Below are 143,721 nucleotides of genomic sequence, written 5' to 3' on the forward strand. Positions count from 1 at the left end.
GCTGCCCACACTGCCCCAGCACCAGTCTCCCGAGGGATCCCCATCTCCCTTCTCTTCCTTGTGCTCAGCACAAGGCCTGCTGAGGCTCATGGGATTGTTTGGCAGCTGAGGGTACTCAGAGTCTGGGATTAAGCCATGGCTTAATGTGGGGCTGGTCTGTCCTGGGTCCAGGGCCTCCTGGCTTCCATCCTTCCGCCTTCACCCAACACCCAGTTAATGTCTGTGCAAAGACTTAAAACATCCCTGTAATGATAATAAATAAATAAATAAATAAAATCATAGGTTGAAAATCTTGAGCAGTAAAACAGTGGATGACGCCGTGTGGGCAACTTCCCAGAGGACACAGAACACACACGTCTCCTGAGCGGGTGGCCTTATAAGGCCAGGTTCAGGAAGAGAATGGGCAGGAGGCAGGGCCTCTCGCCAGGAGAGGAAGACGCTGGGGTGGGGGTGATGCCCCACTGCTGGGTTGGGAGCAGAGGCAGCAGGGGTACTGGCCGGGACCCAATTCCACAAGGGGAGCTGGCAAAGCGCTACCTCCAGAGGCCTCCATTGGCCCAAAGCCTGTCCGTTGTGCCTTCACTGCCGTCGTCACCAGCACGGGCGCTGGCCTGCTCTCAGCCAGCTGCCATGCTGACTGGCCGGCTCAGTAGGGTGACCCTCCTGCCCCAGAAGAGGCCATTTCTCATTCTTCTTCCCACCTTCCCTGACTCGTGGGTCCAGCAGGCCTGACACCCAGCTGGTATGCAAGAAAGTTTTGTTGGATGAAATAATTACTAAGTGAAGGGTTCCTTGGTGGTAGCTTGAGCTCATCAGCTGGATGTAGCACCTAGAAATAGGGGCTGTGTCTTCTCAGAGGCTAGCACAGGGCTAAATGCATGGGAGACACTTCTCCACGGATTTGGTGGTTGAGTGGGCCCTCTCTCAAGTAGAATCGAGTGATCAGTTCTTGCCCTACTCAGGATCACCCTTGTCCCCAGCACGCAGACATACACACCCCACAAATCCTCCATATGATGCCTCCAGCAGGGGTTTCACTGCCCCTGAGGAGAGTGGGTGTGTGCGTGTAAGAGAGAGTTTCTGGGAGGTTCTGGCAACAAAGCCCGGGCCCTTAGGATGGAGAGTGAGGAGAGGCATGGACCAGGAGGTCCCATGCTGGGCGTGGGGGGCTCTGGAAACGTCCCCATCCCTCATTAGCTCATTTCCAGAGCTCCCTAAAGCCCCATATGCTCCTTGCAGCCAGAGTCGTACAAGTGACCTGAGATGATGGTCAGATGAGGTGAAGAGCTGGGAGGGTCACCCCTTCTGTTTGCCAGCTTTTACTGGGCCTATAACCCCATCATTCAAGAGCCAGTGTTCATGAGTTAAGCCTTATCCTCTCCCCAAATCTTCTTTTAACAGGCAAAGAGCATTCTCTGCGGGGGCCGGCAAAGGAATTCTCTAATCACCAGGTAAGATGGGAGGACAGGGCAGCTAGAGGTCAGCCTGGGGAAAGGAGCCGGGAGGAAGTGTGGAGGGAAGGGGACTAAGAGTGGAGCACCCTCCGCTTGATCCTTGGAGGCCAACTGTCACCTGAGGGTGCATCCCTTCCCCCACACCCCCTCCCTGCCCAGAGCTAAAGGGTCAGGGCTGAGAGGAGGCTCTGGCAGCCCCTCAGCTGGCACCGTTCCTGGTGCCAGGAGAATGTTGTCAGCTGCAGAAGGCTGAGTCCAGTTGAAGCAAGAGCCCCAGAGGCTCCTACCAGAGGTGGGAGAGGACTGGAGCCAGCTGTCTCAGCTTGAGCCCGGTGAGCCCCCGGCCTCGCCCGAGACCCTGACCTCTGGGGAAGGCTTGCTCCGTGGTCATTCTGTTCCAAAATAGAAATGTCCCTTGTATGAAGAGTAATGCAAAACACAACAGAACTTCTTTATGTGACTGCTTGAAATTCCACCATTAGTCACGTATTATTTTGGGTTACGCATTGCCCCTCTGTGGTACGTTGAATAATGGTCCCCTGAAGACATCCATGTCCTAATCCTTGGAATTATGTTACCTTACATGGTAAAAAGGACTTTCCACATGTGCTTAAGTTAAGGATTTTTAGATGGGAGATTATCCTGGATTAGCCAGGTGGGTCTGATGTAATCACAAAAGGTCCTTTTAAGAAGGAGGCTGAGGGTCAGGCCAGCTAGAGCGCAATGTGCACATCCCCCTGGAATGACAGCAAAGAACTTGAGATTTCAGCCTGGAAGTTTAGGAGATGCCACCTCCCTAGCCCCCTCCACTCCCATCAGAGTCAGGAGGCCCTCAATCTGCTGGCACTGAGCCTCTGAAGGAACATGGTGGGGACACAGAAGAGACAGGATATAGGGCAAAGAAGTGGCAGCAAGAACCAAGGCAGAACTTGCTTCCTTCTGCATCCCCGGGCCAGGCCTTGGTCTGCCCCCTGGTGCCCTGGCTTCACCATCCTCCTGGCCTCCTCTCTGAGGGCCACCTTGTTTAGACCCTGCCTTCAGGTAGCTAAGTGTGTCATTGTTTCTGTTTCAGGGGACCACCAATACAGTCACCTGACCCTTAGTATTAGCTGTAATGATTGTCCTTCTCTCCGGATACTCCCAGAAGCCTCTGCTGTGGCTTCCTTAAACCCTGCTGACCACAGGCTGAGTTACAGGGATGGGAGGGTGGGGAGGAAAGGGGAGATTCTCCCAGGTTTTCAGAGTTTGATTATAAACGCTAGAGATTTGTTAACCTTAACAACAATGAGGGGGATGAGAGGATGATCAGAGGAAAGGTAGCGGGGTTTATAGGACCGAGGCAGGGTATACATCTATATAAATAAACACCACACCACAAGCATCCTGTGTGCTAGCTCATTCAGTCATCCCTTTTGGGAAGTTTCAGTATCCATGTGTTATCGATAAGGAACTGAGGCACAGATAGAGGATGTGACCTTCAAAAGGCTACACACACACACACACACACACACACACACACACACACACACAGGTCACACAGTTAGTTAATGATAAGGCTATAGTTTCAGCTCGGATCTAACTTCAGATCCCGGGCCTTTAACTACTACACTGTTCTACGACCTAAAAATATTTTCAATTTACAGTGTGTCCGTTGATGCCCCATTTTAAATTGAGCAATAGTTTCCTAGGAATGGGAAGTTAGGCGCAGGTGGGAGAGGAGTGGGAAGAGCCACATGGGGAAGAAGCCTGCCAGCTGGTCGCCTCTGATCAAGGGGACTTATCAAGTGGCCGACCAAGGCCAGACTACCTTAATCAAAACACACAGAGCTTTGGATTTAATGTTGCTTTTTAGAAATTGAACTTGAATTTTATTCTTTTTCAAATGCAGTTTTATTTTTGACCGACTTTATGCCGCATTGCCAATGTTCTCAAATAGTTTTGCATTGCCTGCAAGTTACTCAAAGCAAGTTTTAGGGCCAAAGCATATTTTTTATGTGATTTCAAGTTGGCAGGCATCGAGGCTTAGTGGAAGGCACCCAGGGGCTGGACAGACCTGAGGAGTCCTAGGTTCTGGTCCCAAACTTGCTGTTTAGGTCAGGATAGGCCTGTAGAAGTCCTCACTAAATATTCAAGCAACATGTCTGTTTGAAGCCATGAAAAACATGGACGATTTTGGTCTTCTCCAGGCCTCAGGTCCAGGTCCAGTCCTGCTCGCTGGGTAGAGAAGGTTGAGCAGTCTTGATTCTGTGGTAATTGCTCTAGGTCTTTGCATAGGGCCAGCTGGGAAGGGCAAGGGCACTGGTGTCTTGGCTCTGGCCTCTGCTTGCCTGAGTCACGGGCAGCTCCAGCAACTGGTCTCCTCAATCTCTGGGGTCCTCCAGCAACTGGTCTCCAGTCCTACAGTGACTGGAGACAATTCTGGTCTCAAACTGCCTGCTCCACAAATGAGGAAAGACTGACTGGCTGTCAGAACAGGAGGCCCTGAGGGTTACTCATACTGGCTGCGGGCCCAATATATTGAATAAGAATCTCCAGAGGATGGGGCGCCTGGGTGGCTCAGTCAGTTAAGCACCAGTCTTTGGCTGGGAGTTATGATCACAGGGTCCTGGGACGGAGCCCCACATTGGGTTCCCTGCTCGGTGGGGAGTCTCCTTCTCCCTCTGTCCCTTCCTCCTAATCCTCCCCCTCACCAGCCCTGCTCATGAGCATACTTTCTCTCTCAGAAAAAATAAATAAAATCTTAAAAAAAAAAAAAAAAGGAATCCCCAGAGGTACTGGCATGAAAACAGACACACAGATCAACTGAACAGAAGAGAGAGCCCAGAAATAAACCCACGCATATATAGTCAATTAATTTATAACAAAGGAGCCAAGAATATACAATGGGGAAAGGACAGTCTCTTTAATAAATGGTGTTAGGAAATCAGGACTGCCACATACAGAAGAATGAAACTCATCTGCCGTCTTACAGCATACACAAACATTAACTGAAACTGGGTTGAACACTGGAATGGAAGACCTGAAGCCATAAACCTCCTAGAAGACAAAATAGGTGGTGAGCTCCTTGACATAGGTCTTGGCGATGATTTTTTGAATCTGACACCAAAAGCAAAAGCAACAAAACAAAACAAAAAAAGGTGGAAAATAAGATTCTTCATAACAAAAGAAACCATCAACAAAATGAAAAGGCAACTACTGAATGGGAGAAATATTTGTGAATCATATATCTGATAAGGGGCTAATATCCAAAATATGTAAGGAACTCACATGACCCAACAACAACAACAGATTAATAGACAGCTTTCTTTCTTTTTTAAGATTTTATTTTACTCATTTGAGAGCGAGTATGTGTGCATGCGCACACAGGTGGGGGGAAGGGCAGAAGGAGGGGACGAGCAGACTCCCTGCCAAGCTGGAAGCCCTACGCAGGACTCCATTCCAGGACCCCAAGATCACGGCCTGAACTGAAGTCAGAGGCTTAATCCACTGAGCCACCCAGGTGCCCTGAATAGACATTTTTTCAAAGAAGACATATAGATAGCCGACAGGTACATGAAAATACGCTCAAGAGCATTACTCCTCAGGGAAATGCAAATCAAAACCACAAAGAATATGACCTCCACCTGTCAGAATGGCTATCATCAAAAAGACAAGAGATAACAAGTATTGGCAAGGATGCGGAGAAAAATCCTTGTGCACTGTTGGTGGGAATGTAAATTGGTGCAGCCACTGTGGAAAACCATAGGGAGGATTCCTCAAACAATTAAAAATAGACCTACCAGATGATGTAGCAATTCCACTCTGGGAGTTTATTTAAAAGAAAACAAAAACACTCACTCAGAATAATAGATGCTCCCCCAAGTTCGCTGCAGCATTATCTACAGTAGCCAAGACATGGAAACAACCTAAATGTCGACAGATGGATGAATCAATAAAGAAACTGCGGTTTATATATGCAATGGAATATTATCCTGCCATAAAAGGAGTGAAAATTTGCCATTTGAGACAACATGGGTAGACCTCAAGGATGTTATGCTGAGTGAAATAAGTCAGACAGAGAAAGACAAATACCATATGATTTCTCTTAAATGTGGAATCTGAAAAAAACAAAAAAGCCAAAAACCCAAGCTGATAGATAGCAGAGACCAGAGTAGTGGTTGGGAGAAATGGGTGAAGGTGAATAACAACAAAACCAGTTAAAAAACAACAAAAGATTTTTTTAAATCCCAAGAGAGCTCCTTATAAAAACAAAATAGATCCCTGGGGCTGCCAAGCTGGACTTTCTAAATCAGATCACCCCGGAGGAGGGCCTGGGCCTCTCTAACAAACTCTCAGGGGATTCTTATCGATAGCAGCCAAGTCCAGTCTCTCCACTTTTCCCAGGGAAACTGAGTCCCAAAGAGGCCTTGAGCCAGGAAGCAGCAGAAACAAAAAAAGAAATTAGGTCTTCTGAACTACAGTTAGACGTTCTTTCCACACTAACTAGGAGCCCCCAGGACTGAAAAGAATGGCCCACCACATATTTTAATATTCTTAAAATCAAAGTTACTCATGCCTATAGTTTAAAGAGTCAGACACAGGTAGTTTTACAAGGGTTTGATGAAAAAAACACAGTTTCTTGTATATACTCCCCCATACACCCCTCCCCAGAGGCAATGACTTTCAACTCTTTCAGCTAATTGTTTTCATATTGAAAGAGACCAGAATGTCACCCAAAAATATGCCTCTTTGAATAAAAATCATTTTGAGTTGAAGGTGATTAAGAAGCAACAAATGCAGGAAAAAAATCTCCTTCTATGCTCCCCCAAATTTTGCCTAAAGGCAAGGTATAAACTCTCCTTTTCTGGAGACAGATTCTTATCAGCCCAGACATGCTCCAGAGGAATCTGCCAACAAACCTACTCAGCTGGTTCACTTCCTTGTATTTACACCGCCCCCTCCCCCAATAGCTTCCATCTCTGGAATCCCAAAACCAGTTTGCTTTGTCCTGTCATTTCTATACAAATTGATTGTTCTTTGTTGAAGATGCTATACAAGCCAGAGTTCTAACTGTTACTTTGAGTTCCTTTTCATTGAGGTTTCCCACACATGACGTGGAAATGCCACATGTGTTAGTAAACTGTTTTTCTCAGGACACCTGAGTGGCTCAGTCGTTAAGCCTCTGCCTTTGGCTCAGGTCATGCTCCCAGTGTCCTGGGATCGAGCCCCATATTGGGCTCCCTGTTCAGCGGGAAGCCTGCTTCTCCCTCACCCCCTGCTTGTTTTTCCCTCTCTCACTGTGTCTCTCTCTGTCAAATAAATAAAACAAAATCCTAAAAAAATAAAATAAAATGTTTTTCTCTTCTTAACTGGTCTTTTCCATGGGGAGCCCCAGCTGAAAACCTACAGCGGGTCAAGTCTGGCCTCCCCTACAGTATTTACCTCCACCTTTGCATTGTTTGTATGAGCGTCTGTCACTCTTGTGCGATTTTTTTTTTCAAAGTTTATTTATGTATTAAAAAAAATTTTTTTTTAAGATTTTATTTCTTTATTTGACAGAGATCACAAGTAAGCAGAGAGGCAGACAGAGAGAGAGGAAGGGAAGCGGGCTCCCTGCTGAGCAGAGAGCCCGATGAGGGGCTTGATCCCAGGACCCTGGGATCATGACCTGAGCCAAAGGCCGAGGCTTAACCCACTGAGCCACCCAGGCGCCCCTATTTGTGTATTTTTTTTTTTTAAGTAATCTCAACACCCAGTGAGGGGCTCAGATTCACAAACCTGAGATCAAGAGCCACATACTGCTCCAACTTAGCCGGCCAGGTTCCCCTCTTATGTAGTCTCACTAATCCAGTTACCATGGATTGCCAGGTCTGGCCCAGGACTGGGATGCCCAGGTGTTGTGGAAGGCACCAGTGCTCATGGGACACAGGCCACCAGCTCCTCCAGCGCTTGCTCACTGCGGTTGCCGTGGACCAGCAGCACTTCTTTGATCCGGTCCTGCTGGAAGCCCATGTCACTGAATTGTTCCCAGAGGCGCAGGAACTCCCCTGCCTGAGGAAGGGGAAGAAGAGAGAGTGCTGGGGACACTGCCAGGCCAGTCACCTCCTGTGGAGCCTTCTCCCTGGTACCTACTGTATCTACTCCCACAAAGCTATGAACTCCCCAAGCCAGGTAAGCCTGGTCCTGGGCAGCACCTGCTTTTCTTCCTATACCTTGGGGTGACATGGGCCTGGACCTCCCTTCCTGTGTCAAGGAAGGAGGTTCTGGCCTGACAACTGGCTCCATCCTAGCTTTACTCCTCCAATCCAGCTCATTCCTGACTCCCTGTGCTTGGAGACTGGGACAGAAAACAGGAGGCTGCATACTGGTGCCCAGAGGAAACATAGCCTGGGATCTCTACCCAAGCCCCAAACCCTGCCAAATTTTCACACCATGCAGCCTCTGCCTTCCTTCCTCCTCTGGCCCCAGTACCTGAGAAGTGCCTGCTTCTCCTCCCTTCCTCCCTCCCCCTTGGCATCCCCTGCAGCCCTCTGTCCTTGCCTCAGCCTCTGTGGAGAAGCGCTCAGCAGAGCCACCGCCAACAGCACCCTGAGGACAGGTCATGTACGCTGGGCACTCAGAATATACCACTGGGCCACAGCTGCCTGCCTTCTGGGTTTCCAGGTAGCCAGCAAACTGCCCGAGCAGAGTTTATGCATCTTTGTGCTGTACATGGCTCCTCTCTAGGTGTCTGACAGAGTGGGCATTCAATAATATTTGTGTGTTAATTTGGCTAAATAATGTGAAAGTCTTGCCACCTGTTTCCCTCCCCATCCCATCTTCTCCCCTTCCCCACGCTTCACCTCCCTGGCCTGTCTCCTCCTCCCCAGGGCTCAGCAAGCAGGCTGTCTCCTGATGGCCCCAAGGCTCTGGCTCTAGCACAAGTGTGCCCCTGCACACTAGGCTTATGCGTGGACCCCTGCCCTTCTCCTCCTCCCACCCCAGGCCTGGGCAGGTGGCCCTGCTGACCTGACTTTCGGAGAACTGGAACATCTCCATGGCCTCCTCCACCAGCCCCTCCTCGTAGCCTTGCCACAGCAGCCGGTCACAGGCACTAAGGTAGCTGAGAAACTGTGGGGGTGGGGGGAGTGGAGCAGTAAGAGCAGTGGCAGGGGCAGCAGGTGGGACAGAGAAAGCACCCTGGCAACCTCAGCCAGCCTCAGCTCGGACCAGGCTGACAAGTCAACCCACCACACACTCACGAAATGGCCCCAGAGACCCGGTGAGCCAATAGAAGAGGGACAGAGGTCTCCCCTGGAGACCCGGGGGTGGGTGGACAGCAAGTTCTTAACCAAGTGTCCCCAACCAGGGGCTGTAATCGAGGAAAAGGGCCGTCAGGGTGAGATAAGCATTCCCGGACCCTAAGCGGGGAGTGGGACTGGCCGGAAGCACGGGCGCCTCACCCACCACCCGTCCCAGTCTGTTCACCCTCCCTAGTGAGCACCCACCTGTGTGAAGCAGCCTCCTCAGCATCCGCACCTGGGCAGCCCTACCCCGTTCCTAGACACATACATGTCTGCTATCCGGGCCCACATGAACTCTGGTGCCAGAAAGGGGAGGAGGACAGAGGAAATACCACAGGGCTGGGAAACCTGTTCAGGTCACTGTGCTTAGTCACCAGGAGCTGCTTTTGCCCTCAGGATGAAGTACTGCCTCCTTACCAGAGCCCAAAAGCCTGCCCCTCTGCCCGTGTCAGAGGCCTCAGGTCCCCTCTCAGCACCCCCAGGCCTCCGTACATCTCTCTCCCTCGGTCAAGCCCAGCCTCAGCCCTCTTCCCTGGGGAGCCTCTGCCCTGGTCTCCACTGGGGGCCTTGCCTGCTGCTCCCATAGCCCTGTGCTTCCCCCATCACAGCGTGTCCAACTCTAGTTATTCTCCTCTCTCTCTCAGCGAGGGAAGGGTTGTTTCAGTCTTGATCACCACTGTGTCCCCAGCACCCAGCATGGCAGGCAGAAGGACCTCAATAAATGTATGTCATGTTTCTAAGATGAATTAAGAACTACCTTCAAGGAGCTCACTGCTTGGGGGGGGCGGGGGAAGGGAGTGAGCCAGATAGAGGAAATCCTGAGTGCCAGGCAAATCAAAGCAACACTTATAGAGAGCCAATGCCAAAGGAAGGTTCCAGACCATAAGAATTATGGGTATAGGTGGAGAAGAACAGGGAGGTTTCTGCAGACCTTCAGAGATGGATCATACAGATGAGTGCTTTCTAACTGCTTTAGCTTCTAAGCTATCCCAGCATCAGGAGACGTCAACAATAATGAGAAGATCGAGCTGCTCTTGGAGAACTGGGGGCAAGAGCAAGGGAGCCAGGAGTCTAGTGCTCCCGCCTCAGGACGCCTGGACCTTGCTCTGAGTATGTTTTGTAAACCACCCAGCCAAGCTCTCCTTGTTCAGTGCAAGAAACAGGCCCAAGCAGGATGGGCAGGTTGCCCAGGGACCCAGGACTAGGACCTAGATCACCTGACCTCTCGGCTTTGTCCGTCAGGGGCCCAGTGCTAGAGGAGGTTTTCTGAGCTGCCTTGAAAGTGAACAGGATTTCCAAAGGTGAAAAGAAGAGCAAGTCAAGCGTGGATGGTGGCTGCTCCTTGGTCTCTTGGTTCAAACACAGCAACGGTTCTTGGCCTTGGTGCTGACTGCAGCTACCCGGGAGCTCTAACATGACTACCCATAAGCCTCAGAGGGTTGTCTCCAGAGGCTCAGATGTAATTGGTCTGGGAGGCAGTCTGCGCACTGGGATTTGTTTGGCTCCCCAGGTAATTCTGTGCAGCCATAGCTGAGAACCACTGACTCAAGGGAGAGCTGACCTCAACCCATACCAGTAGACCCCATGGCAGGCTGGATATCAGAACCACCTTCAGATCCTTAACACAATAAGCCTTTTGGTGCACTCCAGATCCGCTGACTGGGATTCTCCAGAGTAGGTCCTGGGGATCTACAGTTACAGAGATTCTGCTGCTTGGTCAGCTTTTGGGCCAATGAGACTGTAGAAGCCACCAGGTCTGCCTCAGTCCCCAGGGTGGGTAAGGATGTCACCTTCACACCCCAGGATGGGGGCCTCAGCACTCACTGATTATAAATGCATATCCCCCTCCTCCATTCTGTAAAGAGGGGAAGCACCCTGAGGTGCCTGGAGTCCCATACCAAGCCTGGGCCTGGCCTGTGGATGCTCACACATGCCACCCGTGTTGTCCTATCGGCAGCCAGTGGGCACATCAGTCCTCATGGAAGGAAGGAAGGAACGATGGACAAAGCTTATCTTTTATATCTCCTCCTTTCCCCCTGGCTCTTCTAACTGCTCTGTCTCTGTCGCCTGATGCTCACCTTCCTGGGACATCTGTCAATAATTTCTAGCCAAAAAGGTTTATTATAGTGTATATCCTTTAAGGGGGGAAGGACTCTGAACCCAAGGAGTTGCTCAGCTAATGGTGGGACTTCACAGAATAGAGGGAAATAATCACTTGGTGGGGGAGGACAGTTGGAGTCATCCAATGGCCCTTCAGGCCCACACCTTAAGGCTTGGCTCCTGACTGACCACCACGGAAGAAGGCCACCCAGAGATCCAGCTGGCCAGGCAGGTGGTCAGTGCATATCTGGAAACACAATGTTCCTGATGCAATGGGATTCTTCCAGCCCACCCATGGGGAGGCCAGGGCCTCGTGCTGGTTCCGACTCATCCTCAGACCCCCACGGTGATGGCCTGAGGCCTCAGCCTTGTCACAGGAGCTAAAGGGACTGGGCGGCATGTCAGAGCTCCCACCATGGCCATGGTCCCTCACAGTCCTCCTGGCCAGCTTCTTGGCCCAGGTTCTAGCTTTCAGCAGTGGCTGAAGGTGGGGACAATCTTAGATCTACTCTTAAATCTCAGATCAGTCTTGGGTGCTTCCCTAGAAGGTTCTCGCCCAGTAAATGAGAGGAAAGTACCAGGCAACAAAGATTCAGAGTCAAACCAGCCTGGCCTCAACCCTGGCTCTTCCACTGATCAGTTATATGAACCTCCCTGGCCTCAGTTTCCTCATCTGCAAAGTGGGAGGGACAGTAGTAGCAACCTTGCAGAACTGAGAAGACCTAATCAAATATTATCAGATTGAAGGCCTGGCACAAAGAAGGTGTTGGATGAATGTCAGCAGCCATGTTGGAAGTTTTCCTCCAGGACAAGGCATGGACTGATGAAGCCAGAGGAGAACAGAAGCAGGGGTGGGTGGGGAAAGTGGCCACGTGCATTCGCCCACCTCCTCAACCAGGCAGCACCACGTCCTGCTTCAGCTCTGGTCTGAGAGTCACTCTCCTTCTATCCCTCCGTTATCCAGGAGCAGGCAGCTCTGGACCTCAGGGACCCAACACATGACAGCCGTCAGACATTACGGAGAGAGTATCCAAACCCTCTGATGGTGACGGAGCAGAGATAGAAGAAAAGAAGAAGTGCCAACTGCCCTGGAACCTTTGGATATCTGCAGCTCAGCTTTCTAACCGAAAGAGTTCCCATGTGCAGAAAACAGTGGGAAGCAAGATGTGACCTTCAGGTGGGAGAAGGGGGCATCAGGCAGTGGCATTCCATGTTACCTCCTGCCCCTACTCATAATCCTTCCATGCCTCCCTTTTGTTAGTGGGTCATTTATAAACTTCTCAGCTCAGCCTTCAAGGCACCCTCAATCTGCCCTCGCCCCCCCTTCCCTGTCCTGTCTCTCACCAGCCTGCATCATACACTCTGTATTCCAGAGAGACCGGTTGGATCAGGGCCTCCCAAACCCTGCCGCGTTGCCTCCACTCCTTTGCTCAAACTGTTCCTCCTGCTTGCAATATCCTCCCTTCTGCTTCCTTCAGATTCGGAGCTTATTCATCCTTAAAGTCCAGCTCAAGATGTGGTACCTCCGTGAGACTTTGCTGATCACTGGAACCTCCTTGTCTTTGATTAAGAATGGCCATAAATTCTCTGCAGCCCCTTCCACCAAGAGGAGGTTCCCCCCATAGCTGCTAGCTCCATCTGAACACCTAGGAGGTGCCCAGTAAATACCGTGGACTAGATGGAGTGGACGGATGGGTAGATCAAAAGAGAAAGAGACGGATATGAATATGGATAAACTGCTCATTGAGGGAAGTGGTTAGAGCTCCGCCATCCCTATGGTAGCCAGCAGCCACATCTGGCTATTTTAATTTAAATTAATTGCAATTAAGTAAAACAAAAAGTTCAGTTTCTTAGTCACACTAGCCATATTTCAAGTAGCTACATAAGGCCAGTGCCTACTGTATTGGACAACCCATATAAAACATCTCTCTCATTGCAGAAATGCAGGGTATCTCTGGAGAGGTTACTGGTTGCCCAAAGCATCAGCCCCCTGTGCTTGGGGCAGAGACTGGGACAGGAGAAGAATATTAAAACTATCCAAATGGGCATGGGGACTCCTGATAAACCCTTATGGAGAAAATGGCATCAGGGTCCAGAAACATGCTTATAACCCTCAACAATTAATGCCAGGCTAAGTTTCTGCTTCTCAAGAGAAGGAAACAAAACTTTTTCAAGTTAAAGATAAAAACTACTTGGCCACACACCTGGCTCCAGACCCACAGCCCCCCAGCTCAGGGGCCCTCCTTCACCTACCTGGCTCAGGCTCTGCCGCCCTGTCTTCTGCAGAGCCGTGATGGCCCTATGCAGGGGATACCCCAGGGCGACCACGGGCCCGATGAGGTCTTGCTCTTCCTGGCTCAGGGCAGACAGCAGGTCAGCAGAAGCGGGGTGTGATCTGCGGGTGCTGAGATGCTGAGGCACTCCGCCAAGAGGCGGCAGGCAGGTGTAGGGGCTGAGGGACTGAAATAGAGACAGGCTGGGTGTGTCAGTTGCCTCTGGAGGTGATACCTTAGCACGGCAGGACATTCTCCCGCAGGAGAAATATGATAGGTCCATCCCTATTATCCCATTTCACAGACATTGAAATTGAGGTTCGGAGAAGTTAATGACTGGGGAAGCAACACACATTTGGGACCTGAGCCCTGCTCAGAATCACACTCAGGATTCTTTACCCCACACCTTAGTGAGGGGGAAGCAGGGCTGGATCTTCTTCCTTCTTCAGGTTGGCTGGGCTGAGGCTTGGCAGGGCGTGGAGCAGGGTAGGGACTGGGCACACTGGCCCTAGAGTAAGGAGGGTGGCTTGAAGGCATTTCAGTGGGTTTGGCCAGCATCACCCTTCACCCATTCCCCATGAAGAAGCACCCACCTGCCCACCCTAACCAGACTGCTCTGTCCCCTTCTCCCCAGGGAAAGCCCAGTTGCTGCTCTGGCTCCTGGGAAAGAGCATATATGTGTGCCATGAATTGTCTACCCATCCCTAACTTTTCAGGGGTTTTCCTGCCATGAGCTTTCCCTAGGGTCTGCTCTTGACCCCCAAACTGGAAGACATTCAAATCTTAGGATCTGAGTCTACTCTTGTGACCTAAAAAATGATTCTTAGCTGTTCTCTGCCTCAGTTTTCTCCTCTGAAGAACAAGGACGTTTGTTGCTAGAGTTACCTTTAATCTGGACCAGGAAAGAGCTATCCTGGCATCAACGTCTGGCCCTTGATATGGCGCCGCCTGAGCAGTTTACAGAGCCTGTGCTCTGCATTTGCTCTAAGTAACTGTGTGTGTGGTAAAGTGGCTCAGGGAGAGCTCAGGGCAGTTCAGTGACTCTGCAGAGGTCACACACCCATGAGTGGGGAAAGTCAGACCTCTAGCGTGTCTTTTGGATTTAAATTTCACCTGGGCCTTATTCTGTTGCATCTCTCCGCCCGAGAGTATGGCAGCTAGGGGACAGAAAGCTGTGTCCCATTGTGCCCTTTGGCTCTCATTCCTGACCCACTCCATCTGTCCAGATCCAGGCTTTGTGGAGTTTGGTACTTAACATAATTTGGGCCTCTTGAAAAAGGCACATTAGATATAAAGCCTTGGAAGAGGAAAAGTGAGGGGTTTGAGGCTGGTGTCACTTTAAATTCACTTCTACTCCTGGTTCTTCCAGGAGCACATCCTCTGTGCTGAAGCCTTCCCAGTGGGCAAAAACTGTCCCCTCTCTCTCTCAGCACCTGATCCCTCCCACCACACAGTGCTGCCTCGTCCCATCTCTCGCTGGCCAACTCTCCCTCAGTCAATGCCTCTTCCAATTCCGTGCGCAGCAGGAAGTAACTGCTCAGGGAGTGACCTTTGATTTCAGCCTTCTGCTTACCCATCCCACAGGAAGCCTCACTGGGTGGGAAGCCTTAGATTTGAGTCACATTCATTCATTCAGTGGACATTCCCGGAGCACCCCCTAGGGGCCAATCTGCTGCTGGGTGCCCTGGAAACAAAAATGAAAGCCCTCCAATCCCTGCCCTAAAAAAATTCATACTGCATGGGAAGAGACAGATATTGGATGATTATAATTATTGTGACGTGGGTCCCAACAGAAGGAAAACAGACATAGCAGAAAACAGGGAATGGGGGCTTCTGAACAGGGACTCGTCTAGGCCAAGGGCCACAGGAAGGACAGCATGGTACCGGGCCAGATGAGAACAGGTAAAGGCAGGAAGAAGGAGAGCAGAGAGGCGGGAACGAGGGCTGCGGACCAGGCTGGGACCCCAGACTACTGGCGGCCTTGCTGCTGAGCTAGGGTTCCTTACCGCGACCGTGGGCTTGTGGCTCCGCAGCGGGGGCATGGCGCCAGCCGTGGAGGGCCGCGGGGGCGGCGCAGGGGCGCTGGGGAGCGTGGGCGCAGGGCCCGCGGGCAGCACCGGGCCGGGACTCGGCGCGGGGCTGGGACAGAGGCTCAGCGCCCGGTGACGGATGCGGTGCAGGAGAGCGCGGGGGCGAGCGGACAGTCGGCCCTCCGAGAGCCGTCGCCGCGCCCCCGCCAGCTCCGACTTCACGCCCCGCAGCAAGTCCAGCGAGCACCGGGGATGGCCCGGGCCAGCGCTCGCGGGGGAGCTGGACAGGGGGCTGCAGGGACCTGGCTCTTCGTCGTTGGCAGAGGCGGCTTCTTCTTCTACGTGGGCCTCCCCCTGATTCTCTTCCACCTCCTCCTCCTCCTCTTCCTTGACCTCCTCCTCTTTCTCCTCCTCCTGATCTAACTGCAGCTGGGGTCTGGCCTCCTGGCGGGTGTCTGCAGCTGGTGCGGGCCCTGGCTCAGGTTCTGAGCTGACGAGCAAGAGCCAGGCGGGAGGGGCCGATGCCATTCCCAGGGCGTCGCATTGGACCGGGCAGGGTCCCCGGATGACAGCCTCCACCCAGAAGAGCACCCTCCTCTCCAGGCTGAAGTCGTGCTGCAAGAAGAAGGGGATGTGAGGCTCTTGGGCCCAAAGCAGGGCCAAGGGCCCACCCCTACCCTGCCACCTTTGTTCAGCCAAAAATTTGCCAGGCCTGGGCTGCTTCTGGTTCTGAACTCCAGGCACTTATTACCACCCGCCCTCAGCCCCAGTTTTAGCAAGCACTGGGGTCGATGGATAGCTGTAACAATTGAATGTGTTAACTCTGCCTGAAGGACATAATGAAGAATTAGGTTAGCACAATGAAACAGCCCCTTTGCCATTATGTAACTGAAACCCCAAATCCCAAGTCCCTTTGCCATTCAGTATGTAATTGAACAATAACAGCTTAAAAAAAAAAGTCTCCCCAAATCCTTGTTTTTAGCAAAGAAACTTTCACTTGAACCCAGCACCAATTGCCAGTGAGCACTCAGCCCTGGAGGCCCTCTCAGCACACAAACCTCTCTATAGATAATACCTGCCCCCTTCCCCTTTGTTGCCATCAGAGGTTACTCTGAGGCCCAGGAAACATAAAAATCACTAATCTCTGTTAAATTCCACTAAGTATATTATAGTGTTATTTCTCTTTGCAGAATATGAAAATGAGGCTCATAATCTTTAAATTGCTGGAGGTCAGATTGGTGTCGAGCGGTTTGAGCTGGGATTCCTCTGTCCAGCTGACAGTAGTGTTTTTTCCACTACATATCAGGCTACCTGAATAAGCAGTCTGGAGTTCACATAAATAATCTAACTTGAGAATTTAGAAATGAGTCAAAAATAAATTATTTATCTGCTGCCTACCTTTAAAAATAAGAGCCAGAAATATAAAATTCCGTTAAAAAATGTAAAATTGTTTAAAAGGCTCTTTCAGTGCTCTGTGATGGTCAGTGAAGGAAGAACGAAGCTGGGGAGAGTGGTATTTGTGGGGGGAAGGAGAGGCAGAAAGACAGGTATTCAGACACGTAGATCACAGGTACTGTCCCCTTCTCTCCTGACACGACCCCAGGTTGAGGAGAGGAGCCTAGTATTGCTCCCTGACTGAGGTAAGGGACTGTGTCTTATTCCTCTCTGCATCCCCACAGACTTATAAACGTCCACCCTGTGTCAGGCAGATAAGTCTGTGGGGAATAAACAGTTGGATGAAGAGATTGTAGCAAAACAGGCAGGTTGTGAAGGACAGGGGAGGGAAAAAGACCACGTGAAGGGTGATGAGGCAGACGTGGAGAGAAAGAGACTAAGGCAGTTTCAAGGCAGCTGACGGGACTCGGGATGAAAAGATACCAAGACCCAACATGAATATCAACACTTAATGATTTATGGAACTAAGCAAGATGATTCTAAAGTTCATATGAAAAACAAACAATGGAAGTGCCAGAAGACTCTGGGCACAAAATGGTAAATAGGGGGAGGGAAATGGCCCTACTGGCTGTTTGATCATATTATAAAATGTCAATAATTGAAACGATGGTATTGGTACAGATGCAGGCATAGAATAGGAAGTCCAGAAATAGACCTTAAAATCTATGGGGCTTTAGTAAATAATAAAGGTGGCATCTCAAACAATGGGGAAAAGAGGGACTAGCCAATAAATTATGTTAGCTGGCTGGAAGAAAATAAAGTTGGATCCATTCCCACGTTATACAAGAGTGAATTCCAAAAGGACCAAAAATTCAAATGTATAATATGAAACTATTAAAGTACTAGGAAAAAAACAGAAGAGACGTCCTCAAGTGGGGAAAGCCTTTCCCGAAGCCATAAAAGTACAGATACACACATGTGCAAAATCTGCATGCAAATATGCCACAAGCAAGGTCAAAGACAAATGGCAAAGTGGGGGTGGGGGGGAACAGCACTCACATAAGAGACAAAGGGCTAAATTTACTAATATAGGAAGTGTTAGAAATAGATTGGAAAAAGATCAACAGTTCAATGGGAAAGGAGCAAAAGATATGGATAGTCCAAAGAAAAAAGCCACACAGATGTCTTCTAAACACACGAAGAGTTGCTTAACTTCACTCATGATAAGAGAAAGGCAAATCACAACTACCCTGAGATACCATCCACCCACCCCTCAGCAAAGACCCAAAGTCTGAGGACACTCTGTTGGAGAGTGTGGGGGGCATGTGGCCTCCTGTAGAGTGCTGGCTGGGATGGAAATCAGTATGACTCCTATGGAGGGCAATTTGGAAAAATGCTTAAAGAAATTCAAAAGGACACATGCATATCATCATTCCCAGCAGCACTGTTTATCATGGCAAGAGACTGAAAAGAACCTAAGTGTACATCAAGAGGGCACCCATTCAAGAAAGTAGGATATAGCCACGTCATGCAATGCTACACAGTGAAAAATGAAACTGAAGCAGCTTTTTATGTACCGATACAGAAAGATCTTAAAATATATGCGGCACAAAAGTCAAGAAGAACAGTGTATATAACATGCTACCATTGGTGTAAAAAGGGAGGAAATAGCTGTACTTGCTTGTCTCTATACACATAAACATCCCGGGAAGAATACAGAGAAAATGAGAATATATGAGAATGAGAAAATGAGAATATATGAAAATGAGAAAATACATACCAGACATGGATTTGCTGTCATTTATGTATGTATGTATGTATATATGTATACATACATACACCTAGCGTAAAGCCCAACAAGGGACTTGAACTCACACCCCTGAGATCAAGACCTGAGCTGAGATCAAGAGTTGGAGACTTAACTGACTGAGCCACCCAGGTTCCCTGGCCTTGCTGCCCTTTAAAATCAAGGAACAAGGCCCATGAGTCTCAGCTTCAGATCTAGAGGAGCAGAGACAAGAGATAAATGGACAGACAGATACACTTACCATAGAACTCAGCAGAAGCTCCCTGCAGGCTGGAACGCTGAGCTCTGGCCCAGGAAGGGACTTTGTGCCTATCACAAAGCCATTGGGCACCTTGAAGGGGACGCCGTCGAGGGCATTCATTCTGTCAGAGGAGTGTGGTGATGGCTGAGCAGGGCTGGGGCAGGCTGCCTGGTGGCAGGGAGAGAGCACAGTCCTGAGGACCAGGCTTGGTCTCAGATCACCTCACCACTGTCTTGAGTGCTGACTTAGCTGAGCCCCACACAGCTGAGAAAGAAAAGGTAAAGTGGCTAGTGCTGCACAGGGAGGAAATAAATAAAAATGAGAGCATTCAAACTGACAGGAATTGACTATTTCATGCTTAAGTTTTGTTCTAGACCATTGTTTCCCAAAATGTGGCCTACAAAACTGGCTCTAAAGTGTGTCATCAAAAGAGTTTCCAGGGGCGCCTGGGTGGCTCAATGGGTTAAGCCACTGCCTTCGGCTCAGGTCATGATCCCAGGGTCCTGGGATCGAGTCCCACATCAGGCTCTCTGCTTGGTAGGGAGCCTGCTTCCCCTTCTCTCTCTCTGCCTGCTTGTGATCTCTCTGTGTGTGTCAACTAAATAAATAAAATATATTTTTAAAAAAAAGAAAAAAATTAGCAATGTAGGAAGAGAAAGGACTCTCCTTAACTTAATAGGAATTATTACCAAAATATCTAAATATTTTTATATTTAATAATAGTAATATTACCAAAATATCTAAAGCAAACATCCCACTTAATGGTGAAATACTGAAAGATATCCCCAAGATCGGAACTGAGACAAGATGTCCCCATCATCTTGTCTGTTCAACATTGCACTGGAGGTACTAGCCTGTGCAAAAGGAGAAGGAAAAAAAAAAACAAGGACTGGAAAAAAATAAAACTACCATTATCTGTGGATGACATATGTAGAAAATTCAAAGGAATCTATGAATAGAACTCTTAGAGTTAATAAGTGGATTTAGCAAGGTCCTTGGATTACAAGATCAATATATGAGAACTATATATACAAAGTATGTAAACATTGTCTTTTAAAAATGTCATTAGAGGGGGCACCTGGGTGGCTCAGTTGGTTAAGCAGCTGCCTTCGACTCGGGTCATAGTTCCAAGTCCTGGGACCGTGCCGCACATCGGGCTCCCTGCTCAGTGGGGAGCCTGCTTCTCCTTCTCCCTCTGCGGCTCTGCCTGCTTGTGCTCTCTTGCTCTCTGTCAAATAAATAAATTTAAAAAAAAACTTTAAAAATTGTCATTAGAGAATGAAATTTTAAATAAGATACCATTTCATATTATCAATCAACCACCTAGGACACGACCTAACATAAGATACATAAAACCTCTACACAGAAAACTATAAAATATGATATTTAATGGAGGAACATGCCATGTTCATGGGATTGATTTATAGATTCCATGTATCAAAATTCCATCATGTTTTTTAGGGTCAATTGGCAAACTAACTCTAAAATTTAAATGAAAGTCAAAGGACCAAGAAAAGCCAAGACAATCTTGAAGAAGAAGGAACACAACGGGAAGATTTATACTATCAGATAGCAACACTTACTTTACAGTTACAGGGGTTAAGTCAGTGGGGTACTAACATGAGGACTTACAAAAACTCCAGTAAAACAGGGGCGCCTGGGTGGCTCAGTGGATTAAGCCGCTGCCTTCGGCTGAGGTCATGATCCCAGAGTCCTGGGATCGAGCCCCGCATCGGGCTCTCTGCTCCGCGGGGAGCCTGCTTCCGAGCCTGCTTCCGAGCCTGCTTCCGAGCCTGCTTCCTCCTCTCTCTCTGCCTGCCTCTCTGCCTACTTGTGATCTCTCTCTCTGTCAAATAAATAAATAAAATCTTAAAAAAAAAAAAAGTCCAGTAAAACAGAAAAGAAAGTCCAGAAACAGATCCATACATATACAGATCCTTAACTTGTGACAAAATTGGTCCTGCAGAACATAAGAAAAATAAATGTCTTTTCAGTAAATGGCACACTGGATATTCACCTAGAAAAAAAAAAATCATGATCCGTACTTCACATCATGCACACAAATCAGTTCCAGGTAGACTGTAGATCTAAATGTGAAAGGTAAAATAAAGCTTGAAGAGAAGACAGGAGAATATATTCATGGCTTTAGAATAGGTAAACATTTCTTAGTCAGGTTGCAGAAAAGAAAACCATGAAGCAAAAGACTGACAAACTGGGTTACAATAAAGAACTTCCACTCACCAGAAGATGTCCGTAAGAGAGTAAAACAACAATGAAACAAAACAGAAACAAAAACAAAGACACACACAAACAACAAAAGACATAAATCAGAATGGGAAGAGATATTTGCAGCATGTATATCTGACCAAGGATTCATACCCGATATACACAAAGCAATAAAGAAAAAAAAAAGACCGAGTCCAAAAATAGGCAAGAGATGTTAAGAGGCACATCATGAAAGAAGACATTCAAATAAACCTCACAGTTGTTTAACCTCATTAGCCATTGGGGAAATGCAAAACAAAACAATGAGATACCAAAACACACACACACACACACACAAATTATTAAAATTTAAAAAAAAAAAAAAGGCTTGAGAATATCAAGGGTTGATGAGGATGTGGACATCTGGAACTCTCCTGCACTGTTGGTGAGAAAGTCAATTAGCATTAGCCAACAGTATCTACTACTAAAGCTGAAATCTAAGAATTAAAAATTCATTCAGACATAGACTCTGGGCCTTTAGTCTAAGATCAAGTATGTGTCTGCTAGTTTAATAATGTTCACAACCACCAGGGATTTGTAATGTATTCTAAACCAGATTAAATAAAGATTCTGACCACAGTCTGGCATTTTGCAAACAATCAGGGCTTATCAGGGAGCCACACCAGGGAATATCTCTGGCTTAACACAATGTCATCCCTACCAGGATGTTGCAAAGCGCTGTTTCGAGGGGTCACTGGGTCATCCCCATGCTCACAGGAGAACATCATGTGAGGAGGCAGAGTAAGTAATCTGAGTGCAGAGAGGTCAAATGAGTCCAGATGGGCAAATACTTTAATTCCCTCATCTCCGCTGTCTGCCCACTCTTGTCTGGGTCTTACCGTATGTTAAGCCTCAAGAGGCTTCTCTACCCCATGCCAGGAGACAAGTTCCCAGCACACTGGGAGCGGTTCTTTATGCTACAGGATCAGAAAAGTCGCAGAGTGATCAGTAAGTTATCTGCCCCATCTACCTGTTCCAACAGGAGACCTCTAAGGATAGGGAGTTGCAGGGGACATAGGAAAGTTAGCAAGTTTTGGCATTCTCAGATTGACAGTCATCTCTGCTAAACAGAAAATGAAAGGTACAGATCATGAAGTGATGATAGTCTTCAAAGGAAAGAAAGTATTCTAGGCCTTATCAGGGTCAGGGGAGCTTCAGCAAGGATGGGACCTTCAGGGTCGGGGAACGGCCTGTGAGCAGGAAAAGGTAGAGTGGAGAGGGTAGCTCCAGCTTGAGACAGGGAACAGAGGCAGGGCAGAGTGAGGGGGAGACCACCTGTGTGACTCAAGTAGATAGTTTTGCTGGGAAGCAGCCTGCGGTTACTGAAGACTGGGGTAGAGCTGGGAAAGGCTCTGAACACTGACTCCATTCAGTAGACAGTGGAGAAAGCCCTGAAGGCTCTAAAGGTGTGGGCTGAGGGTAGGGGAGCTGGGATGCTGGCAAAGCCAGTCTGTGCATGCTTCAGCAGGCTGCATAATCCAGGACATCTCCGTGGGTCTGTGCTCACTGGGCTGAGTCAGAGCCTAGAGGTGAGAGACAGGGCAAGTGGGGGTTGTGGTAACTGGTCTATGTGGAAGCAAGGCACTGACATTGGTACTATTTTTTTTTTAAGATTTTATTTATTTATTTGACAGAGAGAGGGGGAGAGATCACATGTAGGCAGAGAGGCAGGCAGAGAGAGAGGGGGGAAGCAGGCACCCCGCTGAGCAGAGAGCCCGATGTGGGGCTCGATCCCAGGACCCTGAGAACATGACCTGAGCCGAAGGCAGAGGCTTTAACCCACTGAGCCACCCAGGTGCCCCGGTACTATTTTTTAAAATCTCCACTGTGCTCTCTAAATGACTTCATCCTTGTCCATAGTGCCAATAACCTATGTGCCGATGACTCACATATTAAATTCTCCAGTTGTTCTCCGAGATCGAACTCATAATAACTGCCTACAAGGCATCTCTTCCAAGACTGTCCTCAAGGATGCCTCAGACTCTACATATCCAAAGTGAACTCCTGATTTTCCCCTCCCCCAAACTGTTCCTCCTCCTCCAGGATTCCTTGTCTCAAGGGATGTCGAAGGTATACAAACTGAGAACTCATGCCCGACACTTTCTTCTTCACCACAGTCCATCTCAATTCCCTGCCATGTTTTCTCTCTTAAATCTCTGGAATCCAGTCATTTCATGCTATCTCCACTGCTAACAAGGGAGTCCAAGCCCCCATTATCTCTCACTTGGTTAACCGGTGTCCATGTATCCTCTTATGCCCTAATATTAGAAGTCTGCTTCATATACTGGGACAAAAGCAATCATTTCAAAACAGAACACTAAGCCAGTTTCCTGCTTAAAAGTTCCCAGCTGCTCTCAGAATAAAACCCAAACTCCTGATAAGGGCTTCCAAAGCCCTGCCGTGTTTGGCTGCTACTACCTCCCCTCCTTACTCTTGCTATGCTAGTCTTCAATTGTTTTGGTCTCTTGGCCCAACACAGGCCTTTTGCATATGCTATTCCAAATTTCTGTCTTCTTCTTGTCTCCTCTGTACTAGTTTATAGCTGTTCATTCTTCATAGCTCAGCTGAAACATTATTTCCTCAAAAGCTTTTCCTGATCCAACCCCCAAACTTGGATAGGATCTATCCAGTACAGTGGCTTTTAAGATTTCTTTTTTATTGTGACCCATAGTATGAAATACATTTGGCTTTGTGACCCAGCATAGACATATGTAAACTGAGTAACATGCCTATTGCTACTATATATTTTGTTTATCTAAATGCATTACAAAACTAAATTTTTTTTTAAAGATTTTATTTATTTATTTGACAGAGATCACAAGTAGGCAGAGAGGCAGGCAGAGAGAGAGGAGGAAGCAGGCTCCCTGCTGAGCAGAGAGTCTGATGCGGGGCTCGATCCCAGGACCCTGGGATCATGACCTGAGCCGAAAGCAGAGGCTTTAACCCACTGAGCCACTCAGGCACCCCAAAACTAAATTTGAAAAAAACGGGGGTGGGAGCTACTCTTACAGGACCATACCTTTCCTTCAAAGCACTCAGCATATTTTTTATGATAGATGGATCAATTAACTGGATATTAACCTATCCCCCTCAAAATCTGTACAGGGTCTTGGTATTTTGCTCACCATTACAGCCCTTGTATTTAGCAAATTAATCTAAACCTTATCAGGCACTTAATATATATTTGAACAATGGAAAATAGAAATAATGACTAACCACTTTTTCTTAGAAGTACGTATCACAATTATAACTAATCATCTATATAGTTAAGCTTCTCTACTCTAGATTCTAACTCCAAGAGAGCAGGAATCCTGTCTTTTTGCTCTTTTTTTGTCTTCAGCATTTAATGTCGTTCCTGGCCAACGGTAAAAATGGTTTCCCAAGTACACAGTCCAAATCCTGGTATCCATATTCTGGCAGTGAGATGAGAGGAGCCTACCGCTCTGCAAAGTTATGCGCTCTAGCACCAACTGCCTCAGAAACGGATCCCTGCTTCAGAGACTATGAGAAACTCAGTTTATTCCAACAGGCAAATGTAACCTACATTGGAAACAGATTCTTCATAGGTAGCCAGATGCGCTAAGTCAGGAACTACTGAATGGGTGTACCCAAAAGTTAATAGTTAGGGGTATCTGCCTAGCTCAGAAGAGCACGTGGCTCTTGTTGGTCCAGGGGCATGAGTTTGAGCCCCAGGTTGGTGTAGTGATTACTCAAATAATAAACTTAAAAAAAAGTTAACAGTTATGGGGCACCTGGGTGACTCAGTGGTTATGCGTCTGCCTTTGGCTTGGGTCATGATCCCAGGGTCCTGAGATAGAGCCCTGCATCAGGCTCCCTGCTAAGCGGGAAGCCTACTTCTCTCTCCCCCACTTCCCATGCTTGTGTTCCCTCTCTCGCTGTCTCTGTCAAATAAGTATTAAAAGATAAAAAAGTTAACATTATACAGGAATAGTTTATTGGTTGTTAAGCATTAAAAGAAAAAAAGATTTAGTTGGAAATGCCTCATGTAATCTCTAGAACCTAAAATATATCACTGCTAGTACTTTGTAGCACTCACATTCCTTCTATATATTCTATGTTATTATTTGAATGGAAGAAGACATGCTTTGTACTTACCTTGTGATTCCCAGGAGAACTTCCTTGTGGATAAAACATGTGGAAGTGAACTGCTACAACAGAGGATATAATCCCAGCTAAGCTTCTTGATACACTCTTGCACAAGTCACATGGACACAGGAACATGAATGGGTTTAGTGATTACATTCATTGGCTTGTAGCAAATCCTTTGACATCATAAACTCAGCCACTAGAGCCGAACACTCTTAGTATTTAACATATAACTAATCTCTTTATTTTCTAATGTTCCTTGTGTATTTGTTTAAAGATTTTATTTATTTGACAGAGATCACAAGAAGGCAGAGAGGCAGGCCAGGGGCGGGGTGGGGGGGGGGGAGCAGGCTCCCCGCTAAGCAGAGAGCCCGATACGGGGCTCGATCCCAGAACCCTGAGATCATGACCTGAGCCAAAGGCAGAGGTTTAACCCACTGAGCCTCCCAGGCACCCCTAATGTTCCTTGTATTTCTTAAAAACAAATGGTTTTTGTTAAGAGTATCTCATAAATCCAGGGTCTCCTCTACCGGGAAAGAAGACAAAGTATTCTTATATACAGGACAAGATGAATCAACACATTTCTTGTTAATCTTTGAATGAGTTTATTTCTCCATTTTCATTAATTTATGTTCAATATAAAAAGAATATAGGTATAAAAAAGAGGCAAGATTTAGAAAAAGTCTGCCAGCCCAACAGGACTGTAATTCCTCGTTCTGACTCATAAGCATAAAAACCAACTAACAAGAATTAGCAAGAATGTGGCGTACAAATACGTTTTCCACTTAACAGGAACCAGGGGTCACGAAATGACTGCCTCCTGGTTTGGGAAAGGAAATGTGCAAGACAGACTGGGAACAGAACACTGGAATTGAATGGGAATTTTGGAATTGAGTTAAAAAGGGCTGCCACCGACCAAAGGTAAGGCAATTAATGAAAAAACAGTAACAATGGGTTGGAAGACAAATTATGTTTAGATCTGAGTTTATGATACTTAAAATTCACTGGTCACCTTTGAAGGATGCTAGGGGACCAGCTCGTTACTTTGAAAATTAGTTAAAAAAAAAAGTACTTATTTGCCTTTCCTATACAGATTGTATCCTAGGGTAACCGAATGGTTGATGAGGGGATGTTTCTCTTTTTTAGAAGTATTCCAGCGGGGGTGTCTGGTGGCTCAGCCAGTGAAACATCTGCCTTTGGCTCAGGTCATGGTCCTGGGATGGAGCTCCACGTGAAGCTCCTTGCTCAGCCGTGAGCCTGCTTCTCCCTCTGCCTGCAGCTCCTCCTGCTGTGCTCTCTGACAAATAAATAAGATCTTTTAAAAAAGTATTTCGGGGCACCTGGGTGGCTCAGTGGGTTAAAGCCTCTGCCTTCAGCTCAGGTCATGGTCCCAGGGTCCTGGGATCAAGCCCCATGTCGGGCTCTCTGCTCGGCGGTGAGCCTGCTTCCTGCCTCCCTCTCTCTCTCTGCCTGCCTCTCTGCCTACTTGTGATCTCTGTCAAATAAATAAATAAAACCTTTAAAAAAAATAAAAATAAATCACAAGGGAGAGACAGAAAGTATAAGAATACACAGGAAGAAAGACAGACCTACGGATTATCAGAAATTTAGGAGACATCATCAACCAGTAACAACATATGGATTGCACCTAGATCTTAATTTGAACAAAGTGTAAAACACATGAGATAAGGAGATCTGAATACTGACTGGGTATTTGATGATATTAAGGAGTCATTCATTTCTTCTTGTGCGATAATGGCACTATGGTTAAGTTTTAAAAATATCTTTTAGAGCTACACATACTAAATACTTATGACTATGTCTGGGATTTGCTTCACAAATAATCCAGAGTGGTGGGGATATAGATAAAACAAGATTGGCTACAAGTTGGAAGGTATTTTAAGCCATATGAGGGGTATATAAAAAAAATAATACTATTCTCTTTACTACTGAATGTTGGAAATTTTCCACGATAAATTAAAAAACACTGTGGTTAAAGATTACCATGACACTGTCCATATTTTCAGAAGTATAATTCGTTGAAGACACTATTATCTTTCTTTCTAAACCCATTTAGAACCAGAGGCTGCAGCCACTACCACCACACAAGGCGATAAGCCAGGGAGAACTTACAAAACAAAACCAACCAGAAGACAGAAACAACATTTACTTTATTAAAACTTTGAGGAAGCTGAACGAGGAAGGAGGGAATGGTTTTTTCCACCTGGGGTTAAATGCCCCTTGGGTTCTGTTGAGTTTTCCTGAATCTCTGCCTCACGTTTGTGTGCCTCTCAATGTAGATGTTTTAGTGACAAGGCTGCCTGGACACTGAACACATCATACAATTCATCTTTTATTTCTACTCTTTCTGCATCTCATCGGATGCAAAGGACATCACAAAGAGCAAAAGGACACACAGGCCTATGGGGTTATGTGAGGCTAATCGCATTAGATTTTAAGGTTTATGAGCTTAGGCATACACTTGGCTGGCCCTCATATCCTATCTGTTAACTCTGAAATGCAAAATATATAAATTTAACAGTGCAGATTTAACACAAAACGAACATCTTGCACGCCAGAGCTTCCAATTACATGAAATCATTTCCTAAGCTGGTGTCCTTTCCTGCTTACCCTGAGTTGGATTCCACTAAGTTTGGTGCTTGAGGTTCACCTCCCTATAGCAAATGTCCATTTCACAAATTTGCATTTTGGGGTGAGAATGTGTTTTGTCAATGTGAAAGTGTGTGTAGTGATTTGGTAGGCAACAAATCTGGGAGCAAAGGCTCAAGCTAAAAAATAAAAATGGTATTTATTCAGCTTTTTGGAAATATAAATAATACAGTAGATGATAAAGAGCAAAATGAAATAAAACAAACCCTTGACATGTTATATGGTCGATCATTTCCAGGCACAACAGTATTTATTAATGAATATCATAAAATTAATTTGACTTTTATCTGTTTTCCTCCCAGCTTTAACTACATGGGTGCTTCTGGAAGCCTGAGTTTCTGAGAAAACTCCACAGCTATACTGGCCCCTATAATGTGACTGAGTGAGGTTATGGTCCCACTCCCACAGGGAAATAAATGTCTATCATTGGGGATACCGAACCTGTAGACCTCTAGGAACTTAAAAACCAGGTGTTTTTGTTAGGATCCTTCTAACACAGGAAAATGCAGCCGTTATCCATTAAAACACAATCTGATATGGGTAGAGGTTTTCCAAGTTCTCCGCAGGACCACCAGACAATTCCACCAAGTTTTTCTGGCAGCCTCGCCTGCAGACTGCAGCCTCTCAAGAGTCACAAACCAAAGATAAGGCATTTCTGACCTTTCCTCCTAGAAGTCAGAGAGTTCTCTGGGTGGGGAGATTACGGAGGTTTTGCATCAAGCCTGCCTACACACTCAGTACAGGGGGGAAAGGCTGCTAAGTCTACCCAGTGCACACCCGTGTTGAGCGTACTTACCCATCACACACAAGGCAGTTAAGAGTAAATGAACAAGTCACTCTGGACCAAGCCCCTTCAAAACAGAGGCAAATTTGGTGAACCAAGGCCCCTGCCTGTTGTAATAACCCCAGTTCACCTAGGTCCTTTCCTGAAGAACCATATTAATCTCCTGATTCAAGAGGCATCTCTGGCCAAGACAGAGCACGCAAGGAAAACGTAACTTCTGGGTAGGACAATGCCATACGGAGTTTGGAGGTTGTGGTTTAGTCTACAGCACAAGAAGATGGTAGCATCACTCATTTTCAGAGCTGGAAAGAGCCATGGCTGGACCACAATCCTGGAGCATCTTTACTAATGCAGTTTAATGGCCGTTGCCCAGATGTCATTGCTGGGGAGTGGTGGAAGGACCCATCCTTGGGGAACGGAGTTGCCTTTGGGATGATCAGATGGCACCAGGTACTGATCCCAGTCATGCCTTAATAAGAACATTGTAGAACAACAGTTTATTTCTGTTTTATTCCAAGCAACATGTTCAGCAACTAAATACTCTATTTTAGGACTTAGCTTTCAAATGACTGATGTACTAGTCTGCTAAAGAACTTGATTTCTAGGCATTATGCAAAAGATCATATTTCTTAAATGTACATATAAAGGATAAGAAACTGCAAAGAACTTACAATCTTATGGATAACCAAATAATGAATATACAGTTGATCCTCATTATTTGCAGGTTCCATATCTGCAAATTTGCCCATTTCACAAAAACTCATTTGCAACCACACAATCATTACTCATGGGGCTTTCGTGGTCACTTGCCAACATGCACAGAGCAGCGAAAAAGCTGAGTCCTGACTGGCACATTCCCAACTGAAGTTGAATAAGGTGACGCTGTCTTCTTGTTTTCAACCTCACACTGTAAAGAAGTGTCCCTTCTGCAGTCTCTTTAGTACAACATTTCCCACATATTTGTGCTCTTACTGATGCTATTTAAGATGGCCCCAGGTACACTGCTACAGTGCTAGCTAGCGGGAGAACGCTGGGGTATGCCTTACGGAGAATACGTGCGTGCTAGAGAAGCTATGTTGAGGAAGGAGTTACAATGCTGTTAGCTAGGAGTTCAATGTTAATGAACTGACAATATATATTAAATAACATGTTTTTAAAAAGAAATCCACATAAAACGATGTTATGCATTGACTGGTTGATGGAGAAGGTTGTGGCTTCAGGCTGACAGGAACCTAACCCCGTATTTCCCCGAGGGGTAGAGTCCAGTATTCTCTAATTCACTACCTGCAGCTTTACAGAACATAGCTACGGTGAATGACGAGAATCAACTGTACTTATGCTCAGAAGCTAAAACTTGTATGTTAGCCAGAAATACGCTTTTCCCAGAACACCAACTTGGTATGCTCCAAAGTATCATTAGAGCTCTGGAAGGAACCTGAGAGATCACTTAGTTCAGTGATTTTCAAACCAGGCTTGCAAGACCGCGAGGCCCCAGGCAGATGTTCTGGGGAATCCAGACAACAACAAAGCGCTTCCAGTCAATAACAGATTTGAACTGCCTAAGGAACCCACTCATTCCAACTATTTTACAAATGGATTTCTCAGCAGACTGTCTCTGGGAAGGGCACTACTGCTCAAGTTTGAAGGCCACATTCTAGTCCACCATTTGCATTTTGTAGGCGAGGAAAAGTGAGACCCAAGAGCGCTGAAAACATTAGTAACTGCAGATTAAGATGTGACTCCTTGTTCCTAGCTCTCTTGGCTCTGACCTGTGGAACTCACAAGCCGGTATGGCACTTAAACAGTCTCCACAGGCAAGTAGGCAGGGAGGGTTTCCTACCCTTGGTCTACTTAGCAGCAGAAGAGAATTAGGAAAAAGAAGCCAATGCTTTAATACACCAGTTACAGCATGAGCCAATACTTGTCAGGCAAATTACAACCTGAGTTTCAGTTTCTTCACCTGTCAAAACAGAGACATCTACTGCTCAAGGACTGAGGACTAAAAAGGCATGTGTGGCATCCTTAGAACCGGGAAACTTTACATTCCCGTAAGGAATTAAAAAAAAAAAAGAGCGAGCGAGCGATACAGCAACAGACTTCGACAACATAAGCACCTCGAGGGCTACTTGCTACCCAGGGGGAAGGCAACATGGAGAGTGCCCCTCTGACCTTATCTGGATGAGGGCTGGCAGGGAGTGCTCAGCTTGGAGGTAATACTGTCGGAAGGGCTGCAAGAGATGAGCAAGTGGAAATTCATCTGCAAAAGAAAGGCATGTTACCGCATCATCATATTCATATTCACAGTGTATTTCTCCATGCAAGCTGACTGAGCCCATGACTATGACAGTATGACAATGTGGTTGAATATTTCATCTTTATCCGTGATTTCCAGTACACAGTTTAGGATTTCAAATCTTGCAGGTGCCATTTGCTACCTCAACTTCTTAGCTTACATTGAGTTCATCCATGAGGAAAAAAAAAAAGGTGCCAATCGAGTATTTTCCTTTTCTCCCCTGGTTACAGAGGAACTTACCTGGATCCCCAAATAACTTGGACTCAATTTCACGCTTCTGAAGTAAAATCTTCTCTTTTTCCTTCCTCTGTTTCTTTTCTAGTTCTCTTTTCCTCTCTTCCTCTTGTTCTCCTTCCAACATGACTCTGAGGGCTCTCTCTTCAGCTTCATACAATTCAGAGCGTTTTTTAATTAGTTTTCTTAGTCGCTGAAGATGATGCTCGAAAGTCTCATCTGCTGAGGCTGGGGGACAGACACCTAGGCAGAGATCCAAATGGTATTTTAGAGATAACTATCCCAAAATCTGTGTTCTAATGCAGACTCAAAGCCCCATTTAGGTTGCCATGTGCAACGACGCCGATGGAACTAGAGGGCATTATGCTAAGAGAAATAAGTCAATCTGAGATAGATATAGACAATTATCGTATGATCTCACTGATACGAGGAATTTGAGAAACAAGACAGAGGATCCTAGAGGAAGGGAGGGAAAAATGGAACAAGATGAAACCAGAGAGGGAGACAAACCGTAAGAGACTCTTAATCTCAGGAAACAAACTGAGGGTCGCTGGAGTGGAGGGGGTGGCTGGGTGATAGACAATGCAGAGGCTATGTGCTATGGTGAGCGCTGTGAATTATTTAAGACTCACGAACAACAGACCTGTACCCCTGAAACAAATAATACATTATGTGTTAATAATTTAAAAAAAAAAAAAAAAAAAAAGTCCGGGATGCCTGGATGGCTCAGTGGGTTAAAGCCTCTGCCTTCAGCTCAGGTCATGATCTCAGGGTCCTGGGATCAAATCCAGTATCGGGCTCTCTGCTCAGCGGGGAGCCTGCTTCCCCATCTCTCTCTTGCTGTCTCTCCACCTACTTGTGATCTCTGTCAAATAAATAAATAAAATCTTTAAAAAAAAAAAAAAAAGCCCTACTTACACTATGAATTTGCTCAGAATCTGTAAATTCTAGCCCATCTTCAAGGTTCAATTTGATCTTGAGTCTCCAATTAGTCTGACCCCACCCTGACTGACTTTCCCTAACTCCTCTCTCTGGATCTTTCCACTTAACCTGATTTTATTTATTTCTTATGGTTTTGATCCTTTGGTTGGGCAATGATCTCACTAAAGAGAGGATCTCTCAGGGCCTGGGTGGCTCAGTCATTAAGCGGCTGCCTTCAGCTCAGGTCATGATCCCAGGGTCCTCAGGCTCCCTGCTCTGTGGGAAACCTGCTTTTCCCTCTCCCATTCCCCCTGCTTGTGTTCCCTCTCTCGCTGTGTCTGTCAAATAAATAAATAAAATCTTTAAAAAAAAAAAAAAAAAAAGAGAGGATCTATCTTATACTTCTTTACTCTGATATTTTCATAGCAAAGGCTCCCAGACCAACTAATACACAATTCTCCTGTTGACGGAGCCTGAAGTTCTGGGAGAACACACTTGGATAAAGAGGAAGAAATACACATAACCAATCACACTGACCTCACAGTCTACTGCTTAGTGTGGGATGACCAAATATTTCAGTTTGTTCAGTTTTAGTATTGAAAGCCCAGCATCCTGGGAAACCTGGGGTGGTTTGTCACACTGATTTAAATGTGAGGTCAGCCAACAGGACAGGCAACATAGCTAGTGCCACAACTGGGAAAATTTGATTACAGACCAGCTAATAGGTAGTATCAAAGGATCATTACTAATGTTGTTATGTGTGATAACTGCATTAGACTATGGGTATTTTATTTAAATGTTCTATTTTTGTGCATGAGTGAAAAAAAATTTTTTTAAGATTTTTTATTTATTGAGAGAGAGAGAAAATGAGTGGGGTGACGGTTAAAGGGAGTAGTAGACTCGCCACTGAGCAGGGAGCCCAATGTGGGGGTCGATCCCAGGACCCCGGGATCATGATCTGAACCAAAGGCAGCTCCCTAAACGACTCCTGATTTTGGCTAAGGTCATGAAATCAAGCCCCAGATCACTCTCCCCGGTCAGTAGAGAGTCTGCTTCTCCCTCTCTTTCTGCTCCTCCCCTGGCTTGTGCTCTCTCTTAAATAAATAAATAAAATCTTTTTAAAAATTTCCTAAGGAAATGTTTTAAAGTTTAATGAACACTTGAGTGGGTCACAGCTGTGCACACTTGAGTGGGTCACAGTTGTGCACTCACTACCACCGGCCCCGAGACAGAGAAGCTGCTGGTGATTCATCCTGGAGTGATGTGGGTGTGGGCCATCCACAAAGATTTTAAAGGCAAATGTATTTATTATGGAAGCATCTTAACAAGGCCAGATTCAAGGAAGATCAAATTTGCACACTACAGGGATGCCTGGGTGGCTCAGTGGGTTAAAGCCTCTGCCTTCGGCTCGGGTCATGATCATCAAATAAATAAAATCTTTTTTTTTTTAAGATTTTATTTATTTATTTGACAGAGAGCGAGATCGCAAGTAGGCAGAGAGGCAGACAGAGAGAGAGGGGGAAGCAGGCTCCCCGCGGAGCAGAGAGCCTGATGCAGGGCTCGATCCCAGGACCCTGAGATCATGACCTGAGCGGAAGGCAGAGGCTTTAACCCACTGAGCCACCCACGCGCCCCTAAATAAATAGAATCTTAAAAAAGAAAATCTGCACACAACAAACATAGTCAACCATTTTTATTTCCCCTGTTGAGCCTGCAGTCATTTTTGTTCATCCGTACATTAGCAACGTCACACAGTTCAACACAGTATGTGCAATTTCTACATCTCCATTTCAATTCTCTACCTTCTTTTCCAGTCTTTATCATTACTGAATGTCTATATCCTGTTTCATCAAATCAATGTACCATAGTTTACTTAACAAGCTCCCTATTCCTGGACACTTAGGCTGTTCCAAAGGTCCTATTATCATATACTGTTACAATCAATACTCTGGGGCATGTCACTTTTTTCCTTCTACAGATTATTTCTCTAGGATAAATCCTCAAGAGAAGAAATGTTTATGAGTACTTCCAGGATTACCTAAATGTGGTACTAAACTGCTTCCTAAAAGAGCTGACTGATTCAGGCCTTTGAAGGTCTGATTGTTTTCTCCTTCAACCATCACCACTAAGAGGTTGTGGAATTCATTCTCCTATCCTCACCTGAAAGGCTAACATTTCTCCAGGTCATTTTCTTCTAATTGCTTTGCTTGAACATCATTACTCTTTCTTACAGATGAGGAAACCAAGGCAAAAAGATGGCTGGGTAACCTGCTCAAGATAACACATTCTCTCTGGGCATTTGTCACTTTTCAGGAGGGAGGCGACCTACCTTCTCCTATCTCTGACCTCTCTTGTGGCCACACCTTTATCCATCTGGATTTTGACATTCCCTAGGATTTTGTCTTTTTGGCCCTCACCTCACACTGTACAACTTCCTGAAGGACATGCCGACTCGTGGCTACATGCTGATGACCTCTTCTCCAGGATATTACCACAGGCACCTCAAACTTACCATGTCCCACGCTGAACTCGCCAAACCCAAGTCTGTTCCTCCTCCCATGGCTGAGTTCCCCAAGTTATTTACTCATACACTCCCTCTCTCTTTTATTCATATTTCTTAAACCCATTTACTTTTCTCCAACTCACCGTCTGATCCTTAGTTCACACTCCCATAATATCCATGGTCAGACTACTGAACAGCCTTCTCAGTCTCTCTCCTCTTCTCCCTCCATCCTAGATGCTCCAAAACTTTCTCTGCTCCACCAGCACTAATCACTGCTGTCATTTCACTTTCTGCTTAAAATTTTTAGTGACTCCCCTCAGCTTTAAGCATAGGTGAGCAGTCTAGTCTGGCCCCTAAGACACTTTGCAATGTGGCCCTGTTTACATATCCAGCCTCATTCTCTGAGCCCTTACTTGGAGGTACACATATCTTGAAGGAAAAATTTTAAGTATATAATGGAACCAGCAGCTAGTTACCAAATCATTTTACATTCAAGTCCATTAACTCCAGAGAAGCTGCTTTTTAAAAATAGATCACAATTCCTCCAAAATTCCCTCCCCTTCTTTTGGACCAAAGTGAGGAAGACTAATAGTGAGAAATTATGCTAGGAAATTTACTTGGCAAAAGTTTACTGACCACTCACCTCACAGAGGGCATGGAGCAGGAGAATATTAAATAAAAACCCGGGTTTTCATTCCCCAAGGAAGAGATAAGGGTAGACACCATAGATGCAAACTCCCCTTTGACTCATGAATGTGCTATGGGGTCATCTGCTTCCGAGGCCTGAATCTGAATCAGTTACTCTGAAGGCCGGCATGCAGAAGCTAACCACTTAGCTAGTGAATGTGCTTGGCTGAATCCACAATGGTCATATCCCAATGAAACTTTATTACGGGCCTGACTCACAGGTTCCATTTATATTTTAAAACACACAGGGGAAGTCATCTGCTATCACAGTACTTGCTAATTTATGTGTTCTCAAATATCCCTGGTGAATATCAATGGCCTACGGCCTACTAAATAAGGTAGCATATGGTCCAAACCACGTGCAAGTGAGGAGGAGGTCACTTCAGCCCAAATCAGGGAAGGATGGAGAATGTTGCATGTGTATTTAGTTCTGAAGGACAGTGAGAGCTTAAAATGGAAAAGATGGAACTGAGGGCCCTCCACACGAATTGACAGGCAAGAGCAAAGATTAAGACAGGCAAATGTTCAAAGCACAACTAGGGATCTTCTAGAAAACCAGTGCTTCCTCTAGAGGTAAGAGGAGATGACTGAGGTTTTATGATCCAAAAGCATGTAAGCTGAGGACATCATATAGTCCGCTAGGCACTCCTTGCCCTGTCCAACCATTCACACCTCTTTAAATATCAATGTTTCAGGCTGGAAACATATCTGAAGGAGCATGCCAAGTTTTCAACATCTCCTGATGAACCTAGTAAAGGTAGGATAGCTTTTGCCTTGGTACATGGGCAAAGGTGACCAGCCATGCCAACCTCACTCAGAAAAGTGTGGCCAGGAATGCCTGGGGTAGGAATGAGGAGTCAAAGTCTCTTTTCAACCTTGGCAACCAAGGGGTAAATGAAGTTTGAGGCTTCCTGCTTCAAAAGTTCTGAGGTACTGCTGACAAGCTTTATTACGCTATTGGGTGAAAATAAAAAATTATCAAATATTTTTCCTTAAAAAATGGCAGGGAGAGGGCGATAGGGTAAAGAAAGGGACAGTGCAGGGCAACAGAGGAATAAATACAAATAGAAATCCAAAGCCACGGTTACCCTTTCTTGCTGCTGCCTCTTTCCTGAGTTTCCTCAATTTCTCCAAGGCCCGAAGAATGTCCACCATTCTTTTGGTGTCTGCTTGCTTTTTCCTCACTTCAGATAAGACACCATCAGCAGCAGCTTTAAGTTCCTGCTCCTGGAAAAAAGAGTCCATGAGACAGACTTCGTTTTTGGAACAACCCTACAGCAGAGAACAGCTGCCTAGCAGTGAGCTTTTGAAGATCAGACAGTTACAGGGTTGAGAGTTTCTACTGATCTCCCTCCCAATTTCCTAGACTGGACACAATTCCTCTCCAGCACTGTTCCAGCCAAGGGATTATCTTCTCTGCAGTTTCCATGCGGGCTCTGATCTTTGTTTCTTCCTTGGAATTTGTTCAAATGTAGTCCAAGAAACACCTGCACCAACTTTAGGTTGGAAGCTCTCTTATTAAAAATGTGGACTCCTGGGGCACCTGGGTGGCTCGGTGGTTAAGCCTCTGCCTTTGGCTCAGGTCATGATCCCAGGGTCCTGGGATCGAGCCCTGCGTTGGGTTCTCTGCTCAGTGGGGAGCCTGCTTCCCTTCCTCTCTCTCTGCCTGTCTCTCTGCCTACTTGTGATCTCTGTCAAATAAATAAATAAAATATTTTTTTAAAAAAATGTGGACTCCTGAACCCAAAGATTCAGACCAGGTGGGAAGATAAGGAATGGGTTAGAAAGGCCTGGGACTCCACAATTCTGTCAGTGACACACAACATGCGTAGCTTGTACTCCAGTGTTCTTAAGTGCCTAGGATTTTTTTTTTTTTAAGATTTTTTTGTATTTATTTGACAGAGAGAGATCACAAGTAGAGTGCCTAGGATTTTTTGACATGAGAGCCTTTCAAACACTGAAGACCCTATCCTACTCTTCTTAAGTTGGTTCACATGTAGACAAAATGACTGGTTCCTCAAACCATCATTCACAGGACCTGGTCTTCAATCCCCTCAGTGTGGATGGTAAGAAAGATCCTTTTGCCTAAAGCTCTCTTCCCATCTATCAAATAAATGCCTGTAATTTCACCATTACAACCACACCATACTGTTCCCCTCTTCTGCTTCTATTAACTTCTCTACCTGGAACTGCACCTGTTACTTTCACTTGGCTTTGACATCTCCTTTAAGACTCAGTTCAGATGTCACAGTATCATCTGCAGAGTCTTCCCTTATCCCCAAAACTGGATATTCCTTCTCTGGGTTCCCACAACACCTACAGGTGAAACCCTAACACATACCGTGCTGTACAGACATGGTCCTCATGAGGCTCTAAGCCCCTCAAGAACAAGCACTATATCCTATTCACCCCTATCACCATCGCCAGGTCTGGCACATAATGGCACCTTACCAAATGTCTGCTGAACTGATGATGCAAACTCCTTTAGATTATGGTGTTGCTTCCATGTATTCTCCTTTAAAACAAAGATACTCGTGGAGGTGTGAAGACAAAACTCGCCATCACATTTTGGTGGGGGGGGGGGTTATATCAGATTCTAGGGCAGTAACAGACACAAGGAGGAAGAGGGAGGAAACCCTAGCTGGTTGTAAAGAGTGAAGGGAGTGAGGGAAACACCTAGAGGCACCTTGTGCTCGCTTCGGCAGCACATATACTAAAAAAAACACCTACAGGCACCCAGAAGTAATGAGAATGCCTTCAACAAGTATCTGACCAATTTCCATTTCACCCTGGCCCCTACAGAAGACCAACAGGCTTTGAAAGGAGACAACCTGGGCTCAACTCAGGAGTAAAACTGCTAAAAACCAGCTGTGTGATTGTTGGCAAGTTAGCTTCTCTATGCCTCTATTTTCTAATCTGTAAAATGGCGAGAATAGAGTTTACCTCCCACGGTTGTTACACGGATTAAAAATCTGGCATATGCAAGGGCTTTAGCAGAGTTTCTAGTATGCAGTAAGTGCTCAAAAACACCACTGTTAAACGTGGGGATATGTGGTTTAAAATTCCTCAACAAAGGAATCTTGGGAAAGGCATCACTACTGCCCCATTAGCCAATTAGGGTAAGGCACCAAGTGCTCTATATTTTGTATTAAAATCAGCAGACCAGGGGCACCTGGGTGGCTCAGTGGGTTAAAGCCTCTGCCTCCGGCTCAGGTCATGGTCCCGGGGTCCTGGGATCGAGTCCCGCATCGGGCTCTCTGCTTGGCGGGGAGCCTGCTTCCTCCTCTCTCTCTCTATGCCTGCCTCTCTCCCTACTTGTGATCTCTGTCAAATAAATAAATAAAATCTTAAAAAAAAAAAAAATCAGCAGACCAGGGTGCCTGGGTGGCTCAGTGAGTTAGGGCCTCTGCCTTCAGCTCAGGTCATGGTCCCAGTGTCCTGGGATCGAGCCCAGCATCGGGCTCTCTGCTCAGCAGGGAGCCTGCTTCCTCCTCTCTCTCTGCCTGCCTCTCTGCCTACTTGTGATTTCTGTCTGTCAAATAAATAAATAAAATCTTTTTAAAAAAATAAAATAAAATCAGCAGACCAGTATAAGAAACAAGAACCCAGATTTTTGTTCGCCTTGAACATTAGTAAGTAGAACATTGTAGCAGGAGACAGGACGTCTGTCATCCCTGCAACGCCACTGCGTAATTCCAGACCGTGTTTACAGGACTCGCAGTGCACCTAGAGCATTTGTGTTTTGTACTACGCGTCATTTACATGCAATCAACGTGAAGATAGGAGGTCGGAAAGCCTGGCTACCTTTTTATGTTAAGGATGAAGAAAAGGAGGCTTAAACATCGGAAACGGCAGCGCAAAGCCTCACGGCCCTTCAGGTTCCCAGCCCCCGCGCAGCTGCCGCTCTTACCCGCTTCTTCTCCTCCACCTCCTGCACGCACTTGACCCTCCAAAGGTCAATCTCCTGTTCGCGCTCCACTGCTCGCGCGGCCTCAGCCTCCCGCTCGGCTTCGCGTTCCCGGGCCCTCTCTCGAAGCCGCAGGCGGCGGCGCCGGACCCTCTCCAACCTCCGCCGAGCCTCACCCACATAGGCGGCCTGGGTCAGCAGCTGTAGTCTTTCGGCGAGTTGGGCGCGCAGAGGCGCGGCCTGGGCATGCAGCAGTACCCAGGCCGCGCCATCGGCCTCGGCTTCGCGCAGGGCCTGGCTCAGGTCGCGCAGCCGCCGCACCAGGTGCAGAGCTCCGCGCAACTGTGCGCGCACTTCGCCCAGGCTGGGCCCGGCGGGCGCGCGCGGAGGCACCGGGCAGCCGGCCCGCCGCGGGGTTCCGAACACCGCCTCTAGCCACTGCCGGTCGCGCAGGCGCTGCAGGGCCGCATCCCCAAGCACGTCGGACGGCGGCGGCGCCTCAGGCCAGTGCGGGCTCCAGGGCGGCCCCGGGCCTGGCGGCGGCGGCCGCGACCTCTCGCCACCGTCGGTCCCCGGGAAGGGCCGGCATTGGGGCGGCGGCGGAGGTAGCGGCGGTGGCGGCACCGGGTAGAAGACGCCGCCGCCGCTACCGCCACCGCCGCCGCCGCGAGAGGCTTCCGCGGGGGCCCGGGGCTGCAGAGCCAACGGGGGCTGGAGGAAGGGGGCGGAGGCCCCCAGAAAGGGGCCGGGCCGCTGGGGAAGAGGCGGCGGGAAAGCCGGGGAGGGCAGCGGCGGTGGCGGACAGCCGAAGGGAGCGGGAGGCGGCGGCTGCGGAGGCGGAGGGCCTGCGCGACCTGGGGCGAAGTAGGGCGGCAGAGCCATACCCACCACGGAGGGAGTCTGAGCAGTGACAGGAATTTGAGTGGTTCCCCTAGAAAGAGAGTCTTCCGGGGAGGAAGTGACGTAGTACACGCGCGACGCCAGCAGGATGCGCCCGGCCTCGAGAGCTCCACGCCTGTGTGGGCGTTCCTTCAGTTCTTCAGTTTCCAAATACTGATCCTGAGCATTCTAGGTGCGGAGCCAACGGCACTGCAAACATTGTAACTAACAGATACAGTTTCCCGCGTGAAACTACCTGTAAAGAAAACACATTAATTAAGTAGTTGTGCAAACAAATGCAGAAGTGCAGCGGTGAATGGAAGTACTACAAAAGAGGAAAACACCGGGCAAGAAGAGTTTATAGATTTTGCTTAGTCGAAGAAGTTAGGGGAGACAGTCCTAAGGATTTCAGCCTGACAAGTAGGAGTTGGAGAGAAGCTCAGTTCAGATAGGAACAGCATTTGTAAAAACTTTAATAGTAGGTCTAGTCGGAGAACTGAAAAGTGCCAGTATGGAGGTGATGTGATGTTGGGGTCCAGGAGCTAATAGTCAAGAAAGAATTCTTGAGACGTCTTCGGTGCACAGAAGATGGTTTTATGAAAGCTCGGGACAGGATCCATGGGATGCAAAGGGATTGGATATATACTTTTAAGTTGGAGTGAGGGTAGAAACAAAGGAAATTTCCAAAAAGATGTTCATATGTTAAAGAATACTTATAGGATCCTGGAGGTCAGGCTATGGTCAAGCTAAGGTTGCTTTTTTCCTATAGCAAAGTATTAACTTTTAGATAATTGGGAGTTGGGGTGCTTGAGTGGCTCAGTTGGTTAAACAACAGCCTTCAGCTCAGGTCACGACCGGGAGTCCCGGGATCAAGTCCCACATCGGACTCCCAGCTCCATGGGGAGTCTGCTTCTCCCTCTGACCTCCTCATCTCTCACGCTCTCTCTCACTGTCTCTCTCGCAAATAAATAAATAATTTAAAAAAAAGATAATTGGGAGTTTCTGGAGGAATGTCCTACTCTGCTTGTATCAGTATTTGTCAATGGGCTGCAAATTGTAAGGAAATTAATTTGATCTACATTTCCTTTTGCCTTGTTCTTCATGTCTGATGGAGTCTAGAAAGCCTGGAGGGAGCCTGGGAGGACAGAGCGTAGGTTTCCAGGATCTCCTATTTTAAAAACAATGGGAAACCACTGGAGGGTTTTAAGCTGGAGGGGAAGGAAAGGCCATGCCACAAGATTAGGTATTTAAAATGAAACTATTCTGAGATAATTGTATATTCGTGTGCAGTTGTAAGAAATAATACAGGGAGATCTTCTGTACTCTTCACCCAGTTTTTCCCAATGGAAATATCTTGCCAAGGTGTAGTACAATATTACATCCCCTACACTGATATTGATACAGTCAAGATACAGAACATTTCCATATCATTGCTTCCAGGATCCCTTTTATAGCCACACTTAACTTCCCTTCCTTAACCTTAGGCAACAACTAACCTGTACTCCTTTATGTAACTTAATCCTTTCAAGAATGTTATATAAATGGAATCATACAGTACATAACCTTTTGGGATTCTGTTTTTACTCAGCATAATTCTCTGAAGATTCATGCAGGCTTTATCAAAAGTGTTTCTTTTTATTGCAATAAAAGTGTGCAAAAAGATGTGAATAAAAAGAAACCACTTTTTAAAACCATTCACATATTGAAGGATATTCGGGTTGTTTCCACTTTGGGGTTATCATGAAGAAAGCTGCTATAAACATTTGTATATGGGTTTTTATGTAAATATAAATCTTTGTTTCTTTGGGATAAATGCTCAAGGGTGCAATTGCAGGGTCATGTTGTTGCAGGGTTTCTTTCTTTGTTGGCGCCTGTGGTTCTTGGTCACACCGCTTCAAAGAATGAAGAGGTAGACCAGACAGTGGTGGGCAGCAAAGCAAGGTTTAAATTTTATTTGCACTTCCTTAATGGCTAGTTATGTTGGACATCTTTTCATTGTTTATTTGCCATCTGTATACCTTCTTCACTGAAATGTCTGATCCTATCTTTTGCCCATTTCCTAATTGGATTGTTTTTCTGTTGATATTTTAGAGTTGTCCCTGTATTCTAGATACAGATCCATTGATATTATTGGGTCCATGGTCAAAGGAGCAAGATTGATACAAAGCAAAGGTCAAGCAAAGCTTTATTTCTCACCAAGCATCGAGACTCAAACTGACCGGCCAGGGCCATCTCTTGCAAAGAGGTGACCCCTCCCAGCCTCATAGACTAACTTTTATAGAGTAAAGGCCATGTGGTTGAGCCTGGCCACACACAGGTGGCCAGTTGAATTACAATTCACCCTACAGTAGTTATTTGAACTAGCCTATCACTCTGGTCAGAATTGGCGCCCAAAAGGCAGGGCCCACATTCTTGGGTGGTTAGGGAGGTGCTTTCCTGATTGCATGTCTCCACCTGGCTTGACTCATCCTTGTATTCTGGGCTCTGTTACCTCCCCCTGACCTGACACGTCCTGGTATATGGGCTCTGTTATTAGGGGCTAGTCAGTCATATTTTACTTGTTTCCCAGACTTGTTTCTAAGTAAGCTCCTCTGGGAGGAGTGGTAGGGTCTAAGTTTACTGCATAAATAATAAAATGGCTCGCTCTGGCTAAGTAGGCCCTTACAATATCTGGCCTACAAATATTTTCTCCCAGTTTATAGCTGGTCTGTTAATCCTTTTAACTGGGCAGGGTTTTTTGTTTTTGCTTTTAAATAGAACAAAGTTCTTGGACGCCTAGGTGGCTCAGTGGGTTAAAGCCTTTGCCTTCGGCTCAGGTCATGATCCCAGGGTCTTGGGATCCAGCCCCGCATCGGGCTCTCTGCTCAGCAGGGAGCCTGCTTCTTCCCTCTCTCTCTGCCTACTTGTGCTCTCTAGCAAATAAATAAATATTTTTTTTTAAAAAATCTCTAAATAGAACAAAGTTCTTAAGAAATTTTTTTATTTATTTGACAGAAAGATCACAAGTAGGCAGGGGGTGGGGAGAAGCAGGCTCCCTGCTGAGCAGAGCGCCTGATGGGGGGCTCGATCCCAGGACCCTGAGATCATGACCTGAGCCGAAGGCAGAGGCTTAACCCACTGAGCCACCCAGGTGCCCCTAGAACAAAGTTCTTAATTTTAATGAAGTCCAACTTACCAGTGTTTACTTTTATGGATCATGCTTTTGGAGCCAGATCAAGAACTCTTTACTTAGCTCTACATCCTAAAAATTTTCTCCTGTGCTTTCTCTAAAAGTTTTGTAGGTTTACATTTAACTCTGTGATCCATTCTGAGTTAATTTTTGTGTAAGGTGTGAAACTTTCAAGTTTCACTTGAAACTTGAGGTTCTCCCCCCGCCACCCTCCCCACTGTGGATGTCCAATTGCTGAAGCATCACATTAGATCTTTACTTTTTGAGAGCAGTAATAGAGGACTCCATGGGTAAGAGTCCTGATACACACTGATGAACGGATCAGAAGGCAAGCCACTGAGGACAAGCACAACTGACACCCTACAAACCCCACCCTCCCCCACTCCCAGGTGAAATTTGTGTCACATTCCTCAGGCACTCCTGGCTGCCCTAAAACGAAGGAAAGGGAAAAAGCTAATAGAGACCATAGTTGCAAGACATGTCTCCATCAGTTTACCAATGTCTTAGTGATTTACAAGGAAAAACATTTTTTTTTAAAGATTTTACTTATTTATTTGACAGACAGAGATCACAAGTAGGCAGAGAGGCAGGCAGAGAAGTGGGGGGGGGGGTGGCGAAGCAGGCTCCCTGCTGAGCAGAGAGCCCCATGCGGGGCTCCCAGAACCCTGGGATCATGACCTGAGCAGAAGGCAGAGGCTTTAACCCACTGAGTCACCCAGGCACCCCAAGGAAAAGCATTCTTATCATTAACCTAGCTTTTGGAAACCCATAGACTCAACTGCCTGGAGCCCTAACATCACCCTTCTCTCCACAGTGACGTGAAAACAAAGGTAAAAGGGAATGTAAATAAAATAAAATTTCCTTATAACCTGAAGCCCACTGACAAATACTGAGGCAGGCAGAGTATAACATTCCTCCAGGAAACTCCCAACTAACCTTTTTAAAATTAATTTTTAAATTAATTTTTATTAATATATAATGTATTATCTATCACTCATCAGTCCTTACACAATTCACAGCACTCACCATAGCACATACCCTCCCAGTGTCCATCACCCAGCCACCCTCTCTGTCCCACCCCCCTCCACTCCAGCACCCCTCAGTTTGTTTCCTGAGATTCAGTCTCTTATGGTTTGTCCCTCTCTCTGGTTTCATCTTGTTTCATTTTTACCTCCCTTCCCCTATGCTCCTCTGTCTTGTTTCTCAAATTCCTCATATCACTGAGATCATATGATAATTGTCTTTCTCTGACTTATTTCACTTAGGAATACCCTCTAGTTCCATCCACGTCGTTACAAATGGCAAGATTTCATTTTTTGATGGCTGCGATATATATATGTATACATATACATACACCACATATAATATATATATGTGTGTATATATTTTCCATTTTCTCTATCCATTCATCTGTTGATGGACATCTGGGCTCTTTCCATAGTTTGGCTATTGTGGACATGGCTGCTATAAACATTGGGGTGCATGTACCCCTTCAGATCACTACATTTGTATTTTTGAGGTTAATATCCAGTAGTGCAATTGTTGGGTCATAGGGTAGCTCTATTTTCAACTTTTTGAGGAACCTCCATACTGTTTTCCAGAGTGGCTGCACCAGCTTGTATTCCCACCAACAGTGTAGGAGGGCTCCCCTTTCCCTGCATCCTCCCCAGCATATGTCTGGGACACCCCCAACTATCTTAATGTTAATGTTTTGCTAGAGGGAAAAACCACCTTAGCTTTGCAATAGCCAGGCCTCCAGTACCCTGAGAGTCTTCTTTAGCATATCAAAGTCCTTTTGGACACTTCTCTTTCCTTACCTCCTTCAACTCCCAAGTATTTAATTAGCCATTCCTCACAAACCCAGTGCTGGAGCACTTTCTGCCCATGGGCCCTGGCCCTGTACTTCATTAATAAAATCACTTTTTTGCATCAAAGATGTCTCAAGAATTCTCTTGGCCCTTGGCTTTGGACCTCACCAGCATCCCAAAACTACATCATATACCACAAGAGCCAATCAATGCCTGGCTCCACATCCCAATTTCTCAGAAATTTTAAATAACATTTGACTTGTATCATTTTAAATACTGTACATAAAAGCCTTGATTTTTAATCTTAAATTTATTATGTAAGATAACAATTTCTAGATACTCAGTTGTCAATACTGACATGGGAAACAAAGGCAAAAGAAAAAAAATGTCCTTACTACCTATAGCCCATTGACAAGTCCTTAACGCAGACAGAGTGACATTCCCCTAGGAACTCAGCTGCCTTTATGCTAATACTTGGCTAAGTACAAGAGGCAATTTCAATTTTAGCCCAACTCCCCAGGATCCTGTAAGTCTACTTTAACATATAAAAAAAATACCTTTGGAAATTTATCTCTATTACCCAAGATACAGGTTGGCAATCATCCTCCAAGCATATGACCTATTGGTACACATCTGAAGGGTCTCACACCTAAGTTTTATTGGACAGTAATAAGTGACTTTTCCCAACAATAGCTAGCCCCAAGTCCTGAAAACCTTGCTTCAAACTCTTTATAAGACTTCCCCTATCCCGGTGTCCCCTTCCTCCCTCACCGCTCCATGTGCGTCCCTCCCGAAGCTGTGCGCTCGGTCGAAGAGGACGACCTTCCCCGATAGAGGAGAGGACCGTTCTTCGGTCAAGGGTATACGAGTAGCTGCGCTCCCCTGCTAGAACCTCCAAACAAGCTCTCAAGACTTCCCCTATCCCTAACACCCCCCCCCAAACCAACTTTAAAGAATACAATGGGCCACTCCTCATGACCTCAGTGCAGCTTTTCTTGTTCATAGTCCTGTCCCCATGCTTTAATAAAACTGTCTTTTTGCACCAAAGTTATCTCAAGAATTCTTTTTTGACCACTGGCTTTGAACCCTAACATCTTTCCTACATCAAATACCATTGATTACTAAATATTCTTTTCCTAATTTGAAGTGTCACCTTTTCCAATACCCAACTCCTATATTTTCATATATATATATATATATATATATCTATATATATATCTGGTTTTCCTTTTCCATTTATGCATTGGTACACACTTCAGTTTTTAAAGCTTATATATATATATATAATATATATATATATATTATATATATATAAAAGCTTATATATATATATAAGCTTATATATGTATATATATTTTCCCCCTCTCTTTAAGATTTACTTGACACACTGAGAGAGGGAACACAAACAGGAGTGGAAGAGGGAGAAGCAGGCTTCCCCCTGAGCAGTAAGCCCAATGTGGAGCTCGATCCCAACCATGACCTGAGTCAAAGGCAGACGCTTATCGAGTGAGACACCCAGGTGCCCCATTATTTATACTTTTAATGAATTTTTTAAAATAGAAGTAGCAGCACCCTCATTTTTAAAAAACATTTTTAGAGGAGAGGGAGATAAAGAGAGCGTGAGAATGGGGTAGGGACAGAGGGAGAGGGACAAGCAGATTCCTCGCGACAGCCAAGTGTGGGGCTGGATCCCACGACCCTGAGATCATAAACCAAGATGAAGGCACTTAACTGAACCCCTCCTCATTCTTCTTTCAGCGTGATTAGGTGGAAAGGTGATGGACCCAGTCTCCTTGAAGTTAAATCCTGGCTCTTGTTTACTAGTTGTGTGCCCTTGGGAAAGCTACTTAAGCACTCTAGGCTTCAGTTTCTTTATCTACAAGAAAGGTCGATAAGAGCACCTGCCTCACAGAGTTGTTACATTAAATGAACAGTGACACAGAGTAAGCACTGTATGAGTGTCATCATCATTGTGCTTATCATTCTTATTTTTCCATACGTACTTTAGAATCCATTTGCCTACTTTCAATTTAAAAACTTCTTGGTATTTTACTGTAATATTCGTAAATTAATATAGGGTTTTTTTAGATTTTATTTATTTGACAGACAGAGATTACAAGTAGGCAGAGAGGCAGGTGGAGAGAGAGGAGGAAGCAGGCTCCCTGCTGAGCAGAGAGCCTGATGCAGCTTGATCCCAGGACCCTGGGATCATGACCTGAGCTGAAGGAAGATGCCCAGACTGAGCCACCCAGACGCCCCATAATAACATTTTTTTAAAGATTTTCATTTACTTTACAGAGACACAGAGAGAGAAGGAACACAAGCAGGGCAAGTGGGAAGTGCTTCGGCCAAGCAGGGAGCCCAATGCAGGGCTTGATCCCAGAACCCTGGGACCATGACCCCAGCAGAGAGCATACACCTAACATATGAGCCACCAAGGCGCCCTCAGAATACAGTTTTCACCCTACTGGGACTTACGGTATACCTGGAAAGACATGTGAAAAATAAGCTTAGGATTTTCCAACTCCTAAAGCTTCCTAGTTGTTTCACATTTGTCAAGATTTTGATTTAATTTTCGTTATTTCTTTCTTGCAAATTCCTCCTTGATCTTTCAGATCCATCTGGCCCACCACCTTTTGTGTCACCACACCTGGTACCTACCTCATTTCCATAATTATGATGCACAGATGTTTGTGTTTGCTTCCCCTAGTAGATTAGTAATCTTGAAAAACTCGGTCTAATCTGGTGTGGGGCCCACGCAGGACATTTACGTGGAGGTTTTCAATAAATGTTTAACATAAACTTTAATAACAGAACTTTGTGGGATATATAAATAGAGGTATTAGAGAGATATGAAAGTGCCAAGGATTGGGGCGCCTGGGAGGCTCAGTGGTTTAAGCCGCTGCTTTTGGCTCAGGTCATGATCTCAGAGTCCTGGGATCGAGCCCCGCATCAGGCTCTCTGCTCGGCAGGGAGCCTGCTCCCCTCTCACTCTCTCTGCCTACTTGTGATCTCTCTCTGTCAAATAAATAAATAAAATCTTTAAAAAAAAAAAAAGAAGAAAGAAAGAAAGTGCCAAGGATTAACCAATCACTAGAATAAAGCAGCTCATGATAACTGTGTCCTTTTAAAAATAGTACTGCTATGGATATACCACCACACTGGCTTTCATTTAGTACTTTTGTTTTATTCAAATGCCAAAACATAAGTTTCAAGATACAAATTGTAGTTATACTCAGTTTGTTTGATTTAAAAACATCAATTATGCTTTGTTAACAACTTCAAAAACCAAATGTAAGTTGTTGTGACTAAAATGTCTCCCAGTCCATTTCTGGAGGATTACTCTTAATATATTTAGTAGCTACTCCAATTTCCACTCTACAAAAAGGAAAACAATGATGCTATAAAGAGAAAGATAAGAAACAGTTATAATATGAAAGACTTCCTGAGAAGAACTTTAACCATTAATAGAGACTAAGAAGGATATCTGTTTCTGTTCCATTTTTATAGCAACCAGGCTTAAACACTCTGCAAAAGTGCATTTCTGGTCCTACCAGCCATAGATAGGTCACATCTGTTATTACATCATAGAAAGCCCAATTCTTCATCAATAGGATTTAGAATTTGCGAACAGCTTAGTTCTTTTCCTAAGGAAAAGGGGCAAAAGGAAAACTCAAGAATCTATAAACCAAATAATGAAAACAAATACTTAAATGTACTCTGATTTAAACAATTTCAAATGAGGTTTAACTGAACACACGGTACGGAAACTTGTATCATCATTAAGCTTAAAAGGTACCCAAATATTTTGGTATTTATAGAATCAAATGAAATAACTTTCATTATTAAGCCCCTCCAAATTTTCCGTTTAGTTTTGTTCTATAATGGAGGTTAACTTATATTTTAGTGTGAACACAGTCATTTCTGCTGCTAGAGAAGCATAGATGTTCTTTAATGTTCTATGAAACCAAGGAATTAGATATACAACACCAAAAAAAAAACCAAAACAAAACTAGCTGAGCACTTCACATAAGTGCACAGTATTAGGATAGCACATGGCTCTTACTATGACTGATGCTGCACGCTTCTTTCAGAATTAAATGGTCTTTTCCTGAAGATTCAAGGCAGAGTTCAATTCCACCTGCCAAGCTCATGATACTAAAATGGACCAAAGATGGAAAATAAATCAGACAAGTCAGAAAGGGAATGGCCTTTTCTATAGTGCCAATTGGGAAACTGCTATCATGCGTTAGCAGATAAGACTAAGAACGCAGCTAAATAAATCAGCAAAATATGGTTTTTCAGAGTACTTTTCCATGAAATTTTTAACTACTTGGGGACTATTTATTGCAATTTTTAAGATGAATAAAATTCCAATATTTTCAGGCGACAGATATGTGTAGAAAAAGGTTAAACTAAAAAATGGTGTCCCAATCTTTAAAGAATTTATTTTCCCATTTGTAGAGTAACATTATTGTAAAATCCAGTCATTGCAACACCTGCATTGCTTAAAGGAACTCCTAAGAATTTTGTTAAAGCTATTTTTTAAAAACTGAACCAAAATAATGTACATTTTATCTCTGAACACTGTATCATTAAAGTCCACATAATGTCCTCTGTATAAATCAATGTGATGTTACGTAATATACATGATCTGATTTTTACATCCTAAAGGCTTCTCTGACCATGTATGATATCCAAGATAGATCCAATGCTTTTAATGTCAGACTGTAGAGACAGTTACGATCATGAACAAAAGAAGGAAAAGTTTTATATACAAGACAGAAGTCTGACAGTTTAGCTATTTGCTGCATCTGCCTGGCGAGGCCATCCTTCTTCTTCAACTCCAGAGTCATATTCTTCTTCAGAGGATTCTTTCGTTGGAGCCCTATCATAAAAAGCCATTAGGGTTTTTTTATTTAAATAAAAATTAGGGGTAAACATGTTTTCTAGACTCAAAATAATAAATTAATCCACCTAGCTAGAAAAAACACACAAAAAAGGTAAATATTAAGAGCACTTTTAATATTCAGATTTCTTAGTAGTAAAATACAGGAGACACTGAGAACTGCAAAACTAAGAGTGGTAATTTTCCCAATATTTTCCTTAACAAATTTATTACTGAAATAAATTGACAAGGCTTCATCTGCAAAGTCTTTAAAAATCCATTTTTCCACCAAAAAGGTAGAACCTATTATTTCAACTCAAATCCTTGGCATTTAGCATATATCTGTAGTAAAGAAGTCAATAGCTTCTGGGCAAATCTGGTTTCACTCAAGTTAGCCAAAATTATGATCAGAATAAAATTTTTCATATATTGTCATCAACCAATAAAAGATTATGTCTCTGAATCAACTACCTCCTAAGTTATCTCAAAAGATAGGCAAACAAAATAACATACCTTGTGACTTAGTTAAAACAAATTTAATTTTTGGTATGTAACATTAATATCAAGTGGTGTATAATAAATATTCATTGAAAAGATTAGGGCCTATCTGAAAAGAGGGCCCATCACTTGGTTTATTAAATAAAGATTTAATGGAGCACTGACATGGTCATTCACCGATAAATATCTGTGGCTGCTATTGTGCTCTGAGGGCAGTGGTGAACAGCTGCAATACAGACTATGTGGCCCTCAAGTATTCACCTAGCCCTTTATAAGCAACTCTGCCGACCCCTGGGATAAACAGAGGAAGCAGTGAAAGATGGGTCAATCTGTGAACCAACATGATAATACCAAGAGAAAACTTTGTGAAAGATCTGAAACCAGTTATTCATAAATGACAGAACTAGCATCTCATTTGGATGACTTTTCTATCTCTTTTGATACTTCTTCCTTAGGGGAAGGCTAATCTTGAAGAAATTTTCAAAGACTCACAAAATACTATTATTTTATAAACCAAAATTAGAACATCTTTTCCACAGAAAACTTATGAGATTATGGCCCTTTTATGAATATAAGGATGCTCATGCAATTTTTGTGACAGACCAATAAACCATAGCAGTAAAGAGCTGATCTTAAGTTTTAGATTTGTTCAAGCTTGACAACAAAACACTTTACCGGATATATCCTGGTTCCTTTTTCCCTTCTACTACTTCTTTGTCAACCTCCACACATACAATATCAGAATTAGGAACTTCAAACATTGGTTCTAGTAACAGCTTTTCCTAAAGAGATAAGAAGTAATGAATTATATGGAAAAGTGTGGGTACATACAAAATACTTACGCTCTATATGCCACCAATCAAATTCATTAACTTAACAAATATTACTGAGTCCCTAATTCTGTATACCAGGAATTGAATGTTGAAAAAAAAAATCAATATAAAAAGCTTTCATACTCTTCATATTAAAGCAGCTTCTAACTAAATTCAGAGAGAATTCATTCTGTAAGGGAAAGCTACTTATCTATAGCTCTGTCTACTTAGACCACCATGCACATATAATAAGATTATACCTCTGGATTCTACCACAGAGGTCAAATGGTAATCCTTACTTTGAAAATGATTTAATCCTAAATCGTCTCTACCAAACTCTTCGATTTTGAACTATGACTTCAAATAAGCATTTGTTTCAACAGAGCTGCAGATCTTAAGGAAAATACTGGAGAACATAAAAATTTCTTTTAAAATGTTAACTATGAGGGCACCTGGGTGGCTCAGTGGGTTAAAGCCTCTGCCTTCGGCTCAGGTCATGATCCCAGGGTCCTAGGATTGAGCCCCGCATCGGGCTCTCTGCTCAGCAGGGAGCCTGCTTCCTCCTCTCCCTCTGCCTGCTTCTCTGCCTACCTGTGATCTCTCTGTCAAATAAACAAATAAAATCTTTAAAAAAATAAATAAATAAAAATAAAATGTTAACTCTGGGGGGCGCCTGGGTGGCTCAGTGGGTTAAAGCCACTGCCTTCGGCTCAGGTCATGATCCCAGGGTCCTGGGATCGAGCCCTGCACCCGGCTCTCTGCTCGGCAGGGAGTCTGCTTCCTCCTCTCTCTCCCCCTGCCTCTCTGCCTACTTATGATCTCTGTCTGAAAATAAGTAAATAAAAAATCTTTAAAAAAAAATGTTAACTATGGGGCGCCTAGGTGGCTCAGTCATTAAACGTCTGCCTTTGGCTCAGGTCATGATCTCAGGGTACTGGGATTGAGCCCTGCAACAGACTTCCTGCTCAGTGGGAAGCCTGCTTTTCTCTCTCCCACTCCCCCTGCTTGTGTTCCTTCTCTCACTGTCACTGTGTCAAATAAATAAATAAATCTGGGGAAAAAAAAAAAAAAAGAAAGAAATATGTTAACTATATGACCTATTCTTGTAGTTTGCATGCTTTTAAATCTGTCCTTAATCAGTAACACCTGAAGTCCAGGAATTCATTACAGAGTACAGTCTCAAATTGTCTGTGGTAAATGTGTAGTTCCAATCAAAAAGTCCTATTATGATGAGAGAAGTAATAATTAGCAATGAAATCCTTAGAAGAGAATAGGTACTTATGCTTGCTTTGGGAGCACGTAGGAAAATAGTAACCCACTGTACAGCCAGACCTGGAAAGCAGGGGAGAGAACACTATAAATAGAGTAGGTGATGGCTGAAAAATAGGCTGGGTCTCTAGAATTTTAACAGAACAAAAAACGGAGTTCACAAGGTGCCTGGGTGGCTCAGTTAAAGTGTCCAACTCTTGATTTCAGCTCAGATCATGATCTTGGTCATGAGATTTGAGTGCTCCATCGGGCTCCACACTGGGGTGTGGGGCCTGCTTAAGATTCTCTCTCCCTCTGCCCCTCCCCCCCTGCTCACACTCTTGAAAGAAAGAAAGAAAGGAAGAGAGGAGAAAGAAAGAATAGTGAGTTCATATCATTGTGAAGAATTTAAGGGTAAAAAAATATCATGGTTATCTGCAATTTAATTTCAAACAAACAGACAGGAATGAGAATTTCAATGGGTCTGAGGAAATGGTCTAGGGAGGTTAGTCAAAAGGCCCAAATAAAATTTTCAAATTCTCCTGCCCAGAATCCTGATTTTCTCTATTTCTTTAATGTTATTATGTCCTTTGTTGCAAAGGCTTGCTTACTTATTTCTTGGAGAAGAGAGAGAGGAGACAGGGAGGGAGAGGGAAAGAGAAAATCTTAAGCAGGCAAGCTGAGATCATGACCTGAGCCAAAACCCAGAGTCAGATGCTTAACTGACTGAGCCACCCAATTTCCCCTGTTGCAAATACTTTACAGTTCCTTTTTTGTAATAAAGAAAAATATAATCTATGGAGACAAAATAATAATAATAATGATCACAAGAAACAATTCCAGGCCACTTCCATGGATATATTTCCAAAGAAGTAACATAGAGACTTATTATTTATAAAACCAAGAGCAAGAAAATAATCTAGTAATGCCAACTTACCATTATGGACCGAAGACCTCGTGCACCTGTTTTTCGTTCTAGTGCCAATCTGGCTATAGCTTTCAAAGCATCCTCAGTAACATTAAGTTCACACTACAAATACATAAAAAGAAATGAGAACTTAGATAATGCTTATGTTTTCCTAATATAACCATGTAACATTTGATCTATTGTTACTACCTATCATCATTTCTAGCCCTTATAGAACAAAAAGGGACTAATGCCCTAACTTTACAGATAAAGAAGTTCAAGCAGATTAAGTATATTGATTCACTAATAATTAGAACCACAAGATCAGAATCTTTACATTTTGACTGACTCTGTCCCCTTTAGGACTAAAGCATTTTTTGACCATTACTTACTTCCTAGAAAACACTCATCACTCATTTTAAAGAGTATTACTAACCCTCTCATCCTAAAGAACAAAGGCAAAGTTTTAGACAAATCTCTCTAAATTACCACAAATCTCCAAACAAGAGTTCAAATTACTGATACTTTATAAACATACTAAAAAAAAAAGATTAACATACTTTGGAACACCACACTTCATAAGACCTTGGTATGAAGCAAATTATGGTTATGAATTTCTACTTCCAGAAAATGTAAAATTTAAGGAAGGTATTATCTCTCATGGTGCTTTACAGCCTTGCCTTCAAGCACTTGTTTCTGTCAATTAGCCTTAGAGAAGTAACAGTATTTTGAATCACAAGTTTCTCATTAGTCCTTGAAGAGGTTTCCTAGATTAACATGAACTTTCCAAGACCTTATTCAACATTTATTGGGCCCCTACCTGTATACTAGAGATGAAATGAGGAACTCAAGGAACTTAAGTCTACTGGGTGGTGACAAATTAGCAAACTAGATTTACAGCAGTGTATGCACAGTGGTGCTAAGGGAGCACCAATGTGGGGGCATTAAAAAAGGCAAGGAGACAATGAAGGATTTAAGGAGAGGAGTAAAATAACTAGCTTTGTGTTTATCCTTTCATTAGATATTTATTAAGAACTTAAAATCTATTTTCTGGGCATTACGTTCAACAACATAAAAATGATCCATTCTGGAAGTAAAATGGAACATAATGGTATTTTGGTGGTGGTGCTCAGAAACGGACTTGAGACAGGGAGACTTTTTAGGAGCCAAAAGCATGCATCAAGGTAAAAAATGATAAAGGAGCTTGAGGTAGTGTTAGCAGATTGAAGAGAAGGAAACTAATTATTTAAAGACACAAAGTTCATAAAACCCAAAACATATGCTGTATGACTGGACGTCTGGACTTGTGGGACTGGATGTCTGGCTGCAGAGAAGGAGATGAGGAAGGTGAGGGAACTTAAAACAGAAGTATGTAAAAGTATACACAGTATGGTGCAACAAAAGCATTTAACATTTTAAGGCTGAAAGGATAATCCTATGTGTCTGACTTAAGGGGTTGAGAGTAGGCTTCTGGCATAATCTCCCTCTCTATATATCCCAATGATGATTTTAATTAGGAAAAAAACAAAGCCAACTCTTAAATGTCTAATATAACACAATCTGCTTTCCCTCATTTCTAGATCCATATTTAGTGAGGAATAGGCTGGTATTCCAGATAAGCAGGACTGTTCTTGCTTTTTGTTAAGTTAATTTATGCAGAGTTTCAATAGCAAAACCCCACAAACTGAATATGAAAAATAAAAATCTAACCTTATCCATGCTGAATAAGGCCTGGTACTGAGGAATAACAGCATTACGTGGCTCCGTTAGTATTTGTACAAGTGTTTTCTCATCGAGACTATGCAAAGGAACTACCACAGGCAACCGTCCCACAAACTCAGGAATCATGCCAAATTCAATGAGATCTCTGGCTTCTACATGACGTAATAATCGATCTTTTTCTTCGATGTCTTGGTGAGTATTTGATTCTCCACTTCGGTTGGCAAGGTCTGCAGCAGCTGCAGCCCTTCTGCCTTTTCCCAAATTAGAAGGTGTTCCAAATCCAAGATACTACCAAGAAAAGACAGATATTAAAAATAGTAGAAAGAAGTTGCACTGTATTAAGTACTTTGCATATATGCCTCATGTGACCTTTGCAATATATGAAAGTCCTAATATCATTCGTATTTTACAAATGAAGAAAATAAGCTTCAAAAGGTTAAGTACCTTGACCAAGTTCTCCTTGCTATAAGCGGTAAAGTTAGGATTTTAATTCAGGCTTATCTGCCTTTAGAACTGAGAACTAAACCACCATTTAATAACCAATTCTCAAAGAATGAATTCTAGTAAAAATAGATAGGTAAAAACTACAAAGGGAGGTCCCTTAGAACTCGGATGATGATGCTATAGGGTTTTTCTGAGACCTCTAGACTAGTGTGGTCTCTAAAATGTGTAAGAACTGTTAAAATGGAGACAGTAATTATTTTGTAACCTAAATTAATTTTGTAACACTGTAAATAGTACTAGTGCCTATGAAACAAGCACCCTTATAAGGAAATTATGCTTAAGTGTCTTAAGTCACTGCTAAGCATTCTATTAAAATCATGATTTGAGGTTCCACACATCAACTTATGTTAGAATAATTCTGATTTTAGGGGCGCCTGGGTGGCTCAGTGGGTTAAGCCGCTGCCTTCGGCTCAGGTCATGATCTCAGGGTCCTGGGATCGAGCCCCGCGTCGGGCTCTCTGCTCTGCGGGGAGCCTGCTTCCTCCTCTCTCTCTGCCTGCCTCTCTGCCTACTTGTGATCGCTCTCTGTCAAATAAATAAATAAAATCTTTAAAAAAAAAAAAAAAAAAAAAAAAAAGAATAATTCTGATTTTATAAAAAACATATAAGAATGACATTAAACAAAGCTAACTTTGCTGCAAAAGTCTGGGTATTGGGGATCCTGACTGGGTCAGCTGGTGGAGCATGCAACTTTTGATCTCAGGATCGTGAGATCAAGCCCTACACTGGATGTAAAGATTACTTTAAAAAAATAAAAAACAGGGGCACCTGGGTGGCTCAGTGGGTTAAAGCCTCTGCCTTCGGCTCGGGTCATGATCCCAAGTCCTGGGATCGAGCCCCACATCGGGCTCTCTGCACAGCAGGGAGCCTGCTTCCTCCTTTCTCTCTGCCTGACTCTCTGCCTACTTGTGATCTCTGTCTGTCAAATCAATAAATAAAATCTTTAAAAAATAAATAAATAAATAAAAAATAGAAAAAAATAAAAAACAAAAAACACACCCCAAACTATACACATACCCATTGTTTAAAAAAAAAAAAAAAAGGCTGGGTATCTAAGGTGTATGGATCCTACTTTGGTTTATATAAAAGAACTATACTCTAGGCAATTGTCAGAAAGTTTAATTTTAATATGTCATACAGCTTTTGTTGAAAAAAGCAGCTCATGATATGTGAGAAAACTGCCTAAGTCAAAAATTCATTCCTTTGACGCTCTAAGCTATATACATGAATAGTATATCAGAAAGAAAAATACTTTCCATTCAATAATTTAAACATTAGTAAGCTTTTATTATGTATAAGCATATATAATTTAAAAATATATTTATTTTATATAATATAAACATTTACAAAGCCTTATTATAAAACACTAGGAATACAAACCTAAAGATAGCCATTACCCTAATGGGGCTTAGAGTGAGAACCCATGAAGGAATTAAAGTATCACAGGTGCACTATGGACTCTGAAAAACAACCTGAGGGTTTTGAAGGGTCAGGGGTGGGAGGTTGGGGCAACCTGAGGGTTTTGAAGGGTCAAGGGTGGGAGGTTGGGGGAACAGGTGGTGGGTAATGGGGAGGGCACGTTTTGCATGGAGCACTGGGTGTTGTGCAAAAAGAATGAATACTGTTACGCTGAAAAAATAAATAAAATGGGAAAAAAAAAAAAGTATCACAGGTGCAATGGAGGACAACCACCCAGGAAATTATAGCAGTAGACAAGAGGGAAAGAGGCACATACATACTGGGGAGGGGGGGTAGGAGGTGATCAAGAAAGCTTCATCAAGTTTTAAAAGATGAACATAGATTTGCTAACTGGATTGAAGTAGGGGAGGGCATGAACAAAGGCAAGAGGAATAAAACTTACGGAGTACAAGCAGCCTGGTATGGTTGGAACATAAGTGCATTATTTAATATTGTACCCCTGGCTTCCAACAAGGGCTGATAAAAACAACAGTCACATGCACATATTTAATTCTCTATAAAATCACTGTTGAAGACTCTCTTACCTCTGTGTCTTTTCCATAAAGATTTATATAAGTTCTTTTTAAATCTGTGTCTCCTGAAGACTGACCTCATATGCTTCCCCTTTCAGGGAGTAATAACTAGAGCCAATGATTTCTCCCTACTTTTCATTAGGAAGTTCAAATGACCTAAACCTGCCTTCTACATGTTTCTGATTCTTTTTTGACATCACTTTTTTTTTAAAATTTTTTAAAAGATTTTATTTATTTATTTGACAGACAGAGATCACAAGTAGGCAGAGAGGCAGGCAGTGAGAGAGAGGGGGGAAGCAGGCTCCCGCGGAGCAGAGAGCCCGATGCGGGGCTCGATCCCAGGACCCTGAGATCATGACTTGAGCCGAAGGCAGAGGCTTTAACCCATTGAGCCACCCAGGCGCCCCTTTGACATCACTTTTTTTTTTTTTTAATTTTTTTTAAGATTTTATTTATTTATTTGACAGACAGAGATCACAAGTAGGCAGAGAGGCAGGCAGAAAGAGAGAGGAAGAGAAGCAGGCCTCCTGCTGAGCAGAGAGCCCGATGCAGGGCTCCATCCCAGGACCCTGGGATCATGGCCTGAGGCGAAAGCAGAGGCTTTAACCCACTGAGCCACCCAGGCGCCCCGGTTACAGATTTTTAAGTAAACTCTACACTCAACATGGAGCTCAAACTCTCAATCCCAAGATCGAAAGTTGCATGCTCTCTCAAGGAGGCAGCCAGGCGCCCCCAGAATTTTGAATATAAAGTTATCTCCCTCTCTCTCTCTCTCACACAGAAAGAAATAATTTCTTCTTTCTAACTTGTTAAGCTAATTCATGTGAAATTTCAAAAGCAATAATGACATAAATTAACTAATATGAAAAATTAAAATCTAACCTTATCCATGCTGAATAAGGCCTGGTACTAAGGAATAGAAGCATTATGTGGCTCAGTCATTATTCATACAAGAGTGTTTTCTCATCTAGGATATCCAAAGGAACTACCACAGGCAACCATTCCATTAGCAGTATTATTTTTTTACTGCTAATAAACTGCTGTTTAAACTAGTGGGTGCAAAGCCAAGGAGACTTAAAGCAAACAATATAGCAGAGTTGATCTATGATAAATTTATTCAGATAGGATATAGAATATATATATATAAAAGAAATCATTTGTGGCTAGCTATTATGTAAAACACAAAATATGGAAAATACTGGTGTGTTTGGGCTTCTTGGCACTATGCTGACATTATATTTTATTGTAACTAACATAGGTACTAGGCATGTATCTGCAGATATGAAGAGTAAGTTCCAGTTAAAATCAAGGGTATTTAAGTTAAAATCAAGAATGTGGTTTTTTTGTTTGTTTTTGTAAAAGATTTTATTTATTTATTTGACAGACAGAGATCGCAAGTAGGCAGAGAGGCAGGAGGTGGGGGGGGGGGGCACTATCCGCTGAGCAGAGAGCCCAATGCGGGGCTCTATCCCAGGACCCTGAGGATCATGACCTGAGTCGAAGGCAGAGGCTTAACCCACTGAGCCACTCAGGTGCCCCTTTTGTTTGTTTTTTAAAGATTTTTTTATTTATTCATTTGAGAGAGAGACAGAGAGAGCACAAGCAAGAGGAGGGGCAGATGGAGAAGGAGACACAAGCTCCCTACTGAACAAGGAGCCCCATGTGGGACTCAATCCCAGGACTCTGGGATCATGATCCAAGCAAAGGCAGACCCTTAACCAAGGTCCCCCAAGGGACACCGAGGTGCCCCCAAATCAAGAATGTTTAAAAACATCTATAAAACTAAGTGGGATCACAACTCTTCCCTCAACCCCCAAACTGGCTGCCTCATTTTGTGAATGTGAGAGGTGATCTCTGAGAAAACTCCTGGGTGGAGGAAATGGAGAGAAGCTCTTTATTGGACTCTAGTGAATTGGGCAAAAGGCCTGAACAGAAATTTTACTGATGTGATGCAGCTACCTCAAATTATAAAAGAACTCCTCAGATAAAATATAAAACCAAATAATCAAGTTACACTTTAAAAATGAACTTTAAAAATCTTTCAATTCACCATTCTGAAATTTAAAAACAAAACAAAAGAAACCCACCACCACCAACCTAGGAATATATTTCTGGTATGCTCTAAGAAAACCTAAATTAAAAATCCACAACTGGAAACTGACTATCCATCCTCTATAACTTCAAATGTGCACTACCCTATAACTCTTCAGAAAAACTCACCTTTTCATTTTTCCTCCTGCTGATGATTCTGTCTAAGCCATTGAAAGCACCAGATGCCACAAATAGGATGTTTGTTGTATCAACTTGTACTGTTTCTCCACGTAACTTACGGGAATTCTTTTCTGGAACATTAACTATTGTGCCTTCTAGTAGTTTTAATAACCCCTAAATAAAGAACAAACGACTTAGAATCATTGTGTAAGTATATTATTTATTTTGCTTTAGAAAATGGGATTCAAAGGGGGAAAATAATATGTGGTTATGGTCAATGAGCATAATTAACGAAAACTCCCACATTCTACAACTAACATGAAAATCTAATGCATCATCATATTAATAATTTGTAAATTTCTTTGGAATAGTTACAGACTCCTGATGCACTCAAGAAATAGTCAATGTGAAAGGTTGCTTTTGATGGCAAAGACCTAATTATGACCTAAAGACAGAAGTGACTCTGTAAGATGGTACCCAACCATAGTGGGAACATTCAAAATCTGAAAATAGTTATCTTTCATATGAATTAAAATTCTATTCTACTCCTGGTGTTAAACTTTTAGACTACCTACATTTTGAGATGCTTTTATAAAAAAATTACCTAGCACATTTTATGAGTGTGACCTTTCTCTGTCTGTCAAAATAAAAATGAAAGCAATTTTCCTTATCCTGTATTTTATGTCATAATTAGTTACCAATAAAGAGTCAACTTGGCCACTTGATCATTAAGACTTCAATTATCATTCTACATAGAATGAAACACAACTTCATCTATTTTATCCTATTATGTACATAAAAATAATAAGATACATGTATATACTTCATTTATGTCTAGTTAGAACCAGAACTCTCAAGAGTCTTCTAGAAATGTTTAATTGGGCCTCTAAAGAACAAAATCAACAAAAATCAAATTTCATTTTTTCTATCTTTTCAGTTTTCTCTTAGGATCTGAACCACTTTAAAATGGTATGTGGAGTTTGGGGTGGGAGAAATAAACAAAACAGAATCTAATTGAATGTGAAACCAAACGTACAATATTTGGGAGGTTGATGTATTCCCTTCCTTTTAGTGGGCTTGAACAAAATATTCAACTGCTTACTTGCTGAACGCCTTCTCCACCTACATCCCGTAACTGATGAATGCCTGGCACACTGCCAATCTTATCTACTTCATCCAGAAAGACAATTCCTATAATTTAAGGAGGATTCTATTTATAATATGAAAAAGATACACACAAGATAACCTCAGTTTTAAAAGACTAGGTAGCTATAGAGAAAGGTTATTCAATCTTTCACCCTTAACATATACAGAGCTTAACTTCATAAAAATACACTGCTGTCTCTCCCATTCATAATTTTATGTAGATGTTTTATAATCCATTAAATAGAGTATCACTTGGGTATGATACCAATTCTCTGACGTTAGTTATTCACCCCACTAATGTTTTCAGGTTCTTCATTCTAGGAAGCTGTGATAGAGGTATAGTGGGGAAGCATGAGATGTTTACAGTGCTGGTACTAGCAAAAGTTCAATTTCATCCTGCACCCTTCTTCGCTTATCCTGGCACCCTCTCCTACCCCACCCCAGGATTAGGAGTCTAGAGGGGAGTCAGAATAGGAAAAACAATAATAGCATTAAGAATCTAATGGAATAGTAATTTGGCATGTTTTCACCCTAGTAGTCATCTTAACTACAATAATATAAAGCAAACTCTGTGGACCTTAGTATGCTAGAAAATGTTTAACATAGCTATCATTATACAATTACAGAATTTTACTCCTTGACTCAAAAAACAAGAATTATGGTATTTCTTAATATTAGACTGCTTCCCCAATAGACTACATCTGGAGATAGACAGGCTATACTGAAAAACATACCTTGTTGTGCTTTTTCTACATTGTAATTGGCATCTTGGAGCAGTTTGGCAATCACAGATTCAATATCTTCACCTACATATCCAGCCTGAGTCAAAGTTGTACAGTCACAGATAGCAAAAGGGACATCAAGGCATTTAGCTAGAGTTTGTGCCAGTAGAGTTTTACCTACAAATAGAAACAGCAACTAAAAGTTTCCTAAAAATATGTTGCTACACAATCTGGCTACAAAAATGTAAAATAAACTAAATCTAGTATATAATAAAAAATTACTTGTACATCTTTACTATTATTTAGATTTAATGGTATGTTATTTTTAATAACTCCCATTATTTTATTTAACTTCCATTAAGACATTAGGGATTGGGGTGCCTGGGTGGCTCTGTCAAGTTGGGCTTCTGATTCTTGATTTTGGCTGGGGTCATGATCTCAGGGTCCTGGGACCTGGATCAAGACCATGTCAGGTCCTGCACTCAGTAAGGAGTCTTCCTGAGTACTCTCTTCCTCTCTGTCTGACCCTCCCCTGCTCACATCCACATGCGTACACTCTCCCTAAAATAAATAAATCAATCTTTAAAAAAAAAAAAAAGTGTTAAGGATTTGCATCAATTCCTCAAATTCAGCTTGAAGCCTATGCAGAAATACTGATAATGTATCCCTAAGATTGGTCTTAGATTTTCTTCTCAAGAGGCAGAATCTCTAATCACAAGACAGATGTAATAGAATCACTTATACTCTATTTTTTTAACGAGTAATTTTTTCAGAAAGTTATTTACCTGACCCAGTTGGTCCAAGCAGCAAAATATTACTCTTTTCAAGTTTTATGTCATCATGGGAAGAATCCAACACTTCACCTCCTCGTTTTTCCTGAGGTATTTGTTGATTTACCTGTTGCTGCATTGATGCTCCTAAAGCATTACCATGTGGACTAATTCCGGCGATCTGAAGCAATTCTGAAAGAATGCCAAAGAAATTATTAAAGTTTCATATGATTTTACTTGAAAAAACGTCCAATAGCCCTAAATCTAAGAGTGATCACATATTTAGAAAAACAAAATATTTTGACATTCTGTCTCACCTAAAAAGAAAGAAAACCTGAAATTATCTAGTAACGAATGTACAACACAATCATTTTGCAGGGAACCTCAAGCAAAGTAAACAGATTCTTTTCACCCTCCTTATTTATGTAAATCTGTATGAGGAATGCCCTTTCACTTATGGGAAGGGAGTGTAGGGAAAAAGAATAGTGCTAGGCGTAACAAAGCTTTAACTTTGGCCTTTGCATTGTGTCTAAATAGCTATATGATCTTGGGCAAGTCATATAAACTTTGTTCTATTTCCAAACCTATAAAATGTCAATAATACCAGTCAATGTCAAGCACATGGTTGGAAAGTAGAGTAAAATGCAATTGATCTGGAGGCACCTTAAAAACCAAGCAAATGTATATAGATTTTTTTTCAGTACAAATGAAGTAGGACTATAGGGAAAGGGAAAAACAATGAACACAGTAGAAGAACCAAGACTAAAATGGAGATATAAGAAATCTGGGTTCTAGTCTTTTTCTGTCACTGTGTAGTTGTAGGACCACAGCAATCACTTAACTTTATTGGGACTGCTTCCTTACCTATTAGGTGAAAATATCAAGACATGTGACTTCTAGTCTTTTTCACATCTAAAAATGATTCTGTGAGTCTACCAGAGAAACTAAATATGGTAACACTCGTTGGCTCTATCTGAATTTGTGATTTTATAGGATCTTGATTGGCTCTTTTCACCCTCTTTATTAGAGACACAATGCTTAGCTAGATGGGAATGATACTGCTGATGAACCACCAGTTTATTAACTGGGTGCCTAAAAACAAACCAGCTTTGTTATCACTCTCTCAGATAAAAGTAAAGAATTTCAATTATCCATATTTGTAAATCCATACTGCTCCTGGTTCTCAGCATCTGAGGCACCTGTGTTCATATCCCATTTATGTTTTCTGGATTTTTTAGTTTGTTTTTAATAAATGGGTTAAGAATAATAGTACTTTCAGGACACCTGGGCGGCTCAGCCAGTTAAGCATCTGCCTTCTGCTCAGGTCCTGATCCCAGGGTCCTGGGATTGAGTCCTGCATTGGGCTCCCTGCTCAGAGGGGAGCCTGCTTCTCTCCCTGCTCATGCTCCTTCTCTGACAAATAAATTAATAAAATCTTTAAAAAAAAAAAAGGAATATCATTACTTCCGGGGCACCAGGGTAACTTGTTAGTTGAGAGGCCAACTCCTGATTTTGGCTCAGGTCATCTCAGGATCCTGGGATCCACCCCACCCCTCAGGTTCTGTGCTCAGCAGGGAGTCTGCTTGAGGATTCTCTCTCCCTCTGCCTCCTTCCCATTGACATACAAGCTCACACTCTAATAAATCTTTATTAAAAAAAAAAAAAGTATCAGTACTTCCTAATGCATTATAATTTAAACAAACCAAAAGACAGATTTTCAGCAGATAAAACTATTATTATGGTCCTATTCCATCTGGCTGGCACTTTCAATTATCTTAGAAAGTAAACAATTATTCTAATTAGCAAAATAGGAATTGAAGGGGCGCCTGGGTGGCTCATTCAGTAAAGTGCCTTGGTTTTGGCTCAGGTCATGATCTTGCAGTTGTGAGATCCAGCCACACACAGGGTTCTGCACTCACCAGGGTGTCTGTTTCAGATTTTCTCTCGCTCCCTCCCATTCTCTCTCAAATAAATAAATCTTCTTTTTAAAGACAGAAATTCAATTAACCTTTTAATTTAAATTGCTACATCTGAGAGTTAATTATTAGTGAATAATTCACAATGCTGTGCCTCATCCTGATCCACATGAATTTAGTTAGCTGTCCCTAGGTAAACAAAAATTTCTTCTTTTTATTTCAGCAAAATCTAGTTAGAAATTGTGAAAATATAGGATAGGGCTTTGGCCTGAGTGTAGGCTGGCCTAACGGGGAAAAATTATTTAGGTGAATAATTGGAACAAAACTGCAAAAAGCATATTAACTAGAAACTAGAGTGAAGTCACAGAATAAATGTATTTAACTTAAGCAACGATTTAAGTCAAAAATTGGTAAAGATTTTATTTATTTGAGAGAAAGCACACGCTTGAACAAGTGGGGTGAGGGGAGGAGGGCAAGAGAGAAACCAATGACCCTCACCCCTCCTCCACTGAGCGGGTAGCCTGATGTGCAGCTTGACCCCAGGAGGCAGATACTTAACTGACTAAGCCACCCAGGGACCCCAATTTAATTTAAATTTTATTTTATTTTATTTTATTTTACTTTTAAAGATTTTATTTATTTATTTGACAGAGATCACAAGTAGGCAGAGAGACAGAGAGGAGGAAGTAGGCTCCTGCTGAGCAGAGAGCCCAATGCGGGGCTAGATCCCAGGACCCTGGGATCATGACCTGAGCCGGAGGCAGAGACTTTAACCCACTGAACCACCCAGGCTCCCCTAATTAAAATTTTAAGAAGAGGAATAATTTAGAAGCGCTTAGGAGGCTTAGTAGGTTAAGTGCCTGCCTTCTACATGGGTCATGATCCTGGGGTCCTAGGATCAAGCCCTCAGTGAGGCTCCCCGCCCAGAAGGGGGCCTGCTTCTTCATCTCCCTCTGCCATTACCCCTGCCTGTACTCTGTCAAATAAATAAAAGTCTTTGAAAAAAGAAAACAAAGAGGAATAATTTAAATAGTACGTGTTTGTGATTCCATTTCATTTCTTTTTTTTTTTTAGGATTTTACTTATTTATTTGTCAGAGAGAGGGAGAGAGAAAGCACGAGCCCGGGGAAGGGCAGAGGGCGAAGCAGGCTCTGTGCTGAGCAAGGAGTCCAATGCAGGGCCCGATCCCAGGACCCTGGGATCATGACCTGAACGGAAGGCAGCCACTTAACCTACTGAGCCACCCAGGCGTCCATCATTCCATTTCATGAAAATATACTCCAGGGTAAACTTGAGCTAATTTTCCTGTCCTTTCAGTTAGTCTGTTTTTCTCTCAACGCAGGAGCAGTTCTCTATAATGAGTAAGCAGTATATGGTTAGTTGCATGAAGCTCACTGGTGATGTGGGCCTGGACAAATTACTTAAAATTTCTGCATTTTAGTTTTCCTACCTATAAAGTGGGTGTGAAAATAACAGTTTCTGTCTCACAGGTTTTAGGAAGATTAAATCAGTTAAAATATGTAAAATACTTAGAACTGTGCCTGGCAGAGTTTTATAAACGTTATAGAAGAATTTGCTATCAGTATTGCTATTTTCCTAATATTTAAGTATTTGTGTAACATAGCCCAAATGCAAGCCAACTGTTTCATCTGGTGCCCAAATGAAGAAAAACATGTTCCAATGATGGGAGAATCCATCAGTCTTACTGAGAGTAATATGTTGATCTCTGACATTGATTTCTAAAAGAAACTTGAAAGAATATTTTGATTATGTATCATTTTGCCCTAATGTCCTTAACTTTAGAACCTAAAACCCCCCCTGGACAAGATGAAACTATACATGAAAATAAATTCTATTTAAGCTTTCAAAATATTACTTTCCCAAGTCATTCAATGTATATAATTACAAAATGCTTTTACCTAAGTTCTTTTGGTACTTGTTACCATTTAAGTTACATTAAATCACTACATATATTTCTTTCAAACTATTCACCAAAGATTTTTCTTTACAAATTCGTACTAGTTTCACTAGCTATCTGTCCAAATTTACGAATGTAGTACACATATATATTTTTTAATTTACTTATTTGAGAGACTGAGAAAGAGCACAACCAGGGGGAGCTGCAGAGGGAAGGGGAGACCAATCTGGGGCTCGATCCCAGGATCATGATGTAAGCCTAAGGCAGATGCTTCACTGACTGAGCTACCCAGGACCTCTTGAATATAGTACTGACAAAACAACTGACAATATTTTTTAATTAGAAAATATAAATACATGGCCTTAAAGTTTTTTAGATCTTATAATCTCATATATAATCTAATTTTACTGCATTGTATTTAAAGATTTTATTTATTTGAGAAAGAAAGACAGCATGAGAGCAGGATGAAGGGCAGAGGGAGAAACAGACTCCCCACTGAGCAGGGAGCATGATGATGTGGCGCTCGATCCCAGAACTCCAGGATCACGACCCGAGTTGAAGGCAGACCTTAACTGACTGAGCCACTTAGGTGCTCCTCTACCATGTATGATATAATCATTATTTCCATACAATTCAAGTGTTACTAGAGACAATGCAATTTTATTACATGTAATAGCTCTCATGCCAGAGTTGGTTAACTAGTTATGTTCTCATATATATACAATATACTTTAAATAATACATATATAAAATATCTTGGTTCAGGGGAGGGTAGGTAGATCAGTCCACTAAGTGTCTGACTTGATTTTGGCTCAGGTCATGATCTCAGGGTCAAGAGACTGACCCCCTCATCAGGCTCCATGTTAGCTGTGGAGCCTGCTTGAGATTCTCTCTCCCTCTCTCTCTGCCCCCTCCCCAGGTCACCTGTGCTCTCTAAATTAATTAATTATTTTAAAAATAATATATCTTGGTTCAAAGGCAAAAGTACCAAACGTGTAAGTGGAAAGTGTTCACAGGGTTTATCTATTTCTTGTTCATTATTTTAATTACTGAAACAAAGGCTGTGTGAATCTTTTTATGAACCTTTACCATCTGTGCAGCAACTACATAGCCACCTCCAAAGGAGTGGGTGCAAGACATCAGAATGGCCATTATCCTTAAGGCACCAGGTCCTTCTACACCCTCCATCAGACCATCTGATGCTTAGAGGGGCAACCCAGGGTTGGAAACAGTGAGTTAAGGCTTATTCATAATTTGCAAGGTTATCCAGGTTTCATAAACAAACACACAAATAAAAACTGTTTCTGGTAAAGGAAAGCTTTACCAGAAATTTCTGCCTCCCCTAAAATTTCTGACATATATAAGCAAGCCAACTCTAATTGTATGGGGGAGAAAAGATAAAATAGCAAGTTACAGATTTAAAAAAAATACTATTCCTGTTAATATGCATGCAGGTCTATATTTATAGAGAAAAACTATGTATTTTATTTCTCTGCATTACGCTTTAAGAAATATCACAACAGAAAAGATAAACTCAAATATCTGAAGTAACCCAACATACACAAACTACACAAATTAGCTATGAAAAACTATTACAAAATTATATATACTATGTATCATAAACATGTTCATGTAACATACAATATCTTTCTTGGTAATACATGAGCAAATATAGGTCTACCATTGTTACTGCTGACATACTTCATTGAGTTAAATCTCAAAAGGAAGAATTATTACAGAGGAGGACCTGAGGAGAGGTCACTTACTTGTAAATCTGTACTCATCCTCCCGTCTTCTTATTTCTAACTCTAAGAAACGACAACATGAAAATATGTATTTGTTTAGAGGAACAAACAAGGAATATCTCACTTCTTGCCCTCTTTCAAATATACATAAGAATGTGTTCATTGTTTTTGTAGCTTTTCACAGTATGGAAGAATCTATACGTTACATACTTTCTATATTAAAAAAATCCAAATGTATTAACAATGGATGTCCAATTGCTAACATTCACACTTGTCAAATAATAAGGTTGTATTTAAAAAAGGGTAGTAATTATTTAAGTCTTCAACAAAAGTTTAAATCCCTCATACCATAAACACACCATTTGCCTTCCCAACCTTGGTTTAACTATTGATTTGCTGACTGAAGGGACCAGAAAAAATTTATTTTGCTTCATGACTAGACAGTGCTATGTGGATTCCATAAAAGTGAAGATTCCATGTCTTCCGTTATTATGGCTTACACTTTCTAAAAATAAAAAACTGATACTACCATACAACTATCTTACAGTAAGTTCAACAAGTGAACTGTGAGCCAGTAAGTCACCAAAAAATAATCAAAAGATATATTTTTATAATATGTAACTATTCAGAATTCCCTCAAATTATAAAATGATGACTTAAAGAATGTAAAATGATAGATTACAGGGGCGCCTGGGTGACTCAGCTGTTTAGGCATCTGCCTTCAGCTTGGGTCGTAATCTCGGGTTCCTGGGATCAAGCCCCACATCTGGCTCCCTGCTCAGTGGGGAGTGTGCTTCTCCCTCTGCCCCTCCCTCCCCCTGCTTGTACTCTCTCTCTCAAATAAATAAAAGAAAAATTTTTTTAAGTAAATAAATAAAATAAAATGACAGATCATAGGCCTAAGTAAGAAATGAGGGCTCCTCACCAATTAAAAATAAACACACCTTAAAAAATTTGCATTTTACTCTATTCATAGTTTTTAAAATTATCATTCTACTAATATAAATAATTATTATCTACAGTGAATTGAGATTATAAAATGTATTGGTATATATTAGAATCTATTATTAATAAAAATTACGCAAATCTGCCTTATACTCTGCTGCTGGGCCCTAAAAAGCAAAGAATGCCAGATATGTTCTGTGATCTATCTTATTGTCTATCTTCACATATCTCTATCATCTATCTTCATATATCTATTATCTATCTTCATATATCTCTGACCAAGACACATGATGATTCAGTCATGAGGAATTAGTTGTGGTGAAGTCTACAATTTGAAGATGGTGTCTCAATCTCTACTCCTGTGACTTTCAAATATTTTTCACTGAGAAATACATTTTACTCTGTGACTCAAAACCCATGCACATATGACTGAAAATAAAAGTTTTATGAAAGAATATGTAACTACAAGTTAATGTACTCTATTTTCTATTCACACCTATTAACTTAAAAAAAAAAATGCTGTTGGCAATCTACCAGAATGATTTCATGATCCACTAATGGAAGAGGCCTGCACTTTGAAAAATGCTGTACTATACTAAAAGCATTTTAGGACAAAAGCAAGAAGTTGCAAATAAGTATTTCCTCTAAGAACAATAATCGCCATTTTGGTCAGTTATCAAAACACTAACCTCTAGGTGTTAATGATGTCTGCTTCTCAACCTCTGCTTGCTGTCTCAGATTAGCTGGGATATTGTTATATATTCTCTTATAATGATTGTACACAGCGACTGAAAGCACCTTCTTAGCAAATGACTGGCCAACAACATACTTGTCGAGGTAGTTATAAATCTGAAAAATGGTTATGAATTAATTACTATGAGCTATCACAAACACACACACATTAAGAAATTATGCACTGAGCACATCTGTTAACAGTTTTAAATTTGTACAAAAAGACTCATCAAAAAAAAAAAAAAATGCCAAGGTATGGCCATAGGTTATGGCCATAGTGCATGGTATCTATGTAACAATGATTCAGAGTCCCCAAACCTAAGCAGACAAAACACGATTCATTTGTTCTTTACCTTAACAAAGTATCACTGTACTCTTCTAATGTTCTGTCAATTTCTATTCTGCACACAATGCCATTAATCCTAATCCTAATTTTTAAAAAGTTAATTATTAAAGTCACTTAGAATACCTACATATGCCACCATGAGTCTAACGATATCACCATTAGTGTAAAATCATTAAAATAAGTCCTTTCTATACCTCTCTCCATCATAGAAATAATATTCTTCACAAAAATAACATATTATAGGGCGCCTGGGTGGCTCAGTGGGTTAAGCCGCTGCCTTCAGCTCAGGTCAAGATCTCAGGGTCCTGGGATCGAGTCCCACATCGGGCTCTCTGCTCAGCGGAGAGCCTGCTTCCCTTCCTCTCTCTCTCTCTCTGCCTGCCTCTCTTGTGATTTCTCTCTGTCAAATAAATAAATAAAATCTTTAAAAAAAATAAATAAATAAAAATAACATATTATAAAACTACCATTTTCAAAAAAGCATTATATAACTAAAGCCATTACCAGCATCTGTATGTTTGAATATTCACAAACAGTTTTTTCTCAGGCATTAACTTTAAAGTTACTCATTTATCTAAATGGTAATCTAAAAAACTTTACTATTGGAAACTAAAGCTCTGTCTCATACTTGGATATTGCTAACACCCTGGAACCTGGGGTTTACTAAATAGAAATTAACTGTTAATATTAACTTCCAAAAATAGTTAAATTACCTATTTTTGAACTCTGATGTCCAAAGTCTACACAAATCGGTGGAGGATATAAAGTTTAATAGCTGTATTTTTCATTAGATTATTTATTTTTACACAACAAATTCTTTAGTTGCTGACCATATGCATTTTATTATAGTTTTTTAAAATCTTGATTCCTCACAAATTATATCCATGAATTATTAAATCTGCCACAGCACATTTGGAGGTAGAGATAAATGCACTGGTGTCTTAATACAGCAGAAAAAAGCTATACTGAGGCAGAGGGTAAGAAATAACCTAAGCAAGCAAGTAGCCAATGGAGCGGGTGATACACTCTGCCATGTTTCATATGGCCAGATCACAATCTGAGACTCTTGGAAGGAGCCCCCACCACTAAAGCCATAGCACTATACAGGACATCCCTGGCACACAAGTCGTGAAAAAATTACTTGCTTCCACTGTTAGACTGAGGCTGCTTTATCATAAAGTAGACTAATTTATGGGGAGAAATTACAGGCTGGTATTATTTAGGGGCCCAAACTAAGAAAAATAAATCCACAGCTTCTCCATTTTATGGATATCATTTTAGATTAATTTAGTATTAACACTATTTTAATAATCATCCAACTGTATTTCATTGTTACTGAATGCCATAATCATGACATGGGACTATAACCATGGACTCCATACCTAAATTCAAAGTATCAAAATTCAAGTATCAAAAAGAATTGAGCCAGATATAGTCCATATTAAGAATTTAAGACTTGTTTAGGTAATAGTATTAAGATCCAATATAAACTAGGAGAGGAGAGCAATGAAACGTTTTCAAGATAAAGAGCTTAAAGGACTAAGCTAAGACTTATACCTTCTTGGGGGGAGGAGGTGGTTTTTGTTGGAATGCCAATTTTACAGCTTCTGCTGCTGATTCAGGTTCCTTAATTATGCTTTTCTTTGAGTCTGCTTCAGATAGTACAACAAAAAAATGATGACATTTTTCACACTTCACAAAACGGGTGGATGCTGTTAAAAGGAAAGAAAGGTCAGCAAAGAAAAAATAATTTAAATAGTGTTTAATCTTACAGACTCACGGTAAATGAAAACTATGTACTTGACAAAAAGTAGGCTGTAATTCACTCCACAAGCGACAACAAACAACTTAGTTTATACCTAAGATAGAGGATACAAATAGACGAGTTCAGTAAATCATTTTGTTGATTTTCCATAGGTTCTTTCATTTTGTGATATACTTTATTAAGAGAAAAGATTGGCTGATGTTCTTTCAACTTCCATTCATTAAATTTAATTTAGAAAATAACCACTAGAAAAATATTAATCATTTATTTTACTGAAATACTTGACATTGGGGAGGGGAGGCGAACCATAAGAGACTATGGACTCTGAAAAACAACCTGAGGGTTTTGAAGGGTCAGGGGTGGGAGGTTGGGGGAACAGGTGGTGGGTAATGGGGAGGGCACGTTTTGCATGGAGCACTGGGTGTTGTGCAAAAAGAATGAATACTGTTACGCTGAAAAAATAAAATGGAAAAAAAAAAAGAATAAAAAAAAATACTTGAATGAAAAAAATGTGAAAAGTATTATCACAAATAAATTCTATTTTTCTAAGATTTTCTTATGAAAAATTTCAAATATACACAGAAGTTGGAAGAGAGAAATCAATTTCAATTCCTAAAAAATGTGAGAAAATATATATATATACACACATATATATGTTCTTTAGGTTCTTTTCAAACCTATCAGCATTTTTAAAAACTTAATTTGGTAAATATATAAAACTGTTTCATGCCTTATTTTCATTTTTTAACAACTCCAATAGTTCCTATTTCTTTGACCTAAAAACCACTAAGAAACTAACAAGATAACATTCTCACTCATACTGACTTAAAGATAATCATACAGCTTTTGAAAACAACGTAGGAACAATTAAAAGTGAGGTCAAAAAAAATTTTTTTTTTTTTAAAGATTTTATTTATTTATTTGACAGAGAGAGATCACAAGTAGACAGAGAGGCAGGCAGAGAGAGAGAGAGGGAAGCAGGCTCGCTGCTGAGCAGAGAGCCCGATGCGGGACTCGATCCCAGGACCCTGAGATCATGACCTGAGCCGAAGGTAGCGGCTCAACCCACTGAGCCACCCAGGCGCCCCGTGGTCAAAAAATTTTGAAAATTAAAAAATAAAAGTGAGGGTGAAAGGGTTACCTCAGTATCAATGCATCAGCTATAGAATATCCTGTGTTAAGCCAAAGGTCATTTCCTTTTTTCTCTCTCCTTCTAAAATACACCTATGGGATATAGGTATATAGACATATACTCTTATATCTTCTCCAAGCTTAACTCTACCAATGTAACCAGGGTCCTTGGAAAGCACAGAAGAGACTCTCATATAGATTACTAACAGATACAGAGCAAATGATACACAGGAATTAGTTATATGTTGGTAGGTCTGGGTAATACATTTTTGTGTTACCTTTGTGTAATCTAACTAGATAGCTAAAACTGCAAAGAAAAATAATTTTTTAAAACCATGAGAATCTCTGAAGGGGTATGTGTACCCCAATGTTTATAGCAGCAATGTCCACAATAGCCAAAATATGGGAAGAGCCCAGATGTCCATTGACAGATGAATGGATAAAGATGTGGTATGTGTATACACACACACACACACACACACACACAGAATATTATTCAACCAACAAAAAGAATGAAATCTTGCCATTTGCAATGATGTGGGACAGAATTAGAGGGTATTATGCTAAGGGAAATAAGTCAGTCAGAGAAAGACAAATATCGTACGTATGATTTTACTTGTATGTAGAATTTAAGGAACAAAACAGATGAATACAGGGAAAGGGAAGGAAAAATAAGAGGAAAACAGAAAGGGAGGAAAACCCTAAGAGATCTTAACTATGAACAACCTGAGAGTTGCTGGAGGAGAGGTATATAGGGGGTATGGGGTAACTGGGTGATGGACATTAAGGAGGGCACTTGATGGAATGAGCACTGGGTGTTGTATGCAACTGATGAATTACTGATTTCACCCTCTGAAACTAATAATACAGTATATGTTAATTAAATGGAATTTAAATTAAAGAATCAAAAAAATAAAACTATGATAATTTCTCCTTTGGAAATATTGTAAACTACCTACCCATAGATTACCAGAAAAACTATACTGGTAAGCACATCTGTATCTTCACAAAATAATCGAACTTAAAAAAAAAAAGACAATTCTGTGTTTCAAAAATAAATCTACTAAATCAATCAATTTAATATTTATGTATATATTCTTAAACACAAGGTTAATCAAAATTACATTCTGGATAAATTCTAGCAGGAAATTTTATTTTATTTTTTGTTTATTTACTTGAGAAAGAGAACAAGAGCAGAGAGGGAGAGGGAGAAGCAGACTCCCCACTAAGCAGAGAGCCCAACGTGCGGCTCCATCCCAGGACCCTGGCTGGGATCCTGACCTGAGCTGAAGGCAGCCACTTAACTGACTGATACACCCAGGTGCCCCAGCAGCAAATTTTAAACTAGAAGAGAGATCATTCATGCTTTCTATGTACTGATCACCTACAAATACTACTATTCCAAGTACCTTGGATTTACACAAACCCCAATGTATTATCATCATTCTCCACCAATGGGAAAGATAGTCAATGCCTTTACTTTAAAAAGAAGCATCACTTTACAGCTGTTACTAATGGTAAACAAGGCAAGGATTAAAGGGCAGAGAAGCCTCTGATCTAGTTCAGGCTGAATGACAGGAATATCTGGCTTGCAAACACAAGAACAAAATATTTCTCTAAAGAAATTAGGTCAAAGGGAAAGAGACTAAACAGATTGCATCCCTCTTTGCTTACTTTAGAAGCCTTGTTTACATCCTACTCAAATATCACAGTATCAATTTTACAATGAAACATGTTCAACATATACCCACATTCAATTTTATTTATCAAAATGCTATTTTGGAAAAAAAATCATAAGCACTGCAATGTTTATTTTTTACTCCTGAAGACAAGTGGCAAAATCTAATTTTGTTAAATTATCAGGGGATAAATAAACCATTTTCCTTTAAATGATTACTACAAGCATACTACTCTATTCCTTCATATGCAGAATACTAATCCCAGTAGACATGCTTGTATAATATGACAAAAAGACAACCTCAGTAAAAACGTTCTCAGATTTGTTTAAATTAAAGTTCATGACTTTTAACAAGTTTCAGGGTCCAACACAAAATCTCTAAACCAAACAAAAAAGTTTAATTCCTACTGTATAAGACATGTAAGTACAGTAAGCCTTCAAAACGTACTATGTACATAAAAAACAGCTAAAGGTTCTACCTTAAATAAAAGTGGGGAAACTATTCATGTTTGACAAGTTACTTAAAAGGCAAAAGAAAACTAAAGAACAGTATATATGAGTACTTATAATAAAAAATTTCTTAGATATGGATACGCCTGGGTAGCTCAGTTGGTTAAGCGTCTGACTCTTGATTTCAGCTCAGATCATAATCTCAGGGTCGTGAGATGGAGCCCTGGGTCAGGCTCTATGCTGAGGGTGGAGCCTGCTTCAAAGTCTCACTCTCCCTCTCCCCCCTTGTGCTCTCTCTGCTCTCTCTCTCTCTAAAAAAAAAAAAAAAATCTTAGATATTAGTTCTTATTTCAATTTCTGATGATTTTCTACGTATCATAATGCTACCTATAAAAATGGTATTTTATTTCAACAAAGTCAAACTAGAGTAATACCGCAGTAAAAGAACATAAAAATCACTACAAATATACTTGTGAGGTGGAATATATACAGAAAGGTCAATGAGCTAATAGTTTTTACACTTCGGGAAAAGAAACGAAATTCAAATTTCAGTGCCTATATGCAAAGTTTTAAAGGAACACAGTGAACCTCATGATTTACATTGTCTCTGACTGCTTCCCACTTTAACAGCACAGAACAATACTTGCAACACAGACTACAGGGCCCACAAGGCCTAAAATATTTACTAATTGGTCTTTCATACTGAAAGTTGGCTGACTCCTGCTATACAGTATTTAAAAGGAAAGAACTACCCACAGAATGAGAAAAAATACTTAAATCAAATCTCTGGATAAAGGTCTAGTACTCAGAATAAGAATTCTTTCTCCTAACTCAACAACAAAAAAAGATAAAAGATCAAAAAGTACATAAAAAGATGTTTATGAGCCAATAACCAAATAAATGCAGATTCAAACAAAAGGAATAACCTGTGCTTCAATAAAACTTTCAATTTTCAGTGAGTAGACAAAAAAGATCCTCAGCTTTCAAAAGAGACCTATAGTATGGGTCAGAAAAATCAAGACAGGAGGGCCATATCTCACTTCTGGGGGCCTATCACTCCCGTGCAGTAAAGTTCCAGAGGACAGGACAGCGTCATGTTCATCTGTGTTTGTTTTCAGGACCCTAGTGGTGGCTGTCCCAACAGATGTTGACTTACTAAATTATCTCTAAGTACCTCTACTCTCCTTTAATTCTTTTCTTCCCCATTCTCTACTCCCACATTCCACCGCCCCAATTAGAATTCCCAAAGGAAACAACCTCAGCCTTGAGTTGACTAAATAACATTAGAGTTTTTTCCACACTTGGTCTCATTGTTAAACATACATATTCTAGGATTCCACTCAACATCTAGAGAATCTCATCTCTAGGGAAGGAGAGAACCTGCATGTTTAACAGCCACTCTCAGTGATTAATACAACCTGCCAAGTTTTGAAAACACTGTGTAAAAGAAAAATGAATTTATTCTCAATAGGAGCCACTTTAACCCTAGACAATCCCAGCTGCTAAAAATGTAGGAGAGAGGGGCTCTTGGATGGTGCAATCGGTTAAGTATCCAGACTCTGTTCTGGCTCAGGATGTGATCTCACGGTCTTGAGACTGAGCCCCGCATCAGGCTCTGTGCTCAGCACAGAATCTGTTGAGATTCTCTCACTCTCACTCAAATAAATGCATAAATGTTGGGGGAAAAAAGTATGGGATAGGAACTTCTGAATAGCAAATCACTGCTCTGTGACTGTGGATGAGTTAAACCTGTTACATCTTAGCTTCTTCACTTAAAAAAAAATGAGGATACTCTCACTTTTTGTCCTGACAGAAAAAAGACTGTGAGAATAAAACTGTATATACTGGCATTTATTAAATATTATTTTCTCCTTTTTTACTCTAAGGAAAGTTTGCTCTAAGGTTTACTTTAAGGTAAGTTTACTCTAAGGAAAGATTTCAATCTACAAAGACTGAAATCTTTCTCTAGAAGAAAAAAAAAACAAAACCTTTTTTTTTTTTAATTTTATTTATTTATTTGAGAGAGAGAGCATAGCAAGAGGAGTGGCAGAGGGAGAAGGTGAGGGAGGATACCTGCTAAGCACGTAGCTGGACATGAGGCTCAATCCCAGGACCCTGAGATGACCTGAGCTGAAGGCAAATGCTTAACTAACTGAGCCACCCAGGCGCCCCCAAAAAAGATAAAACTCTTGATTAAAATCTGTTAATATGACACTGCCACTATGAACTGAACAATTCTCAGACCTTTTAGAGTTCTATTATTTCACACCAAATTTGTTAATAGCAAACGTTATTTAGAAATCATAACATCCTGTTCTTTCATTTTATTTTGCAACCAAATTAGTTTTCATTCAAACTGATTCTTCTCTTTGCTCTCTTGCAAAGCAACACCATGAAGAGAATCTCAAACATTTCACCTATAGAATGGAACTACTTTTTTTTTTTTTAATATTTTATTTGTTTATTTGACAGACAGAGATCACAAGCAGGCAGACAGGCAGGCAGAGAGAGGGGAGGGGGAGAAACAGGCTCCCTGCTGAGCAGAGTGCCCAATGTGGGGCTCGATGCCAGGACCCTGGGATCATGACCTGAGCCGAAGGCAGAGGCTTTAACCCACTGAGCCACCCAGGCGCCCCTAGAATAGAACTACTTTAAAAGTCTTTCCAAAACTGTAAAACCATGCTGCATATAACAGTATTTTTTTTTTTTTTTAATTTGACAGAGAGAGATCTGGGCTTTGTAGGCAGAGAGGCAGGCAGAGAGAGAGAGGAGGAAGCAGGCTCCCCGCTTGAGCAGAGAGCCTGATGCGGGGCTCGATCCCAGGACCCTAAGATCATGACCTGAGCCGAAGGCAGAGGCTTTAACCCACTGAGCCACCCAGGCACCCCTAACAGTATTCTTCATATATTGGCAAATTAATATTAATGATAAATGTGTAACTGAAGTCTTAATATTTGGGTTAGAATACAGAGAGTTCTCTCCAGCTAATCATGAGAAACTGAAACTTGTGCCAAACCTCACCAGTGACCTTTTCACAGTTCGACTATATGGGAAGGCTGACATGGTAGTACAATGTAATTTACTCCTGAATCTTTACCAGTAACTCTGATCATGTAGGAAATGAGTTATCTGATTCATGAAACAAAAGGTATGTAGTAGTATCTTTGTATCCAGAGAGAGGCACTGACACTAACAGCAGAAGTAGGACTGTTGATTTCTTCCTTCTCTTAGTGTCTGAATCATTCATAATTATTATACACCTTCTAGAATTGAGGGCTTGGCTCCTGTGGTTACTCAGAGAGAGAAAATACCTTAATGTCTAAATGACTGACATACCTGACAATATGAGATACTCAACAGGTTACTTCAAGTATAGAGTAAAAAACTAAATAAATAACCTTGGTTCTCCTACAGCTTAACATAACACTCACAAAATTCAAAATTTGAAATAAACACACACACATACACACACACAAAATAAAGAAGCAAATAGTTTGCTTAAATTATTTCTTATACCGCCATGCAAAGTATTACCAGTCCTGGGGATTTTTAGTTATCTGGTGAACATAAGAGAGAGTCATGTAAGTTCAGAAAGAACATTACTCTGGCTTATATAACTGATATATTTCTATGCAGTCTATGATTTATAGACAAGGTAGAGAAAAAGAACAGAAGTAATACTTACACACAAAGGTCTCTACATGAGTGCACAAGTCACCACACTTAGGACACCTCAGCTGGTTTCCACCTTTCCCTGAATTCCCAGAGCCTGATTTTTTACTGCTTCCCTCACTTGCTGATTTCTAATGTTAGTAGAGGAGACAAAGAGAGAATGTCAATATTACTTTCAGACAACCATTTCACATGTAACTTAAATATAAGCAAGATAAGCTGTAATTAATCTTATAATTTCATAATTTCTAGAATGGAATTATTAGTACAGTTTATATCTCTGCTATCTTTGGTATCAGAGATCTATTTACCAGAACAATAAAACCAGTCTAGTAAACACATATATTTATCTTCTTCATGTTTATACATGACCCAGCATGTATAAACAGCTTTCTTTCCATGACTCAATAAACACTACAAAAAAAAGTTACTACAGGTAAAATACATTTCAATGAAATTGAATCAGGAGTTATCATCATGATAAGTAGTGACTCTTAACTTCCTTGAATCTAACTTTACTCATCTCTACAATGGGGATAATTGGGGCACCGGGGTGGCTCAGTGGATTAAAGCCTCTGCCTTCGGCTCAGGTCGTGATCCCAGGGTCCTGGGATCGAGCCCCGCATCGGGCTCTCTGCTTAGCGGGAAGCCTGCTTCCTCCTCTCTCTCTCTGCCTGCCTCTCTGCCTTCTTGTAATCTCTGTCAAATAAATAAATAAAATCTTTAAAAAATAAAATAAAATGGGGATAATTTTACATACTTTAAAGAATCACTGTTAGGATTAAGCATAGATATGAAAGCACCTAGCATTCTGTCTTGCATATAACATTAACTCCAGTGTTAGTGAAATTCTCATAATAAAATTGATAGTAATTCACTGACCCAATACAATCACCTATCATCTACTTGCTAACTACAGAGCAGTCCAACATTAAGAGATAGATACCAAAAATTTTTAGGTAGAGAATGAAGTGGGGTTTATATTACCATGAATTGTTTAGAGTTGTGTGAAAGCAAGAAATGATGGCTATTCCTAATTCAATCCTACAGAGCTCTGACTGCATAGATTATTTAATGTAGCTTCTTTATTACTTTGGAGTGTTAGGAATTTTACCTACTGCTGACTAAGTGCAATGCTTATAAAACTTTAATGGTTGAAACTAAAACACAAAATATAATTACATAAAATTCTTCATATCATTTTATATATTTCATATTTCCTATAGAAAACATAAAAAGTGACATAATAGAGAATACTATTATTACATTTAATTGCTTGAAGGAAAGAACTCAAATATGTATATAGACATCAATAAAGTTAAATACCTTATTTCCATCTCCAGAGCCATCTTTACTTATTCCATCTTTTGATGCAAAATATGCTGGTGTTTCTGTAAAGGTTCTAAAGGGAGCTCTTCGTAGAATCTGAGTTTCAAAGGTCCCAAGCCTTCCTAAAATGGGTATATGAATGCGACCACAAGAGATACCTGGAAATACAATGAAACTTATTATTCTACACATCAAATATTAACAAGCCTTCAATAAATTCCCTGAAAACAAATGTTCTTTAAGTATAAAGGAGGTTGAAAAAGCTTTAGTTTTCACAGCAGTAGTAACAAAATGGTAGAGAAAATAGTAACACCATCAAAGGCAGAGCCCCCTTAAATTTAGGCCAGACCTGGGCCTACAGATTCCAGGTAATAAAGGTGTTTCAGTCTGGGCCTGTTGTTTGGAAATGAGGAAAGACCACCCAGGTTCTAACAATGAGTGGCTCTTTGAAAGTATGTGAGATAAGCAGCTCAACATCTGCCTCACCTACAGGGGAAAAAGGCCATTTACACCCTATATTCTTATTCTTCTTATAGTATTTCTACCAATGAAAATAAGCAACTGACAAACTCTCAGCTGTTTCTGACTACTGGGGGTAATATATGCAACAATGAAAAGAAACTTCAAATGTTCTTTAAAAAGTTATGCACTGTTATTAAACTGTTTTAATGAAATGTTTCAATCCTATAAAAAAAAAACACCTCAATTCAGTGAATACTGTACAACCACTATACTTTCAACTTTTTTTTTTTTTTAAGATTTTGTTTATTTGACAGAGAGAGAGATCAGAAGTAGGCAGAGAAAGGGAGGGAAGCAGGCTCCCCACTGAGCAAAGAGCCCCATACGGGGCTCGATCCCAGGACCCTGGGACCATGACCTGAGCCGAAGGCAGAGGCTTTAATCTACTGAGCCACCAGGTGCCCGCACTTTAACTTTTTAACCTTTTACCATATTGGAAGTAAAATTATTAAAAAGGTAAAGGTTGGGGCGCCTGGGTGGCTCAGTGGGTTGAAGCCTCTGCCTTCAGCTCAGGTCATGGTCCCAGGGTCCTGGGATCAAGCCCCACATCAGGCTCTCTGCTCAGCGGGAAGCCTGTTTCCTCCTCTCTCTCCCTCTGCTAGCCTCTCTGCCTACTTGTGATCTCTATCTGTCAAATAAATAAATAAAATCTTAAAAAAAAAAAAAAAGGTAAAGGTTAATCACTGACTTCTGTGGCAAACTTTTTATGTAAAGGACCAGGATAATAAATATTTCCAGGTTTCTGGGCCTTGTAGTCTCAGTTCTAACTACTATGTAACATGAAAACAAACAATATGTAAACAAATGGGTGTTGCCAGTTTTGGTCCATGGAATCAGTTGGCTGATCCCTGGTTTTTCTCATATAAATACAAAATAAACTCCTAAATAAATCAGACAGTAGCAGAAGAGTCACACTGCATACTCTAAGGCAGCATTTCCTAAGCTGATCTTTAAAAGCATGTTCCCCACACAAGAATATCAAATGGTCTTAGGTTAAACAAAATCCCACAGGTTTCAGTACTGAGTACAATAGGGCTACTCACAACCCTGCATAAGCTAATATACATTAATGAATCTTAATGAATAGCCAAAGAAAGTTTCCCAGCAGTTTATGAGAGCACGGTTAGCGGTTAGCAGGTAGTAACAAAAAGGGGGCAAGGTTTTAAAGTTGATAGTTAAATAAATTTAAAAAACTAATTTTATCTCCCTCATTTTACTCCCTGCAAAATTCTCAACTCAGGCTTTAAATTTTTATTTCTATACCTGTTAGGTCTTTTAAGAGATTATGCACAGATATACACATTGTATCCAAACACAGAAACTGGTTTAAAATTATACCTCCAAGGGGCACCTGGGTGGCTTAGTCAATTAAACATCTGGGTGGCTCAGTGGGTTAAAGCCTCTGCTTTCGGCTCTGGTCATAATCCCAGGGTCCTGGGATCGAGCCCTACATTAGGCTCTCTGCTCAGGGAGCCTGCTTCCTCCTCTCTCTCTGCCTGCCTCTCTGCTTACTTGTGATCTCTGTCAAATAAATAAAATCTTTAAAAAAAAAAAAAAAAGAAATTCTTAATCATAGGAAACACACTCAGTGGGGCACCTGGGTGGCTCAGCTCATTAAGCGTCTGCCTTCGGCTCAGGTCATGATCCCAGGAGCCCAACATCAGGCTCCCTGCTCAGCGGGAAGCCTGCTTTTCCCTCTCCCACTCCCCCGCTTGTATTCCCTCTGTTGATGTCTCTCTGTCAAATAAATAAATAAAATATAAAAAATAAAAATTAAAAAAAGGAGACAAATTGAAGGTTGCTGGAAGGGAGGGAAGTGGGAAGATGGGGTAACTGGGTGATAAACATTAAGGACATGATGTAATGAGCATTGGGTATTACATAAGAGTGTTGAATCAATGACCTCTACCTCTGAAACCAATACATTATATGTTAATTAATGGAATTCAAATTTTTAAAAAATGGAAAAAAGGAAAATATCCATAAATATCCATATGGAAATTTGGAAAAATTTGGAAAATATCCATAAATCGGTATGAATGGTAGAATAGAATATTATAATCTAAAGTAACAAATGTAACTTTTTTATTGAACCTTTACAATGTATTCACAAGGAAAACTACAATTACAACAAGCTCTACATAAGACTATTTGCACTTGGATGTTTTAGAATAAAACTTAACCCTCATATGCCTGGATGGCTCAGTCCGTTAAGCATCTGCCTTTGGCTTCAGTCATGATCCCAGGGGCCCAGGATGGAGTCGCAAACCAGGCTCCTTGCTTAGCAGGGAGCCTGCTTCTCCCCCCTGCTTGTGTGCACGCGCTCTCTCTGACAAATAAATAACATCTTAAAAAATAAATAAATAGGGGCGCCTGGGTGGCTCAGTAGTTTAAGCCTCTGCCTTAGGCTCAGTCATGATCTCAGGGTCCTGGGATCAAGCCCCGCATTGGGCTCTCTGCTCAGTGGGGAGCCTGTTTCTCCCTCTCTCTCTGCCTGCCTCTCTGCCTACTTGTGTCCTCTCTCTCTGTCAAATAAAATAAATAAAATATTAAAAAATATATATTAAAAAATAAAAAATAACTAAAACTTAATCCTAAAGTATCACAGTGTATTATATCCCATTTACAATAAAATATATCTTTCAAAATGCTGTTTATCAATTTACAGTATCTAATGTTATTAGAAAATAAGCTGAAAGGAAATTATCTTCAGGAACTTAAGAAATAAAAATTATGAACATGATCCTCTTAAAGTCTACTTATTCTGAACAGAAAAAAATTAGTGCTCTTTCCCCCCTCTCCCTGCTCATGCTCTCTCTCTCACTCTCTTTCAAATAGACAAAATCTTTAAAATAAATTTTCTTTGCTAGCCCTGATACAGTTTTAACATTCTATAATCTATGGGCTGTACCAAGAAGATGCCATAAATACTACACCAGTGCTTCTCAAACTTGAGCATGCACCAGAATTACCTGGAGAGCTTGTTAAAATAAAACAGACTACAAGAAATATTCCCTGGTTCTGACTCAGAAGGTCTGAAGTTGGACCAAAGAATTTATTTCTAACAAATTGCCAGGGTTATACTAATAATGATGGTCTGAGCACCGCATTTTTTTTTTAAGATTTATTTATTTTAGGGGTGACTGGGTGTCTCAGTCATTGGGTGTCTGCCTTAAGCCTGGGTTGTGATCCCAGAATCCTGGGATTGAGCCCCGCATTGGGCTCCCTACTCCGCGGGGAGCCTGCTTCTCCCTCCCTTGCTTGTGCTCCCTGTCTGTCTCTCTTTGTCAAATAAATAAATAAAAATCTTTTAAAAAGATTTATTTTAGAAAGAGAAAGCATGGTGCACACAAGCAGGGAGAGGGGCAGAGGAAGAGGCAGAGAAAGAATCTCAAGCAGACTCCCCAGTGAGCATGAAACCCCACGAGGGGTTCAATCTACAACCCTGAGATCACGACCTGAGCCAAAACACAAGAGTCAGACACTCAACCAACTGAATCACCCAAGCAACCTTGGGAACCACAATCAATCAATCAATTAATCCATCTATCTATCTGACAGAGGGAGAGCATGCACGCACAAGTAGGGGGAGCAGAAGGCGGGGAAGAAGCAGGGTCTCTGCCGCACAAGGAACCTGACACTGGGCTTGATCCCAAACTGCAGGATCATGACCTGAGCCAAAGGCAGACACCCAACCGTCTGAGCCACCCAGGCGTCCCAGGGAACTACACTTTTTAAACCACCAAACTGAACAGTTTAAATGATTAGTTACTCATCAAGGTTATACAATCTTCACAGAAATCACTGTAGTCATTAGGAGTTTGAAACATTTTTTGTGCCATGAACTCCTTTGGGAGTCTGGTAAAGTGTATGGATGGACCCCTTCTCAAAATAATGTTTTTAAATGTACAGAATAAAATACGTAACAAAGGAAACCAATTTGAAGTAGTTATCAAAATATTTTTTAAAAAGCCAACATCATACTCAATGGTGAAAAACTAAGAGCTTTTCCCCTAAGGTGATGTCCACTCTTACCACTTTTATTCAACACAGTACTGGAAGTCCTAGCTGTAGCAATTTGACAATATAAAGAAAAAAAGGCATCCAAACTGGTAAAAAAGTAAAACTCTGTCTACTTGTGATCTCTCTCTCTGTCAAATAAATAAATTAAAAATAATAAAAAAAAAATCTTAAAAAAAAAAAACGGGCAGAACAGGGGTGCCTGGGTGGCTCAGTGGGTTAAAACCTCTGCCTTCGGCTCAGGTCATGATTCCAGGGTCCTGGGATGGAGCCCGGCACTGGGCTCTCTGATCAGTGGGGAGCCTGATTCCCCCTCTCTCTCTGCCTACTTGTGATCTCTGTCTGTCAAATAAATAAATAATTTAAAAATTAAATTAAATTTTAAAAATGGGCAGAATACATGAACAGACATTTCTCCAAAGAAGACATCCAGATGGCCAATACAAACACAGAAAGAGGCTCCATATAAGTCATCAACAGGGAAATTAAATCAAAACTACAATGAGATCACTTCACACCTGTCAAATGTCTAAAATCAAAAACACAAGAAAACTACAGGCGTTAGCAAGGATTTGGAGAAAAAGGAACCCTCTTACGCTGTTGGTGGAAATACAAACCGGTACAGCCACTGTGGAAAACAGTATGCAGTTTCCTCAAAAAATTAAAAATAGCAAGACCCTATGATCCAGTACCCACTACTACTGGGTGTTTACCCAAAAATGCAAGGACACTAATTCAAAGGGATATATGCACCCCTAGTTTTATTGTAGCACTATTTACAATAACAAACTATGAAAGCAGCCCAACAACAGATGAATGGATAAAGAGGTTGACCTGAGCCAAAGGCTCATGCGTAACAGACTGTGCCACCCAGGTGCCCCCTTAACAGCTTTTTAAATAACTACCAGGATCTCAAAGTAGCGTAAAGTATAAACAACAGTACCTTGAGATACGCACGACTATAATGTGGTAAGAAAATATCTGTGATTTTGATTGGTGACAAATTCACAGATACTGCAAATACTACTCTGGTTGTTGCCTCCATTCAAAATTGAAGGAAATGCTACATTTTAGTTAGTGATTAGTGAAAATAAAATTAACAACTTCTGAATTCTATCCCTTTGGACACACTGGAGGCCTGTGAACCTCAGGAGAAAAACCCCTATAATAAAAGGGAAGTACTTCTGTAAAGTATATTTCAAAAGAATAGTTGGCAGCAACAAGAGAAGATGGTTAAAAGCTAAACCACTTACAAAACTTTTGTCATACAAATAAAACGTTCTGAGTTTTAGAGCAGCTGTTTTTATTATTTTATTTTATTAAAGATTTTACTTATTTATTTGACAGACAGAGATCACAAGAAGGCAGAGAGGCAGGCAGAGGGAGGGGGAAGCAGGCTCCCTGCTGAGCAGACTGCTGGACTCAGGGTTGGATCCCAGGACCCTGAGACCATGACCTAAGCCAAAGGCAGAGGCTTTAACCCACTAAGCCACCCAGGCGCCCCTCAAATTTTCATTTTATTGAATTCTGAATACTGAATACTGAATACTTTTTAAATGATATATGTATTTTTAAAGATTCATCTGCACGAGAGAATGCACATGTGCTGAGGGTGGGGGAGGGGGCTGGACAGAAGGAGAGAATCTCAAGCAAATTCCAACGGGCTGGCCTTGATTTCACCATGCTGAGATCATGACCTGAACCAAAACCAAGGGTGAGATGCTCAACTGACTGAGTGACCCAGGCACCCCTGAGTACTTCTGAAAGAAGAAAAATAACATCACTCCTATAATAGCTTTCCTCGAGTTCAAAAATGTTTGATGAGTTTTCACTAAGGCTAGTCTGCTGGTCTGAAAAGGAATATGCCAAGAAAAGAGAAATGTTAGAAATAGTTCGCAGGGGTGCATGGGTGGCTCATTCAGTTAAGTGGCTGCCTTCCGTTCTGGTTTTGATCTCAGGGTCCTGGGATGGAGCTCTGCTCCATCACGCTCCCTGCTCAGTGGGGAGTCTGCTTCTCCCTTTCCCTCTACCCTTCCCCACTGCTTATACTGGCTCTCCTTCTCTAAATAAAGTCTTAAAAAAAAAGTTTGCAATTGCAGAAATAAAGATGTGCTATCATTTATTCACTTTGCCTTATTTAATTTGTACTGTATTTAACAAGAGAGAGAGACTTAAAATTTGGCTAAAAGCTGTCAAGGTAGGCATATTACACAACTATCATGAAAATTATGGACGTCAACATGTTTGAGCATCTTCACATCTTCACTTACACCCTCACGAGGTGACACCCTTTCACTGGACATGGACAGAACAGAACCAAAAATCAATGGAGTTACATGTGATTCCACACTTTTCACAACCAAATTCAGACCAAGTACTATCATTCAGAATTTTGTAAATGAAAATCAAGCATTCCTAAATGTACATATTTAGAATGCAAATTTACATATATGAAAAGCGCATTAAAATATATACATACTTAGACATATGTACAAAAATACATACAGATTGAAAAGTATCAGAATTTGGGTAGACAAAATATTTAAAGTTTCTACTTTACTATAGGTTTCATATTCAATGAGAACAGTAGGAAAACACATTAAATTGAAGATACACATAGCCAACCAGGAAAAGAAAACATCCTGTATCCAGTATGACAATTTACCAAATAATTTTTCAAACTATCATTCGAAAACTTTAAAGTCTAAGGTGCCTGGGTGGTTCAGCTGTTCAGCAACTGCCTTCAGCTCAGGTCATGATCCCAGAATCCTGGGATCAAGACCCACAAGGGGCTCCCTGCTCCTCCCTCCGCCGGGAGCCTGCTTCACCCTCTGATCCTCTCCCCTTTCATGTTCTCACTCTCTCAAATTTTTAAAAAACTTTTTAAAAATTTTCTTTTTAAGTCTAACAAATGGAAATAGAAAATAGCACTACACTTTGAGAGGTCTGAAATCTTATTTTTACTTTACTGTATAATTTCATGGTGTAAGACTATTTTGATTAAATTTTTGTTTACCTATATTATATTGCTAAAATTCTTAACTAAGAATAACAAACTAGCTAAAGTTCAATTCTGATTTTTCTTTATCTTTTGCCTCTCTTCCTCTTTTCAAGAATCCTAAACAAAAATAACCTTCCTGGAGTTTTTTAACCTTACAGAAAATTATTTCTATACTGCAGACTAGTTTACACTTTAAGAGTTTCTACTATGGACAATAAACATTTTATGTTAATGAAGCCCTGAGAAAGTCTTAAATCAATGTGAAAACCATTTGCTGTTTCCCTGCTATATAAAAATATTAAGTTCCACAATGATATGAGATGATGTCCCATATTTTAAGCTTAATTTACAGCAGACACAATGGTTCAATATTTCTGAAAACTTCTGACAAACTTATAATAGATGATCATATCTAAAGCCATTAAATTGTGTTGCTTCACCTAATAATACATTAAATTTTTAAATCAGTAGCTATTCTGAAAATAAAAGAATTACTACACACCCCCTATGATTCAATTTTATGGCACAACTCACTGCAAGAGATAAAGAACTCTGTCAAAGAAGCCTTCCCTGCCCAAACAGAACACACACACACACTTTACCCACTTCTAGAAATGATATTATTCTTTTTTTTTTTAAAGATTTTATTTATTTATTTGACAGAGAGAGATCATAAGTAGACAGAGAGGCAGGCAGAGAGAGAGAGGGAAGCAGGCTCCCTGCTGAGCAGAGAGCCCGATGCGATGCGGGGCTTGATCCCAGGACCCTGAGATCGTGACCTGAGCGGAAGGCAGCTGCTTAACCCACTGAGCCACCCAGGCGCCCAGAAATATTATTCTTTGCCTACTTCTGTAGATTTTAAACTTGCAAATGAGGACATGTTCACCACTCTATCTCCACCACCAAAACAGGGCCCAGTACATAGTAGTGTCCCCCCCAAAAAAACTCAAATAAATGAATTTAAATGTCACGCTCAAACGGTTTCAACCCAAATTCCTGGAATAAAGACATCTGCTTATTCAGGTTTAACAATGTCTTGAAACTAAACACTACTTTTCTGTATTACTTTACAAATGCTTCTACCCACATTACTTTACTTAATCCCGCTTTGTGAACTAAACTGTCCCAAAATATACCTCTAGTAAATACTAAGGGGATTTATATTAACCTAAAATACAGGAAAATGGGATTTTTTATTTACCCAAACATCCTAAATTGACAAGCCAAAATAAAACGAATTTGTCTAAAAGTGATTACATCTAGCCTCTAGTCTGATATTCATGGATCTGGGGAAGAGGAAAATGGTTTCTTTTCCGGAACCTCTTGGCTGGGATGACACTGTTAACAGCTCCTAATCAACAGAAAGTAAAGGTAAACAAGCGCCACACTTAATAAGCTCTATCGGCCCGTCAAGTTGGGAAAACCGGCCAAAGACTGCTGAGACATTTAAGTACTTCAAAAACAGTTTCTGCGGAAATTTCCCCAGTCACCCCAGCCGCTTCCCTGCGGGCCGCGAGGTTTCCCCGGGGCCGAGAGGGTTGGTTGTGACTGTGAGCCCTGCTTATGCCCCCGCGTAAGCGGCCGCACAATGACAGTGACACGGTGGCTCTCGCGCGGCCTGCGCCCGGGACGGCCGGCTGGGCGCCCCGCGGTGGGCCCCCCAACAGTGGCAGCCCCTCACCCGAGTCCTTCCCGGAGCACCCGACAGGCCGGAAGGGAACACGGCCCGACTCCGCAGGAGAAGCCGCCTCCGGGCTGGGAGGCAGTACCCGGCGGACCTCCGAGTAGGGTGTGGGGGCACTTTTTAACCAAAGGAGCATTTCGTGCCTCTTCCAGGTTTCTGCTAAGTGGCCACATTCCGGCCCCAAAGTCAAGAGGCCTGAATGCGCGCGGGCGGGGGAGCACAAGGGATTTAATTCAAATCTGAGAACCAGCTGCCCCAGAGGCTGGCAAAGCCCCATCCCACGAGAAAGGCGGGGGGCAGGCGAAAAGCCGCGCGTCCCCTCACACCCTCAGGGTGGGGCCAGCCTCTTGCCCTGCCCGGGATCCCCCCCCGCGGGCTGTATATTCACAGGCCACTACTGGCTCAGGTGAGGGACTACTTCGTTACCTCTCTGCGCGGAGGCTAGCGAAGAGCTGATGAGCCGCGCGGCGGCCGTGCCGCAGGTACAAGCGCCGCAGCCGGACATCTCCGCTGGGCCTAGGCCGGGGCTTTGCCCCCTGTTGCCCTCCGGGTCTCAGCGGCCCGACTCCTGTACGCAGGGCGCGCTAACTTGGCTCCGGACCCTCCCGCCGACCCTAGGCTCAGGGCAGAGTTCACCCGTCACGCAGCCAGGCCTTCGCGCTCTTCGTACCCGACTGCCGTCTACTCAGTAGAGTAGACACTTAACCCCCCCCCCTCCCTCTCCCTCCTCCTTCCCCCCCCACCCCCCTCCGCCTACCGGGCCCGGGGAGCGTGCGCGCGCCTGCGTCCTAGGCCTAGGGAGGGGGCGTGGGCATGCGCTGCGTGTACATGCGTGATACAACGATGAGCAGCGAGGGGAAGGGGGCGGTGACCTGGGCGCCAATGAGCACGTTACGGCCAGCGGCCAGCCCCAATTGGGACAACTACAATTCCCGACATGCAATTCTCCCAGAAAATCCACATATCCCAGCATCAAAAAATATGCTAAGGACGCTCAGAGATGCATGCTGGGAGTTGTAGTCCCAACTGGTCGCAGTCAGTCCCCGCCTTTTTCGGTTGGTAGAGGGGAAGGTCAAAGTGAGACCGATGGCTTAGTCAGCCCCAGTACTCTTCAATATCCTTTGGTTGCTGCTAGATGCTTCAGATTCAATCCTTCCCTTGGGGATTCCACATCTTATGTACCTTATCTTCTCCTTCTCTTTAGTTTCCTCACTTGTAATATGGAAGCGGTATTTTTACCTGTTCCCTCGAAGTACAGCTGTAGGGTGACAGCTCTCCTGTTCTTTCAAGCCAAATGGTGATAACTCTTCCAGATGTAGCTAGTCCCTGCGTGCTTTATGATTCTCTGTCGGTTCCTTTAAGGCTTTAACCTGACCACACCCTGTTAAATAGTTCTCTTACCCTTTGGACGTCTGTCTGCAGGGCTGATTCCTTTCCCGACAGCTAAAAACCTAAAAACCGGTACAGGAAGAGGATGGTGATAAATGAATCAGGTTCTTTTCCTATCTTGGCATCAGACAGTATTTACTTTGCAAGATTTTGATCAACTCCAAAGCCCAAAGAAATTGCCAGGTGAGCTTGGATGCTTTTAGTTCTGAGCTTAGGTGGGGGGGAAGGAGAGGAGGGACAATCTAGAGTCTCGCCCAGACACACAAGTTATTTTGCCCTCATCAGTCTTGGATCAAAGAAATGTGGCATCTAGTTCCCTGAGTCTGGCCATGAGAAGGAGCATTGGCCTTGGCCCAGGACACAGGTGTTCCGTGTTTTTCTCTCTGAGGGAGCTGACTCCCACTACTTCAGAGAACAGGAGGGAGCCTGGATATTCTTTAGCTGCCTCTATTAATAGAATTTTGAGAGAGGAGAGACTCTAAAGTTCCTTCAATCCAGTATTTTCAAACCGTGTTCCTAGAATCCCTCAGAAGCCATAGCTCTGTGGTGGGAGTGAGAAGATTAAAATGGTAGACTCCCCGTCTCCTCCACAGCACTCCTAACTCAGAGCGGCTGTGCTTTTATCTGTTTTATATTTATTGGGGTTTTGTTGGAAAATAGAATTATTCTGCTTTAAAACAGTGTTCGAAAACCATAGATTTTAGTATAAAGCTCTTTTAGTAATGAGCTAACCAGATCACATGGACCCTGTTTAAATTCCTCTCATCCCACCCCACCTTCTATTTCAATTATATGCAGTTTCCTTATTATTATAGAAATAAAGAAGTTTCTCCTTTAAACCCATAGATCGCAAGCTGAATAAAAGTATAGTTAAAGTTCACCTGAAGACTACCTTTTCTCTGACTATTCTAGGAATTTGACTTCTCATTCATTTAGTCAACAAATACTGAGGACCAATTACATGCCAGGTGCTGAGGAAATAGCAATGAACTTAAAAAGTTTCTCTTGTGGAGCTTCTGTTCTAGTGGGGAAAGATAAGACAGACAATAAACAAATAAAACAAATATATTCCACTGGTGTGACAATATGAATATCCTTGTATTGTTGTGTAGTATATTTTTATATTATTCCCAGGATGATTAAGCATTTAATTTTATTTACAGATTGATGTTTTGTGTTTAGCCTGTATTCCCAACTGTACTTTGAGCTCTTTGAAGGCAAGTATTTCATTATACATTTGGGCTGAATACACAGTAGAAAATCAGTAAGTACATGACTAAATAGTCATTTTCCAACAATGCTTTTGCTTGGTAGAAACCTGGGGTGGTGTCTTTAGAAATTCCTACATATAATAAGAACAAATTATAATTCACAAAGAGGTGTTAATAGACACAAATTCTATAAATTTATACAATGGTTAATCCAACTGATGAATGTCCCAGAAGGAATTCTGAGGAGATGCCTGATTAGCAAAGTATAGACTTTGCCCTAGAGAGTGCAAAACAAGGAGAGCTGTACACAACTCAGTTTGACTTTTTCTCAAAAATGTGAACAAGGGTCATGTGGCTTTGGCATCAGACTGGTGATGGTTTCATCACACAGGCAACATGAATTTGGTAGTTTCAGTGCATCATCCCAAAGCTATGCTCCATGGGACAGAATATACCTAGATTATTAGGCTCAGTACCCAACAAACATGGATTGGGACAGTAACTTGGTGCTAGGCTCTTTAATAGTGTAAGTCTTATAGTGGTGTTCAAATTGGGGAACTTGTGCTGTGGGGATATATGGAGACTTCCTGTTTGGTATTGGAGCACAGAGGGTTGTCAAGTTTAAACACAATAACATCTGTTTGGGAAAGAGTTCAAATGTAAAGGATCATTCCTTTTTTTTTTTTTTAAGACTTTATTTACTATTATGATAGAGACACAGCCAAGAGAAGGAACACAAGCACAGGGAGTGAGAGAGGGAGAACAGGCTTCCCACGGAGCAGGGAACCCGATGCTGCGGGACTCCATCCCAGGATCCCAGGACCCGGGGATCATGACCCGAGCTGAGGCCAGTCACCCAGTGACTGAGCCATAGCGCCCCATAAAGGATCATTCTTTAGGAACCACTTGGCTGTTTGACAAAGCATGTTCCATTTTAGGAGCATAGGCTTCCTGACCTGAAATTCACAGGTTGGGACATTGTTCTTGCTCCAAGATATGGCCAGATAGCTAAGAGATGGAGCAGAAGTTGCTGTCAGGCCAAAGAGCTAGGAGGCTCCGGAAGTACACTAAGACCTTCTCTCACTTGGCACTGCATGGATAACCTCTGGTCAGGTTGCTCTCAGACCATTCCTTCAAGTTCTGGGTTTGGAAGCAGAGAGCCATTTGAGACCTTCCTTGTGATAAAATGGATCTTCTCTCAGGAGGGTGATATCCTCCTATGGTCATAACTTAACCAACTTTTTGGAACAAAAACTTCCATATCACACCTACTTTCAACTCACCTCTGACAGGCTAATGATACTGTAAAAAAGAAAGTCAAGTGCAATTTTCCAGCTAAAATAGTTTAACTAGAGGAGCTGACTCCTTGTCCTGCGTTATTTACCTTTTATGACCTACATAGCTGAAAGCATACAACTTTCTATGTCTCCATTTTGTGTAAAACTTTTTTTTTTTTAACCCCTTTTATACTTGATTCTATCTGCCAGGATTTTGAACATTGTGAGTTACTAAGTGAAAAATATTTTTATAGGTTAAAGAGTCAGTGAGTCATCTGATGTAGCAGTGGATTTTCCAGAGGAGGAAACAGGCCTTTAAAAAGTCAGATCTCAGGCACCTGGGTGGCTTGGTTGGTTGGGCGTCTGCCTTTAGCTCAGGTCAAGATCTCAGGTCCTGGGACCGGCCCAGGTTGGCTCCCAACTCAGCAGGGAGGCTGCTTCTCACTCTAACCCTCTCCTTCTCAAACTGTCTCTCAAATAAATAAATAAAATCTTGAAAAAATAAAAAAATAAAAAGTTGGGACTCTACAAAGGTCACATAATGAGTCTGAAACAGAGAGAAAAATAGAGCCCAAGTCTCTTGATTTTAAAATCTGTGTTTCTCAGTCATTGCTTTTTTAAACCGCAGGCTCCCTTTGATAAACATCAAAGTCTCACCTTCTTTTTTTTTTTTTTAATTTATTTATTTGACAGACAGAGATGACAAGCAGGCAGAGAGGCAGGCAGGGAGAGAAGGGGAAGCAGGCTCCCTGCTGAGCATGGAGCCCATGCAGAGAGGCAGGCAGAGAGAGAGGGGGAAGCAGGCTCCCTGCCGAGCATGGAGCCCGATGCGGGGCTCGATCATAACCTGAGCTGAAGGCAGAGGCTTTAACCCACTGAGCCACCCAGGCACCCCTCAAAGTCTCACCTTCTTCACCAGAGATTCTGGTACATCCTCTTAGAGAACCATGATTCTCTTGGGAATCACTGTATCTTCTAAATAAAGACCTTATATTTTCATGGTTGGACACCAGTCCTTCAGATTAGCAGACATTGATCCTTCCAGGTATGTAACTGGAACTCAACATTTATATTTTAAAAAATAAGGACCAAAATGAAAAAGGTGGGGGCTTATGTTTGTAGGTAGTGTAAGACTCAAAATTATGCTAAAACATTGTATAGAATTTTACAGAGTGACTTCCCATCTTCTCATCTGATTCTCATAGCAACACAGCGAGGTACTGATATTATTTGCATTTTGGTCTGGGCAGCTGAGAAAATTAAGATATAGAGGGTTTAAGTGACTTATCCAAGGTCACAGCAGAACCAGGACTCACACCCTAATCCCCACAACTGTTTTCATTACTTGCCTACCTTATTTGGTAAGATTTTAGGGGTCTGCAGAATCTCCATGCCCTATCCAGAAATATCTCACATCAGAGATAAAAAAAACTGTCATTCCATGAAGGCAGTGATCCCCCATCTCTCCTTCTCTTAAGAATGACCTACCTAAGTGTTTGTTAAGATTTATGTAGGCCCTTCCCCTAAAGATTTTGATAAAATGGTTTGGAGTAAGGCTCAGGAATGTATTTTTATTGCTAGACTCAGGAGGTGGTAAGGCTTATTTGCAGAAATGAATGAAGTGCATTTTCACTGTGGTGGTAGAAGCCTGTGCCTTTATTTCTTAAATCTCTTGGTTAGACTCCCTCTGATTGCCACCATTTCTTCACTTAGGAGGTCACTGTCCAGCCTTGGTATAAGAGAGAGACCAAGGGGTCTACAGGTGGGTCTCACCATCCTCCTGGGCCTGTCCTTGGAGGCTGGTGGTGACCTCAGACAGCACAAGGCCCCCTTTGTCCTTGATTCGAGGACAGTCCTCCATCCTGATGTTTAGGAAGATGGTCAGCAGATGGCACTAACTTACCACTGTTTCCTCTTTGAAGCTCTGTGGAATGGGAAGCTTTTAAAGCTAATCCATTTGGAACTTCTGGTGTACCAAATCTTCAAGTCATGCTAGGAAATGGTTGTTCGGTATTTTCTGAAGGGCAAAGATGTCAGGTAGAAGGACTCATATGTGGACTCCATCCAGCTGGTTTACTTCTGGCAACTAACTTTATAAGCCTGTTTTTCCAATAAAAAATTGAGAGTGCTCTTTACCTCCTAGGGTAAATATAAGGAAGAAATTATTCTTTGACCCATAGCACACAGAAGGTGCTTAATAAATAATAAAGGTCCTTTTTACTGTGTAATGTTGTAATTTATGGCTTTCCTTTTATGCCTGTAAAAGAAACCCATTTTTTTGTTGTGTTTCCTAGTCAGCTTGTTGATGTCCTTACCTACTCCATTGTACCTTAATACTGTAGGGAGTTTGCTTGATTTCTAATGAAAAACTGAAAGACAATTTTTTTTAAGTTTTTAAAAAATTTATTTATTTGGCAGGCAGAGAGAGAGAGAGAGAGAGAGAGGAGGAGGAGGAGGAGGGGGAAGCAGGCTCCCTGCTGAGCAGAGAGCTCCATAAGGATTCCAGGGGGATTAGGGGCTCCATGCGGGAGCTCAATCCCAGGACTCAGAGGCAGAGGCTTAACCCACTGAGCCACCCAGGCACCCCTGAAAGACAATTTAAATAAAAACTTGGGAGATGGGGCACCTGGGATGGCTCAGTGGTGATGAAGTTCTAGAACATAGGTGAGGTTCAGTGGGGTGACGTCCGGAGCCGGTGACCAAGAAAGAATTCTTGAGACATCTTTGGTGCAAAATGGTGGTTTATTAAAGCACAGGGACAGGACCCGTGGGCAGAAAGAGCTGCTGCCCGGGGTTGTGAGGGATGGAAGGTGGTGTACCCTGCGGTGGGGGGAAGGTGAGGGGAAGGGAGGTTTCAACGGAGTTTTCATATGCTAAAGAGGGCCTACAAGGAGTCTTCTGCTTGAGCAATGTTGTTTTTTGGCAAGCCATTAACATCAAGACAGTTGGGAGATTCCTGGTGGAATGTCACATTTCTGCTATCAAGCGTCTCTGTTAGAGAGATTTAGGTTCAGAAGAGATTTAACTATATTTACATTTCCTTCTACCTCAGCCTACTTCAGTTTTGTTTATGGAGGGGAGGATGACATTAGGGCTTGAGGAACTGAGTTATTTGCCTCTGGAAATTGTGCTATTGATAAGGTAACTTCTTTGTTTGTAGATCTCTAGGACATTTGTAAACCAAGGGAGACTCCTGTCTTGCAGGATTGTGATCTCTGCAAGTTAACTATTTGTTTCTCATTTATGGCAGTCAGGGGTGCCTGAGGAATGTCACACATATTACTGAGGGGAGCGGGTGGAGAGAGGGTGCAAGGTGCCAGCTTTTGCTTTGTCCTCAGCCAGCCTCCTGCTCCCTCATCAGTGGGTTAAAGTCTCTGCCTTCAGCTGAGGCTTTAATATGGGATGGAGCCCCACATTTGGCTCTTGGCTCCGCAGGGAACCTGCTTCCCTTCCTCTATCTCTGCCTGCCTCTCTGCCTACTTGTGATCTCTGTCTGTCAAATAATTCAATAAAATCTTTAAAAAACAAAGCAAAACAAAACTTGGGAGAAAAAAAGAAAAACTGAAAGAGATGAAAGAGAGAGGATGTGGACCCTTGGTTTATAAGTACTTTTCAGTTTGCAGTTAACTTGCATTAGCCATAAGATTAGATAATAGAAGTGATATTTACTTCAGGAATGATTGTAACCATTTATTCCTTTCAAGCAATATTTATTTATTCACAAGCACCAACTAGGCTTTGTGTGTAAAGCAGTAAAGTAGTAATTGGTAAATTAATGAATAATGAGGAAATAAGGAGAAAAGACTTTTGAGTCACCAAAATAGATGTTGCAAAGCTGGCACATCAAAGTTCATGTACTTTGTTCTTACCTAGGCCTTCAGAATCTCACTCAGAGTCTATTTACTCATTTGTATCCCCATCCCACTAGGGAGTACATTGGAAAGGAGAAAGGCACTTGAAGCAGGCAAATTAACCACAGCTAAAGGGTATCCTAAGACAAAAAAGGAGGGAAGAGAAAAATGAAAGCCGGAACTCAACGAGAGTATATAGTCTGAATTTATTTGGTATTGCTCAAATTTCTTATATATTGTATTAGCCCTGGTTGCCATTTTATTATACTACCATAATAGTTGATGTTCATAATTTCATTCCCGATACATCTAGAAAAGAAATTGAATTGTGTTTCTATTTTTTAAAAAGATAGACTATATACTTTTTTTTAAAGATTTTATTTATTTATTTGAGAGAGAGCAGTGAGAGAGAGCATGAGCGAGGAGAAGGTCAGAGGGAGAAGCAGACTCCCCACGGAGCTGGGAGCCCGATGCGGGACTCGATTCCGGGATTCCGGGATCATGACCTGAACCGAACGAAGGCAGTCGTCCAACCAACTGAGCCACCCAGGCATCCCAAGATAGACTATATACTTTCTTATGAAGATTTCTACTCAAAATAGATCAAAATGTTAAATTTGGGAGCTTAAGTAGAAGTAATAAAATTGAATTTTCTGGAAACTACTTTTGTAGAAGAGCTGAATTTCCTGATACCACAAAAATGAAGCATCACCTTGTTAAATCTTACAAGCGTTTGGTCTTTTCCGCTTCCTGAAAATTTATACTGTGTGGTACACAGTAATAACAAACATTTATATAGTGGTTACTATTTGCCAGTAACTAATATGTACTATGTTCATGTGTATGTTTGAATAATCCCCATAACAGCTCCATAAGGTATTTTTCTCAAGTTTATAGTTGAGGAAACTGACACGTACAAGTTTAAATAAGTTTCTAATATTGCACTGCTAATAGGTAAAATAACTAATATTTGAACCCAGATAGTCTGGTTCTAAAGGCATGCATTTAACCACTGCATCATACTCTATAGGACTCACTATTAGGTCCTCTTGGATGAACACATTTTTTTTTTTTTTAAGAGAGAGAAAGAATGGGGTGCCTGGGTGGCTCAGTTGTTAAGTCTGCCTTGGGCTCAGGTCAGGATGGTTCTGGGATCAAACCCTGAATCCGCTCCCTGCTCAGCAGGAGGCCCGCTTCTACCTCTCCCACTGCCCCTGGGCTTGCATTCCTTCTCTTGGCTGTGTCTCTCTCTGTCAAATAAATAAATAAAATCTTTTAAAGAGAGAGAGAGAGAAAACAAGTGCAGGAGGAGAGGGAGCAGAGGGAGATGGAGAGAGAGAATCGGAATATGGAGCTTGATCTCATGACCCTGAGATCATTACCTGAGCTGAAATCCGAAGTCGGAGGCTTAACCAACTGAGCCACCCAGGCGCCCTGAAACACACTCTTTGTGGCATTGATGGGCTTACAGAAAGTAAGCAAATTCTCTAAGAACATATATGCAAGCAAATTCTATGTAACTGCATAGAACGAAAATTTATGAGTTTTTTATTTTAAAATTTTTATTTAAATTCTAGTTAACATGTAGTGTAATACTGATTTCAGGAGTAGAATTTAGTGATTCATCTTACATGTAACACCCTGTGCTCATCATAAAAAATGCCTTAATACCCATCTCCCATTTATCCCATCCCCCACCCCCCCTCCCTCTATCAACCCTCAGTTTATTCTCTATCCTTAAGAATCTCTTATGATTGGGGCGCCTGGGTGGCTCAGTGGTTTAAGCCTCTGCCTTCAGCTCAGATCATGATCCCAGAGTCCCGCATTGGGCTCTGTGCTCAGCGGGGAGCCTGCTTCCTCCTCTCTCTCTCTGCCTGCCTCTCTGCCTACTTGTGATCTCTGTCAAATAAATAAATAATCTTAAAAAAAAAAACTCTTGTGATTTATTTCCCTCTCTTTTTTCCCCCTTCCCATATATTCATCTGGTTTTTTCCCTTAAATTCCACATATAATGTGAGTATTTTAAAGAATCAGTAACAGACTCAGGAGCTTTTTTTTTTTTTTTTTTTGAGTGGTGGGCAGCAAAGTCATATTTACTGAGTGATATAGCAAAGTCTAGGGTTTTTTATGGGCTGTTGGTAGGCTGTTTTAATCTGATTAACCTGATTAACCCACCTACCCACCTTGAGCCTGTCATTCAATCAGGTCTTTGTCACGAGGGACAGGGTAGAGGGCTCCTTCCAAGGTGGTATAAAATCCAAGGGTGGGGGGCGCCTGGGTGACTCAGTGGTTTAGGCCACTGCCTTCGGCTCGGGTCATGATCTCAGGGTCCTGGAATCGAGTCCCACATCGGGCTCTCTGCTCGGCAGGGAGCCTGCTTCCCTCTCACTCTCTCTGCTTGCCTCTCTGCCTACTTGTGATCTCTCTCTGTCAAATAAATAAATAAAATCTTTAAAAAAAAAAAATCCAAGGGTGGTTTCCCCTTAGGGTCTTGGGAGTTGGTCCTTGCCTGCCTTCAAATTATCCTTCTTCGTTTCACCCCACCGAAAAGGTAATCCTAACTGCTATTGGGAAGAAGGGCAACTACTGATCAAACTACTTCCTGCTGGCCAGGGGCCAGGGCCTTGGATTGGGCCCTCACGTTCCGATCTGTCAAGGGGTCCCCTGTAGATGACAGGTTTGACCTCTCTGTGAGGCTTCATCCTAACCACAATTTGGTGTTTGATGACCTTTACTCTGGAAGATACAAAGCAGGTTAGGGGATTTAGGGTACAGTCAGGAGTCTGAAGAGAGATAAAGGCTGTTTTGTTTTTAAAGATTTTACTTACTTGTCAGAGAGGGAACACAAGCAGGGAGAGAGGCAGGCAGAGGGTGAGGAGAAGGAGGCTCCCTGCTCAGCAAGGAGCTTGATGCATGTAAGGACCTATTTAGAAACTGTCCCTGCTCCCCTTCCCCCAGGGGATTTACTTGGAAACAAGTCCCGGAAACCAGCTCTGGGTAACAAAGCCCAGATACAAGGGTGGGTCAGGCCAGGTGGTGACATCTGATCAGTGCGGGGTTGCATACTGTCTCCTTAGCTACGAAGGAGTAGGGACCCTGCCCTTTGGGAGCCTTTTTGGCGCCAATCCTAATAAAGGTGAAATAGGCTGGTTCTAATGTCTACTGGGGTAAATTGTAATTCAGTTGGTCACCTAGCATCACTGGAGTTTCCTGTATGTGTTACAACTTCATTGGCCACTGTGCGTGGCCAGGCCCAACCACATGGCCTTTGTCCTTAAAAGCCAGTCCGTAAAGGAGAGCGGGGTCCCCCTCTCTTGCAAGAGGTGCGTCCCCAAACGTTCGGTTAGATTCTTGATGCTTGGCACGAAATAAAGCCTTGCTTGATCTTCGCTTTATATCATTCTTGCTCCTTTAATCACGGACCCATTATTGGGGCATTACAATGCAGACCCTGAGATAATGACCTGAGCTGAAGGCAGACACTTTACTGGCTGAGCCACCCAGGTGTCCCAAGAGACACAGGCTGTTTTAGGAACTCCTAGAGGGCGGGCAAAAGGAATGCAATAAGGATCATGATTTTGTGGGATATAGGGAAAGTAACATTTAAGAAGACTTACCCATGTCTTGTTTGAGGTCCTCTCTGGGTTCAGAGAGTGATTTCAGTTCCTTGGTTTTTTTAGGCCCCTTGGGGACCAGGGTTTGACTCTGGAATGGTGGATCTGGGCTTCAAATTGAGGCGCTTTGATTGCTGTTGGAGTGGCTGCATTCACTGTATGTGGGTCTTCCCAGCCAGGCTCTAACAAGCACTTGGTAAATACCCGACTTGCTGTTGCACTGGCCCCCAGCGCCTGGGTTAGGTCCCAGGTCCTGAGTAAGGTCCTCCTGAGATTTTTAAAAGCTTTTTCTGACTCTGGATCCCACATTACTAGATAGGTACTGGCTGTTTGGATGTTCTTGATAAACTGATAGAGGGGGTATGCTATTTCTTCATATCCTGGTATCCACGTTCCAACAGTGACAGTGTCCTGTGAAGCCTAAAAAACCTTTCCAACAAGGGAAAGTTGTGGGGTCCTTAAGCAGTACGGGAATGGGCCCTGCTCTTAAGGCCCAACCCACTTCAGCCTGAGTTGCCCAGACCTGGGAATTAATATTAGTCTCTGTTAAAGGGAGGCGATTGCTAGTTTGCCCAGGGACTAGACATATGAGACTTGGTATCTCTACTTGAGAGGTGTGGGGCTTTCAGGCGTTAAGAAAGCATAAGAGAGGGGCGCCTGGGTGGCTCAGTGGATTGAGCCGCTGCCTTTGGCTCAGGTCATGATCTCAGGGTCCTGGGATCGAGCCCCGCATCGGGCTCTCTGCTCCGCGGGGAGCCTGCTTCCTCCTCTCTCTCTGCCTGCCTCTCTGCCTACTTGTGATCTCTCTCTCTCTGTCAAATAAATAAATAAAATCTTTAAAAAAAAAAAAAAAAGAAAAAAGAAAGCATAAGAGAAAATTGGATCTCCCCAGGTGTATCCCAGAAGGCGAGAAAAAAATATGACTATTGGGTCCCCCCCAGTGATGCCCTTAATGGCAGCACTGCAGTTGGACAGTAGGCCCAAGGTGGAGAGTAGAAGAGAAAAGGTGGCTTCAGTATCAAGAAGGAAATTGACTGGTTTTCCTTCTATTTCCAAAATCACCTGAGGCTCTGGGTTCCCAATGGTGAGCGGTTCAGAGAAGCCACCACGCAGAACCCCGGGCCCCATCAGGACTGATCAGGGGCGGTGGCCACCTGAGTCCTTGCAGATTGAATTCCCCGGGGGCATCCAGATTTCCGGTGTTCTCCACCAGTGGGACAAGGGTTACTGGGCCTTGCTTTTTGCCACTGGGGGCATTCTCAAGTCCAGTGTCCTGGGTGGCCACAGAGGCCAGAGCCTCAGAAGGTCAAGCTGGCAACAGCAGGCAAAACGGCAACTAAAGCCTTAGAGCTGCTCTTTAGTTTCTATTCCTCACTTGGTCCCAGTTGTAAATGACCTGCTGGCAGCTTGTTAGAGCTCTTTTAGGGTCCCCCAGGGGCCAACGGCCAACTTCTGCAGTTTTTTCCAAGTATCTGGAGCCAATTGGGTCTTTAAGAATGATCTTGGCCTCAGGAGAACCAGGGGAGATAGCTACATATTTAATGAGCGACTCTCTCAATCTTCCTAAGAAAACTGTTGGTGTTTTCTTCCTGAGTTTGGGTTAACAGTTTGCCTCCTGTTTACCAACAGACCCAAATATCCTCTACAAGAGACTTTGAAAGCTATCTTTAATGATTACCTATGAAAACTTTGAGACAGATAAGATTACCACGATTTTCTACTAACAGGCCCAAACATCTTTTAAAAGCACAACCCAGGGTGCCTGGGTGGCTCAGTAGGTTGGGCCTCTGCCTTAGGCTTAGTCATGGTCTCGGGGTCCTGGGATCAAGCCCCGCATTGGGCTCTCTGCTTGGCGGGGAGCCTGCTTCCCCCTCTCTCTCTGCCTGCTTGTGATCTCTTTCTCTGTGTCAATAAATAAGTCTTAAAAAAAAAAAAAAAGGCACAAACCAATGTCCCGTAATCAATGCCTTGGCACACTTTGTCCTATTTGGAAAAGACCTAGATGCCTAGACGTAATCCCATTTATCAACTAAGCAAAACTTTCTTAACCATTACCCAAGAAAACTTTAAGATAGATGAGATTAACCACCATGTTAACACAAGCCATTTGCCCTTCAGCAAACCTAGATGGAATCACTCTTGGATCTAAACCTCATCAGCTTGGACAGATGAGCACACACTTTGTTTTTTTCCCACCAAAGTGGAAATGTGCAGTCCATGTCAGATGGTAGAAGACAGGGAATTTCCCCCAAACAAAGGGAGTTTTGGCCGCTGCTTAGGAATTCCTTGAAGTCTTTGTTCAGAGGTAGGCTAAACATTTGGCTCCAAATATAGCCATTAATCCGGGATTTGAATGAGGGAGAAGCCCCCATGTACTGTTCAATTCCTCTATGATGCAGTCTTGCAAGTGATAGTGATAGCAGTTTCCACGGGGATCATTAGGGTCCTAGTTGGGGTCATGAGGTGGTACAGCCTGGGCTCCAGTTGGAAGCCACCCATGGGCTTATCCATCCCTTGATCCCTGTGTGTTTCAGTAGTGGACAGAACCCCACATTTTTTGCTTTGGAAAGGGTCTGATTTAACAGAGGCATTACATCCAAATTTGGAAAACTCTGAGGTCCCCCTTCATCTCAGGTCTTACAAAAGCACTTCCTCTTGGTCCCCCTTGGAGCACTAGCTGTTCTTGTGGGGGTAAAACCTTTCAGCATCAGCAGAAGGATGGAGACAGGGGTGGAGATTCCCCTGTGGACTCCATTTGCCTATCTACTTTTGATGTAGATGTGGTGTTCCTTAGTTCCTTCCTCCTACCCAAAGAGGGGCACAGGGGTGGGAGTCAGAAGAGAGTAACCAGAAGGGCTGGTTTATCCTGCCAAACTGAGATTAGAACAAAAGAAAATGAGTCCCCTTTTTCCCCAGTTAAAACCAGGAAGGCAAAATCCCTCAGGGATTCACGTCTCGCCCTCCAGCTTGTATTGTGGCTATGCCCGAGAACAAAAGAAAATGAGTTGCTTTCGCCCGGTTAAAACCAGGAAGCCGGGGCGCCTGCGTGGCTCAGTCGTTAAGCATCTGCCTTCAGCTCAGGTCATGATCTAATGGTTCTGGGATCAAGTCCACATTGGGCTCCTTGCTCAGCAGGGAGTCTACTTCTCCCTTTCCCTCTACCCAGTATTTCCTCCTGCTTGTGCTCTCTCTTGTGTGCATGCTCTCTCTCAAATAAATAAATAAATAAATAAATAAATCTGAAAACACACACACAGGACACACAGTCCTCCAAGCAACTGATATTGAGCAATTTATAGATCTGATACCCTTCCTGCAGCCTATAATGCCAGGAAAGGACTCTAAAGGAGTAGTGGCCTTGGTCAGGTTTATAAGAAAAGAGGAAAAGGCATCCCTTACCTTAATTTCTTATAGTTGATCAGGGAGACTAGGGAAGAGAGGAAAAAGTATCCCCCATCACAGTTCCTCCTCATCTTTTCCCTGATGTGTGGCCCTAGCTACTCACGTGACTGACAGCCAGAGCCGTTGTCCTCTCTGTGAGGTGCTGGGAGTAATTGCGGTTACCCAGGCTCGGCCGTACCTCGAGAGAGTGATCCTGGTTTCCTCACCCTCAGGATTCCCTTAGAAGTCAATGTATATACTAGATTTCTTTTAGTAGAGTAGTTCTGTCTGGCATAGCCACATAATCATCTTTTAGTAGAATTGTTCTGTCTGGCATAGCCACACGGAAGGACAAGACAGGGCACCCAGGGAGGGGAAATCCACGTGGGATAAGCCCTGATGGAACCTAAAAGTTGAGAGGTCCTTTAGATCTTAGTTCTTCTGCCCTGCTTGGTCATTTCTTCACATAGGTAGTGTAGCCAGTCCAAGGGGGGTGTTCCAGTAATGCCCAGGGTAGGAGGAGTCAGAAACAGGAGATTGTTCCTCACCATAAAACAGGGAACTGTGAGTGAGATCCCTTGGAAGCTACCCGAACCACTCACAAGAGAATGTCTGAGGAACTGTCCTGTGCTTTCCCACTCATTCTCCTAGGGAAGGAATCAGCCAAGAAAAGGATAGTAGAGGGGTTTCTCTCTGGATGCCTGGATGGGCAAGTAAGGAACCAGGTCCTTCCAAGAGCCTTTGGGTGTCCACCAAAGGGTAGCCTTGGTCAGGCCCCTCAGTTGCTGCTCATTATTCTCTAGGTCCCTCATATCTGGTCTTCTGTCCTAAAGGAGTTCTGAGTCCTCACCAAACTGACATTCCCAACTTCTGCTGGGGGCAGGGCGTTTGGTCAGAAAGGAGCCCAGGGGGCCTGTCACCCAAGATTCAAGAATGGCAGTCACACTAATTGCTCTTACAGGTCTGATGGGTGCCCACTGTTTCAACAAACAAAATGGGGAGAGAGAGAGACTTGCTGCCCACTACTCAACTACTCATGGTTAGTTGTCCTTAGTGATGGTGGAGATCCCGGATAAGCCCCCATAAATGCTACAGGATTTTTTTTTTTTTTAATTTGACAGACAGAGGTCACAAGTAGGCAGAGAGGCAGGCAGAGAGAGAGAGGGGGAAGCAGGCTCCCTGCTGAGCAGAGAGCCCTATGCGGGGCTCGATCCCAGGACCCTGGGATCATGACCTGAGCCGAAGGCAGAGGCTTAACCCACTGAGCCACCCAGGTGCCCCAATGCTACAGGATTTTTTTTTCTCTGTGCTTATGGTTCTTGGTCAGACTGCTTTGAAGAATGAAGAGGTAGACCAGAGTGGTGGCAGCAAAGCAAGGTTTATTGAGTGATAGCAAACTGATAGTACAAAGCTCCTAAGGAAAGAGGGGACCCAAGAGGGTTGCCTCAGGAGTCATTTTTTAAGAATGAACAAGTAATTGGAAGCTATCAGAAGTTACCAAATAGTTTTGAAAACAACAACAAAAAGCATTTGGAGATGAAAAATGTAATTGTTAAAATCATATGGATAAACGTAATTAGTATTTATATACTGGCAAAACTATCTTCAAGTATTAGGACAAAATAAAGATATTTTCAGATAAAAACTTGATAGAACAAAGTTGGAGAACTCACACTTCCTGGTTTCAGAACTTACTACAAAGCTGCAGTAATCAAGATGGATTTGCACTGTCATAAGAGTAGATATACACAGCAACAGACCAGAATTGAGAATCTAGAAATAAACTGTCATGTTTTTTTTTAAAGATTTTGTCCATTTATTTGACAGACAGAGATCACAGTAGGCAGAGAGGCAGGTAGAGAGACAGGAGGAAGTAGGTTCCCTGCTGAGCAGAGAGCCCTATGCGGGGCTCGATCCCAGGACCCTGAGATCATGACCTGAGCTGAAGGTAGAGGCTTAACCCACTGAGCCACCCAGGCGCCCCTAAACCATCATATTTACAGTGAACTGATTTTCAACAAGAGTGCCATATTTAAAAGGATACAATGGCAAAGAAGAATCTTTTTACCAAATGGTGCAGGGTCAACCAAATATTTACATACAAAGTTGGAGATTTCATATGTATATATAATCTATATAGGGTTTGAGGATATATATAATACTCAAAAGGAATCAAAGACCTAAATGTAAATGCTAAAACTATAAAACTTTTTCTTTAAAGATTTTATTTGTGTGAGAGAGAGAATGAGAGAGAGCACAAGCAGGGGTGAGGAACAGCAGGCAAAGGGAGAAGCAGGCTCCCCACTGAGCAAGGAGCCCAATGTGGAACTTGATTCCAGGACTCTGGGATCATGACCTGAGCCAAAGGCAGACGCTTAATCAACTGAGCCGCCCAGGTGGTCTAAAACTATAAAACTTCCAAAAGAAAATATAGATGTAAGTTCATGACCTTGGATTAGGCAACAGTTTCTTAGATATGAAACTGAAAGTGTAAACAACCAGAAATAAATAAGTAAATAAGACTCTACCAAAATTAACTTTTGTGCTTCAAAGGACTCTTATTAAGACCATGAAAGGACAACTCTCAGAATAGGAAAAAGTATTTGCAAATCAAATATTGATAAGGGTCTAGTATTCAATACTCAATAATAAAAAGACAACCCAATTTTATTTCTTTATTTAATTAAAAAAAAAGATTTTATTTATTTATTTGACAGACAGAGATCACAAGTAGGCAGAGAGGCAGGCAGAGAGAGAGGAAGGGAAGCAGACTCCCTGCTGAGCAAAGAGCCTGATGTGGGACTTCATCCCAGGACCCCGGGATCATGACCTGAGCTGAAGGCAGAGGCTTTAAATCACTGAGCCACCCAGGCACCCCGACAACCCAATTTTTAAAAAATTGTTAAAAAAAATTTTTTTTTTAATTTTAAAAAAATTGCTACAGACTGAATGTGTCCCCCCAAAATTCATGTCTTGAAACCTAATCTCCAGTGTGATGATACTAGGAGATGGGGGTCTTTGGGAAGTGATTAGGTCATGAGGGTGGGGGCCTCATTAATCAGATTAGTGCCCTTATATAAACTTGCCTCTTCCACCATGCATCTATGAGCCAGGAAACAGACTTTCACCAGGTATCAAATCTGCTGGCACCTTTATTTTGGACTTCCCAGCTTCTAGAACTATAAGAAATACATCACTGTTACTTATAAGCCACCCATGTTGTTGGTATTTTTGTTATAGCAGCCTGAGCAGATTAAGAAAATGGGCAAAGGATTTGAACAGACATTTCTTCAAAGTAGATATAGAAATGGCCAGTAGCTATATGAAAAGATGCTCAATATCACTAGCCATTAAGGAAATACAAATCAAATCCACAATGAGATATTTCATACTCGTTATGGCTTTCATTTGAAAGAGCAGAAAACACCAAATATTGCCAGGAATGTGAAGGAATTAGAACCCTCATGCTGGTCAGAATATAAAATGAGGCAGCTGCTATGGAAAACAATTTGACAGTTCCTCAAAAGTTAAACATATAGTTACTACATAACCTAATGATTCCACTCCTGGGTATATACCTAAGAGAACTGAAAAAGATTTTCATACAAAAACTTGTATGCTAGTGTTCATACCAGCATTATTTAAAATAGGCAAAAAGTGGATACACTCAAATATTCATCATCTGACAGATAAATGTGGTATGTCCATACAATAGAATACTATTCAGCCTTAAAAAGTAACAAAATATCAATACATGCCAAGACATGGATGAACCTTGAAAATATGCTAAGTGAAAGAAGCCAGACGTAAAAGACCACAAACGGTGTGGTTGCATTTATGGGAAACGTCCAGAATAGGCTAATCCATAAAGACAAAGTGGTTGCCAGGTGCTTAGTGGAGGAGGGATAGGGAGTGACTGCTAATGTGTATGGGCTTTCTTTCTGGGATGAAATGTTCTAGAATTAGAAAGTGATGATGGTTTTTACAACTTTGTGAATACACAAAAGCCACTGAATTGTAAATTTTATGGTATATGGAATTATATTTCAATTTTTAAAATCTAATCATTCGGGGCGCCTGGGTGGCTCAGTGGTTTAAGCTGCTGCCTTCAGCTCAGGTCATGATCTCAGGGTCCTGGGATCGAGTCCCGCATCGGGCTCTCTGCTCGGCAGGGAGCCTGCTTCCCTCTCACTCTCTCTGCCTGCCTCTCTGCCTACTTGTGATCTCTCTCTGTCAAATAAATAAATAAAATCTTTAAAAAAAAAAAATCTAATCATTCTACCAACAGTAGACCTTCCCCAAAAATTATTTCTAAAAGGTATTCTTCAGGGGTGCCCGGGGTGGGGGGGGCTCCGTTGGTTAAGCATCTGACTCTGGATCTCAGCTCAGGTCTTGATCTCAAGGTTATGAGTTCAAGCTTCAACTCTGCACTGGGTGTGGAGCCTACCAAAAAAAAAAAAAAAAAAAGATATTCTTCAGGAAAAAGAAAAATGACCTTAAAAGCAAGGTCTAAGGTGACAAACATGTAAATAAGTCTAAACAAACATTGAATAAGATAATAAATGTTTATTTTGAGGGGTAAAATAACTAAAATAGTTCAAGGGGTGAAGATACAATTAACTTTGATTTTGTTAAAATCAGTATGTATAATAATTCAAGAGAAAACACTAGAAGAATAGCAAAAGTATAAAACTTCCGAATCAATATAAGGAAAAAGAGTGGAATAAGAAAAATATTACTCAATCCAAAAGCTGACAATAAGAGGAAAAGTGATTTAGAACCCACCCAAGTGAGAAGGTAAAAACCAATCCAAACAAAACGCTAATCACCATATGTATTTACTAAACTCACAAGTTAAAAGATGAATTGTTAGATTTACTAAAATAAACTAAAATCCAGCTATAATGCTGCTTACAAGAAACACATCTTTAAAAGGATACAGAATGTCAAAAGTAAAAAGATGCTTTTTTACTAACAAATAATAACCCAAAGAAAGTTGGGAGCTATATTATTAGACAAAACAGGCTTTAAGACAAAAAAAGCATAGGAACTAAAAACATAATTACATAAAGATAAAAGATTTAGCCCGCAAGAAGTCCCTAAAATTCAATACTTAATATGCATCCATTAAAATAGCTTCAAAATAGGGGTGCCTGGGTTGTTCAGTCAGTTAAGGGGATGCCTTTGGCTGGGGTCATGATCTCAGGATCCTGGTATGAGCCGCTCTTGGAGCTCCTTGCTTAATAGTGGGGAATCTGCTCCTCCTCGCTCTGCTCCTACCCCCCCCCATTAACACACACACACTCTCTCTCTCACTCTCACTCTCTCTCTCTCTCTTTCTCGCTCTCTCTCTGAAATCAATAAGCAGAATCTTTAAAAAAAAAAATAGCTTCAAAATATATAAAGCCAAAATTGAATAACGGGGAGGAAATGCGTGCACCACCTAGTGGAAGATTCCAACACACTCCTTATTTACTCAATTGAACAATTAACAAGTTTGAGATAAAGCATCCAGTGATTAGAGAATACACTCCCCCACCACGCTCCCCCAGCGCCCCCCCCAAGCTGCACATAGAAACTACAAAAACTGACCAAGCACTAGGTCACGAAGAAAGATTAAACATTTCAAAGAACAGGTATCACACAGATCTTATTTAATGTATTTTAAATCCCCCAATGTTTGGAAATAAAAACTCAACTCCCAGCAAACCCACAGTGATCCATCTGCTCACTATCCCCTTGAAGTTTTCACAGCTCATCAGGATCCTCTTTCTCTGAGAATTTCCCCCACCTCCCCAGCAACCACGACCCGTCAGTAGGACTGCCTTTATGCCACACGCCTCACTATGGCCTCAGCTGATTGGACAAGAGATGGAGTCCTGATTCAAACTGGGCCAATCAGTTGCTCTAATCAAGGAATCTGGGTTTAGGACAGGCTCTTCTGTGACTTAAGATGACCATCCCTCCTACCAACCCTGGAGGAGCGGAGAAAACAGATGTGCAAAGAGAAACTAGGGGGTCCTGAAGAGAGTAGAGACTACACAGTGAGAGTGAGAGAGACAGACTGAGAAACTGACCAGAGAGAGGGACCTGGAAAGAAGAGAGAGAAACGAACAGTCTGAGAAAAAGAGCATGTAGGGCAGGAGTGAGTTAGAGATTGAGAGAAAGCAAAAATTCCTGAGAGAGAATAAGAGTGCACAACCAGAGAGAGTGATGGCCTGGATTCGGATGGCTTTGCAGTTCTGGTTTCCATCCTTCCAGAGGTCTGCTGGCATGGCAGCCTCTGGTACTAGTAACCAAAAGCCTTCAGTGCACAGTTCCACCTCTGCTCCTTAGCTCTAGCTGTCGCTTTGCCTGAAACTCCACCTGTCCCTGTACGGCCTCTGACTTGGCTTAAGTCCTCTCAGTCTTTCAAAACTGTTCTTGTCCTGACATCTTGGTGACATTTTCCTCTATCAGCTCAGCTGCTAAAACTCTCCAGACTCTAGAGAGCATTCTGCCTGGAAAACATCCATGCTTGGAAACAGTGGATGGGCCCCTCTGTCTGCCTGTGCCCTTTCTCCATGCCATCTGGTGTCCATCCTTGTACAGTTCACTCTCAGTAACTGGCTGATCAGCCAGTGTACAGCAGGCTGAGACTGAAACCCCAGGGCTTTTCTAAAATGAATGTTCTGTCCACCTAGTGTGAGAGTCTCCACAAAGAAAGGGAACACCCAATGAATCATCAGCAGTTTGGTAAAGCAAAGGCATCCTGGGAACTGTATTCTTAGCCTCACCAAAAATCATGGAAAAGACGTTAGAGATGGTTTAGATTCTAATCGAGACTAACTCCTTCATTTAAAAAAATATTTATTCATTCGTTTTTAAGATAGAGTGGGCATATAACTTCGGATTAGTTTTAAGTATACAACCAACTCTTTCATTTGTAGATGAGGAAAATGAGGTCCTGGAGAAACTGACTTGACCAAAGTCATACTGCTAGCAGGGAACACCTCGTCTTTGGAAGCAAGATGCTTAGAGATTAAGAAACATGAGTTCAACTTGATAGTGTTTCCTCATCTGAGAGAGACATATCTCCCACCCCTGCCAGCCTCTACCCCTGGTTTTGCACAAGCTGTTTCTGCTTGTGCCCTTGTGCCTGATAGCCACAACTTCACAAACCAACTCCTAGCTGTGATTCAAATTAGATGTCGTCTCCTCCAGGAAACCTTCTCTGACCACCGTCCCTTCCAAATCTGGTGCCATGTGTGTACTATATTTTATAAACGCATAAAGACCACTCTACTTGCACACTTGCCTTGGCAGAGAGTATTAAGCACTCCATAAATATTTGGTGAGTGAAGAAAAACATCAGGTACCAGATGAGGCCTGCTGGAGTCCACTGATTCAGTCCCTCAGTGGAGAACAGAAAGGGGAGAAGCACAGGGTGAGAGAACCAATCAGCCCACTTTTCCAGCACCCTCTCTTTGCGAATTTGAAGGGAACTGGGTGGTCAGGTTGAAGCACCACAAACTGGCTCCTGAAGCAGGGAGGCATCCATGCTGCAGAGATTTGAACACTTGACCCCTCGGCAGAGGCATCGGGCTCCCCAAATAGTCCGTAATGGCTGCTTCCCAGAAAGTGTTGTTGGAAGTGGGTCAAGGAGCAATCCCAGGGCCACTAGGCCCTAGCCCTGACTTCACTCAGTTTCTCAGAGGTCATGAGGATAGGGTGCTCAGCCAGAAAAATTTCTAATAGATTATGAACCAAACCCCTGAGAACTGGGCAGATGCTGACCCAAGAGCAAAAAATCTAGTCCAGGCCAGAGGTGGCCAAAAGGAGCTGCAACTGGGCTGGCCAGGAGATCAAGGAAAGCTTTCTGTCCTGATTATGAACAATGTCCTCTCCTCCCTAAGTCTCCTTGACCTCTTTTCTGGGAGATTCTGGAGGGGTTGGGAGAGGGGCAGTCTGCATCTCACCCAACATTACACTCTACCACCCTGACTCTAAATACCTCCAAGATTACTCTGGTCTCAACCACTGGCCTCTGATTTACTATTTTATTTATTATTTATTATTATTTTTTAAAGATTTTATCTATTTGACAGAGAGAGAGGGAACACCAGCAGGGGGAGTGGGAGAGGGAGAACCAGGCTTCCCACTGAGCAGGGAGCCTGATATGGGGCTTGATGTGGGGCTCGATCCCAGGACCCTGGCATCATGACCTGAGCTGAAGGCAGACGCCTAATGACTGAACCACCCAGGTACCCCTGATTTACTATTTTAAACCAAATACTTTTTCCAAAAACAAAACCCTGTCCATTTGGACCAGTTGTTTTACTCAAGGGACAGGGGCTATTATATACAGCAGAGATCTGGTATCTGGAAAAGCTGGGTGTCTTTAGAAGAGCTTGGAATAAAATTGAAAAAAAGCCCATCATTTCTGAGTGAGGTCAGCCAGCACAGCTGGAGAAAGCAGCAGGCAGTGGGGGGTTGCTGAAGGAGCACTTGGCCAGCTTACCTGATCCTGTGCCAAGCCATTGTATAAGCTCCTCAGTATTGGAAAGAAAGAAAGAAAAAAAAATGGGACATGTTTTTAGCTTTGCTCAGGAGCCCAGAACATACTCACAACTCCAGGAATCTCTGCTCTTCTCTGCAAGTGGAAAATATGATCCATGAGAACAAACTTGATCACTGACTGGAGTGTTGCCTAGTTACTCAACCCTGTAACTGGCTGGGGGCGGGTGGAGGGGGTGGCGGCATGGAACTGTGCCTCATGCCTCCTTGTGACCACTTTCCAGAATCTCTGTCCCTCTGAGCACCTGGCTCTCTTTGTTGCTTAAGAGACAGGACAGGGGCACAGGGGCCTCAGAAATGAGTATAAAATGCGCATTTATTGACATCTGCTCTGGAATACACTGGGCTTCTAGGAAGAACAAAAGTAAATGTAAAGGGAAATGCACTAATATAATTAGCAACCTATTGCAGTCGTAGGTGTGAAATGTTCTTTCCAGACTTGGCAGAGGAACTATGATTACCCTATATTCAACAGCTTAACACAGAATGTATATTAGAGTTCCAAACTCAGCAAAGAAATAAATAAGTTATTTACATTTCAAGTAAAAAATTGTAGTTTATTCCTTTATTTCACCACGATTTATATGTGTGAACTGTGATAGAGGCCTTGCTGACATCTTGTAGACCAAGGCCAAGAAATATGCCTTATATTGGTTATTTGGTCTTTATCATCAGATTATCATTATCGTAGAGGTGAGCGAAACCCTGCAAAAAAAGAAGGAAGTACATTTTCGTTGATGGCCACAGACTTTACCAATGGCCAATTTCTTGTGTTTCTTTTAAAGAAAAGGACAAAAAGACTTTATTTTGACATTGGGTGGGGGGCGCTAGGTGCCAGTCAGTATCATGGGATAAAGACAGTAAATAAGGGCATGAAGAAACAAACAAGCAAACTTCCCCGGAACAGGTGTGCTTAAATTAACCAAGTGACAGTTTGTGCATCAGTCTCACAATGGCTGTCGCATGAGGTGGGGGAAGAAAAGTACCACGAGACTTAGTTGTTCTGAGGTTGTGAAGCGAGCCCTGGAAACCTCGGAGAGGCCACTGCTTCGCGCCTGCGCTGGCCACGCCTACTAGCCCGCTGCTGTCTCCGTGAGGACACTCTTCCTCTGCCAGTGTTTGTGGCAGGGGGCCGGGCAGGGGGGCTTTGGAGGTACTGGAAGGCGCTCTGGCGGCCCACCTGCCTCTCTACGCAGTTAAAGGTCAGGGCCACTCCCACGTTGCTCTTCATGACTCTGGAGGAGCCATCAGATGTGCCGTCAAAGCACCGGCCAAGAGCAATCTCCTTGGCCACGCGAGGGTCCTGGTCAGTGACGGTATAGATGCCATAGTTGTGGCCCAGTGGATCCAGGGGTGCCAGCATGGTGTACTCGCTGGTGTCATTGTTGACTGCTAGTGGTAGGTGGTTGACCAGGTACTCATGAAGCATGGAGTTAACACTGGCTCGATGGCAGCTGCCCTGAGGGATGACCTTCACCAGTGTGCGGTCCACACGGTCCTGGTCATAGAGCATCCCACTGCACTTGAACTCTAAACAGGCAGATGAGACATTGGGCTGGTCCCTGTCCCGTGTGCTCTTCACATCCCGGATTCCATACAACTTCCCCACTGTCCGCCGGTGGGTGCCCCCCATGTTGCGGGATCGTACATTCACCTCCACTGGCCCCACAATCTTCACCTTGATGTAGCAGGCCCTGAACTCCATTGGCTTGGGCCACCATGCCAGGTAGTCTTCAGTCCAGCTCATAGGGTCATCCTCATTGAAGGGTACAGTGTTGTAGTCATACCGATCCCCCTCAATCTGGTAGAACCGGAAGTGGGCTGCACTGGGTGGAGCCTCCTCACATGCCCGGAGGTTCTCAAAGGCATAGATGGGCCCATTGCTCTCCTCGGCTGAATTGGGCCGTGGCTTGGCCATGCTAATCTGGAAAGCTGTCTTCTTCACCCGTGGGTCCTCATGATCTGTCCGACGGTATTTGAGCTTATTGAGATAGGGCTGTGGGACACCAATTGCATTTGGGTTGAATTTAGGAAAAGACTGTACTGCTTCCAGTTCTTCCCCAGCTAGGCTTGCCAAGACGTAGGCAGAATAGGCATCGGGGGACTCGTCATCGCAGAAGGCAGGGACACAGGCCCCATTGGGGCCTGTGATGACACTGTCAAAGCGGCCCCAGGCCCTGGGGTTGGATGAGAAGCCAGTCCTGGGCTCCAGATTGATCACAGAGACCACAACCCCCTGGATCTGCTCACTGGGCAAGAACCTCTCACTGCGGTAGGCCCTAACCTTGATAAAGCACCTCCTGCTTTCTGGGACATCCAAATTAAAGAGCCTCCTTTCACGAATCTCCATGTTGCCCACCAGGAAGGTTCTCTCTTCCCTTTTGCCCCGCCTTTGGCTTTCAAATTTGAAGTCACCTTCCTCCTCCCACAACCCTGTGTCTGGGTTGAGTGACCAGAGTTTCATTGTGGGCACATGCTCTGGCATCTTGACCTGGGTCGAGTCAAGGTGGACCTTCACCTTGCCAACATTAAGTGACTCCGAGGTGGCCTCATCTGTGAAGTCCACAGAGAACATGCCATATGTCCGAAGGGGGAAGGTGTCTCCTTCATCATTGATGAAGTTCAGGTCACTCTGGGCAGCTGTGGCTGTGGAAATATTCCGGGGATCCAGGAAGGTCACACTGGCCTTTACTTTTCCTGTGTAGGGCTCCCCATTCTGCCTGTAGAAGCTCTTGGATGGGATCTCCAGTTCAGCCATAGGGTCTTCTCCAGCCATCTCCCCAAGGGGGATAATGTTGGTGTCCATGGCCTCCAACGTGATGGGCTCTTTCTTCCGAAGCATCTTGATCTCATGGAACACCGCACTCCCCTTCTTGTTGAAGGGCAGCACTTTAGTGGTATTGACGAACTTCTGCAACCTGTCCACAAATGTAAGCACTAGCCTCTCTGTGTCCTGGGGAACATGGAGGGTGAAGGTGCCTTTGTAGCCAGTCATGCTCACACGGTTGCTCCCCAGGTACACGTGGCCAAAGCGCATGGGTTCCCCATTGTCAGCAGCACTGACGCGTCCACGTACAATACTCCGGGTCTCTGTACACCGCTGGCAGCTGCACTCCATGGCCACCTTGGTGGGCAGCGTGTATCCACTGCACTGGATCTCCCTCTCCTCTGTTTTGGAGATGCCACAGCAGTACTCCACGGCATCCCGGCACCTGATCCCGTTATCCTGCTGCCCTGCACAGGTCTTGACAGGGCAATGGCCCACGTCATAGTAAAAAGAGTTGGTGGCATTCTGGAAGCAATCATGGGGCAGCCGGATAAGGTAGCTCTCAGGGGTTGGATTGCAAGGAGTCTCATCAGTGGCTGTGGAAGGAATGGTATGCATATTAAAAGAAAGTTCATGTCCTATGCAAAGTGTACCCTTACCTCACCTCTCTGTGGGGCTTTATAGTTTTCAAAGTACTTGCATCTCCATGATCCTAATTCTCACAGAACTCTTCTGAGGGAGATGGAATAACCATTATTTTTTTATCATTTTTTAAAATTTTTTTAATTTTTTTAATTTTTTTTATTTTTAAATTTTTTTATTTTTTTATTTTTTTTATTTAATTAATTTATTTATTTATTTTTATTTTTTTTTATTTTATTTTTATTTATTTTTATTTTTTTATTTTTTATTATCTTTTTTTTAATTTTTTATTATTATTTTATTATTTTTTATTATTTTTATTTTTTTTAATTTTTTTAAATTATCATTTCTTTAAAAAGATTTTATTTATTTATTTGTCAGAGAGAGAGAGTACAAGCGGGGAGAAGCAGGCAGAGGGAGAAGCAGGTTCCCTGATGAGCAAAGAGCCTGATGCAGGACTCAAACCCAGGACTCTGGGATCATGACCCAAGCTGAAGGCAGATGCTTAACTGACTGAGCCACCCAGGTGTCCCTAGAATTGAATAATATATATTATATATATTAATAATGTATGTATATATATATACATACATACATATGGAAACAGAGTTGGTTACTGAGACCATTAGTCATGGTTCTTGATAGAGGGGTCTGGAAAATTTCTCAACTAAAATTGAGAGTGTTACTGGCATGTAGTGGGCAGGGTCAGGGATGGGCATTGCTACTCTGTGTCTTGCAATGGCCTAGCACTGCTCAGCATGAAAAATTTGTCTGCATGAAGTTCACGTATCCCAGCAGACATTCATGTACGTGGAAAACCTGTTTAAAATGATCATAGCCGGGGCACCTGGGTGGCTCAGTGGGTTAAGGCCTCTGCCTTCGGCCCAGGTCATGGTCCCAGGGTCCTGGGATCGAGCTCCGCATCGGGCTCTCTGCTCAGCAGGGAGCCTGCTTCCCCTCCTCTCTCTCTGGCTGCCTCTCTGCCTACCTGTGATCTCTGTCTGTCAAATAAATAAATAAAATCTTTTAAAAAAAATAAAAATAAAATGATCATAGCCTACTATTTTTTTCTGTGGCTTTAACCATATGTTGAATTTTTAAAGAACACAACTGCCTTATAAATCAAGTTAAGATTGTACTTGGTTTAGCTTGGAACTATACCAGAATTGTTCCTTATCTCAGGAAAACTGCATACCTGCCCCAATATTAACCAAGGAATGTGAACCACCAAAATGATATCCTTGTATTCATCAGAATTTGTAGCTGTCGCGTTCATGGTGACTGGATTTAAGTGCAAGTGTCTGACCTCTTTGGTTAGCCTTCTCATGTTGCTATGCCAAAAAACATTTACACATCAGAATATATACACTGTTTTGAATTAGAGTCATTTTCTTTTTCCTTTATGTTATAGTTCAGGCCACATGCACATGTATTTAGAAATTACATGTACTTATTATCTATCAGTTTGACTTCAGAATGATAAGGCGGTGTTAAAGATAACTGTTACAGGTGGGAGCAGTGGTTTTATGGATTGGGAACCACTGTCAAGGGGACTTAACATCTCCTCTGCAGTGGTCCCAGTGTCTTGTGTCCTGTCTGCCCTGGGGTCTGGTGTTCGGCATTCTCGGAGTCTGTGAAATATTCCAGAATGCTTCCAATACATTTTCTCTCTCCTGCCTTTTGTTTAGCTTTGTTTAGACAAATTATTATTATTATTATTTTATTTGAGAGAGAGAGTGAGTGAGCAGGGAGCCAGAAGTGGGGGCTCCATCCCAGGACCCCAGGATCATGACCTGAGTGGAAGGCAGTTGCCCAACCTGAACCATCCAGGTGCCCCTAGGCCAATTATTAAGATCTCCTCCTCCCTGCCCTTACACCCCCCACTTTGCAAGTATATGTTCCTGATTGGTCTCGGCCTCCAGTCTCTCCCCTTCCAGATCACTTCTTAAAGCCGGCTCTAATCAGGTCCCCCTTTCCTGTAAACCTTAACTCATGCAGTCCCTCAATCTAGAATGCCCCCACCTCCATACACACAGTCCTTGGCCATTATTCAAGACCAGAGGTTGACAACATTGGCTACAAATTAGAATCACCAGGAGGAGATTTTAATCTGTGCATGCCTAGACCATGTCCCAAACCCATGACATCATATTCTGGAGGTAAGACCCAATCATAAGTATTTTTAAAATTTCAGCAGGTGATCCCAATGAGCAAGGCTGTGACCCACTATTTAAACTCCAGCTGAGGGATGCCTGGGTGGCTCAGTTGGCTGAGCAGCTACCTTTAGCTCAGGTCATGATCCCAGCATCCTGGGATCGAGTCCCACATCAGGCTCCTTGCTTGGCAGGGAGCCTGCTTCTCCCTCTGCCTCTGCCTGCCATTCTGTCTGCCTGTGGTCACTAGCTCTTTCTCTCTCTCTCGCTCTCTGTCTCTGACAAATAAATAAATAAAATCTTTGGGGGGAAAAAAAAAACTCCAGCTGAAAAGCTGACCCCTCAAGCAATCCTCCATGGCCACTCACAATGAAAGGTCTTTGTGTCTCATCTTCTCTCCTGTTTCAGTGCATTCTTCTGTCTTTACTTATTTGTCTCTTATTTCTATTTTTTCACCTCTCCCTGGACTGGCAGCTCTGTGAGGATAGGATTTAGGACTGCAAGATCTTTGTGTCCTAGAGGGTACAGCACTGTGCACAGCACAGAAAAGCCCGAGCTATTACTGCCCAGATATGGCCACTGGGGTGCTTCCCCCACCCTGTCGCCCTGTGCCAGACTTGGGGATGCTGACAGGCTTACCTATGACAGTCAGCTGGGCCACTCGCGACTTCACAGCCCCTGAGTCACTCTGGGCCTTGCAGAAGTACTCTCCAGCCTGGTCCTGTCGCAGGTTCCTCAGCACTAGCTTGCTCTCATGCTTGTAGAGGGAGGGGTCCAGCAGTGTGTCATTGTGGTACCTGCAAGGAATGGAGGAGGGACAGAGCCTGAGGAGATGGTGGGAGGGCAGGTACCCCTGGGGAGAAGGCCAGGAGCAAGCCGCTAGAGAGGCAGACGATGCCTGGGGCCCTGCAGATGCCAATACCACTTGTGACTCAGCTCATCCAAGAGCACTGCTGACTTAGGAGTCAAGGGATTTCATTCTGAGTCCCTGCCTCACTACTACCCAGCTATGGGTCCTTAGACAAATCCTCTCACCTCCCTGAGCTTTAGCTTCCTGGTCTGTGTTTCCCTGGCTGACTTCACAGAATTACTGGGAGCATCAGACAAGATAATGGCTGTAAATTATCTGTGAAGGATAAAAAAGGACTCACAGTCCTGGGGGACTCTGACCTTGTGTGCTTTGCTGGGGAATCTTGTTCTGTGTCCCAAGAATATCCAAGTCAGGACCCTGAGACCAGAGCTGCTCTGGGGGGACCCCAGCTTCAAGAGGTTAATGACAGGGCTGGCTGGTTGTCTGAGTGGCCTTGACCCCACTGGCGCCCACTTGTAAACGCCAACTCGTGAGTTCTGTGCCAGAGCCTTACTAATAACCTTGTCCTGTTGGTTATTGTTATGATTAATATTAAGTCCAGACCCCTGTACAGAACTTATCAAACTCAACACCCAAAGAACAAATAATCCAATCAAGAAATGGGCAGAAGACATGAACAGACATTTCTGCAAAGAAGACATCCAGATGCCCAACAGACACATGAAAAAGTGCTCCATATCACTCGGCATCAGGGAAATACAAATCAAAATCACAGTGAGATATCACCTCACACCAGTCAGAATGGCTAAAATTAACAAGTCAGGAAATAACAGATGTTGGCAAGGATGCAGTGAGAGGGGAACCCTCCTATGCTGTTGGTGGGAATGCAAGCTGGTGCAGCCACTCTGGAAAACAGTGTGGAGAGTCCTCAAAAAGTTGAAAATAGAGATACCCTATGATGCAGCAATTGCACTACTGGGTACTTACCCCAAAGATACAAATGTATTGATCCGAAGGGGCACATACACCCCAATGTTTATAGTAGCAATGTCCACAATAGCCAAACTATGGAAAGAGCCTAGATGTCCATCAACAGATGAATGGATAAAGATGTGGTAAAAATATACAATGGAATATTATGTCGCCATCAAAAAAAAAAAACAAAACCCCTGATAACTTGCATTTGCAACAGTGGAACTAGAGGGCATTATGCTGAGTGAAATAAGTCAATCAGAGAAAGACAACCATCATGTGAGGTCACCAATATGAGGCATTTGAAAAACAAGACAGAGAATGCTAGGGGAAGGGAGGGAAAAATGAAACAAGATGAAACCAGTGAGGGAGACAATCCGTAAGATAATCTTAGGAAACAAACTGAGGGTTGCTGGAGTGGAGGAGGATTAGAGGGATGGGGTGACTGGGTGATGGACATTGGAGAGGGTATGTGTTGTGGTAAGTGCTGTGAATTGTGTAAGACTCGTGAATCACAGACCTGTACCCCTGAAACAAATAATATATTATATGATAATAAAATATAATAATAATAATAAGTCCAGACTCATTGAAAGAAAGATCCGGTTTCTAAGAAGACTTGGCAAGGAAACTGGCAGAACACTCACCAGAAATACTTGTCTGGATTGGGCTTCCCTGTGGCCTTACAGCATAGGGACACACTCTGCCCAGCTCTCCGTGCTTTTGTCTCTGGGTTCATCACGATGTATGGAGTCTCTGGGACAGGAGACAAGAAATGGTGATTTGGTTTTTTTCTTCGTGGCAGATTATCTAGAGCCTTGCTCCCTCAAGTTCTTTGTCATGCGTTAAAATTGTATGACCTTACATGTACCCCCACCCCTAGCTCCGCCTCTAAGAGAAGTGGTCCAGAATGGAGTCCACCCACTCCACACCCTCCGCCTAGGATCAGCTTCTATGGCCTCTCCAGCAGCCTTTGGGTGGGGCAGTAGAGAACCAAGGGGACCTTGTGCAAGCCAAGATTCCCGAGCACTGCCATTGGGACAGAGCTGGCTGTTTAGAATAGAGCAATACTCACATTCGGCTGCTTCCAGCAGAATACACCAGCCATTCTGCACCATTTCTGGATTCCCCCAGCCTCTTTCTCTCTATAACCTCTATAATTGACTATTTTAGATAAGGTGGCCAGGGAGAAATTCATACATTTGAGAGAACAAGCCGTGTCAACCTCTGTAGGAAGAACATTCTAGCAGAGTATATAGCAAGTGCAAAGGCCTGAGGCAGAAGTATGTCTGCATGTTTGAGGAACAGCTAGGAGGCTATTCTGGCAGGAATAGAGTGACTCAGTGCAGGTGGAAGGGAGAGTAATGGAAGAGGAGAACAGAGAAGTAATGTGCAAGCCAGATGATGTAGAGCTTTGTGGGTCATGGTAAAGATCTGGGAATTTACGCTGTAAACTGGGAAGCCAGCTCTTAGCACTATGATCCCTTTATTTAAAAGTCTGGCCTTCCTGGGCAGCCCTACCCCAGAGAACAGTACCTGCCCTCATGAACTCTGCATTGACAGTGGCTGCCTTTAGGCTAGTCTTGGGCATTGTGAGCATGATGGGGGCAAACTTGGCCTTGGTGATCTTCAGAATGCTTTTGCCATCAGGGCACAAGCCAGGGACCCGGAACCTCCCACTGCTGTCTGTCTTGGTCAGTGGCTTAGGCTTCTTGGTCAGCAGGTAGACGGTGGCTCCTGAGGCTGGGGCACCCCCAGGGAGGGAGACAGCTCCGTGTAGCATGAAGTCCTGGCACATGCATGCATCGCAGTCAGCATTCACCTGGCCCATGGGGCAGGTCAGGTCACAGGCTGTGGAAGAAGGGGCCACATCAGGAGGCCTTATATGGATTCTGGCTCTCCTTCAGGCATATCTCAGCCTGTGGACTCACTTATGCTTCCCCTCCCCCTTAGGTCTGTGTTACCTTTCCTTATCAGTCTGCTTGACTAATTCCTCCTCATTCCTCCAGACAGCCCAGGACACTTCTTCCAGGAAGTCACCCTTGATTCTCCTAAGTTAGTCCTGCTTTGTGCTCCCACATTATCCTCTACATTCCCCATCAGAGCACATAATAGATGCTCATTTAATACTTGGTGAATGAAAGAATGAGTGAATCAGTCTGTCTGACCCTCTGTTCTATTCTTCTAGGCTGCTTCAACTCAGTCACATGCCTTCCCAGTACCAGGAGCAAGAGAAGCACCTGTACAGGCCTGGTCCATGCAGAGGCGGCCCTCCTCAGAGGCCTCATTGCACAGTGACACCGTCTCTGCCAAGCAGGTTCGTGTTCGGGTCTGGACTCCAGTGTGACCACAAGCAGCAGAACACTTGCTCCAGGGAGACCATGGGCTCCAGATGCGCTCTGTGTCTCGGCGCAGGGACCCTGCAAAGAGGATCAGCAGATGGCCTGACTTGCCTCCAGAGGGGACTCTGTCAGGAAATCTGCCCCTGAGGCTGTTTTATGTCAGAAAGACAGGGTTTCTGTTCACGTCATAGACGTCACCGATATTTATATTTACTGCAATGACTTTTCCAACGGAGGGAAACCAAGAGTCCTAAGGAAGTGGTGTCTCTAATTTGCACAAAGGTACCATATGGGCCAGGGGTGGCTCCGAGAGGGACTTGTTGGTGAAGCACTGGGACCTGGATATGCTGCCTTAAGATGTGCAGGGATAGCGCTATTTTCCCTCCCCATCATTGTGGAAACAGTCATATAATCCTGTGAAAAGGCTCCCTCCTGGTCAGGGTCTGGGACTCCAGTGACTCAGACCTCACGCTGTCCCCCTCACCTCTGCTCTGAGGCCTGTGTGCAGGAATGGGGTCCTCGGACGTTGCCCAGCCTGAGCTCTGGGTGGCTACCACTGCCACCGGAGCCTGCGGGGCCAGGCTGTGCACACTGGCAGATCAGGGGAAGGGAGGGTGTCCATCTGAGAAGTGGGCAGCCTTGCAGCTGACTCTGTATTATCCTATGTGGAGAGGGAGGGCATCACACGTGAACTCTTGGACTCTGTAGACACAGATGTGAGGTCAAATCCCAGCTCCCCTCTTACCAGCTGCAGAATTGTGAGACATCACCTAACCTCTCCAGACCTGGAGTAATTTGTCAAAATGGAGATGAATGAGTAATGAATAAAACGAATGAATGAGTAGTAACTATAACAAGCCCAGTGTCTGGCACATAGGAGCAATAAGAGAAACTATCACTTAGTGAAAGTTCACTTGGGTTAAACCTTCTACATTCCTTATCTCATTTAATCCTCATAAAAACCCACATCAAGATGTACTAATATTTACTAATATTACTAATTCTTCCCCTGTTCTATTAGTGAGAAACCTGAGGCTCAGAGAGCTTCAGAAAATTTGCCTAAAGGGCACCTGGGTGGCTCAGTCCATTGAGTGTCTGCCTTTGACTCACATTGTGATCTCTGGGTCCTGAATTGAGTCCCACATCAGGCTCCCTTCTCAGCAGGAAGTCTGCTTCTTCCTCTCCCTCTCCTTCTGCCCTTCCCCACCGTTCATTCTCTCTCTCTCAAATAAATAAATAAAATCTTCTAAAAAAATAATGAAATTACATTTTTAAAAAAAGGAAATAAAGAGAATTTGCTTAAGGAACACAGTTCAGATGGTAGACCCAGGATTCAAATGCAAGCAGCCCAACTCTGGAGCCTATAGTCTTTACCTCCTTGCCACCCACACTCAGTAAGTGGGTTAAACAGAAAGTCGCCATTGACAGAGAACACTCTTGGGAAGATTTTGGCTCTCATCACAGTAATGTGTTACTCTGAGGGAATCAAAGCCTGTGTATGTGTGTGACATCCTGAGTTTCAGTGGCCAGATGCCCATCCTGGCCTCTCCCTGTGCCAAGGCTGTGGGAGGTAGGGGGTCAGGGTCTGTCCGGGCTTACCTGGTGGGCAGAGGAAGCGCACCGTATAATTGGAGCAGTTCTGACCGGGCCGCTGCTCCCTGTTGAGGCACCAGAAGCCCTCACGGGGACTGCCATGGACCACCTGGCCAGTGCTGCCTGCAGGCATCCAGTCGGTGGTCCGAGCCTCTAGCCGCAGGGGCCGAGCACACACCCGGTCCCCATAGTAGAAGTGAATGGCGTCCAGTCGCTCATAGTCACCCTGCCCACCTGGGTGGTCGATGTTGAACCAGGTTGTCCACTCCCCAGGTCCTGAGAGGTAGAGGCAGGTCAGAGAAAGACAGGCCCCAGAGCCTCAGGGGATCTTCTTCCTTCCTTCCTGCTTAACTCCTGGGACCCACTCCCCCTACCTCTCACCCACTGGCATTGGTCTCTGACGCTGTCTGTTCCCACCACTCCATTAAAGCTCTCAGCAGCCTGGCTGTACCATGTCAGTAACTCCCTGCCTGGTCTTTCTACTTCCAAGTTCCCACTCTCCCCACCTCCCACCCTTCCCTGACACAGCAGTCAGGGTGAGTTTTCTCTGGGTGGCTTGGACCTCAGCACTCCCCAGCTTTAAATCCCTTAGCCAGGCATTCAGGGTGAGCTGGCCCCTGCTCTCTCTCCATCCTCATCTCCCTCCCGCCCCCCATCTCCCTCCAGCCTGTGCTCTGGTTCCAGCAAGCTCTAGAGCATTCCTGAATATGTCAGGCAGCTTCACATTCTAAGCTGTTCTATTTCCTAGGTCTGTCCGCCTGGACAGAGATGTAGGTTAAATGCTTTGTAAAAGTGGGTTTCCATGGAAACCATGACACTGTGCCCTGGCTTCCGAGATTCTTGCAGCAAGCTCAGTAAAGACCCCCTCTCTTGACCCTCCCTGCTCCAGCCACAACTCACTTTCCAGAGAGTCAACAGGCTTGGCAAAGATGCTGGAGGTCCTCCTCCCAGGCTGGACTCTTCTTACCGACTGGGTGAGCATCGTCTGCCTCCCTGAGGGCAAGGAAGAGAAGTGAGAGGCCAGGACTGGTAGTTACAAGGGCTCAGCCGCATCCTGCTACCCCAGCCTTTCAAGATGCAGGGAAGCAGGTGATGGGGGTGGGTGGAGCAAGAGCACTGGACAAGCGTTCAAACCTCTACTCTGCCACTATCTAGCTGTGCAACCTCACGAAGCTTTATTCTTCTAATTGCGTTTCCCAAAACACAGGGCTGCATTAACCATTGCTACATCATAGGGTTCTGGTGCCTTTTCAGGGTGATGGTTAATGTAAAGAGACCCGGCACGGAGTGCAGGCTCAGACAATGGTAGTTGTCTTACTGCTCTTGTTCTAGAAACGGATCATGATATGCTGCTGAGCAGCCAGTGGGCTGGGGCTCCTATGATGGGATCTGGGCATGTCCTTCTTGGCAGAACGGAGCCCTATTTTCCTCATCTGTAAAATGGAGATACTAGTTCCCATCTCAGAGGGTGGCGGTCCAGTAGGCATGAGAATTTCATGAGATGACCCAAGTAAACATCTCTGAAGTATACAGAGATTGAAAGTGTGAGCTCCAGAGGATCTGCCATGCCCTAACTGTTTGACCTTGAGCCAGACACTTGACTCATTTGACCCCTGTTCCCTCATCATAAAATGAGGACGATAATAGTTCTTGCCTCAAAGGATTCTGGAGATTAAATAAACTCATTCACAAAATCCACTCAGAGTAATGCCTAGCATGGTACTTGCTGAATAAGTGTTAGCAACTCTGAAAGAGGGGTACAGGGTCCTTAGTCCACAAGCAACTTCCAGCCCCAACCCATCTGAGACGGGATTGGGGGCTCCCGAGGGGGAAGGAGAAGGAGAACGGAGAACAGACAAACTCTGAAAGGCAATTAACTCTCGTGCAAGGAGCCAAATCAGAATTCTCTATGCTGCTTAATTGGGGTGATAGGAACTCTTTTAATCAAACTAATCTGATTTCCCCTCAGATGGCTGAATGTTAATCATCTTTACAAACAGCAGCTGTCAGGGTGGAAAGAGCGAGGTTGGAGGTGGGTGCGCACAGGGTTTGGCAAGATGGTGAGACAGCCTTTGTTCCTGCATGAGTACTCGCAAAGGCTCAAGTGCAGGCAGCTTTACAAGGGGGCTTTGAGCGTTTTTTTGCCCTGCTTGAGGAGGTAGTTAAAAATCAGGAGAGGCAGAAGAGATGGGAGAGATCATACAGGGCAGGGCTGGGAGCACTGATGCTCAGATGCACGAGGCATATGCCCCTACCTGTTCCTTCAGGAACTCAGTGTCACCAGAGGATAGGGTCAGAGGACAAGGGGATCAGAAGAGGGTCTGGTGTCTGTGAAATTCAGCTGCACGGTCTAAATGAAATTGAGCTTTAAGCTAGAAGAATTTTTATGACACTAAAACCAGAGCACACCGCAACCTGCTTCTGAGAACCTGGTGATCCCTTGTGATTCCCTTTTGCTTTGACTGCCAGGAATCCCATAGCTAAATTTAGCACCTAGAGGTGATAACCCTTTTATCCTTTTTCCTCCCTTTGAGTGACAGCTATCCCCTCCTCATTTAAAAGATTCTGTCCTGTGAGTTTTAATATTTGGAAACTATCTCAAATTCTCCTGGGAAACAAGCAGGATATACATTATTAATAAGTCTATAAACCAGCCTGAAGTCTTAAGCCATTGCTGAGGCCCATAGTTGGGTCGCAGACCAGATATGACTTCGCTATGACACACAGAGGCTTGGGAGGGGGCAGATACTTAGCCCATACCCGACACAGAGGTGACTTCCAGGACCAGGAAGAAGAACACCCAGGCCTTGGTCCCCGCCATCTTTCCCCCAGGCCCTGTGGGAAACATGGCAGTAGATGGCTGAGGGTACTTCAGAGTTGGGTCCTCCTTGGAACGTAGTCCCCTGGGAAGTCTCTGAGATCCAGTGGCCTGCAAAGAATCAAAGCTGATCAGGTCCCACATTTCTGCAGCATCTTTTTATGGCTCCAGCAGAACTATTTCTTGACCTATCAGGGGTGGAAGGGTAGACAGAATAAAGTCTCATGGGAGGTAACACCTGCCCAAGTTGTGAATCTGGGCAGCTTGGGAGGTGCAGAGGCTCAGGAGTTCAAATAAGGCATAGCTGGATTATTCAGATCCAGGCTCTAGGACCCCACATCCTGATGAGGCATAAGGGAGAGCAGGGGTGAGGAGGTACCTTGCCAGTGAGGAGGGGCTTGGGCTCACACCCAGCAGCCTCTTGAGTGACTCATGTATCACTTCCAAGACCTGGGCTTTGGGGCATGTTTTGTGGGGCCTACACTCTTGCACCGAGGGGCTACCCGTGAACACTGTGCCGCCCAGACCTGACTGCCATGGCCCCTCGCAGGACAGGCAACCTGGAGGGGGCAGATGCTTCAGATGCATGATATCCATAAACACATTTCCAGATGTGCACAGCCTGCAGCTGGAACACATTTCTGACCTGTTTGTTGGGGCCTGGCTTGGAGTTACACAGCCGGGAGCTCCCTGAAGGAGAGCAGAGGGGATACACTGTGCGAAGCCAGGGGTCCCCAGTAACTGGTAAGCATGGGTTAGGAGCTGTAAGAGCCAGGAGAAGAAAGTGGGCTTGACAATAAAGGCAAAGATCTATGGGGTGTAGCCCAGGCTCTTGCTCATTTCTATCTCTCCCCAGAGTTTTGGCCAACCCAGAATCTGACCAGTTCCTGGAGATTCAAAAGTGGTTCCCTTCAACGTCCAAAGTCCAGGGTGTGGTGGGAAAGAGGAGATTCCTCCTTTCCAGGGGGGAAAAAGATGTAAAAGCACTTGGCTGTCTCAGGAGAAGAACAAACCAATCCCACATTGCAGATCTTCTAGCTCTGAGCCCACTAACCTTCCCCCCAACCCCCCGCTCCACCACCTTCTTTTTCTCAGTCAAGGGAACAGAGGCATAGGGGTCCTCAAGGTCCCCATTGTGTGTCTTACCCCAAGCTCCTGGGCTTGGAGCAGGGAGCTGAGTGCTACACAGCATTCAGTCTGAGACCGCTCTAAGACTGTCTGGGAGGCCAAGGTGGCCTGAGGCACCTTGTGGAAAAACCATTTCCCATCTGGCAGCCCACGGAAGTTTCCTCAGCATATGCTCTGTTAGTTAGGCTCCCCATCCCACGCTCCGCAGAACTCTCGGACAAAGCAGACTGGCTGACCGCAAGAAAGAAAGCAGACGCCCAGAGGTACAGACCCTGACTGGGATCATTTGAGAGTCCCTGACCTCAGGTGAAGGAGGGGGAGGGCTTTGGTCCAGTAGTGGGGAAAAGAGAGAACTTCAAAGCAAAAAGGGGGGGCTCTTCTCTGGGGGAGATGCAGGGTGATCTGGGAAGGGCAGGAGTAGCTAAGCGGGGCAGAGAAATGCAGGCATGGGGTGAGGAAAATGGGAGTGGAGCTCACCGTGTCCTGAGCGGGACTCCTCAGCTGGGGGTTTCAAGCCTTCGCCTCTCCTGTCCAGCCGCCAGGCCTTATATAGCGCAGCTGGTGGCTCAGCCCGTGGCAGTGCGCCAGGGGAAGCGCGGCGAAACCAGATCTGAGCATGGGGAAGCTCAGCCTCCCCATCCCCTCCCCACATCCCCTGGAGCTCCCAGAGGCCAGGATTTCACTTCCAGATCCTTAGGGTGAGAGGCTGCAGGACCTGGGGAGAGGCCAGGTGGGCAGGGGCCTGGGGCTCCACAGACCAGAGCAGAGAGACACATGGAGAGTCAGGGTGGGCCTTGGGAGCAGCCCTGGGCAGGGGCCAAGGGCTAATCTACATCTGGGCAGCATTCCACGGCTTCGGGGTGGGGGTTGTGTGCTCTTGCTTAAGCTTTGCTTGCTGATCCCCCACATTCCCCTGACCCGCCCCTGCAGAGAAAGAACTTTGCTGGTGTTAGCACATACTTCAGACTCTCTTAGGCACACCAGTCACTTGGTCTCCCAACTGGGGGTGCCTCGTCTGAGCTGGGCGACTACTCAGCTTCTCTGGACCCCAAGGTAGCACTGGGAGAAATTTAGAAGGAAAAGGGACAAAGGAATTAGAGGACACAGGATGTCACTGGTAAGAATAGTTCCTCCTTGCCTGTACCTACTTCCATCAGGGGACTGTCTATGTCCCCTGGAGCCCAGAGGCCCTGCACATAGGCTTTCTGAGACCTTGCCAGACTGTCAGAGATGTATGCGGGCGTATCTGACTTCAGGTATGGGGCCCGCCGCACATGCACAGCCTTACCCGTAGGTGGCGCAAGCAGCTGTCTGTGCTTCTGAACCCGAGTAGCCTCCCCACCTGCAGCCAGCAGCAGTCGGCATGTGGTCCCAGGCCGCAGCAGTTCTATAAATTTAGCACGCCTTAGAATCCCCTGGAGGGCTGACTGCTGGACCCCACACCGAGTTCCGGATTCAGTATGTCTGAGGTGAGGCCCAAGACTGTATTCCTAACAACTCCCAGGTGTTATTGATGGTTCATGGACCACATTAGAGGGCCAGCTAAAAGCAGTAGATATGAAGTGGTGTACTAGGAACCACAGCAAGAGCTGCTAGGACCCCTCACCCGTTCAAGTGCCAGGCTCATCGGCCTGGGCTGGGCTTCCTGCCTCATGCCAGGGCTTGGATATGGAGGCCTGGTCATAATGGCCTCCCATACCAAGTGTCGGCTCGCTCGTTCCATACACCCTCATTAAGCTCCTATTCATGGCAGGCTATAGGTTGGGCACTGGGAGGCCACAGGGGAGGAGACATGTTCTTGCATTCAGAGGAATGAGCCTCACATGGTAATGATCTCACAGTGAGCAGTGCAGACCCAGAGAGCCGTGTATATGTGCTGGTGTGGACCTGTGTCTTTGTTCCTGAGTGTGTGTGTGTTAGCCTGGGCTTAGGAACATTGTTTCTCTGAGCATCACCCTAGACATGGGGTGCTGGGAGGGAGGGTGGGTATGGAAGAAGGATGTTAAGCAGCGGTGGCTGGCGAGCTGACCTAAAGCACAGATCTGGTTTGCTTTGTCTCCTGGAGCCTGGTCTCCCTTGCAGTCCCTAGCCCTTGGCCCATAAATTCTGTAGCTAGCCCCAGTCTCATCCAATTTGTTGTTGGAGCCAAACTGTGAAGTAGCTACAACCATAGCTTTGAAGGTGAAGTCTGAACTGAATGAAGTACATAAGAGCTCAACTAGTCTGGGGCACCTGCGTGGCACAGTTGGTTAAGCCTCCAATTCTTGGTTCGGCTCATTTTGTAATCACAGTGTCCTGAGATGGAGCCCTGAGTTGGGCTCTTGGCTCAGTATGGAGTCTGCTTAAGACTCTCTCTCCTTCTGTCCCTCTCTGCCCCCTCTATCTCAAATAAATAAATAAATAAATCCTTTTTTTAAAAAAAGATTTGTTTGTTTGTTTATTTATTTATTTATTTGAGAGAGAGTGAGCGCACATGAGAAGGGTCATGGTCAGGGTGAGAAGCAGACTCCCCGCTGAGCAGGGAGCCTGATGGGGGACTCAATCCAGGGACTCCAGGATCATGACCTGAACCGAAGGCAGTTGCTCAACCAACTGAGCCACCCAGGCACTGTCAAATAAATAAATAAATCTTAAAAAAAAAAAGCTCTACTTGTCTGAGGACAAAGACTGAACTGCAACAGGCAGATCAAAGGGCAAAGAGTCAAAGGGCTCTGTTGCTGATTCTGATGTACGACCTTGGACAAGCAACGACCCAAGTGATCATAGACCTCAGTGTCCCCACCCGTGCAACAAAAATTTGGACTGAGCAAGCTCCAAGGCCCCCACCCATGCTGGCAAGGTTGATAAGATGCTAACAACAAACACTGTAGGGAGGAGAGAGAGGAAGGCAGCAGAGCTCCAAGAAGTCTGGCTGGGGATCAGGAGGGAGGCCAGAGAAGCAGTGTGACCGCTGACGCTGGATAAAGAGAACAAGGTATACAGGAGAGGGAGGTGGGGGCAAGTAAACCAGAGGCTCAAAGGTCAAGGTCAGGGTAATCGGTTGTTTGTCAAGGCCTCCACTCTGTGGAACCCAAAGGTATGTGAAAGAGGTGCCCCCAACCTCCTAACTGCACCCTGTCTTCTCTGTCGGTAGTGGGAGGCAGAATACCCTGTGGGGTGAGGCTTTGGCAAAATGGAGCCCTTTAGGCCACAAATCCTGCCTGGGTCTCCTTGCTTGGCCCAGAACTCACACTGAGGACCCCGCTTCCCTAGCCCCAAATGGTCAGTGTCATGGCTGGCACAGGGCTGAGGGACAGTGTGCTAGAGTCCCTAGGTTGCAATTCCAACCCTGCTATTTGTGTTCCTCCAGCTCATCTCCTCCCTCCCTCCCTCCCTCTTCCCTTCCACCACCTCCTACCCCACCATCAAAGCATCCTTTCCTGTCCCAAGTGGAATGGAGCTGTGAGACATGCAAGGCTAGACTGGAGGGAATCTGAGTCTATCCCCACTGCCCTTCCCAGGAGTCCTTTGAGGAAGAAGAGGCCTGCTGACCTCAGTCGGGGTCTTAGGATAAACAGGTCTTGGGAGGTAGCCACAGATCTGGACTGTCAGGGCCTGGCCTGGATAGGTCAGCCCCAACCACAGGTGGCCATCTGGGGCTTCTGCAGGCCAGGCTAGTCTGCAGCAGCTCCAAGCCCCTGCCTGGAACACAACGGAAACCTATCAATCACTCCCACCAATCAAGGGGCTTGGAGCCCAGTTTAGCCAGGCCACCTGCGTCCTAAGCCTATGACCGTAGTCCCCCTCCCCCACTTCCTCCAACTGAAGGAAAAGTAGCTTGGGAACACTGTGGGATAGGGGGTGAGGGTAGGAGGGTCTGATGTGATCCTAGTGGCTCCAAAAGAAGATGCTCTCTGCCTCTAGCCTGCTCTCTGAACCCTCTGCCATAGTCCCATTATCACCCCTGCTGTGGCCTCAGGAGGCTTTGCAGGCCTGGGGAGGAACAGGCGGCTGTAATTCCTGGGAACCCGAGGACTTGACTGTAACTCTGAGTGACCATCAGGGGCTGCTGAGCCAGTACTTGGGAGCCCAGAAACCCAGAGTCCAGGGCAGTGGGAAAGCTCACTCTGGGACCTTTTCCTTCTTGTCCCGAGTACAGTCTATCATTGTTCCACCTCTGTACTTTTACAGTTTTATTTCTCACTTTCTGTATCTTGAAATACAGCCCTTCCTCCCCTCAGTGTGAATGTCGCCATCTTTCAAAGCCCTATCTCAGTCTTCTCCTTCCTCCCCTTTCTGACCACCCAGACCCACCCCGGTTATTCCTTCTAAGATAATATTCAGTCACATGCGGTTGGCACCCTAGTTTACAAAGTTCACGGTCATCCTCTTCAGCTTCACAGCAAATCTGTGAGGCAGGGACGATCACTCCCATTTTAAAAGGAAAATCTGAGGCTCCAAGAGGTGAAGTCCCTCAGACATAGGGGGTCTTAATTCAAAGTTGCCCCTAGAAACCAGTGATCTAGTATAGACCTTGTCATGGGCCCTTGGCTCAGAGAAGCCACCATGGAAATCACATTTCAACTATATGCTGCTCAGTGAGAACATGCTAGAATATTCTGACTCTGCCTGCCTGGCGCACATACTGTGCTTCCTATACATCTAAAGATATTCCCGTCAAACACAATCCAGCTATCATACTGTGGCCAGGAATTCTCTGCAACTCTCCCAGTATGACGTGGAGTCTACTGACTCACTCCTTTGACCTGGGCTGGCTTTGTCACTTGCTTTGAGCCAAGGAATATGACAGAAGTGATGTTGTACAAGTTCTAGAGTTTAGGCCCCAAGAGACCTTGCTACCTTCACTCTCTTGGAACACTGTCCTGAGACCACCCTGTAAGAAAGTCAGTCTATCCTACTGGAGGCTGAGAGACCACATGGAGGAGAACTGAGACCCCCAGCCAACAGCCAGACAGGTGAATGAGGCCATCTTGAACTTTCCACCACAGTAGTTGCATGAATGAGCCCAAATAAGACCAGCAGAGGAATTGTCCAGCCAACCCACAGAATCATGAGAAATAATAAATTTTTCTTAATGAACCACTGAGTTTTGGGGTGGTCTGTTGTATAGCAATAGATAACTGGAGCACCAGGAGTAAAAGTTTTTTCCATTGTAGTCGGAAAGGCACAACTCAGATTGGTTTATACAGAAAAGAAATCTGATGGCTCTCCTAACTGTCATCCTGGGGAAAACTGGATCCGGGTACTCAAGACATTATCAGGGCTGTTCTCTTCTCAGATCTCAACAGCTTCCTCTGAAATGGCTTTATTCTCAAGGATGGTGTAGCAGTCTGTATTTTCTGAAGAGGGATACAACAATGGCTTCCACCACACATGTTCTCAATGTGATGGTGCTATTCTGCCATTGAGAGAGAGTCTCATTTCCCTTCCCTTGAATCTGCACTGGCCTGTGGCTGGCTTGCAACCAAGAATGAGGTGGACTTCTAAGGCTGGACACAAAAGGTCACACAGCTTTCTCTTGGATCTCATGGGACATTCACTCTGGGAAAGGCCAGCTGCCATATGGGAAGTCTAACTATCCTGAGACCACCATCCTGGGGAGCCCTAGTGTAGTGTTCTGGTCAGTAGTCCCAGCTGAGCCCAGACTTCCAGCCCTCCCCACCAAGGCACCAAACATGTGAGTGTAGCCATCTTGGATTGACCAGCCCAGCCCATCTACCAGAGAAGTGCCACTGAGGGCCCTCAACAATGTCACAAAAAGAATTACCCACTCAAGTCCTACATGAAATCCTGACCTATAGGTCATTTAAGCCACTAAGATCTGGGGTAGTTTGCTACATAGCACTAGCAGTAGTAACTAGAGTAGAAGCTGTTTCCATGTAGTATCTTCCAGAAACTTCAGGCTCCCTCTTAGCCCATCTCAAATCTCCAGTGGAACGAACGCGTCTCTTCCCCTAATTGTTCCAGCAGAAGTTCTGGGAGAGGTCCTCCTTGACCCACCCTTTACCCATGGGATACAAAGCTCTGATAAGCCCATTTCTGGAGCCAGAGGTAGAGGTAGACTCCCCACTGGAGTCACATGGACTGATTTTTCCTGAAGGAATATTGTGATGCAAGAGTGGATGTTGAGAAGAAAATAATGACACATACCTACTAAAGGCACAACCACAATCACAAGTATCCTTATCCTATACTCTGGTTTCTCTTCAGATCGCATAAATCTTTCGCCTTTTACAAGTATCCTTATCCTAGGAGGTGTTGACCCGAAATGTCTGACTACTAACTTTGATATCAGGAATGGTGTCTTGATATCAAGCGACCACTTTCACAGCTATCACCCTGGAGAGTTTACCTTCCATGTGTTCTGATACAAACCTATGGATGTGTGACTCCTCTTCACCTTGTAACCACATCAACACACCCCAGAAGAGCTGAGGCAAAACTGAAACACTGTAATTCCAGCTTAGGAAATGGAAGAAAAAGGAAGAAACCTGTCAGCACCTTGTCTTACTTTGTGCAGGTCTTAGGTGGGAGCAGATTCCCACAGAATGGGCTATGGGCCCAGCAGATACCCCAAAACATGTCCAATAGAGCACTCTACCTTGCACAATATGCTTACTGTAGCCACCACAGAATGCTCCTCCAGCTTAAAACAAGGTTACCCCACTGTCGCCATGGTGTATTCCCCACAGTCACAGCCTTACGGTGACACGTCCATCTCTAGAGCTCATCATGTTTACCACAGTATTCATGCGCTGTTGTTTCCACCACTGACTATGGGATTCCCACGATGTCCCCACAGTGTTCACCAAGCTTTCTGTGGTGTGCTCACATTTACCACAGTGTCTTCAGCACACTTAGAGTTTGCTCACATCCAGTGACATTGTAGTGTTTCCTACGTGAACCAGTGAGTTCATATTCCATACATGGTCATCGTAGTGTCCCCACAGTGCCTCCAGTATTTCTCAGAAACGTCTACAGTCACCATTGGGTGCACACTTGCTAGGGTGTTCTCTCAAGAGTGTTCACATACCCCTTCCCTGACTTGTCACGTTCACCATGACGTGTTTATGCTGGTTGTTCATGAAATTCGACCTGAGCATCTACCAGGCACAGCTGCTTGTTTCCTGTGACCCGAGGCCTCTTTTCATGACTCCTTCAAGGGGGCCCAGGTGGCTCTGTGTGTGGTATGGCTTCAGCTCTGACCAAGATGCTGGCAGTCCAAAGAGCCTGAGGCAGTGATGGGGGCGGCCTTGCTCAGGGATGAGGTGAGGTGAATGCTGGGTAGAAGTCCTCTCTGGCACTAAGTTTCTGTGACTCGCAACTGTTTTATGGGCTAGAGCTATGGAAAGTTAGTGTGAGGAGCCTCCCTCTTTCCAAGCAGACTCTTTCGCCCACACAACACCTGGACCATAAGGATTTGGGACTCCCAGGTGAGCAAGAGGGAAGAAGGGGAAATGGATGTTAGATAGAAAGGCCTTGGTGAGCAGCCTTAGCCAGATTGGGTGGAACAGAGGGAGAGATACAGACATGTGGGCCCCTGACTCCATTCTTAGTGGACTGACCTTTTGTTTCCAGAAGCCAAGCAGCATTCAGGGAGGCTGTATTGGGGCATTCCCCTGCCAGGAGAACAAGAGCTTTGAGGATAGGATATTGGTCAGTGACAAGGAAGGCAAAGAAAGGGTAGAAGATGTTTGAATTCCACTCTGCATTTTTAAAAATTGAAAACATAATTTTCATACTGTAAAATTCACCATTTTGAATGCACAATTCTGTGAGTTTTGATGAATGCAAGCAGTCAGGTAACCACCATCACGCCAAGACAGAAAATATTTCCAGCAACTTTGTAGTCAATCCCTCCCTCCATGTTCAGCTGCTGACAAGCAGTGGTTTTCTTTCCCTGTAGTTTTGCTTTTTCAAGAATGTCATATAAATGGAATCCTTTGGTATAAGCTTTTTAAGTTTGCCTTCTTCTGCTTAGTATAATCGTTCATGTTGTTGAATGTGCCAATAGGTCAATTCCTTTTTATTGCCAAGGAGTGTTCCAGGGGCGCAGGGTCCTGGGATCGAGTCCCGCATCGGGCTCTCTGCTCAGCAGTGAGCCTGCTTCCCTCTCTCTCTCTCTGCCTGCCTCTCTGTCTACTTGTGATCTCTCTCTGTCAAATAAATAAATAAAATCTTAAAAAAAAAAAAAAGAATGTCATATAAATGGAATCCTTTGGTATAAGCTTTTTAAGTTTGTCTTCTTCTGCTTAGTATAATCGTTCATGTTGTTGAATGTGCCAATAGGTCAATTCCTTTTTATTGTCAAGGAGTGTTCCATTGTGTGACCATATATGGTTTATCTATCCATTCAACACTTGAAGAATGAGTGGGTTGTGGCCACTTGTTAGCAGTTACATTTTAACTGTAAATAGTTGTGTACAGATTTTTGTGTAAACATGTTTCTCATTTCTTTGGGGGTAAATACCTAGGAGTGGGATTGTGGGTGACATGTTAAGTGTATGTTTAATCTTATAAAAAAACTGCCAAACTGTTTTCCAGAGTGATTGAACCATTTACATTCCTACCAGCAATATATGAGAGTCCCAGGTGTTCAGCATTCTCACCCACACTTGATACTGTCAGTTTCAGGTTTGTTTTTAGCCCTTCAAACAGGATTCCTAGTGTGATTTCATTGTGGTTTTAATTTGCATTTCTCTGGTGACCAGTGATGTTGAGCTTCTTTTTGTACTTTTATTTGTCGTGCATAGATCTTCTTGGGTGAAAAATCTCTTTAAATATTTTCCTACTTCGTAATTGAATTGGCTTATTATAGGTATCCTTGGGTTCTCGAAAGTTCACCTTACTCCAGTTAACTTTTACAAAAGGGCCTACATTAGTACCCGTTTTCGCTAACCGAATGAAAACCAAAGACGCTATTCAGTTTCACAAAAAGTGACAAAGATGCTATTCAGTTTCACAAAAAGTGACAAAATAACGTTCAGCGTCTGTTTTGTAGTGAGCCGTTATAGAGGTAGTGGGACCAGAGCAGCGAGAGTGGCGCCACCTAGCCCCTTCCCGGGGAAGTGCACTCAGAGTCTCCCCAGCAAGCCGCCATTGTTTTGAACTGTGCCTGTGAGCATCTGCGCTTTATCTTGATTTATTTTGTGCTTCTGTAAGCAAGATGTGTCCTAAGGTATCAGAAAATCCTAAAAGAGGTTACTTTTTGGTTTGGGAAGGCCGAAACTTTTTTCCATAAAAGTTAATGGTGATTACTTCTTCATCTTAACACCATTTTGTCTTAAGAAAGTTTTTACCAGAACCCTCTGCTTTAGGAGAGTGGGGGAAACTTGTTTTCAGTATGTATATTCTGGGTATAAGTCCTTTATCAGATATGTATTCTGAAATTTCTTTTCCCAATCTGTAGCTTGCTTTTCATTTTCTTTTCTTTCTTTTTTTTTTTTTTTTAAGAATTTATTTAACTATTTGACAGAGAGATCACAAGTAGGCAGAGAGGCAGTCAGAGAGAGAGGGGGAAGCACGCTGAGCAGAGAGCCCAATGTGGGGCTCAATTCCAGGACCCTGGGATCATGACCTGAGCCGAAGGCAGAGGCTTTAACCCACTGAGCCACCCAGGCACCCCTTGAACCACCTTTATGTATGTTTTTTAACAGTATGGTTTTTTGAGGCATTGACACCAACACCCTTGAGCTTTCTTACACAAAAGTCAGTAGCATTGCAGGAATGAACCCGTATCTTACCTGATCCCAAAACAGAACAGCTTATGCCTGAATAAGACACAGGCTTTTCAATGGAACAGCTCTTTTACCTTTTACTTAAATCCCCTCTGCTCTCCCAGGACTGAGTGAGACACGAGTCTGATGACTGTTAAGCACAATCTAGGTCCAGAACTGCCTCGTTTCTCCAGTGACTCTCAGATATCCCAAGAGGTTCCTTGGTCAAAGAGGTTTTGAATCCTCTACTCCCAACTAATCAACCTCCATTAAACAGAGAGAGAATGCCCTGAGAAAGCATCAGTCACTTTCGCCTTTCTGGCTGCTTTCTCCTGTGATTTTCATTTTAGCCTGATCATAATCAGTGAAGGAGAAAGTATACTGTGCAAGATATATGACTTCTGCTGGGGCGCCTGGTTGGCTTACTTGGTGGAGCATGTGACTCTTGATCTTAGGGTCGTGAGTTTGAGCTCCATGTTGGGCATAAAGATTACTTCAAAAAAAAAAAAAAAAGAACTTCTGCCAAGACCTGGATCTTGGGGAAGCTTAGGAACTTGAACCCGGGCTGGGTCTCCTAATTCCCAGTTCTCTGATCTTTCCATTTTCCCACAATGGCCTCTCATACAAGATGGTGGCATGAGGTAATTGCTTTCCAGGATGGCAAGGGTATGAGAGGGCTCTTCAACTGGCTGTGCACTTCTGGGAGCAGACCCTTCTGAGGAAGGAAAGAAGGAAGGGAAAGAAAAGAAAAGAAAAAAGAAAGAAAGTCAGCTTATAAAAAGAGCCAAAGTCAGGAGCTGGGGCTGGACTCCTCTGGCGCAAGTCCCTCCTCACAGGCTGTCTGGTGTTCCTCCTGTGGTGTGTCTGGTTCTCTCTTTGTGGCAGCTCCACTTGCCTCCTACTCCTGATGGGTTCATCTCCTGCATTTTCTTAGCTCAAGTTCCAGCAGAACCATTCTGATGGATTCAACTAGTTCCCAACCTCACCCCTATAGGGTGGAGCTTTTGTCTTGAAGCACTTTGCCAGTCACCAGCTGGCCTATGTTTGGGCTGGATTTAGGTCAGATGCTCAGCCTGAGCCTATCGGTGGTCACTGCTAGCCAAACCCCATGGTGGTACTGCTTCCTCAGGTAGGGGACTGGGGATGGGCAGTTACAGCTAAGAGGGGATTTGAGGTGTGGTGGCACCATGAGTGTTACCAGTGCAATATGAGGGTTTATCCTCATTCCTGAAAAATGCACACACAGTGCCCTGAGCACTTTTTCCTCCCTCTGAGCCTCCCAAGCCCCAAGCTCCTGTTTCTCACTTGGCTCCACCCTGAATTGAAGAGCTCTTTGCTCTACCTGGGAAAGCTGTGTCTTCCCTGACTGGAGCTCCTAAAGGTAAGGACCGTGTCTTACATATCTCTGTGTCCCCAGCACCTGGCTTATCATCATAAATTCATAGGTCTCAATGTGGGGAAAGGGCATCCCTATGGCCTTTCATGGAGGCAGGGGCAGAACTAGGTGAAACCCAGATCTCCTGTTCCAAATCTAGGTCCTTCTCTGCATTCAGTAGGGGCCCTGGCATCTCCCAGGGATGTGAAACTAGGGGAATGCTGTCTCACGTCTGGTTTGGGTGAGGCCTCTGGCTCTGTCCTGAGATACTGAGACATCCTCCCTTGAGGAGGCAGGCCCAGCCGTGACCCCTGTTGCCTGGGCAGCTCTGAGTCAGTTCTGGGGTGAACCTCCTGTCTGCTCCATGAATCCTCCAGGGAACACTCAGAACAGACCTATAAACAGCATGACCCCACGTTCCTGAATGTTCTACTTCCCTTGATGGGCTTCGTGATGCATGAGGGCAGGAGTGGGAGGGGAAAATGGGCTGGCAGGCCAGACCCAAGTGCTCCAGCTTACTGACGGATCAGAGCAGCCTGAAATGTAAATGACAGCAACCCAGGGGACAGCACCTGTGTCTGTGGAATGGCTGTGTGTGTAACTCTGTGCCTGTAGTGCAGGTGGACATGTGAGAGCGGGCAAACCTGATGGGGTGTGTCGTGACGTGTATACACCCACACTCAACTCTGATCCCCAAGTGCAGTGCAATGTAACTTCTGGCATTTCACTTTCCCTCTCTAGACTTCAGAGAGGATTTGATGGACTCTAAAGCTCCCTCCTCTTCCTCTCCCATCGCTGCCCCTTACACCTCCCTCCAGACTCTTCTCCTTGTGTTCAGCAGAACAGCTTTCCCAGCCTCTGAAGCCCCATCCCTGCAGACATCCCAGACACCAGGGGCCTTATCTTCTTCCCCAAGTTCCTACCGAAGCCTTTATTTTACTGGAACAACTCTCTCACCGTGAAGAATTCTGAAACATTCTCCCATTTCCTTGTGCATGTGTGTATGTTTATGTGTAAGTCTGACTACAAGTGTGTTTGGGATGGGCAATGGAAAGGGAGAGAAGGCGGGGGCACCCGGGGGGAGAATGAGTTCATTTGCTTGTGTCTCAGCAGGTATATCTTTTTCCAGACCTCCAGAGACAAGCTCATAGGAGCATGTATCCACTCACCAGCTTTGTGCACATTCTCACAGTATCTATTAACAGCAAGACTCAGTCAGGTACCAGCTTGTCCAGGAACCCCTTCTCAAAGCCCCACACTGGGCTAACTGCCCCTCTGTTGTCTTCTATAGGACCTGTGCCCTGAGCACATTTCCAAAAGAAAGTTTATCACATTCTACTGACTCTGACTCTCCCAGAGTCAGTAGATGCCTGCCCCATCTGTTTGGTGATGTCTCTACAAGACAGGGACCATGTCTTGCTCCCTTGGCATCCCAGCATCTAGGATGTTCAGAACCTGTGTGTGAACTGAGTTGGCCTTGCCTTGCCTCATGTACTCCCAGTAAGACAGTCCATCCTCAATGGCCCTAATGACCCCTATGCCTACCACCCCCTCTGGAGTGTGAGGTAAACCAAACCTAATACACCAATGGTGTAGACTTTCCCCTGGGGTCACCACTTAGGACCTTCCTCTGGCCCAGGTAAGCCTTGCTCTAACCCTGAAAATGGAGACAACCTAGGATACAGGGTGTGGGTCCTTGGTGGATCCTAAGCCAGTCTTAGGGGCCTCACCACAGGGAGCCTTCCTCCTCTTTTCTGGACTTTCTGGCCCTGGAATGAACCTTGTTGGCGCCAGTGGGCTTTTAATATTTTCCATTCCTGGCTGCTATACAACATTTCACCTCAAAAATGCATCCTCTCCCTCACAAAGGGCACGCCTTTCCAGTGAAAGGAACCCAGGGCTGGTGAGTCGAGGTGACCCACTGCATTCTGTGCTTGGAGGGGCCCCAACTCAGTGCTTGGAGAAAGAGGTGGCAGAAATGTCTTACCAGCCAAGCTGGGAGCCAAGCTCCCCGGCTAGCCGGAGGCCTCACGGTCCCACAGGAAGCCTGGATCCACGGCAAGCTGGGGGCACCTGCTCGGTTCCGTCTGGGACTCCAGGCCCCTTCCGCTTGGCTTCTCTGAGCGCTAGGGACCCGGTCTGCACGGGGGGGGTAACGCCACCGCCCGTCTTTCAGGGTGCTTGCGAGCCTCGAATGCTGCTCGTTCGGGTCACCCGGGAGCTTTAAAACACACCCCACCCGTGCTCATCCTCAGAGGCACGGATTTCACGGGTATGGGGTGCAGCCTGGACGTGGGCATGTTTAAAAGCTCTCAGTGATTCGCTTTCTTGCTCTGTTGGGAACGCGCTGCCTGTGGGGACACCTGCTGCTTTGCTGAGCCAGGGCGCTACACCGCCCGTTTTCCCGGAAACACAATCCCATGGGTGCCTGAAATCCACGGACGGGGTGGCGGGAAAGCACTTGGAAAAGGCAGGTGAAGGGTCCTGCGGGTTTGCTCCGGGCCTTGCCAAGCCTGCCTGGCCACAGACAGATGCGTCTGGGCCACCAGCCCCGGGCCCAGGCCCGAACCCAGCAGGCCTGCCCCGGAGACCCCTCTGCTGGGCGGGCCAGACCCTCCCTGGACGGACCCAACCTCGCGGCGGCTCCACAGCCTCCCCTCCCAGACCCAGGCCTCGAACTGGAGCGTGGGAGTGTGAGGCAGAGGGCGCCCCGCTCTGTCACCCCCTCACTGCACGTCGGGGTCCCGGCGGTCACGCGAGATTAAGCCTGGAGGGAGCCCGGGCGCTGGGGGGGGGGGGGGCGCGGAGGAGAGGGGGTCTGTGGGTCTGGCGGGGAGGGGGCGGAGAGTGACTTCTGCTTTCCTCAGCCTGAGGCGAGAGCATCCGCGGAAGGTTCCACAGCAGGGGGAAGGCCCCAGCGGGAGAGCCAGGCACCTGGGGGAAAGCGAGAGGAGAGTCTTCTCCCAGAGCCCGGCCCCCGGGCCGCCCCCGGCGCCACATCCCGGCGTCCCGCGTGGGCTCCGCGGTTCTCCCCGGGGGGCGGCACGGCCCCTGCCTGAGGAGCTTCGTCCGAGGTCCGGACCCCCGGCAGAGGCCCGAGCTCTGAGCCTCCCCGGGCCCGCCGGTCTTCACCAGGTCAGTGAAGAGGCCTGGGCGCTCGAGTCCCCGCGGGAGACTTCGCCAGCTGAGGTGGCTGGCTCTCCTCCGGCGCTCGCCTCGCGGGAGAAGCGGTTCTTCGGAGGCTTCCCCGCGGCCCTGTGTCCCGGCCCCTGGCCAGGGCAGGAGAGAGAGGGAGGGAGGGGAAGGGAGTATGGTGGGCACAGCACAGCAGGCCAGAAGGAGGAGGGGACAGCAGGGCTGCCAGACTGGGCCCCACAAGCCCAGAGTCCAGGAATAGCAGCGGCCACAACCACCTCCTCAGGGAGCGCCATCCTGCCCACTTGTTTTGCCGCTGAGGCCGCAGTAAGTGTGGGCAGAGGCAGGCGCCTGGCCCCTTGGCCCGTGCTTCAGCCTCCAGAGAAGCATCTACAACCTCAGCCAGGTCAGAGGAAGAGGGAGCTACTCAGTCTCAACAAGTCTGCCCCCACCCCTGGTATCTAAGGTGGAAAATACACAGGCTTTGAAGCCAGAAAAACTAGATCAAACCCCGCCTCCATCACTGTATTCATGCATTCATCCTACAAATATATTTTTTAAAGATTTTATTTTATTTATTTGACAGACATCACAAATAGGCAGAGAGGCAGGCAGAGAGAGAGGAAGGGAAACAGGCTCCCCACCGAGCGAGGCTCCTGTCCCAGAACCCTGGGATCATGACCTGAGCCGAAGGCAGAGGCTTTAACCCACTGAGCCACCCAGGCGCCTCTCATCCTATGAATATTTTTAGCTTCTACTATGTAGCAGGCCCGGTGTGCTGGGGTCACTAAAAAGAATGAAGCACAGCCCCCACCTTTGAGGAACTTATCCAAAGAGGGAGAGATAGAGCCATAAAGAAATCTCAGGGAAGTCTCCCTGGAGGAGGTGTTGTCAGAGTAGATTTTAAATATAAATCGCAGCTGGACGAAAAGGCAAAAGAAGGGTACTCGGCAGAGAAGACAGCATGAGCAAAACCAGCGTGGTGTGTCAGGAGCTGCTGGAAGGTGAAGCATGTGGCGGTGTTGCTGGCAAGATTCTTAGTCCAGAGCAATAGAAACCAATGGAAGCTACTTTAAACAGTGAAGGAATTTACTGAAAGGATATTGGCTCCCACACTCCCGGAAGCCCCAGTTTATTTACTGAAGTTTATTTATTTACTTAACTAATCTCTACACCTAACATAGGGCTCGAATTTACAACCCTGAGATCAAGAGCTCCATGCTCTTCTGATGAAGCCAACCTGGCACCCCGGGGCCCCAATCTAGAAACTCCAAGATAAACTCCTCAAACCCAGGGCAGGAAACATGGCAGAGTTAGCTCTGGAGGGACCCCAGAGATTAATTTGTCTATAGTTCTTCATCTTGAGTCCCTGGAAACAAAAAGGTATAATACAACATTTTGAATATGTGTAAATGTATTTTTCTGGGGACAGGGTGCATGCCTTTTATCAGATTCTCAAAGGAATCTCAAGTCAGGTTCTTCCAGAAGGAAAATCCTGAAAAATGAAAAATCCTGAAATGAAGATTCATGTGTAAGTGATTTAGTAAGAAAATGTTCCCAGAAGAAGCCAGTAAGGGAGAGGGGGAAGCAGGATAGTAGGGGGAAGGGAGGAAGACAGGGAAGAGATAATTTTATGTGAAACCGTATACTCAGCCTGATCCTTGGGGCACTCAGGAGCATTAATGACACCTCCAAGTTTTTCCCTACTCAAGACAAAGTAGCTAGACTTTTGTACTCTCATGGTAGTTGGTCACTGGCCACGGGCCAGGTGCCCCACAGAGATGTGTGGGTCATAAACTACCAGGCACTTGGAACAATCCTGAGGGAGAAGCAGCCTCCATTTACCAAGGGCAATCCTTGAACAAAACTCAGTGAAAGGTTGGTTGCACAAAGCTGGTAAAGAGAATCAGAGATTTGGGCATGTCTAGTGCT

General features: G+C 44.0%; 4 protein-coding genes across 5 annotated transcripts; all 4 read right to left on the reverse strand.

The window, feature by feature from the left end:
* Nucleotides 1-7,184: 7,184 nt before the first annotated feature.
* Nucleotides 7,185-19,770, reverse strand: UBAP1L (ubiquitin associated protein 1 like). Its single transcript, XM_046007249.1, has 6 exons — nt 19,641-19,770; nt 18,563-18,730; nt 15,096-15,734; nt 13,070-13,276; nt 8,442-8,543; nt 7,185-7,484 (listed from the first exon to the last, which is right to left on the reverse strand). Exons 2-6 carry the CDS (start codon nt 18,680-18,682, stop codon nt 7,350-7,352), a joined length of 1,203 nt encoding a protein of 400 aa, XP_045863205.1. The 5' UTR covers nt 18,683-18,730; nt 19,641-19,770; the 3' UTR covers nt 7,185-7,349.
* Nucleotides 19,771-27,087: 7,317 nt separating this feature from the next.
* Nucleotides 27,088-40,019, reverse strand: PDCD7 (programmed cell death 7). The gene is made up of 5 exons (XM_046009873.1): nt 38,937-40,019; nt 36,115-36,253; nt 30,922-31,158; nt 30,558-30,645; nt 27,088-28,857 (listed from the first exon to the last, which is right to left on the reverse strand). The coding sequence occupies exons 1-5, from the start codon at nt 39,813-39,815 to the stop codon at nt 28,734-28,736; spliced, it is 1,467 nt and encodes a 488-aa protein (XP_045865829.1). The 5' UTR covers nt 39,816-40,019; the 3' UTR covers nt 27,088-28,733.
* A 7,936-nt stretch (nt 40,020-47,955) lies between these two features.
* CLPX (caseinolytic mitochondrial matrix peptidase chaperone subunit X) lies at nt 47,956-89,754 on the reverse strand. 2 transcript variants are annotated; one of them, XM_046009533.1, is made up of 14 exons: nt 89,485-89,754; nt 79,832-79,992; nt 78,519-78,636; nt 71,367-71,521; nt 69,421-69,580; nt 67,808-67,849; nt 62,224-62,400; nt 61,451-61,615; nt 60,673-60,761; nt 59,580-59,744; nt 54,853-55,152; nt 53,173-53,265; nt 50,851-50,957; nt 47,956-49,677 (listed from the first exon to the last, which is right to left on the reverse strand). In XM_046009533.1, exons 1-14 carry the CDS (start codon nt 89,561-89,563, stop codon nt 49,587-49,589), a joined length of 1,902 nt encoding a protein of 633 aa, XP_045865489.1. In that variant the 5' UTR covers nt 89,564-89,754; the 3' UTR covers nt 47,956-49,586. The 2 variants fall into 2 exon arrangements, with proteins under 2 accessions (XP_045865489.1, XP_045865490.1); XM_046009534.1 differs by lacking the exon at nt 67,808-67,849.
* A 22,900-nt stretch (nt 89,755-112,654) lies between these two features.
* LOC123944908 (cartilage intermediate layer protein) lies at nt 112,655-128,072 on the reverse strand. The gene is made up of 9 exons (XM_046010345.1): nt 128,041-128,072; nt 126,378-126,546; nt 124,518-124,610; nt 123,624-123,893; nt 121,923-122,102; nt 121,219-121,533; nt 120,330-120,438; nt 118,539-118,696; nt 112,655-115,700 (listed from the first exon to the last, which is right to left on the reverse strand). Exons 2-9 carry the CDS (start codon nt 126,463-126,465, stop codon nt 113,332-113,334), a joined length of 3,582 nt encoding a protein of 1,193 aa, XP_045866301.1. The 5' UTR covers nt 126,466-126,546; nt 128,041-128,072; the 3' UTR covers nt 112,655-113,331.
* Between the last annotated feature and the right edge of the window lie 15,649 nt (nt 128,073-143,721).

The sequence above is a fragment of the Meles meles genome, chromosome 6, assembly GCF_922984935.1.
Source record: "Meles meles chromosome 6, mMelMel3.1 paternal haplotype, whole genome shotgun sequence".
Lineage (NCBI taxonomy): Eukaryota > Metazoa > Chordata > Mammalia > Carnivora > Mustelidae > Meles > Meles meles.

Coding starts and splice junctions, on each gene's coding strand:
- UBAP1L (XM_046007249.1), bottom strand. CDS start 18,682: ATGAATGCCCTCGACGGCGTCCCCTTCAAGGTGCCCAATGGCTTTGTG. Junction 13,277..15,095: donor GCCACAAGCCCACGGTCGCG/GTAAGGAACCCT, acceptor TCTCTATTTCAG/TCCCTCAGCCCCTACACCTG. Junction 8,544..13,069: donor GGCGGCAGAGCCTGAGCCAG/GTAGGTGAAGGA, acceptor CCACCCCCACAG/TTTCTCAGCTACCTTAGTGC.
- PDCD7 (XM_046009873.1), bottom strand. CDS start 39,815: ATGGCTCTGCCGCCCTACTTCGCCCCAGGTCGCGCAGGCCCTCCGCCT. Junction 30,646..30,921: donor CAAGTTATTTGGGGATCCAG/GTAAGTTCCTCT, acceptor TTTCTTTTGCAG/ATGAATTTCCACTTGCTCAT. Junction 28,858..30,557: donor CCAGCCCTCATCCAGATAAG/GTCAGAGGGGCA, acceptor GTTCTTATTAAG/GCATGACTGGGATCAGTACC.
- CLPX (XM_046009533.1), bottom strand. CDS start 89,563: ATGTCCGGCTGCGGCGCTTGTACCTGCGGCACGGCCGCCGCGCGGCTC. Junction 62,401..67,807: donor GGATGAGTACAGATTTACAA/GTAAGTGACCTC, acceptor GCATTCTTTCAG/AATTGCTTCAGATCGCCGGA. Junction 59,745..60,672: donor GTGGAGAAGGCGTTCAGCAA/GTAAGCAGTTGA, acceptor TTCTTTATTTAG/GGGTTATTAAAACTACTAGA.
- LOC123944908 (XM_046010345.1), bottom strand. CDS start 126,465: ATGTTTCCCACAGGGCCTGGGGGAAAGATGGCGGGGACCAAGGCCTGG. Junction 124,611..126,377: donor GGAAGTCACCTCTGTGTCGG/GTATGGGCTAAG, acceptor CCTTGCCCTCAG/GGAGGCAGACGATGCTCACC. Junction 123,894..124,517: donor GCCTGTTGACTCTCTGGAAA/GTGAGTTGTGGC, acceptor TCTACCTCTCAG/GACCTGGGGAGTGGACAACC.